The sequence below is a fragment of the Megalops cyprinoides genome, chromosome 4, assembly GCF_013368585.1.
Source record: "Megalops cyprinoides isolate fMegCyp1 chromosome 4, fMegCyp1.pri, whole genome shotgun sequence".
NCBI lineage: Eukaryota > Metazoa > Chordata > Actinopteri > Elopiformes > Megalopidae > Megalops > Megalops cyprinoides.
The window spans coordinates 39,673,190-39,817,368 of NC_050586.1; the positions used below are offsets into that span (position 1 = coordinate 39,673,190).

Consider the following 144,179-nt stretch of genomic DNA (forward strand, 5'->3'; position numbering starts at 1 on the left):
CTGGGGGTAAAAATATCTTCCCTAATTTGTCTCTTAAAACTGCAACCTGATACTGAATCAGATATTAAATATGTCATGTTAGAGACAGTGAATGAGTATATCCTTTTTTTTTCAAAACTGTTTTGTCTTTTATGGTTATGACATTCAGGATTTACTGAAACCTTACCACTCATGGAGGAAACATAAGATATGTCCAACAGTGTGTCTACTACCTTGATTGTTCCATAAACATGTTTGCATTTCCATGTAAAAAGTGCAGAGCTAAAAGAACCTAGCTGCATGTTGAACACAACTGGACTTTTTAAACCTATAATTCCTTGCAAGCTTAAAAGCACAAAAGGAAATATCACCCAGTTGCTTGCTTTTTTTTTCAACAGCATGGACTTCGGATCAATTTTGACAGTGTCTCTGGTAAGTGTATATGTGGAGCTCAGAATCACTCCCGCACCATGGTCAAGTACCTTATAGTGGGCACACAAATAATGTATGTTTCTCTGTTCTGGTTACTTGTGTTTTTCCATGAATATTAATGCATTTATACACTGCATTTGTACACAGAAAGGTTGACACTAAATCCACATGTAATTCTTCAAAGGTGAGCACATCAAGTTTGTTCTGGGAGGTTGCAGTAATGTGGTTGTTATAAAATGTTCATAGAATGTACAGTCTACTCCATCAACTTTGAGCTTCTCTGAAAGCCATTAAAGCTACAAAATGAATGGAGTTTGTCCTCGTGATATTCATCACATTATACCTGGATATGAATACAGTGATAACATGGTATAAAATTTAGCAACGAGCCATTATCTGATACTCCTTAAGACCCTTTTCTGTGATTTCTGTGCAATTTTACAGGTTTTGCCAAATTAATGTAGATATGATAAAAAACAGATGGCCACATCAGAGAAGCTCCCTCTTCTTCACAGGCAATTTTCTAGATATGTTATAGCGGTCTGCATGCCCTTTCAGTGCCCCACATGGTGATGACGTCAGAGGCTTTTCCAGGGATTAAGGAGGAATTGCTCACTCTTAGTGGAAAGCTCTGAGAAACCACCATCTTAGTTGTTACAAAAACAAGCAGTCAATATAAACATGTGTGCTGATCTAAAACACCCATTTACAGTACTCATGCACGTAAAATGATGGGAATAATAATAACAAAATGTGACTGTGTCACCTATTAAATAGGACCAAAATATTTTGTATTGCACCTTTTACAGTTTAATCTTTAGAAAAGAAACTCCTACATTTATGAACTGCATACCATCTCAATTTTTTAACCATTTCTAGAGATCTGAATTCAAGTGTACAATCCTTTGATTTCTAAGTAGGTTTTCACTCTTCACACTTCCTTTCCAGACAAATGTATTGTCAAGTTTCAAGTCTACTGACATCCAATAAAAATGATGTACATTTTATAAGTACTGCCATTGTCTCGTTATTACTCAAAGCTGTCCATTAATCAGTTATGGGCACCACTTTGCAAATGTCCCAATGACATTAGAAATTATGACCACAACTCTTTGTTGCCACCATATGGCCTTGTACATGACCTGAATATGTGAAGACAGTTAACGGGGGTATGGAGATATTAAGTATATAAAATGTGTCTTTTTGGAGGCAATGTTCATTTTATGGCCTAATTTGCTACGGTCCTTAATATGCACTAGAAACAAGTGACAATTATATTGCCCTTTTCTAATGGTGTAAAAATGACAATAATATTTGTGTCATAATATAGTTTCAGTAGTGCAGTTCCATATTGTTCTCATCCTGAAGATGCTCATGTGGCTGTCAACCCGGAGGAAAAGGAAGGTGGACACGTCACGCCCACGGCCTGTAACACGGAAGAGGAGAGTAGAGGAAGGAGGCTCCACGTCATTGAGGTGCATTTATGCGAAGGGGCAATGAACGTGCGTTACACGTTCTAAAACACTGCCATTTCTTGTAGCTAGCTATGTACAAAAGAACGCATCATGAATTACATTCCATTTAGTCTTTACAATTGGGATTATCGGCACATTTGAAACGACTCTCGCAGCAGCACCCAGGATAATTTTTTTTTGGAATCCCGCTGAAGGTAATGCTGCTGCATTTTATTAGCTGGCTAGTTAGCCATCCGCTACCCTTAGCTAGTCTTGACACCGGATAGACTCATTCGCTCGCAGGTAGCAAGCAGCTCCTGTTCTGACAGCCGTAGCCCTAACGTATCCTGCTAACCGGCTAGCTTGCTAATTAGACAGCAGTATGACAACATACTGAATAGTGTGGGTGAACGTTATTGTCATTGCAATATTCATTTTGTTGGTTTTCACACTGAGCAGGTTTTTACAAATAACGCCGACCAGCTAGCTATCCATCTTGAGAATTCCTGTTCCAGTATGTTGGAGTTGCCTTTGCTATCTGCTAGCCCGTCAGCTAGCCTGTTATTATCTGATCCTCGCCATAATTAACGCATATTTAACACACACGCGATCGGCCGTTAGCTGGGTTCACTTAGAACCTGTCTTGCTTCTATGCGTGGTTGATTCAGAATAAATATTTGAACCTCAACCTGCTGTTATCAATTGGGAATGCGGAACAGCGAGTGTTGGTCGGACACGCGATATCACGGTACCGCCTCTGACAGCCAGCTACGGTTCCACTTAACAATGGTAGACTTGTCACCTGTCCTCATGTTTGCTACCTGCTTCCATTATTATAACCTAGAACAGTCGATAGGATACACAGCCGCTGCACAATGCAGGTTGTGTCAATAGCTATATTTGTTTTATATAGCTTGTCTAGTCATAGCTAATCTTTAAGGGTACAGTATTTTCCTAAAAGGAAGTGTTACGTTAAATATTTTGTCATTCTTGCCTCAGCCATTGAGGTTTTGTTCAATTGCCTTTATCCCTGTTGTGCTTTGCGGTGCGCTCTTGACAAGTCTTGTTTCAGGTAGTGGGAATGCTGCGTTGCAGCATGCAGATTTACATTCATTTGAACTATATCTGTAAAACTACTTGTTTGTAGTTTAACGCATACTATAGCACCTCACAGAGTAAACTAAGTTTGAGAATCAGTGATCGCAGTGAATAGACAGATACATCGTCTGTGCAATACGGGTGTGTTTTCCACAATAGAAAAAAAAAATTCCACAGAAATTTCCTAACCAAAGTACAATTGTTGCGAAGGTGTGTCTGTAATTAGTTTGTCATGAGAAATCAACCGTCAGAAAACACCCTGATCTACACGCCCTACTCAGGCTGTCTGTCCACATAAAAGAAGAGTCTTTTTTTTAACTCGTAGTAGAGATGTTTCACATAATCTTCTGCAAGCAGGCGGATAATGACTTCTCTTACTTCAATATATCTGACCCAGGTTTGTGCACTGAACAAAATCAATGCACGGTGCAGATGAAAAGTGCACATTGACTCAGTTTCATCCCGGCAGCAGCAAGACGACATCGCATCAAGTAGCATACTGACAATGCCAAAACTGTCCTGTAACCCTGCGACCTGGGGGCGGCAAAGCGGCCCTGTGTGTTTCCCTTCAGATTCGTAACTTGTCTTTGAATGGCGGGGAGAAAACTGATTAGCACACTTTAAGTTGTTTTCAGTTGTTGGAGCTTGCATATTTGGACTATGGTATTGAAATAGTTATGGTGTCATGCTTTGCTATGCAAATCTGGATAAAATCAAAGTATAAATCTGCCTTCTGCCTTTCTGAGTTATTTGCATACACATGTGTAAAAGAGCTGTATCATTTGTATTGTTCTGTAAGATCCTGGCTTGTTTTAATGTGCAATGGATAATCAAGTTCTTGTGACAAGATTGCTAGGTCTGAATTAATTTAGATAAACATAGAGATCACTGAAATCCATGGTTACGCCAGTTTATATGCAGCAGCACAAAGAATATTCAGCACATGCCTTTTCTCTCTTTAGCTGTATTCACCGTTAAATTAGAAATGCCAGACGACTGAAAACACTTCTATTTCAAGCATCTAACACAAGCTTGACTGTCACACCAAGGTGGAAGGGGCTCCAAAGTGAAAATGATAGGTCTAATTATCATCATTCCATGGGAGATGTAGCCCACAGGCACCACGATAATGAAGGCGAGCCGAATCACAGTTCTGACTGAAAGGTGAAAACATTCTCACGTTTAATTCATTCAAAAAAAATGTGAAATGTCAAAATTAGGCAATTAACCAGCCATTTTTTTTAATCAAATGTGTGATCTTCGCTCAATGTGAGTTTTGGCAGTATGTTACATAGCAGCCGTGAGGCTGTGAGTTATAGCCTCTGTTCATTTGGTCAGAGAAACTTGCTTAAGACGAGGCTCAGTGCTGACTTCTTACCACTGTGTTAAAGTTGGTATGCATGTGAAAATGTGGAGGAACAGCAGGATAGTCCTCAAGTCTTCAGGTGCTGTGAGTTGGTAGGGCATCTTTTCCAGATACTCATGTCCAAAATGACAATACTGTCTATTTCAAAAAAGAACTAGGGCTGAAACTGCACATATTTTATCATTTAGGGTGGCTCAGTGCTGGCGATGTTCACCTTAAACTCAGTTCAGTAGGTTTGCATTTTCAAAGCATATGTTTAAAGGTTTGCTCACCACCGGACATTATACAATTTACGGTGTCTGTGTGACATATGTTATGGTCACATGTGGTGTAAGCCCACTAAAGAAAATGGAATCTGCTTAAAAAATGTTCTTCAATCATTTTAATGCATTTTCTATTCCATTATGAAGTTGAAAAAAGTCACCAGAATCTAAAAACATGACCAATACAAGCAGCTTGTCCTTAATGATATTAATTTCTCAGCTGGCTCATGTATCCAGGTTGGCTTAAATGTGTACACTTTTACACTTTGTCCACAATGTGATCCAGTTATGAAGCTGCGTTTTTTTACAGGAGCAATTGAGATAATGTACTGTCCCTTGTTCAAGGGTATGTCAGTAATGGCTCACCTGATAAATACCTGGGCTTCTGTCAGAGTCTGCTAATCTAACCACTGAAATGGAAACAATGCAGCAAATAAAAAAGAATATCAATTTCAGAGGTTGTTAAATTGTATTGCACCACTTGAATCTTGCAATGTAAATAATGGTATCAGTATGAGAATGTGTTGAAATGCATTTGTGGAGAAGCTGGTCAGAACATCTTGCAAAAAGAATCAGTAGGAATAAAACTTACAAAAAACAATGAATTATTTAAAAAAATTACAAACAGAAGGAACCTGCCTTCCTTGCTCTGCAGCCACACACCTGTATTTAATAGTCCTTAATTGGCAGGTGATGCTAATTAACCAGTGGCTGGATTACACAGACACAGACAGTTACAAATTGAAGTAACTTTGAAACAGTTAACTGGTTCGATGTATTTGATGTGAAATGAGCTCAGTTATTGCCAAGGTTGAACAATGAAAGACAAGATCCTTCCTTAATTGGTTTTGGGGAACAGGTGAAGGTTCTCCTTCACAGCATTATATTTTGCTGTATTTTTGGCATAAAGGACATTATATTGTGTTCACTGAAATATCAACTAACAAATAAAAGTAACAAGGACATGGACAGAATAATATACATAATAGTTCAATGCAAGCCAGTTTCAAGAATGAACAACTTTGTTGTAACTGTGTTGCATTTGTGAAGAAATATGTTGATGGGCTCAATACACTAGACTTGCTGCAGATAGTTACAATGTAGCCAAATTCAGCAGGGCTATTTTGGCAGGAATCACCAGACAACCCATGGCTGAATTTAGATTCCCCTACTTTTATATTGATGTGTTTGTGGTCTGTACATGTCATTTTGGTTATTGTGGGAAATACCTAAGCTCCATCATGCATATTTTCTGACCCAGCGTACAGAGGTCAGGAGGTAGCCTGGGTTTCATATTTCAGACTGATTTTTTAAAATCCAGAAGTTATACTTAGAGAGTCTGAAGCCATAAGAGAACTTTGAAGAGAGAGAAACATCGACCGTCTGTGGAGTTGGTGCAAAATAAGTAGAAATTTCTTCTGGACAGACACTTTTTATTTTGAGATGATAGATCTGATAGATCTTTTTCATTTTTTTCTATAACGTTGCATTCATTGTTTCTTCTGAAATACTAATGGCCAAGGAGCAGTGCTGTTGTAATTGCCCTTTTAAAGGCAACTGCAACTGAACATTAAATATTTGAAATCCTCTATGTATAGATAATACTGTATGTATAAGATTTACTGCTAATATCGATCATTTAAAACAGGACAATTTGCAGGACAGGACAACTTTGATGGTTGATTCCTCTGTTGGAAGATAGGAAAACAGCCTGGACCTAGATGAAAGCTTGAGAAGCAGATTGTAAGTGCTGTGGGCGCATTTTACATAGTTGAGTGGATATACAGATTCTACTTTCTAATCCGAAACACTAGAAAGAGATTCAGGTGTTTGTTTTCCCTAATGTTTATATCCTGTTCACAGCACTTTGGTCTGGTCATAAAAATCGGTCACCTATCGTATGTACTTCTGTAAGTGTCCTTTACTTCTGGTTGCTCATAAAATTCTTCACTGGAGGAACACTTAGTAAGCCGGTTGAGGTAGAGTACGCCTGAAATGACCCCTGTTCAAATGTGGTGAATCCTCTTTTGGCAGACAAGATCTTGGAAAGAAACAGAAAAGGTCAGAATGCCTTATCTGAAAAAAACATCAATCGTGTTAAAGCGTCTGTTTTCTTGTGGTTACACCACTTTCAAAAGGACTTTGGTAGAGTCACGAGAATTGGTCATCAATGGCTTGCACATCATTTTAGATACTTATTTAGTGATCCTACTGAAAGGAATCATCCGAAATGTGTGAAGGTCATCCGTAACTTTCTCAAACCCTTTGGGATGAAAACTTGAACTGTGTGTTGGCTAAGCTTTGCTAAGCTTCAGAGAATATTTTTTATTGGGTACCAAGGGCTGTTTTCTCAGTAATGTTCTGTAGTTCAACTGGCAGCTGTCATAAGGGCTTACCCAGTCCCTATCATCAGGAGCTTTAACATTCTTTTTTATAGTTCTATAAAATATAACAGGTTGTATTTTTAAGCTAATGAGTGTCTGAGCCTCTGGGACAGTATTTAATTTGACCTAACAAACAGGTGTTAAATAGGCGATCCTTACAAGGGTACTTGATAAGTGCTTGTTATGTTCAGTCAGACACTTTCCCTGGATCTTGTTTTCAGAGAACCACCCAAAGCTCCTTGTGTGCTGTTTGCAAAGCTACTAACAACTGCTGCAAAGCATTAATGTGTGTGTGTGTGTGTGTGTGTGTGTGTGTGTGTGTGTGTGTGTGTGTGTGTGCGCGCGTGTGAGCATTCTTTTGGTCTGCCGGACTCTGAAGTCACTCTTGTCGTTGTCGTTGCAGTCCTGCTGCACCCTGATGCTCTGATGGGCGAATCGGGACATCGACGCTCCACCCTCGTCTCCAGGCTGCCCATATTCCGACGGAGCGCCAGCAAGAGGCAGGACTCGCTCCCGTCCTCGCCGTCATCCGGCGGCGTCGCCAATGGCGTCCACACCTCGTCCCCGTCCAGCACCAACTCCAGCTCCAGCAGCACGGGCAAGAGGCGGAGCCTGTTCCGCACGCCCTCCATCAGCTTCCACAGCAAGAGGAGCAGCGAGCCGCGCATCGACTCCGCCCAGCTAACACGGGACAATGGCGGCCAGCCGCCTGAGGGCGCCTTCCAGAGGGCCGACGACAGCGGCCGCTCCAAGATGCGCCACTCCTTCGGCTTCGGGGTGCACAGGCACAAGAAGATCACCCGCTCGCAGACGGAGGACTTCGAGAAGGCCTCCTCCAACCGCGGCCTCTTCATCAACTGCATCAGCTCGGCCGCCAACGAGGGCGACGACTCGGGCTTCCTGGACGACTACAGCAGCAGGCGGTCCTCCAAGGCCAAAAAGCAGCTCCTGCCCAAGTCCTTCTCGTCCCACCACAGGCTGTCCAAGCCGCCGGGCCTGGTGCCGGACCAGGGAGGGGCCCGCGACGTGAGCGGCGAGCCCCCGAAAACGGGCACCCCGGGCTCCTGCCCCGGGGAGCTCGGCGAGAGCTCGCTGCAGTCGCCCATGCTGTCCGAGGACCGCACCACCGCCGTTACCCCGTCCGAGTTCATCCCTGTCACGGAGGACTCGGTCTCGGAGGCCGACGCGCTCCCCGCCCTCAGCCCCGCTGCCCCGTCCGAGGACTTCGCCGGCCACGCAGACCCCGCCTCCGGGGAGCTCCTTGAGCCGGCACCTCCCGCCGCAGAGACGTTCCCCTCAGGTGACGCCGGCGAAGCGGACGCCCCATCCAGCACCGCCTGTGCTGAGCCAGCCCCTCCTCCCAAAGAGGGGGACCCGGAACCCGCCCACGCCGAGAGGGCCGGGGAGAACAGGCAGGCCCCTGAGCCCGGCGAACGGGACGAGAGGCCCGCCGAACCAACGGAGAGGAGGCAGAAGAACACAGTCCTCATCCAGGAGCCGGGGAAGGGAACGGGTGCTGTCAAACCCGAGGCCAGGCCTTCCCACCTGAGAAAGCCTCACACAGGTAATGCCCCATCCAGCTGCCATCTCACCCCGCAAAGCTTCCACTCTGCTTATAATGCAAAATCCTCAAATCCTCAAGACTCCAGCGAGATTAACCTGCAGCGGGCCTTAGAATGATGTTGCCGTATGGATTTGCTTCTCTGAATACCAAAGGCACATCACAATAAATAGAAACTAATTGTGAGTCAAAAGAGGAAGTTTTAAAAGAAACTACAAACAAATAAATGAAAGAACAAAGGACGCCCTGCAGAGATGAGGATTAGGGGATGTTTGTCTTTCATGGAAGCATGCTGAGAGCATAATTCCCAAGCAGGACAAGTCCCTAAGATTATACTCTCCTAGTAATAGCCTTTATTCATATGACAACCCAAGGGTATCAGTCTAGAGGCAGGCCTAACAAGGGAATACAGTGACAGGCGTATTGTGCTTGAGTACTGTTTGCACAAAAAAACAATATGTAGGTGCTCTGGGTATATTGTACAGGCAAATAAGTGGAGGCCTAGGCTGCCCAAAATTGCCAGTATTTCATCCCGAGTTAAAGAGAGCTACCTTATAAGACAGGGTCCAATTAGTATGAGTCCCCAGCTGCAACAATTTCTTGCAACACCGTGCACTGATAACACGGTGCCCTGTGCAGTGTGCAGAATAAATCTACAAACACACAGAAGGATACACTGTAAATAGAATATACTGCGGTGTGTTTTGAAAGCGTAGCATTTCAAATTGCATTAACCTGATAACCGTGATGGAAGTGTTCAGCATATTTGATAGGCTATTGCTGATATTTGTTTGGAAGTGGGTGGGGGGGGGGGTAAGTCTGGGTAACACATGCTAGGAATTTATAATGGTGTTTGTTAGCTCTCCCTCGACCTGGTGCTCGTAGCCAAGAAAGGAACTTGAGATTATTATGTTATTGAGAGTATTATCCCAGAGCTGAATGTGTTGTTTTTGAGATGAATGTCTGCAGCCTAGATGTGTTGTTTGTGTTGTGTTTGCGCTGTGGTGTGAGTGTGTGTTTGCGTGCCTGTGTGTGACGGTTGTGTCCCTGTGTCTGCCCCCCCCTCCAGTGTCCATGTGCAGCAGTGCCAGCCCGTACCACGAGGTGATGCGGATGGAGCGGCGGCTGCGCTCGGCGTCAGAGGGAGCCGGGGGCCCGCGGTTGCACCTCAACCTGAAGGAGCCGCACAGCGCCGAGGGCCAGGCACTGCTCCGGCAGAGGGCCAGCTCGTCCTCGTCCAAGCTGGGCAGCCTGGTAGGTCCCGGCAACATGGCGGCGCGCGGCGGGCTCGCTGACTCACGAAATCGCTTAGCCCACAATAATAACGCAGGCCACGTCGCGTATTAAGCCCTCGCACGGGGATAGAACCACAGCGCCAAATTAATCAGACTAATCCCTTCCCCGGCGCTGCAGCAGGCCGGGGGAAATAACACCTTCGCGGTCATACGCTCTGGCCGCTCTGCGGGTTCACGCGGGGTTTTCCAGTTCAGCGTTACGCGGGTCCGCTTTTTCGCTTCCCCCTCCCGGCGTCTTTCAGGCACTGAGGGCCCTGTTGTTCTGCACCAGATTCACGTTTCAGGTCTTACAGCTCCAGCTACTTTACAATTGAACTCGTAAGCTAGGAGGGCATGCATGATTCATACAGAGGGGCGCACATAAAAGGTCCGTGGGACGTGCCAGGGACAGATGCGGGGCTGCTGTAACGGCCCCCTCAGTTCTCTCACAGCTGTTCGAAGCGGAGCTCCACTGCGTCCTGTGCTGTTGCCAGGCTCCAGGGCCATTCCAGTTTAAAGAACTTCAAAGTCCCCTCAGAACCTCAGACGCACCGCAGTGATCAGCAGATTGGGGGGTGGAGGGGGGGGGGGGGGGGGGGCGTTTCTGTCACCCATGAGGCGCTTGCACCAAAAGAAAAGCCTTGGCTGTTTTAGATCCTCAGTGCATTTGTAAAGCTGTTGTTTGTCTTGTAGTTTGTGAATGGGACCAGGGTGTTCCGGAGTGGCATTGGGTAATTGCGGTCAGAGTCCTGAGCCCCGAAAGTTTATAAATGCATTGTGAGAACACCTAATCTACCCTGCAGTTTGGCCGTGGTGCAGAAGTGAGGAAGTTCGTCTCTGCAGTCTTGGATAGACTAAACCCATCCGATAATTAAAATGGTGAGCAACAAAGTCTGGTAGGACATGACTTGGCATAGTTCCTGGAGCTACTTTTGTGGATGTTTTTTTGGCATCAGTGGACCTTTTCTGCATTTACATCAGTATAAAATGATCCAAAGATTTCTCACCTCATGACCCCAATCTATTCTTTTGGCTCTCAGCTCAGAATGGGAAGGTGAGTGAGTTGCATGAGGTCCCTCATAGTCTGTCACATATACACATAACTTGTCTCTCTGGCAGGAAGATTGGCACCAAGTTGGAAGTAAATCAAAGGATAAGGACCCCTAGCAGTGCTGTGTAAAAAAAAGATGGGAACAGTAAGCCAAGGACAGGAGCTAGGGGCAGAGAGGAGGTATATTTGTGAACTAATATCCAGCATACTATATAACCCTTGCAGATGCAGCAAAGAGTTAAACATTTTGTCATCCTAAACAGCTTAGCTTTAATCAGACATGAAGGTAATTATGTAATAAGATAAATATTATGTGTTGCCACCAGCTCCCAATTTGCACATTGAGTCACTCAGTAGAACTTGGGAGTACTTTAAGCATGCTAAATATTTACAAGTTTAAATTACATTTTCTAGGCTAACGTGTCGAAATGAGCAATTATCCAGAATACACCATTACGGTGTGTACCAGTGTGCATACAGCCTTCGTAAGGCCAGCTGCTCACGTTTGAAATCCTGTGGCAAACCGTAAGTATTACCATTGCAGTCTCGACAAAAAACATAACAGAAAACAGTGCTTGCATATCAACATTGATTTGGAGGGATGGAAATATGAACAAGACCAGACAAATAGGCCACAAGGTAATGCAGTGAGAAATTAGATTTACAGAGTTCTCCAACACTCTGATTAGGGGCAGATGGCAGCAATTAGGTCTGAATGTGCAGAGTGTATTACATCATCCAAATATTGTGCGTTATGTTGGCTTAGAGCAGACAGCATTTACAGATACAATACCAGATATTTTGCATAGCCAGACCCAAATTTGTGCAATAAATTAGATGTTAGGGGAAAAGACTGATTGAATGATTGTCTCGCTGGTGGCATGCAAATATGGAGAGCTGGAACAGCGAAATGAATGAACAGCGGCTGATTGAGGCAAATCCAGTCCTGGCCTCTCATGCTGTTTTCCGGAATACAGTCTTCTAAAACTTTAATGTCCCCCCCGGTGCATCCAACCCGTTGATTGAGGTGTGGGGGGCTATCAGGGAGCAGGACTCTTACAAATGAGACCAGCCAGGACCTGGACCTTGCTGTTGGGGGCACTCTCTGGTCAGGGAGTGTTTCTGGGTTAATTCTGAGTGCCTGCCCCTCTGATTCCTTCATTAATCAAAGAGGTGGGAGAATCAGCATTCTGAGTTTCTGCAGAGCTGACTGTTGGTTGTGTATCAGTGGCTGAAGGCCCTATGAAGAGAGTGATTGGTGGAATCCATGTCACAGTGACGGGATGGGTAGGTGGGGGCGGGCCAGTGCTGGAATGTGCGGCCTGTAATCTGGCAGCTGTGATGCAGAGGGGACGCCCCACCTGTGGTCACAGCTGCCGGGTTAGCGGCTGGGTCCATGCGGCACTGTCCGCGTGTCTCACAATTCACAGGGCGGTTGAGAGCGTCGGTGTTTTTCGAGTTGAAAAACAGCCTAGATGGACTGTATTGTAAACATGTCATTCCTCAGTGCAGCCCATCAGTTCTTCCTCAGGATTTTCATTTAGCATAATGTCAAAATTCCATTAGACTCTGAATCTTAATAGGCTTAGCACATCTAAATGTGTTCCTTTCTTGTCACCACAACTTGTCAATTAGTTAAAAAGCCATTTGGAACATCATTTGTGGTTTTGTGAGAATTGTTAGAACAGCCATTAATTTGGCTGTAGATGTCATTCTGTGCTTTGAGTTTTATCAGAGAGGGAGCTGCCCTCCCTCCTTCCCTCTCTCTAAGGGCCACACAAAGAGGAGAATGACAGGGAGGGATGGAGTTATCTCAACTCTACATCTCTTCAAAGACTCTAAAACTCCCTGGGTTTCTTAAGTAGACTCCATTTACAGATAGACCGGAATGATGTTGTCAAAACTGCCAGCTACTCTCATAGGCTTGCTTAATCAAAATATATTTTTTCATGCCAGACTTCCCTGAAAATGGCATAATACACACTGTACAAGTTCCCATTAATTGCTTTATTAACAAGTGTTCCCCGCTTATCTGTCTTATTTATGTTACTTGTTCAGCTTCATTTTTGAATTTTTTGTATGTCTTGAAAGTGGTAAATGGTCTTAAGCGGTATGTGGAAATGCAGGAAATTGTGATTGTCCTGGTAGACTCAGATAGAATTATGTGTCATGCAAGTTCACTGTTGTAAACCGGTCTCCTTCGCATGGGAATTGGAGTGCCATCGTCTGTGAAAGCATAATGGACTAGACAGCTGGGAGTTTCAGGTAGTGTTTGACAATTTTAATTTAATTGCACTTTTGAATGAAGAAAAAGGCAGAGCACTTTCCCTGCCTTTGCTAGATGCAGAGGAAGGTGTAATTTCCTTATTTCCCTTGAGAACAGTGATCTCGGCGTCAAGGTCCTGAGGCCGAGATCAAGAACAAGAAGTCAAAAGAATCCCACAAGAGGGGCTGGGGGGGCTTTGACTCAAAATACAGCCTGTACCCTGCCTGTGGCATTCAGAGCATCCAAAACCAGCAAGTACACTGGTGCCAATGATGGCACGGAGGGCAAACCTGAGGGTGGCAGAAACCTTGCTGCTGTCATCACAGCACATCTCAAAGGGCTCTGGGGCCCTTCAGCCAAAGGAGGAGAGGGCTCGTCCAGCAGTAGACACTTCCGCAACTCGGCCAATGGAGAAAGGAACCGTGCCCGGAAGAGCCAGAGGCAGGAGCTAATCTCATCTAATCCCATGACACATACCGTCTCCTGACTCTGCAGGAGCGCTCTTCAATCGCCATACTTTCCTATCAGTGCCCGGAGCACGGCGCCCCGATAAACGTATCTGTCAGATGGAACATGTGGGCTTCTTTGGCTGTAGGCACTGTCTCATAATGCCGACATGAACCCCCCCCAGGGGAGGCTGAGTGTCAGGGGTCCATGGACACGTTGACTGATCGGGGCTGTCACACGTGCGAGAGAGCGCGTCTGGATGTGTGTAGGAACCTGTCAGCATGTCCCCACATCGTAGGACATGGCGGTTGAGTGCTGTGCGGCGAGGGAAACCCCACAGGGTCTGATGTATAGACTGCGACCGCAGCTGCAGATTGTTACTGTTGGAATCATAGGATGCCCTGCTCTCTGGTGCATTTCCTTTTTAGCCCTTCATGCCAAAGGTTGTTTGGGAGCAGTGTCTGGACTTGTGCCATGACTTTGTCTGAGGGTGACCCGTTGTCCTTCCTGACATGCTCCCTTTTCATAAGGGACATTATTCGACTAGTTTTGTTTATTCATTAGTTTTTTTTATTGCTAACACATGAGCGCTAGCTGCACATGGAGTCACAGTAGTGTTAAGAGAACAGGCATCTCCATGTTATGGGGCCCAAAAGGGGGGGCGTAATTACCACGGCCAACGTTCAACCTCCTATCTAAAGGGGCTACTGTTGGTTTAACATACCAGTGTATGTGTTTACATTTACATTTACATTTACATTTATTCATGTAGCAGACGCTTTTATCCAAAGCGACTTACATAGGTTACAGTTCTTTCCAATGTTATCCATTTATACAGCTGGATACTCCTTGTTAGCAGCACATTGTGACCAATGTTAGCTTTTCCATTTGCTAATTAAGCAATAAAGCATGAATAGATGTGCTTCTTACTGAAAAACTGCACACCTAGGGATGCAATAAGACATGGTGTCTCTAAAGTGAGTTAATGTCTTTTTGAGAATCAAGTACATTAAATACAGCGTAAAAAGTGTACCTCTAACAACAGCTGTTACTGTTGCTAGAATGCGATTGCTATGTTTGAATATTTGATAATTTGTTCATTGAAATACTTGATATTATGAAACTGGTGCCATAAATATTCTTGTGAAGAATTTGTCTTGTTCTGTGTGGGTTATACTATAGCAATTCATGATTAGCGATTTTTGATTGCTGTCCATAGACAACAAATCTGAGAAGAGAGATTTCTCAACCTTAAATACCAACATATTGCAAGAATGGTAATATTGGTAAGATAAGACACCCTGATTGGTACATTCAGTGAAGTCTATCTAGCTAATATGCGGGGCAAAATAAGCCACGTAGACCAGCACTGGTAGAGGTGACCCGCTGTGTAGCCAGCCAGGTCACAGAAAGTGGAGGTCTGTTCAGAATCCCTCGGGGGAATCAGTAATCCACACACCTGTAGCTGACTGGCATTTGCTTCAGAGCCCATCAGTGCGGATGAGCGCGCTCTGCACTGCCTTTGAGAGTGGCAGTTTATGACGGCTCAGGTGGAGTGACAGGTGACTGGGATCGATGTGAAGTGGAGCTGAGCTGAAAGGGTTGTAATCAGGCGAAAGTAAGGAAAAGCCTTGGTCACCCCTCGAAGCTGGCCTGCTTGCTGTACCCATAGGGGAAGGGCCGTGGCGGCAGCAGTGGGGCCGGTGGAACGTGCTACCTTCACGGGTCCCCTGGTGGGAGATCGGCGGCCGCATCTGTGACCGAGCTCAGAATGACACACTAGAGGAAGTAATCAGGCTACAGGCCTCCTGGAGAGATTTTGTTTCGGAAGACTGTAATATAACAGTGTGATCAAGATGTCCTGTTGCGCCGTGGAGTATGGTGGCTTTGCCTCCGTCTCAGCTCAGAATTATTGCGTTGCACATGATGTGAGTCAGCTGCTAATCGAAAGCAGACTCTGCCTCCCGCAGGACTCCATCCCTATTATAGCAAGATTGAGGAATGACAATTATCTCAGAAATATGATATGACATTTGACCTGTCAAAGAGAGAATGCTTGAGGGGGATATTCTTCTTTTTTTATCTTATGGGAGAAAGCTTACTGTGTAGGTGTATTGAGATAGACCTTAGTCTTAGCTGACTAGCTACATATTTATGGGTGAGCTCTGTGATGATCCATGTCAGAAAGACTGTCTGATAGTACAGTGTTGGTCAAATTGATTCACTGGTGTTGTTTGATATTTTAATCTTTGTTCCAAAGCAAACACACACGGTGGTTACAATATTGTGTTCCTCCTGTCTGCCTATGTGTCTAACTGTGAATGTGTGTCAGTCTGACTTTGTGAATACATTTTCTGAGGGAAAAGAAGTTTTTCTGTGTCCCGGTGAAGATCTTTAAGAATAAGAAAGTCACCTTAAACCTACAACGCAAACTAGCTTCCTGAGTAACAAGGACACGTTTTTTGAACGGTAGTATCATATTCAGAAAATGGGTTGGTCCTCTGCCTCAAGCATTTGGACCTATTTTTCCAGCCTAATTCCAGGATCATGTTGCAGTCAGATATTTTATACATACCTGGCATTGGCAGAGTCTAAGTAGACAATGCTACTAATTAACATGTCAAATTGAAAATAATAATAAAAGGGCAAAGGGAGAGGCACTATTTGACCTATGAAACAGGCACTGTCTCTCTTACATAGATTAAGAGAATTGAGTTGGACATTAATGGTTGATCTAAGTGTTATAAAGTTTTGACAACAGTAAGCCTTTGTGTGAGTCACAGGGCTGGATATGGATAGACAGGTTGGATTGGTGTACATGTAAAGACTTAAAGCTGAAGCTACATGAAGCAATTATATGTGCAGATGTCATAAAAAGGCACCACCTGCTATTGCAGCAGAACCTTTCTTATTAACAATGATACGTGGAGGAACTCGAGACAATTAAAGGAACATTCCGGATTCGTCAAATCAAACGCGTCAGCCCTGTCATTACAACTGCATATGCAGACAGTATGGGTACAGATTTGTGACATCACGATCTTGTGCTCTGCTGAGTGGATGTTAAAATGTAGTTGAATGGCAATGTGAACTATAGGGAAACAAAAAGTTTTTTTTTTTTATTAACCATACCTGCTTAGAGAGCTGCTTGTATCTCAAACCTGTATAGGTTTGTCATGAGCCTTATGGACATCATATTGGACACAAACATTGTACAGTCCATGTGCAGAACACTAAGCACTAAGCAGTCTTCTTAAATTTCTTCAGCTTATTCTGTTGCACATGCCATGGTTTCACTTAAATGTAATGTGGTCTACTGGGTACAAGTTACACATGAGTGTTATGTTGTAGTAGGTGTTCCTGCAAAACACAAAGCAAACCGTTTTTGTTGACAGGCATGAAATTAAGAAACGAAAAACCAGTTTTTCAGCACACAGGTTCCCTCATCTCGGTGTCACTCTTGTGGACGTGCGTGATCTTATGCTGCTTTAGAGGATAATTGATAGAAAACATGTGAAATCATAGTCAGTTATGTAAATCCATGTTTAATTTATGTATGCATGCATAATCTACACATATTGCCTAAATGAGTCATAAATCCAATTTATATGATGTTTAAATAGCATAAGAGCAAGCCAATTGTATAACTAATGGTGATGCGTCTGATTAGGCTAATGGTTTCTTGACTTTTTATGGGAAAGTGCTAAGTAGAGAAGAGAAATCACATCTTTCACACAGTAGTTATCCAGTAAATATGAGTTAAGATCATAGACAAGATGCTTCCACATTTGTTCACGGTAATCAGTGCAACATGCAGTTAATTAAACCATATTTAGCCCAGGTACAGTGTTTTTGAACACATACATACATGTACATGTACATGTGTAGGCCAGAGGTTTGGTCTTTTCAAATATGCAATACAGACTTTGAAAAGATTTCCAGTTCTAGACATAAAATTTTTGTGGAGGAACCAGAGACTTAACTATTGAGTTAGTGGGCTTTTTGACTGATAGCTGGGCCTCATGCCAGGCCAGTTCAACTAGCGAAATCTCTTTTCCAGTGCTAACCTGTGCTGAAGTGTAATGCTCTGCGATACTCAAATAGATTTAGATAACAAAAAATGTGATTCAAATGACAGACATTTTGAAACGGGGAAACTCAAAACAGTGTAATTTGGATGTCACAGTCCCCTCTCTGGAGAGGAGTCCAGGTAATTGTAGGACAACAGCGTAACCACATTTACCACCCGTTTTATTATGAGCTATAAAGTGTAAAAAAACAGAACATTTCTTAGGCTGAATGTGATTGTCTGATCAAAAATCATCCTGAAAATACTGCAGAATGGGACGTTGCCAGGAGATGTAACATAACCAGCAACTTAAATCCCCAAAGTGCACAGTGCACCTGTGGGTTAGCACCTGAATTTTAATCACAGCATTACATGGTGATACAACCAAGTGAGTAACTGTTTCAACATTAGATGGTACAAAGGGTGCAGAATTTACTGTATTTCCCTGAATATCAGGCTTTTCAAAGGAGATATTTTTTTTTATTCTAAACTGTGCTTTATTAAACAGAAAAATGATAATAATGCAACTTCAGGAATAAATAATAATTCCTATAAGTAGGGTTGACATGCAGTATGCTATAGTACTTGTTTACTTGTTCTGAAAATACAAAAATTGAATTTTGCTTATCAGTCATCAGTAAGTGCTGTGACATTTGTCAAAACGTCTTGCATGTTGTGCCTCACATTATTCTGTGACATTGTTATTTTAGCTGCGCGATGGTTGTTTGATGCCTCTGTTCCAGCTACTTCAGAGAGCTCCTATTGCCTCCAGTCGTCAGCATGCACAGCAAGGTTGCTGAATCCAGAGAGAGACGGCAGCACTCATTCTGAGGACTGCGTGAAGCTTAGGTTGCTGCAGAGTTCTTTATGAAGCCACAAAAGAATTTCAAATTGACTATTTGACTATTTTATTGCTTTGGAAAAAAAAAAAAGCTGCTCTTCTCTGTGGATTTGTACTTTGCGAAAGGTGAAGAACAACAAATGCGTGATAGAGATGCAGTTAAATTATGCTTAATTGGCACCGTAAGACCTTCTCAATCCCTTTGGATACCTGCCCAGCTTTTGATCCACTCCTTGTGATATGGGCACTGCAGATGGGCCTTTTCCTTTTTCCTGCTGCTATGCTAAGCTACACATCACATCTGCTCGCACTATCCACTGGTGTCACTGTAGCCCTTGGAGCGACCTTTCCCCATTTAGAAGTCAGCAGTTTTGATTTGTCTGGGAATATAGGGCCAACTGCATTTTTAAAAATTCATATTTTGGAGGGTAAAACCCGGCCTAATATTCAGGCCAATGTAAAGTTTAACTTGCATCACATCAGGAGGCTGCAAGGCATTGTGGACCTAAAATTGACAATCCTCATGCATGCTGCGAATATGAATTACGTTTCCCAGTATGACGACTGCAGTTGTGATAAGTGAAGTTAAGATGGTGCTTGCATGCAGGTGGTATTCGGAATCGGTTTCCTGTTCTGTCTTCCAAACCGTTCACGCATTAGTTTGGCCAGGAGGAGGCAATGTTTATACACAAATACCAGGAGAGGAAAAAAAGAACGTAGGTCTTCACCGGAATGGAGGCTGTCGTACTTACGCTAGACAAAGAGGCAGACATTTGCTTCTTTAGCCTTTCAGGCAGGTTATTGCTTTGGGGATAATCAGTTGCTTTTACATTACAGTTCTGCATTCTTTAGCAAAGAGTCAGTTGGGAAAATCGGCTGTTTTTGCATCACAGCTTTGCCTTTTTAAGTGAAGACTCTGTTGGGGAAAATAGTTTCTTTTTGATTTCACTCTTTTTCTTACGCAAATATGAGTTGGGGGGGAAGGGTTGTTTTTGCATTAGTGTTCTGTGTTCTAAGGTCGTGTTGGTTCACTGAAAAATGTGTTTTTCTTTTTTTAAAATCCTGTTCATTTTCTTCTCTCATTCTTGCCCTCCCTTTGTGGTCAGGGACATGGATCACTAGTTTCATCAGCTGTTTCTTTCCATTCACAGATTGTTGCCTTCAGCTTGCTAGACAACAGATGCCAGACTGTACTTCTTTGAAGTATTTGTAAACATGTACTTTCTTACCATCCTCTCTTTGCATATCCATACTTAAGGAGTGTTTGACCTCTTGCTCCTGTTTTTCCTCTATATTTCTGCCATTTTCAGCTCCTTACGAAGTAACAGACGCTGACAGAACTGCGGACTTCACATTGTTCTTAAAGTGGGAGCTTCATGAGTACTTTGTAATGCATGTGTTGGTATATGAAATTCAGCGCATATCAGTGAGAATCAGCCCGATTGTTCATGTTGTGGTGCCACTGGGAAGTGGCCTTATGCTCCATCCCGGTGCACTGTGGAGGGTCTGTGCCTCACCTCTTTCCATAGCTAGTGTGTACATTCTGAATCACTCTCCAGCCTGTGCTCGCTTCAGTTCACCCTCTGTGATTTGGCCCCATTTTATTATCTTAAGTGTAATAACCACACAAGCCCCATACCATTTCTGTTTGGGAGGAGGCATCACCCACTTCAACTCGTGCTTCTTATTAACGAAAACGCTGTGAAACGGGGCTTGGTTTTAGTGAAGGCGGATGTGATTGTTTTTTTTTTGCACCCCTGTTCTGAGAGCTGTTTATAATCTGTTGCTTGCCAGTTATTGCAGACAGAAATATGGTGCCAAATGTGGCTCGCTGCTGTTTGAACCATGTTGTCCCCATGGTCATTAAACTGCAGTGGCTGTCAGCACCACCAGCACGTCAGCGGGGGGGTGGGACGATGAATGGACTGTGACCTGTGATTATTTCCACGTTCTGAGGAATTACAAAAAGTAAAAATATCTTTATTACTGGCTTGCTCCTGCATATTCATTTCCTGTATATCAGAAGCGTATATCAGAAGTATATCAGAAATTTTTTTGTGTAGTTCAAAGATGGAAAGAAATAAATTGTGAATTAGCCGCATGCCATTTCGCCTCACTCAGGTGTGCGGCATTTCCTCATGAGGAAAACGCTGGAAGAATTTGCCGTTCTCGTGCGTGACTTTGCCTCGAACGCTGTTATTTAGAATGCGCGGATCCATGAATATTGATAATTTGCTCTGGCATCACCTCTTCATGCTTCCTGTATGTAGAACAGGGATGCAAAGAGCCTGGTGATAACTTGCACACACGCTTAAGCACAGTGTAGCACTGGGTGTTTTCTCTTTAAAACAGCCTGCGTAAATTGCTTTCTTATTGATTGTATTCTACATAAATACCATTAGATGGCAGCAGATCACTTCAGGTGAGCAGAGGCTCAAAAACCCAAATTTGCTAAATGGAGGTGCAGATTACAGTCAGCGTCTTTTCATCCTCTGGGAATGGGTTCCTTCCACACTCAAGGCCACCACCATATTTATGCTGTGAGTGAGCGCTAGCCGATACTGGCTTCTGTATTCCAAGCTGAAGCCTGTTGCCATTGTCCTGCGGTTTGTCAATGCCACAGATTCACCTTTGAGACAATAAAGTATTCAAGTATTATGTGTCTTCCTTTCAGCTGTATCCTGTTGTATTAGATTATGTATGCTTGTGTGTGTGTGTGTGTGTGTGTGTGTGTACATGTGAGTCATGTAAAATTATGTTCTGTTATGTATTCCATACATAAAAATCTGTATTTCATTTTATTTTAGTGCAAGAAACAAATGAGTTTAAACATAAAATCTCTGCTTTAGATTTCACAGTGGAAAATTTAACACAAAGGTGAAAAATGTTTGCCATAGTACTGTCCTAAACACTGCCCTTTCACTTATAAGCCATGATAGCTCTGATGAGCAATGTGCAGTCCTGTGTCCATTGACTTCCAGGGTGTGTAGGGTTAACACAGTGTTTCATCTTGTGTCTCATGTCCACAGGATGTCCTGAACAATCTGGGCTCCTCAGAACTCGATGAAGATGACCTGATGTTGGACATGGACCTCTCTGACGACCAGCGGCAGCGTCACGGTAACGCCCCCGCTCTGTCTAAAGCGCAGAACAAGCACAACGTTCAGCCGGTGTCTGTGGATAGCATGATAGCTACTCTAACCAGATGACACAGAAGGCTATATGGGGTTTTCATTGGGATTGTGTGTAATTCGCTCTCCAAGAAGCAAGGACAAGTTTTATCTCATGGTTGTTAATGGTCCCGCTCTCCAACTGACATCCTCAGTCTGTCCGGGGCCCGGGGCTGTTTGATATAATATCTGAGGACATTAACAAAGGTCAGCATGAAATATCTGTTAGGTATTATCTGAGGACACTGACAAAGAAGACTCTGACTGTAGAATGAGTGCGGGGCGCTCAGATGTATAGGGGATTGCATTTCATCTTCATACTTTATTCAGGGTCCTAGTTCAGATCAAGTCATCCAGATAATTACTGCCTCACTAACAACAATAGGAAAGAATGTTTTTTTTTTTTGCGTAATGGTGCCTATGTTTCAATGGTTTTGACAGCTTGCGTTCTCAGTAATGGGTAAAGATGAAAAGCCCGCAGTCGTTTTAAGCATTAGGCTTTAGTTTGTTATTTCGCTTGTGGTTTCTGCTAATAGGAGAGCTGTCAATGTTATGGTGACTCCTGGTCAATATGTTCCAAACTGTCCGCAATTGTTGACATGTCTTTAGACAGAAACCAGAGCTGAAAGTGTTGGCATTCTGCTAAATAGCTCCATGCTGTTCTCATTTTGACGTCTTAATCACGATAAAATTCATCAACATGCTTGCATTGGAATAATGACATTATAATTAAAACAATTAAAGCATGTAGTCATTTTAAATAAATATACCCTACATTGTGCTTAGAAAGTCTGAGAGTTTGAAAGCCCTGGCATCCTTTTTCACCAGTTGCTGTGAGCCTGCATAAATCCTTATAAAACCCGTTGTGAGTCTTCGTGTATAACAACCATGCATTACAAGGTGTACAGCGTCTTAGAGCACCTGCCGAATTACCTCACAACTTCATTTCCGAAAAATATCCGCTTATTTTTCTGTGGCGATTCATCGAAATGCCCAGAATTACATATGTATGCGCACGGTTGCATAAGCATCAAGGACGAACCCTCATTATCACAAAGCCAGCGCTAATGCCATCATTAATGCGTGCAAATACGATTTTGCATACTTAGACATTTTATGGCGCGTCTTCGTTTTTTTTCTGTAGTCTTAAAGACCGCACAGACGTTTCGTAGCTGAGCCCTGGGAAGTCAAGACGTTTCCGCTACAGGGAAGGGACGCGGTAAACAACAACAACAAAAAAAAAATGGCAGCAGTTTGACCTGAACACGGCGGTAGCGGACGGCCGCGGAGGACTCCTCATACTCAATCATGCGTGGAAGCGCTCTGCTTTGACTACTTCCAACGGACAGCCGGGGTTCAATTTTCAAGCGCTTATTGACTTTTCCGGGGGCCTGCGTAATGAATTTCAAGTCCCGAATGCATGTATATGTTATGTATGTAAATGTACCCTTTAATTAGAATTGATGACAAGAACTGCTTTTTGAGTGCTGAGTCATCTGTCAGTCCAATTAAAAATGATTGTTATTCTTTTTGCTGAGGGCTGTGTAAGCCGTCCGCTTGTTCTGACTTGTGCCTTGAGTTCCCAGGTAGCTTCATGCGAGCGGGACTCTAAATTCTAGCCCACGGATTCACTCGTTGAATATTCAGTTTGTGTTTACACTCAGACCACCTGCAGTCATAAGTGTGGCGAGATGTTTATTTCCTTGTTATGTGCATACCTCATTCCTGTTTTAAAGCTAGGCCAGCACTTCCAGTTTAGTTTCCTCTTCCTTTTTTGAGAGCTATACATTGAAAGTATAGCTGGGCTGCTACCTAGCAACACTTTTTAAAAACTTTTAACATCTGGAAAAGTGTTGAATGGGCTCATTGTCCCTTTCAAACACAGACGCAGTCATTAGCTAGCCAGCTAATGTTGCTCGATGTATTAGCGATGGAATTCATTCTCGTTCGGCTTTACAGTGGTGTTTTTGCTGCCTCTCATTTAGCCGTTGCACTTAAACTAGCTGGCCGTATTGAAGCAGGAAAACTTTCCGTCAACAGGTACTCACGAGAACAAAACAACCGCCCCATTTTAAACCATTAGGTATAGTCCATTAGCTCTGGGCTAAAAACCTGCTCTGAAAATGTGTTCTGCGGTGCGCAATAACCCACGCAAATCTGTTCAGAAATGCAATATGTCGAACAGAAAAGCGCTTCAGTCAGTGCATGATGTACAGCAACCTGCCGACGCTGTTCCTGCGGCGATTTATCCACAAGGCATGGGGGTATCTGCACTTGGCCATGTGGGGTCGCTCTGATGATTGCGTGAAGCTCAGCGCGCATGAATGGCTGAAGGTTTTTTCTGGGTGTCACCTGCAGGGTACCCACCCCATCCAAACAGGTGCATCCATATACTTTTTTCAGGTTTAACGCAAATCCTTTCATTCGATTTCAAAGCTTTTCATGTTTTTTTTTTTTTTTTGCTTCGCTCATGCTTAGCTCCATATGTGGGACAGCATGGCCCAGTTTGCCGTTTCTGAGTTGGCATATCTGCTGCTTCCACTCCCTCCCCGTGTGACCGTAAGCGTGACGGACAGGCCGGATAAACCGGCAGATCGTGATCGGCGGGTGCGGCGCTCACCCGCGGGGATGACATCACACGATGCCACGTGAAAAGAACATCCCAGCTGCGCTATTCGCATTGTTGGGTGAACGGAGGGCAACGGCGAAGCAGCAAATTCAGGTCATTCCAAAACAATAATAAATCCACGCGTACATATCTCCATCATATACATTTCAAAGCTGGCTGGGTCGTTTCAAAACCCCCGTTGTCTCTGTGGCCTTTTGCCACTGGCACGCAACGTCTTTTATTAAGGACAAGAAATTCTCTGACCTCATTCCTACCAGTAGAGCCTCTAAAACTAAAATGAGTGCAACCTTTTGCCTCTTCTTTATGTATGAAACTAATGTAAGTTTAATGCTTATGTAAAGTTGATGCTTATGCATAAACTGTGCATTCCTCTGTGTGTGTGTCACTTAATGTTGCCCGCAGCTCTGTATCCGCAGAGGAAATTCCTTAAACCGCGAATACGGCTCTTTCCTGCTCTGGGACTGAATAGGACAAAATGCGTGTAACTACAGCTCACTTATTATCCAATTTCATGAATTAAAATGAGGTGAGACGTTCCTCCCTGTTCGTTCTGATAGTCGTCTGCGAAACGGGCGCTGCAAATCCAGCTGGGAGGGTGAGCCCCCCCCCCCCCCCCCCCCCCTTTGCCGTCTTTGTGTCTGTAAATGAACCGCATTCATTCCTGAGGAGGCCGAGGGTGTTCAGACGAATTATGTAAAGAGATGGCACCGTTTGCCTTCCCCCCACAACCGATCGTGGCACAAGTGGCACCCAGGGCCATTTTTATTTGAATTGACAAATTGTCACAGTTAAAGCGAGACCAAATGAGGTTAGGGCCCCCTGTAGAAGAACTCATTTCCGGACCCAGACAACGGGGTGGTCCTCTGTCCCTTGCAGGTGTGGTCTGCTTCAACACTTTCATGAGTGCTTACATAAGCAGCGTGATCCTGAATCGCTGCCTTCGGGAAGGCGGACACTTTAAGCTGTGCGTTTTTATTATAATTGCTCGCATATTTAACTCTGACGCCAGCGTTGCGCTGTGTTGTTTTGGTTGTGCTGTTGTGATTCTGAAAAGATGGGAAGTGATGTTTTTTGAGCGAACTGGGTCTTCGGGGGAATGGTTTTTGCTAACTGCTGTACTGTCCTCATTTTAGTGTCCCGGGAGGACTCCAGTCAGTCCTTAGCCTCCTGTCTGGCCCTCCTAAACTCTCCCATGGAACCCTCTTCGGACAAGATCCTGGGCAAAGAGGCCCGAGGATTGGAGTCCTCCAACAGGTATGTGCTATCCCAGAATCCAGCTTTGAGTTTGAGTTGCAGTCTCTACATTATGGTCACTACTGGCACTGTGTATTGATAGAAGCATGGCAGTGCCACCAAAGTAGGTTTATTTAGAGGCTATAAGTTACTTTTACTATGGAACAATAGTTCAGCAATAGTAATGATCTGTTTTACATGAGTGGAACAAAATGGTTATAACTATTATTAGTAAACAATGAGAATGACTTGCAACAGGAGGACATATGATGTTATCCACTTCAGTCTGCACTTTCATGTTAAAGCACATGTACGTAGGTGAATATGATATGAACTACAGTACATACAGAAATTATGATACATTATGCAGTTTACTTTCCTTCTGAAAAAGATGGTTACTAAAAGCTGCATGGTGGTTTGATCCCAGCCAGACCTAGCTTGCTTAGTAAAGCAGTGGATTCTGAATGACTCAATTAGTGAGTCCTCCATGTGCAACATGGTACTTATGCACAGCTCTTAAGTAAGCCACTTTCAGAAACTCTTTTCCTCTCTGAGAAACCACAGTGTGCTACTAGATATGTTAGCTGCATTTAGTACAGTAATGTGACGCACTGGAGAAGATCATCGTTGTTATCTTTTGTGTCAGTTGTTATACTTGCGTTATTTAGCATCTTTTGTTTAACCAGGAAGCAGTCTCATTGAGATTTAGGATCGCTTCGCTAAGAGAGTCTTGGCTAGAGAGTTATAGCAAAACCGTGATTAATTCCAGCTGTATTTGTTTTCAACCCATTTTTTTGTACAAATTCATTTGCGTTGAAGTTACACATGGTGGAGATAAATTGCAGCTTGTTTCTTCCAAAGTTTAACTTCGGTGATCTATTTTGGGCTTTGCTGTTCATTTAAGAGCACAGCCAGCTGGCTAAAATATGGCCGAAATAAATGTCACATCCCTATGCAGTGGGCCAAGACATGACATCCAGCAAGGTAGCTTGATGGCTAGCCATTAATAACGCTACATTATTACAAAGAGGGGATTAAGAATGATTTAAAGAACCTAAAGAACAATTCTTTTTTGTATTAGACATTCATGAATCTGTTTTGAGGAGGTTGGATATTTTGACGTTTATATGTTAGATTAGATTTTTGTTTCTTAAATGTTTCTCTATTTAAGGTAAGTTTCAGTGCAAAGAGAAAGGATAAATTTCACACACTGGTATAATTAATGGAGGATGGTAGTGGGATACACGTTTATTTATTTAAAAAAGCATACAAATTTACTTCCTCTAATAAAATTGTAATAATGCTTTGTAAATAAATATTTTTTTATGTTCAGCTGCATGAAAAGCAACATCAAAGTAAGATTTCTCAAGGTTCCAAATTTGCAGTTCCCAGAGAAGCTGCTGGTAAATAGAATGAACTATAAAAGGTCATAATTCTTAACTAAGGAATAGAACATGGGCATCACCACACATCAGCATCAAAACAATTTTACTGCTCTATCAGCTCTCAAAAGTGCAAAGTATTTATCAGATAAATTGTGTGTCGACGTGGAGGCCATGAATCACCATGTTGGAGGGGGGGGAGGCGAAAAGTCATTTTTATCCGAGGAATTTCTCTCTCTGGCTACAAGTTTATTTACAGTTTGTATCACTGATTTATTTTTGGGACACATTTTTAGGTGCAGCCGCGACCGTTTTTCTGAATCCTAATTTTATGTCTCTCATTTCAGGATCCAGGCAATAAGTGTTTACTCATAAAAAAAGAAAAAGAAAAATACATGTTAAAGTTTGCTAACCTAGAATTCAGGCTCTGAATTATTGGTTTGGATTTTCTGCGTTGAGCTTGCAGTGGTGGGGGTGGAAGGCGTATGCCGTGTGTGTGATGAGCTTTCTCTGAAAAGAAGCTTCTTTTCCTTCTGCATGCTCTGTTCATTTTTTACTCTTGTGTGTGGGGACAGTGCGGCCCGGTGATTGACAAGGATTTATTCATCTTTATTACTGTTCCAGCTAATGTCCTTTAGGTGGCCATAATTCATTTTGCAGTGCGTAATTATTTAGGAGTTTGCATTTTTCGGAAAATGGAAAGCATTACAAAAAACTGGTGGCTTTGAGCACAAGTAATAATTTTCTGTATATAAGTTGTAAAATAATGAAACCCATAAAGAATGAGGTAATTGGGTTTTTCAGAATTGTGAAGTTTATCATGTTTAAAGCTTCCGGAGTGGAGAGGAGGGGAGGAAAAAAAACAGGAGAAAGGAAATAAACAACGATATTAAGCTTTTTTTGTAGAAAAGGATCTTGTCTGTCCTCAGAATGGCTGTGCTGGTGGGCCCCCCTGCTTGCTTGTCTGGTGATGCAGTGTGTGCACATAACCAGACCAGAGGACACAGGATATCGGCTCTAACCCACAGCCCCCGACCAAGTGTGAAGATTTATTATCCTCCAAAAAGAAATCTGGCCTGTTTATGCTGAAAATTCATCATCTGGTGAGGAGGCTGTCCTCGGCGGCTCCTGTCGGCTAATTCTTTGGGATCAGAGCCACTGGCAGGCACACAGTGCAGTGGAGACAGCTCTCAGACAGCAGGGGACACAGTGGCAACCTTCTTACCGTGGGGACACAGAGACACTGTCGCTGACAATGGGGAGACATGAACTGTCTCTAATCACACGGAGGCATAGACAGTCCTCTGAGCGTAGGCCGACCGAAGCAGTTTTCTGAACGTGGGGAGACGGACATGAGAGACAGATTGACGATTGCTCCCGATTGGCCGTGTGGACAATGGGGCCGTATGGAGCAATGAAGCAATGAAAACAGGTCTTTATGACAGATCATGTGTCATCAGTCATGTGGTAGACTATTCCATCCGCTGTCTCCTTAGAAACGGGCAGATTCTCAGCCTCTCTCTGGAGCCGCAGATCTCTCCGGCCCTACATCATGTGAAAACCATAAATAAGAAAGGATAAAATTGTGCTCCGCACGCTTTCTCTGACAGTTTCCCATTATGAACTGTAAGTAACGGTGGTCAATTACCGAAATCCATAATTGATCATTTGTTACTACCATTGAGATGTATTTTATGTGTTCTAGATGAGGCCTGGTAAACGATCAATCCGTTCCCTCGGCTCAGCATTGAATTTTCTGACTTGTTAAAAGAGCTCGCCTGTATTTCATTGACTACACTGTAGGCCTAATTGGCGAACGGAGACGCTAACGCTGTCGTCCGATTGTACAGTAGCAATATAAGGCTGTTCCCGCTGTCCATGTTCGAGTGTACCTGGAACACACTGGGGCTCGTTCCGGCATTGTCAGAGGACAGCTGTCCCTCACTCTGACCCCACGCGCTGGCTGTTAATTAGGACTGTCAGCTTTGGTTCATTTCAGTCAGTCCATTTGTTTATCTGAGCCCTGCAGAGCTGATTCGTAAATTCGTTCATCCGGCTTCTTTAATGTCTTCTGATTTCTTCCAGTGCTGCCTTCCCAACTCAATGGCTCATTTAGCAAGACAGATCAGGTGGTATTAAAAAGACCACGTGAAGCAAATGACTGTAAAGTGAAGAATGCCGATTTCTAACCAACTCGTCAAAAATGGTGTGATGCTTAAGAACATGTCAATCAGCATTACCCAGCAAGTTGACAGTTGACACTAGGCAGTCAAGTAATTGCTGACGAGATACAGTTCCAACAAACAGCTAATTAGCTCATATTTAGTGTATGATCACAATACTTTCCTAAGTGATTCTAGTGATTATTGTAGCATAGCATTTGGAGTTAATATTATTCTGTGTCTCACTGTACAATTAAATGGGCATTTCGAAACACTACAACTAAACCTTTGAATATAAACAAAAGTCTGTTTTTGCTCACTCATCGCACCATGGGTTGAACATTACACAACGACTACATTTGCAAATCAGAAAATAGTGGGAGGTACTTTTTTCAGGAAAGATTGATTGCTCTTTTGCCACCACAGGGATTCACTTGGAGGGCTGTACGCATGGCCAGTTTCCTTTGAATTCACACCGCAAGTGAAGGGAAGTGATCTTGAAAGGTAAACAGAGAGAGCAGTAGTGGAGGCCATGCTACGTAGATCACAGTATAACAAAGGCCCACATCCTGTCACCCTGTGAGACTCAGTGGTACTGAGATTAAATATGTCACGCCGCTTGTCTTTATTTGATCCGAAGATTGCAATCAATCTGGTAAATGTGTGTTTGTGGGTCACAGGGTAGGTGAGCCTGGAGAGCAGATTCTTACAGCACCGGGAGCCAAGGCACACACAGCTCAGCAAAATAATTTGTTCAAACAGAACAATTCATTAACGAATGGAGCAGCTATACTGGTAATACAGCGTGGCGGAGCAGTGCTGGAGAATTTCACATTCGCTGGCATACTGCTTGAAGTGGCATGTGTTGAAGCTACGCTGAAAACTAAGGAAAAATGGCAGCTGAAGGATATGAGATGCAACCGCTCCACTGGATAATTTTGCATACGCTTCTGATGGGCGCCTTCTCTTCATTACTGCTGCCAAACCCAAAATGCTGTGAATGCTAGTCAACTTGGCAGCAATGTATTTGCTCATAATTCACATTTGAGTGAAGTTTTAGTGTAGGTTGACAGAGAAACAAGTTTATTTAAAATGTGTTTAAATCAGCTCTTTTGAAGAAGTCGGGGGCTTGACATTGGACATTTGGCTGGATCAGTGCTTGAATGAATGATGTTTACATGACTGTGTTAAAGTGCTGCTCATCATTAGACTACGCTGTGTCTATTGTTTGCTCACTTACTAAAATTTGCAGCCCCAGCCAGAGAATACCCTGAATAGCTGCTAAAGTCAGTAACTCTACATATGCCAGTGCAGCTCGTGGAGCATCGTTCATCATGGTGTGGCTTGGGAGTAATAAAAACGGCTGCCTAGTTTATTTATGGGAGGCACGTGTGTATAAAAGCATCCCCATTATTCCTCCCGCAGCATCACAATGAATACGTTTACTTACTGCTCGGCTTGCTTTGGCTGTTTCATATCGGAAAATGGTCCTGCACAGGCTGCTTCCAGTTTGGGATGAGGTAATGTAGACATGACTGAAGGCCTAGTCACAAAGAGGTGTAGTTAAATCCAGGCTAGTGTAGACACAACCCAAGGAAATGAATCTTTGGCTGGCTAGGAGAAAGGATCCCGGTCTGCACATATACAGTACAGCCTTCATCAGTCCAGGTTGATTCGTTTCCTGTAGTGGCTAGGTGATTTTCCACATTTCCACCAAAATTGAATATTATCATTAAAACTAAAAAAACCACCTTTGAGCAGTATCAACAAAGCTCTAGCAGCAAGAAATCACAGTAACGGTATTGGTGAGATGTGATCAGTCTGTTCTTGGTATCCTTATGGAACACCTCGCAGTTACAAATGGTAAGATATCAGTTATTCACTTAATTTGTTTTTGAGAGGGGAAAAAAAACACAGAAAGACCTTAAAAATGGCAAGGGTGAATGTTGTGAATATCCCCTCAGCCTCCTAATGGCAAACTAAGATACATTTTAGAAGCAAATCAGCTTTATCTGTTGTGGTAGATAACAGACTTGAGCTGAGAGAGGACGCCTAGATGCAAACAGTTGCATATTACTGTAAAATATTTTATCAGTGTACTGCTGCTGCACAGGAAAGCAGGCCCTATGCACCTTTGAGTTTCCTTGCATGTGTCAAGAGTGAAGTAGATGTTGAAGTACAGTGTTGACAGCATCCAGCAGAGCGGGAACTTGCAAAAAAAAAGGACAAGAGAGAAGAAAATGGGCTCCAAATGTCTATGGCAGCATAGCTACAGGATGTGTAAAATGCACTCACTGTGAGGAGGAGGGTTGTTTAACCACAGGCTAGGCTAAAGAGATTGGTTTTTAATCTGGAGGTAAATACAATATTGTGAGCCTCTGATATCCAAACATGATGAGGCAGTTCTTTCCATAAATTTGGACCCGGTAGCAAAATGCTCTGTCGCCTATTTTAGCTTTTGAAATTTTGTGGACAGGCAGGAAGCCAAGTGCCTGAGATTGTAATGGTCTAGCAGGATTATATTGGGATAATTAGTTTACTCAGGTATGACAGTGCTTGCCCAGTCAGTGCTTTGTAGGTAAGGAGCTGCTTGGTATTTAATGGGAAGCCATTGGAAAGAGACAAGGATAGGTGGCATGCAGTTGCATTTTTTTTTGTTGTCTTAAAGCACTTGCAGAAGCAAGGACTAATTGGACTGGACTAATTAATATGGACAGAAAAATAAGGCGTCATAATAGTCCAGGCATGAGGAGACAAATGTTAGAAGCATGTTAGTTTTGCAGTGTTTTGAAGATAAGAAAGGCTATTTTGGTTACATTTTTTCATGAAATTACAGAGAGAGATCAGGGTTATATAACGGACCAATTTGCTTGTGATGTAAAAGGAAAGCTAGCCAAATATGAGTATTTGTAGCATCCCTTATCAAGGGTCTATGCACCAAACCATGGTTTCTGTCTTATTAGAGTTCAATAACAGCACTTTTGTTGTCATCCAGTGTTCTTGTGTCATTAAAGCATGCTGTCGGTTTCTTCACTTGAAACTGAAACAGCGTTCCTGAAAAATCTCACTAAGGAGGAACATGCAGAGGAAAAAACAGAGACCCACGAAGAAATGTGGGGCTACATAATGTATTTCACTGTAGCAAGTTCAGAGGAAGCATCTTTGATCTCCACTAACTGATATTTGTCTAATAGGGATAATCAGAACCACAGCGGTCGATTGCCTGCTAAACCATTAAGACTTGTTCGATTTGGAATAATTTGGTGATCAAAGCCGTCAGATGTATCTCTCGTGTCTAAAAGGATAAAGTACAGAAACATGGTCTTGGTCAGATGACACAATATATTGTTTACAGCTTTAACAAGAGCAGTGCCTGGTCTATAACCTGAGTGAAAGCCTGATTAGAAGTTTTCACATGAATTACAATTAGTAATTGCTATGCCTTTTCTCTAGGGTGTTTGCAAGAAAGGAAATACCAGAAATGTGCTTGTCGTATTTAGTCTCTGGGGGCTATATCACAGAATCACCCTGTAAAAATTCTGTCCTATTTCTATAGATAGAACAAAGTTGACCAGTTGGAATCAGCTGATATCGCATACATTTTACTGAAAAGTAGTGTGTCTTTCACATCCGAAATGATCATTCCAACTTTTATGATTCAGTGTAAAGTATCCATCTAAAGGTAAACAGTGGTGGCAATACCTTTGTGAAAGCTTTAGCTGTATCTTGAAACAGGGATTTAATGAGGCAATGTACAGATCCAATGAGTTGTAACATTTTCTTTTACATTTACAGATTTGCTCCAAACAATTAAACCATTCTTGATTAGAATGACACGGAGATCAAACAAATGTCATTTCTAGTGACAGAAAGAAAGGCAGATGTAGTGGCAATCTGTGTCATTTTTTCTTCATTTTCTCCCTAATTTGGAATGGCCAATTCCCCGAAATCTGGAATGTCCAATTTGTCATCATAGATGTTCGGTCCCGTTGCACAACCTCCACTGTCAATCCGGGAGAGCATGGACAAGCACGTGCCCTCCTCCGAGACACGTAATGTCAGCCGCTGCTTCTTTTCGCACTGCGGTCCACAAGCTAAGCTAGCACAGAGATGAGTCAGAGGAAGAGGAAGGAGGCTTTGGCACGTGGACCACAGGCGCCCGATTGGCCAGCAGGGGTCACTGATGCTAATGGGACCGTACCCACCCCTATCCCCAGTGGAACGAAACCAATGTGTTCCATCTGTGAGCTCCTGGTCACTGTCGGTTAGTGACATGGTCGGATTCGAACCGGGGCTGATGAGCGCTTTTACTGACTGAGCCACTTGGGAGCCCTAAGTTGTGTCATTTCTAAGTTAGCTAAGTAGCTAATCAGTGCTCAGCATTCATACATTAACGGGGGTTTTCAGGAGCCACTTGTAAAACCCTCAGAAAAAATATATCACAGTATAGTAATATCTGTAATTGATCTAATTATGTGATAAAAAATACAGATTTTTGCATGAAAAAGCCACCATTCTGTTGATGTTCATGTCATCTTTCTAGTCTATAATTTGGTGGTCAGATCTTCTGGATCAGCAAATGCTATTTAGCTATGATTCTAGTTTTATTTTTGGACAGTTTTAATGATTTTAAAAAGACAAACATTTTTTGGCTTACATAAGATAGTTAGCTAATGTGACAGTAGCCAATTAATGTTACAGTACCATGAAAAACACTATGTTCATCCTTTATAGGGAACAGTAGCTAGACAGTCTGAATCATTTTACATTTACATTTTACATTTATTCATTTGGCAGACTTACAAAGCGACTTACATAGGTTACAGTTCTTTACAATGTTATCCATTTATACAGCTGGATATTTACTGAGGCAACTGTGGGTTAAGTACCTTGCCCAAGGGTACAGCAGCAGTGTCCCAGCGGGGATTGAACCAGCAACCTTTCGGTTACGAGTCCTGATCCTTAACTACCATGCTACACTGCTGCCCATCATGTCAGATTCTTATTAATCTGGTGTTGGTGACAGTTCCATTGGTGTGTTGTAGTAGCCAACTAGTTAGCAAGCAACATATATTTCTTCCATGTATTTATCAGAGACACTGAACAGAACCCTTCCCTAACACAATATTTTTTTAGTTCCTGCATTGAAAATCAATAATTAATTCCAATCTCTTCTCAGATCTGAAGCTTGGTGCTTTTTCCCTTAGTCATCTCTGTTTACATTTGCTACCTAGCCAAGGGTGGCTCGCTAATGTAATAGCCTCACACACTGGCCAATGTTGCCTTGTGCTAAATATGTTCATTTACAGATAGCTCTAGACTTGGCTGATAAGCAGCACATTGATTCGAGACTAAATATGATTTCCTAAGTTAAGTAAAGATATGATGGTTGGGGTGGGACTTTTTTCTGGTATTGTGGGTGGACATATGACCTCCAGTGCTGGTATCCTGGGGGAATTGAGATAGGGATTTCTTTTTTTAATACAGTCCCTGACTGAACTTTGCAAACATAACAGGCACAAAAATATCGATCTGAAAAGTAATTTATGCATATGTTGATGTGCATTGTTTTCATGAAATAAGTTGGATCATGGTATTTCATATATTTTATCAATATACAATGCATTATATGTATTAGAAAAGCTCTATGGAGAAATTTACTACATGGTGATCATGCATCACATGACTCATTTTTATCCACATTTAACTGACAGTCATTGTGCTACTGTGTCGTCTGTAGTTTAATATTGTGTATTTTTTAGGTGAGCTCATGTGACATGATCTGAGAATAGACCCTAAGCAACCAGAACATTTAAAGTCATCGGAGATAAAGCCTCTTGTTTTTCGTTTAAACTGAAAGCCAGTTTTAATGGTCTAATACATTTTGGCAAATATTTCAAGTCGCAAGCATCCTTCTAAGCATTATTACAGTATGTGACCACTCTTGCTTGCAGCTTTTAACCTTAATCAATATTTTGGAGATATAAGCCTGTTCTCAAGAATAATTTTCCATTTTTATGCAGATGATCCCTGATTTAAGTGGTAAGTATTTGGCAGTCTATTGAAGCCGACATGATTTCCTGAAACTGGAATTAATATTTGAAGTTTGTAAGTGAACTAAGGTTGAATGAAGTTGATTCTGAGGCTGACTAATAGGAATGTGTCGGAATTAGCCTTTTCAAGAGGGGCCATTTTGAAATAAAATAACTAAGAAAAAAGTTCCAATTTCTTTTAGCCTGTTCCTGTAGTCTCATGCAGTGCAGCGTCAATATGTTCCTTAAAAAGATATCTCAGCCAGGTCTCTTAGCTCCTTGCTTTTGTTGTGAAAGATTACAGCATGTCTGTCTGTGTGTCTGTTAACTGTCCTTAAATGCAGGGATGAGAAAAATTCCAAAAACATTCTCTTGTTATGGGTTATGTGCAAATCATTACTAAATAAGTCATAGCTGCTGGAAAGAAGCCTATGATGGCTTACACTGGAGCAGTTAAATAACCCTCTTTTTCTGCAGCAGATTCCTCTGTCTCTTGTTTTTGTACTGCTCTCTCAAATGTCAACGAAGGTCTCATTCTCATTCTATGACTTGTCAGTCAGTTGTCATTCAATCAGGCAGCCATGCAGAAGGTGAGAATCCAAGCTTTATGGTGATATTATAATGTAAGAACAGGTTGAAAGCTATCAAATAGAGCTGCTAGAGCTTATAGGGGCCAAGCAATACACCAGACTTGACCAGGTGAATGAGATATGAGAGAATGTTGAATGAGATTTACTTTGCATATTGCAAACCAACACTGAAAATTGATTGTCTTAAGACAGGCATATTGTTTGACCTAAAATTCTTCTCCACAGCTCTGATAGTATGAATAAAATACGTATTGTCATCCAAATATTTTGTGATTCAGCCCATGAATTGAAACATTTCAAAATTCGAAAATCCAATATGGGTGAAGTTATGTATTGTCACAGAAGTCTTTGTAAGAAGATATATAAGTGCACCGAGATTCATGACTGCTATGAACACCATGCTTGTTAGCGGAAGTTAAAAATATAATTTTTGGTCTGTTATCACACCGAAGTCTGGCTGGCTGGCTGCCTGGTGATGGCACCAAACCTGTGTGCCGATTTTATATAAAAGCAAGCCCATGTGACGCGTACGAACTGGCCAAAAGTGCAAAGACAGAAAAAAGCATTCCCCCAGGGGGTGACCGCCAACCAGAATGATTGGCACGACAACATCAGGAGGAACTCGTAGGCTCTTGAGGAGCTGCTAGAGGGTGCTCTCAAGTGATGTGATGAGGGTACCCTGGCTGATATATCCCACCAAACCCTGGCAGAACAGATCCAGTCGAATTCCTCCTCAGTCAAATCCCAGTCATGGTCAGCGAATGACTGAGTCCAGGCCTAAACTCGAGAGTTTTGGGCACAGCCTCCAATCGGAACGAACACCATAATTGACTGAGCCACTCGGGTGCCTGCAGATTGGAAATTCTGAGGTACAAATTATGTTCTTATCAGTAGGCTTTATTACTGCAGTGGCTGTTATTGCTCACTCTTGTTATTCATATTAGATTTCCAGAAAGAGAAAAGGTTTGGGTTCAGGTCAAGAGTTCAGGCTCCTTTTATCATTTAGTTCTGCTGTAAATGTCATAATTTAAATATAATATGCTTCTCGGTTGATACTATAAAGGAACATAGAGTGGTTTAAACCAGGAAGGAGCCAAGGCTCATAATCAACCAAACATGCTTTGAAAATATTAAATACAGTAGATTGGGAGACATAATAATACATTGTTTCGTTCCATTGCATAGTGAAGATTGGAAGGTACCATCGCAGTGTGAATGTATCAACATGACTTTCTTGTGCATTTTGAGATTCTGCATCAGGCAGAACCTTCAAGTGATGGGCTTAATTAACAGAGTCCTTAGTGTTGAGTGAGAAACACTTCATGAAAGATGTTTATCAAGCCATGTTGCCAGTGAATATCAGTGATGGAAATCGCAGATAGGAAGTAATGAATTCTGTCTTTTATTCCAACAATAATTAGGCATAATCCCACACTGGGCACAGGATCCACTAGTATCTATATGCACACTTCATTAATCATCCTCGACATCTGAAACATCTATGTGGTGTGGGTATTTTATGTACCTTGTGCAGGTTATTATCTCAGAAAGAGGTCTGAGGATTTTGCAGTTGGATTTGGATCATAAAAGAAAAAGGCAGTGCCATGTCTTCAAAGCTATATATCATGATGCGATGTGAGTGGAATACAAGTATTTGACATTTTGTTCCTAATTATTATACCCATTATGAGCTGATTATGATGTACAAGGGAATGCTCTAATCTTTGTAGTATTCAGGAGAGTCTCAGCCCGCTGTATGATAAAGCCCGCGCTGTGCTGAAGACTTAATGAAGCTCAGGTCACAGAAGAATCTGTCTTTATGATGAAGTCTCCCTGTTTAAAATGCTCCTCATTAGATTCTGAAGTTGATAGGCTCTAACAGAGAGAGAAAGAGGAACACGTTGGCTTAATTGAATTAATGAAATAAATAAGGAGTGGAGCGTAAGCGGGAGGGGGCTTTATTTTGTGTTTGCTTGTTGTCATTGAAATGGAGATTATCTCACTGTTGCTATCCCTGGGTGGTGCGTTGGTGCCTACCAAAACAAATGCTCACTGCTTAGCTGACAAAAGGTGTGTCTCCATGCAGCTTGGCAGTACTGCGCAAAGGTGACACCTGGGAGACGCTGCGTGTGTCTCAGTCTGGAGCTCCAGATTGGACAGATTCATGTCAGTCTGCGTCAAAGGAACCTTTCAGTGTTTCACCTGACTCCTGTGCTAGTGACACCACTGCGCGCCAGTGACAGTGACATCCCTCCTGTGTTTTCAGGGAGGCCCCCCTGAGGGAGCCGCGGCCCACCTCCCTGCTGCCGGCGGACTGGTGCCTCCCGCGGGACGAGGAGCTGGTGGGGCTGGAGGCCCTGCCCTTCAGGCTGATGCTGCAGGACTGCACGGCGGTGAAGACCCTGCTGCTCCGCCTGCGGAGGACGCTGCAGGAGGTACGGCCGCCTACCGCGGGGGGCTCCTGAGCGCGCCACCGCCCTGCCGTCCCCAGCATGAGGTGGGGCGTCAGAGCTGCGCTGACCGTCGCTGATGGAGGCGCGTCAGTCACCTGCTGCGGTCACAGAGCAAGGACGTTTCCGTCGCTCGGGGCTGCTCCGCAGACAGAACGGAGCGGGCTGGTGGGGTGGGGGAGGGGGCGAAATCAAAAGGGTTGAGGCGTGAGATGCTTAAGTCGTTTTGCTCATTTTATGTGCTTACTTCATTGTTCATACATTTTATGGGCACCGCAGATCCGTGGTCTCTGTCTGAGCCTTGAATTATTCACGAAAAGCTATAGAAAGTTTTTTGCAGTGCAGTGAGCAGTTAAATATGTTCACTGTTCACTTGAGGATTTGGGCCACGGCATCTGGATTCCAGGCAGCGAAATGGAATTAAAAGGGTACACGGCTGTCGGTTCTTTTGAAGAAGAATCCATAGCTTTTCAAGTGAAAAGATAATGGTCGTGCAGCTTCTCAAGTGGCAAGGAAAACAAAATGAAATTACGTTGGGATTATAATAAATATAATCAGCTACTTGTGTAATGGCTTATTAAATGATAATTCAAATGCCTATTTGCGCCCACCAGGGTTGTTTGTGTTGTGCGTGTGTCTAATTTTCAATTTCCAAATCCGTTATAAAATGGCCATTACAAGTCCAGAACATTTCTTGCGTAACTACACCAGTCCATTATGCAGAAAATGTAGCTGTGGCTTCAAAGTGTAGCAGGCAGCCCTTCCGTAACGGTGTTGAGGCTGGAGATAGAAGCTAATGCAAAAAGGCTCCAGCGTGGTAAGTATTTGCAGAAGCCCTAGTTAGTCTTATTTAGCACTAGTTGTCATGGCACCAGGTGATGGAGGGGCACCTATTCGGACGTGGCTCGCTTCAGTCCGTTCGCACTGCTGTTCCCGTGACTTTCAAACGAACTCTTGTGCTTTTGTTTAAGTCGCTCTGGATAAGAGCTTCTGCTAAGTGACGAAATGTATTGTAATGCAGTGCAATGCAACGGATGTGAGAGACTTCACTCTGCTTCCTTATTTGCAAGGCCACTATTTCCTGTTCCCGTGCGTTCACAGAGGGCAGACGGGGATGTGAGTGCGTGTATCTGCGTTTGCGCGCGCGTATGTGTGTGCGCGCGTGTGTGTGTGTGCATATGTGTGTGTGTGTGTGTGTGAAACCAGCTTTGCTACAGCCTTCCTTGTTATTTTTCATGTCCGTTGTTAGAGCCAGCTCCTGGAGGTTGAGCCCTTGTTTCTCTGAAGCGCTCTGTTTTTGCACATGGGCGCAGTATTTCCAGGGAGGGCATGCTCTTCGGAGTGGCTCGTCCGTTGGCAAGGCCTGCTCCCTGCAGCTCCTTCCTACCTGTACAGCACCCGAGCGCTGAGAGCCTGATCCCGCTGCCGGTTTCACACTGACAAAACCTCTGCAGGCTCAAGGCAACATCCCTCTCAGAGTTGCAGCTGTGCTTAGATCTCTGCAGTTAGCGCATCTTTTTCCATACCTGTTACGCAATCCCCTGAAACTCATTCAAAATGCTCGGGCATTTTCACACTGTTCTCCCTCTCTCTCTCAGCCTTCATTTCTTCTCTGTCAAGCTTGCAAACTGTCAATCATCATGCCCTAGGTGCTCCACGCATGCCAACACCCACTGTCTTTGTTGGCTAAGTGCCAATATCACCTCTCTCTCTCTGTCGGCTTAAAAGTGACCCAAAGCTTTATATGTTGTCTTCGTAATTCTTCTTAGTGTGTCACAGTTTAAAGCAGTGCCAGGTGTCATTGCTACCTCAAAACAATCTCGAAAATGTAATGGAATCATTATATTCAAGGCACAAAATATGTAAACGTGTAGTATATGCATTTGCGTAACAGAGTTGTGTATTGCATTAATTATACAGTATAATTTGATGTATAAATAGTACCTTTAGTCCCTGTAGAACTTCAAGGCAATTTACAAGCAGCAGTCAAAAGCCAGGCCAGAAGGGTGGGTCTTGAGCCAGGATTTAAAACTGCCTACAGTCTGAATCTCTGATTGATCTTGGCACACACTGCTACAAGAACAAAGTGTGGTGACTGAAAGTCAAGGGCCCACGGCCTTGCCATCGACAGAACCAACGAGTTTTGGGGATGGCTAACAGGCTATCATGTCCACTTCCAGCTTATGTAAGACTCTGTTGGCTGAAAAATGCCGCGTTGCCTCAGTGGCACTCGGCTTTTGTAGTCATATCAGGGCTGCGTCATTTCTTCACTTGTTCACTGGAGTTTAGTTTTAATATTGACAGTACATTTAATCCCAGCCACTATTTCCAAATGTTTGCACTAAAACTAAGTTCCCCGAACACTGCTTTAAATTAGTCCCAGAACAGCTCTCTAATCCATGCAGTAAAGTCACAGCACTGGGTCTGCAGGGTAGTTTTGTCTTACAAATCCTGCCTCATATGGAGAGAAAGGGCTGACTAATGACCTTAACGACACTAAAGTCAGAAACAATTTGCAGTGCCACTAGATACAGTCTCTATAAAGCAGAAAATAGTGGAGTTATTAAATGCCTTCTCTGAAATGGCGAGCCACAGCTGCTGTTAACAATTTATGTCCATTTATATGTGTGAGCTGTATGGATCGCATCATTAATAGCGATATATTTTCTTACATAGTGGATGTCTTATCAAGAAAAATAACTGGTTAATTTTAATTACGTCAGAAGAAAAGCTGGCAAACGGTATGATTTTGAACAGATCTCCTGCCCTCATGAATATTAAGCTATGTAAGTTTTTTTTTCCCCCATAAAACCAAATCTGAAATCCAGAGAAATTGAGGGGTCATGTCTTTAGCTATAATTAAATTAGACGTTGCCTGCAGTTTCTTCAGCCACCCTCTCGAGCATACCTGGAAACTGCAAGCACTGGATTGGACACCGCCATATTAAAACAAGTTAAAGTGATCTTACAGAAGCAGGGGAGGTGCAGCCCAGCCAGTATTCTCAGTACCAGTGTGCTTTCTTAGGTTCCAGTGCTCACAAGCACATCTACCCTCCCTTTGATGCGCATATAAATCACATCAGCAGAGTTATAAACTCTCTGCAGCCCAGCTTTCCCGTCCCGCTCATGCTAGGCCTGGCTTTGCTTCGGAGCCCGGTGTTAAACAAGGCGAAATTTAAGTCGATGAAATGTATTGGTCGAAATTAAGCACATTTTTCTCCCCAAAGGCCTTGTCACAAAGAGCTCAATGCGAAAAGTGCATTAGGAATGAATAAATAGGCAACCGGATTAATCGACCAATGGTAAATGTTCAGATGAAACAATAACGAATGCAAAAACGAGAAATTACACGTTTTACAATGCTAAATAGCCGTACCCTGACATGCAGTGATCCGGTATTGGGACATCACATTTTCCTGCAAATTTGCTTGAATCATAAAATGTGTACTTGAAGCCTGCACGGTAAATGTTCAGCTGCCGATGGATGAAAACCTGCATGAGTTATAACCGGTATGAGTCACTGCGCATCAGTTAAATGGCGTTTAGCAAAGTGCTGCAGACGGAAAACGGTGTTTGATTTTGTTTTCAAAACGCCTTTCATGCACAGTGCTAAGGATATCCCCACTGAGCAAGCCAGAGGTGGCACGCAGGCGCTCATTATTAGCGACGCGAGCGTTAGCCACACAGCGGATATATTTGGAGAGTGCAGACAAATGAACTTTAATTGGATGTAAATATAGCTTCTATCCATTCACGGATGACGTGGAAGCAGCACACCTGTATGGCTGAGATTGCTGTGCACCGGAGCGGAGGGAGCTAAGGGGAGTTTGAATGCACGTCAAGGTTACAGCACCGCTGATGGAGTTTAAATGCAGATCAAAGGGAGCAACAGTGTCACACGAGCCTCGCGCCACTTTGATGCCGCTAACCGCTAAGGGGCAGAAGGTGCGCGAGTCGCGCACCTCAGAGTTCTCATTCAGCCGCGCGGCGCGGCGCCCGTCGCCCTCCTTCCCTTTGTCCCCGGCCTTGTGATTCGGCTGTTAACAATGAGCCCGGACAGCGCTGCAGCGTTCTCTTCTGAACTCCGCGCTTTCTCAAGAGCGCGAGACACCGGGAGACCTCTCCCAAATCAAACCCTAAATAACAATTAGAGGCCACCGGAGAAGGTCTGCGGAAGAGCACACAACAGAAGAACATGAATATTAAAGAGGAGATGGTTTGCCCTCTTAGCTGACTCCACATTCTCATTAACTTGCAAATTCGCCGTCTTCCATCACTGTATGAAAGCCACTCACTAACAAGAATTAGAATGACTTGTTCATTTACTTTGCATTTTATTTGCTTGACCCCCTGATCCTCGGCTCCGACTTACACTTCTCTCTCTTCCGTTTAGTATTTCATGCTCCAGTCTTCAGGATAAAACCGAGTTATTAAATTCCGTACACTCGGTCTAATTTAGAATACAAAAAAAAAAGGAAGAATATTGCCAACCAAAATGACTTTGTGTGTCCCCTGAGGCTTCAAATGCCTTTGAATGACAAGCCGCGGATTGTAAATACCTTGCAACATTTGAAGCAATTCATTGGCTCGGTTTCCTTATGAATATAGAAAAAAAAAAAAGCATTCTGGAGGACTGAAAGCCTTGTGTGGGAGATGAGTTTTCTACCACCCACCCCCCATAGAGTGTCTCATCTTCTTGTTCTGCTCATGATTTTAATGAAAACCATTAGCTGATGGGAAAAGACATTTCTGGTGGGGAGTTTAGGACCAATGTGACCATTCGTGCAACAAATGCAGGTAGCCACAGCTGACCCATTTGAGAGACTCTCAGGCGTTGCACTGTGTCTATAATGGAGAGAATAAACACCTGAACATGGCCCTGGAGGAAGTCTTATGCACAAACATGCATATTCAGAGCCTGTTATGGGCTGAACGGTAAGCTACCTAAACATACAAAAAAAAAGGTTTCACAAATTCATGGCCAGAATTAATTTCACTGAAGATAAAAAGCAGGTGGCTTAAAGCTTAAGGCAAGGGGTCTAAAGAGAAGATAACAAAACTGCTTTGTGGTGTGGAAGGAATTGACCCCTGAGGTAGCCATTGCAGATGGAACATTATACATGCTACCAGAATTAAATTATTTATCTTCAGCACAACTCCACGCTGTAGCGGGTTATTTTGCCCTGTTGTTCCCCTGTTCAAAAGCTGCAACAGCTGCAGCTGTGTCTTTCATTTCTCTCCCAATTTGTTTCCAGTCATGTCTGAATGCTGAAATTAATTTTGACAGCCTTGGCAAATGCATACATATCTGGACCTTATGTGGGATGCACTCATGCACTCATCTAACAGTCTAAGACTCACACTGAATTTGAGGACAGAATACACATTCTGTAATGCATGGGAGCGCTAATGATCTTAATTAATGTCGAAATGCAAACACGTAATAAATGGTATTATTTAAAACCCAAGTACAAGCCAATGTACGTCTTTTTTTCCTGCACAGCTTTGCGGGGACAGAACGTTTTTTTTTTTTTTTATCTGTACTGTCTGACTTTGCTGTCAAGAGTTAGACTTTCTCTGTGACCCGGAGCGCAAGGACACTTGGCTGTCTGAAGGGGATTTGCCTGTGGGACCAGAGCAGGCTCGGGCGCATCTCCTCCGACCCCCCTGAGAGCGTTTGGTTTGAGCTGAAACGGATTGCCACGTTTCAGGCTAGATTGCGATATTAGAGGGTAGATTATGATATTAGGGGTTTGATGGTTTGCGTGTTCAGAAAGTCCATTAACCACGTTTCGTCCTTTTCCCCCCAGAGCACCGATACGAGCCCTGCCAGCAGCCTCCACTCTTTACCCATCAGCCCCTGCAGCGACAAGTCTCTTCCCTTTAAGGTAACCATGGTCTTTAATTAAATTCAGAAAAAAAAGATTGGCACATTTTTAAAAAATGATTTAACTGGGGGTTGTCTAATGTTTTTGTCTTGATAAACACTTCTTTGCCCTTCAGCTATGGTGAGATGTGTTCGATCAGCTCAATCTGTCTTTTCTGTTGGTTGTGACAGGTTTCCCAGGAGGCCTTTGCAGGAACATATTTTGGTTTACCATGCAGTTGAACATTTCCAATCAGCTGCTAATGCAGGTGCATCAATTAATTTTTAAACGCTCACATAAACAGTCCTCTTTTTTTTGCGTGTCCTTCCCTATAGCCACAACGGTGCAGAAACGTGACAAAATTGACAAGGTTTTTTTAATGGGGGTGCCTGCATGCTTCTCACTCACACCAGTAACCTTTTATCATGCTGAGCTTATCTTATCTCATTACGAGTATTAAATCCCTGGGAGATATCTGCAGATGCCAGGAGATGGTTTTAAAAAAAAAAAAAAAAAAAAGAAAAGAAACGTTTTTCTAAAGGGGTTTCTGTGCGAAGGGTATGACAGATTTCTGCTGTGGGTAGTTTTTTTTTTTTTTTCCTACACGGAGCTGAACGCGAGCTCGAAAATGGCACGCAGCACACTGGAAATGAGGTCTGCGCCTGTCCTCCTTACTGACCTACATGAGCGCAACAGAAGTAGCGGCGAACATGTGATGTTCCACCCCGCCGCTACCCTTGCATGGAGAGGAGCTGAGAATAGGACCTCATGCATCTGACATTGTGTCGGATGACAGGTTGGGGGGAGGTGGAGGGGGGGGGGGGGGGTTGGGTGTTGGGACTCGGCCTGCCGCTCCAGAAAATCAGTTTTAAAAATAATCCAGAACCCACCTGAGAGGAAACCGTGTCACTTCTTGTCCTACTTTGAGTGAAAAACTTCCTTTGGCGAACATTTGTTATCCCTGCCTTTTATAATTAGCGCCTGTGGAGAGAGCCTCGCCCGCCGCGCTGTGCCGCGCTATGCCCAGGATGCAGCCGGGGAGCGGGGAGCTGCCGGCCCTCGCCGCTCCTCAGGAAGAGCCGATCGGAGAGGAGCACTGGGCTCCTTCACCCCGCCGCTCCCCTCAGCCTCCTCTCCCCCGCTCTCCTATTTATAACGTCTCCTCAAACAGGTGCTTTTTAGGCCAGCGGTACCAGGAGCTGACACCATCAAAAAAATCCCCCAAAAAAAAAAAGAAAAAAAGAAATTATCAATGCTATTTGTTGGCCAATGGCAGCTCTTGCTCTGCACCTCCCGGGGGAGTGTGTCCTTCGAGTGCCCCCCCCGTGTCTTGGGTGTGTCCACGTGAGGCGTGGCCTCATCCTAATCGCTGACTTCGCCTCCTGTTGCTGCCTGGCCCCCTCCCCGCAGTCCCCCGGCGCTGAACCAGTTAAGCTGTAACTCGACACTCATCCAAAGAACCGCGTTTAAGAGGCACTTAGTCATATGCAGCTAAGAAATCCCCTGTCTCTCTCGCCGGTTTTCTTTAACAAAAAAGAAATCTGTAGGATGCCGAGTGTGTGCCATAACAAGTACACGCAAAGGAGCATAAATAGATAACCGCCGCAAAGCCTGAAGGTACCGAATGTAAAACTGCTGATATGTATAGGTTGAGTCATTAGCTCCCACGGACAGGCTTGTCGCCGACTACCCAAATCTGCATCGAATGAGATCACCCGAAATCCGGTTATATTGCAGGTCTGTTTGCACAGGATACAAAATACAGTTAAAGTACAGTTATTTTAATTATGGATCCCGGACTGTTTTAAAGGTGTGGGCACAGTCCTAACTATATCTCAGTGTTTCAGCATGATCTTTAAGTTGCTTCATTAAGCTATAATAATGCACTGCATTATTATAGCATAAAATATTTGCGTAAGAGTACACCCCATTTCTGGAAAAAAAAAAACAAAAAATGGAATAATCATTTAATAATCGTTTAATAATAATCACTGTGAAAGAAAACAGTCAGTCTAAGCAGGCACTTGAAAACAACAGTGAACGTTTTGCCTTAAGAAGTTGTTGAGGGAGCACTGTGCCCCTCAAGAGAAAAAATACTCTCTGAGAGAGCAGCGCTGGAAGTAAAATAACTCTTTTTTAAAAGATTTACACAGGACAAATAGTTCTCAGCACAGGGCACGAGCCGTGGTGTTCTTCAAGGTTGTTGACTTGCAGTGTTCTGTCCTGTCCAAATTCGAAAACACTTCTCAAAACGCGCACGCCCTGCCTCTTCAGCGTCTGACATCTGGAGGAAAATCTGCTGCTATTTGAACTGCTCTTTATTTTTGTGGGCTCTTTGAGCTTTGCTAAAATGACGCATTTTTCTTTTTGCACATTATTTGGAAAGTAATAGATAGTATGGGTTATCATGGCCTTATATTCGCTGTGCAGAGAGTCAGTGACCTGTTGAGAGGTGATGTGACATCACGCACTAGGCTATGTGTCACTTTGTGAAGATGGGCCTTTTCTCCCAGGTCTGTTTCCCTGATGATGTGTCTGGATTTGTGGGCTTTTTTTTTTTTTTCGCTGTAGTATATCGCTAGACCCATGTCCAACCTTCCTGCTTTGTTTTGGTGAGGGGCAGGCCAGACGAACCGTCCAGGTGGAGCTCGGTGGTTTTCTTTGAGGGTGCTGTTCATTGTTTATTGTTCATTGTGTGTGCTGAGTGATGTGTAGTCACTGTGTGGCACGTGACCGTGGCTGGCCCAGTGTTTGCTTGTGTGGTCTTTAATAGCCCGGCAGTGGTGTGCTGGAGATAAACCGCCTTTTAGTGTGCATCCATAATTACCTCAGTATTCCCTTTTGGCATGGATTTTAAACATGTTACATTTTCCTGTGCATTCTATGGCCTTTTTAGGAAATGACCTTTTGATAAGACGAACGTGAGCTTTAATATAGAAACCGGGATATTGAATACTGACAAACAGACACGGTTGGTGGCCGCTAAACAGGAGATTATTGGTAGTTATTTGCCAGTATCACTTCAATTATGCAAAGCCCAGGGCACCACAGAGCAACAAGCTGTGAGATTTGCAGCGTTTTAATGGAGAGGTATCAAAAGAGGAACACAAGGTCAGCAAACCGCTGGCACAGGGGATTTGGTGTTGTGTGACAAAGCCCCTCTTAACAGAGCCTCTGTTGCCAGAGATTCTTATGTAATGTCAACAACGAAAAACAATGGCAAAAAAACGAGAGGGGAGGCTAATCCTATCCATGTTTGGGACATCAGGCTCAAAGTGCTGCCCCTTTCCCGTCTGTATCACCGTTTATCTGTCCGGTCTCTCTGGCCATTCACCCGCCCCTCTGAGTATCTCTTTCTGGCCCCCCCCCCCCCCCGGTGTTTTGGCCCATCCACGGTTGTCCAAAATTGCACGTGTGTCAGAACCCCGAGGGGTTCTGACACACGTGGGGCGAACGTGGTGCCGAGAGGAGCCCGATCGGTTCCCCTCGGCCGCGCCTCTGCCCCCACCCCCCCCCCCCCCCCCCCCCCCCCCGCGCGGGCAGCCTCAGCGCTTCCCCTCCTTAAAGCCGCAGTGGCACCAATCCACCCGCAGGTCCTCTAATGGGTGCTGACAAGACAAGGTCACCTGGAAGCGTGGCGTGCGCTGGCTCGGCGGCCCGTTGCGGCGCTGGGGAGGGGAGTGCGGCATCCCAGCGCCCTGCCTCCCGCCGTAGCCGTGGGAACCGCAACGGTCCGTGCACTGAAACAGGCGGCGCCTCCCCTGCCGCTTCCTGCCTTTTTGGATGTTTGTCAGCCCTGAGAAATTAACCTTTATATCTGTGTGCTTCGTACATGAAACTAAAAACTTGACCTGAGTCCATTGTCCGCTACCCGCTGAATATTTTTGTGTGTATTAACTGAAATATTTATTTCAAGCCGCAGTTATATGCATATTAAAGGGTGAATTAAGTGGTGAGGTGTGCTGCTGATATTGTATTCAGGGAGCAGCCCTTGCCATTCAGGCTTGCTCTGAGCTCTCTTAACTGTTTGGCATTTGATGTTTTCTTTCTCCTGGGCAGGATCCTGTGAGAGATGAGAGCCAGTCCCTCCTACTGCAGCTAAAGGACAAGGACGAGCTGATCCTGAGACTGCAGAGTGAGCTGGTGAGCGGGGCTTCTGCATTCATACGTGAGGGAGCGGACTGCACCCAGACCTGTGCCGGAGAGGGCCGCGCGTGCGGCGTGCCCTCGTCTGTGAGGGACTAGGGCGGGGGGGGGAGGGGGTGGACATCTGCGCCAAAAATTAGAGCGCCCTCACGCCTGCCTCGGACGTTGTGTTTTGGAGTTCAGGAGATTCCTACTTTAGCTGTAATGGCATTTGGGGAAGGACTCGGCCCCGTTGCTAAGACAGTAGTGCTTTCTCTGAGGGGGGACCTGCTGAATACGCTCATGAGCCGTCTTCATTACCGACGGGAGCGGAGAAAAGGTGTGTCTGACAGTACATGTCGACCTACAGTGGCCTAACAGAGTTAAACAGACAGTCAGAAGGCAGGAAGGTGAGAGGGTTACATAGTGAGTGGTGACAGAAACGCTGGAGATGGAAGGTACGGAGGCCAGCGGCAGACATGGGAGGATGAGGAAACGGAGGATGGTGAGTGAGACACAGTGAGAAGACCGGGAGCAGCAAGAGGGTAGAGGCCGTGCAGGTCAGCTTGGACCTGAACAAAACCGATCGGCAGCACCCCGAATGGCAATGTCCTTTGGATCCTTTCCGTGAGAACACAGACATGATTTGCTGTCTCACAGGGATCATTTAGGTTGCTCTGATTGGTTGTATCTGTTGCATTCCCAGCAAGAGTTGCTGGCAGCAGTTTCCACAGAAAACTGCCGGCGTATCGTGGCTTCACGTGACAGGTGTCCTTGCTGGTGACTTGAGGGGAGGTGAAAGATGATAACAGCAGAGGGCGCCAAAGAGACCTGAAAAATAAGGACTGGTTGAGGAAAAGAGCTCGTCGTGGAAGATGCAAATCTTGCTTTATCCCAGCCCTTTTTATATTTTCATTTTGTTTTTGTTGCGTCAATTTAATGACTTTCTTTCAAGCTTAACAATGAAAATGTGCACTCTGCAGTCCTTGTTAATAAAGATTAAAGAGAGAGAGATGAAGGTAGACTAACGGAGTGAAAAGCATTATGCGGAATGCTTATTTGCATGGGCTTGGATCCGATCTGAAGCGGCGGCGAAATGAATGAGATGTTTAAATTGCATGAAATGGGGATGGTTCTGAACACAAAAGCAAAACAGATATCACATTTTGATTTTAGATTACATTTTCAGCAGAATTAGCGCGATCTCCTCATTGAGCTCTGTGACTGTGATGTAGACGGGGCTGTGGAGCTTTTGTGTTGATAGAGATATGTCTCTCTGCGCTGCTAGTAGGGGAGTGAATTTCTAGGAGTGGTTTTGTTAGGCTATACAATGTGTTGATTGTGTGGTAATGGAGCTCTATTTATTCTTGTAGCAGAGATATGGAGCTCTGTGAAGGTAACAGTGACTGTGTGTGTACAGCTGTGTGCTGGTAAGACATACAGATCTGTATATATCAGTAATAGACGTATGAAGCAGCATGCTGGCGGATGTAAAAGGTGCCCTTCCCAGCAGCTATGGGTTACAGGGATGGTACCAGCTGTAAACACACACAAATGATTCAACTTGTCAACTGTGTACTTTCAAATATTGCTCAGAGATGCTGAGAGGTAAACATTGCCACACTTTTGCTGAGAATACAAAATAGGCAGTTTCAAAGCGCGGGCTCGGCCGCACGGCGTTCTGAATTCAACTTGCCGGCCTCCCCGAGCACGTTCCCGTGCTAAGAGAGACCTCAGCCGAAGGCTGGGGGACGTCAGAAGGCCCCACCGATCTGGAATCTGGCCCCGGTGATTAAATTTACCTCAGGAAAATCACGAGACACGACGCCGTGCCGACTCCCGCCTCGGCAGAACCTGTCTAATGCAGGACATATGCCTTTGATTGGGCCGGATTGACGTCCTAATTGACGGAATTAAAAGGAAGAGAACGTATGGAAAGAAAGCCAGTCGTCGGGGAGCAGTCGGCTGCCAAGGCAAGCTGAAGTGCTTTGGAAGCGTGGGTGATTTCATAGCCAAAACGGCATTCCAGGATGTGGGCTTTATTTTTATTTATTTATTTATTTTTTTTTTTTGGAAATGACAGATCTGCCACTGTTAACTGGCAGCAAAGCTGACCTGTTTGTGCTTTTCTTTTTATTACTGCAAGCGTATTTCTTTCCATAAGAGGATGAGTCAGGTGGTGCCATGACCGTGCTGGGTAGCCCCGTTCCAGTGCGACAAATGCTGTTTTTGTTTTGTTTTCTTTTCTTTTTTGTTTTGTCTCTGTGTGATATGCGTGGGGTTTGGGTCATGGAGAACGGTCGCCTGACTCTGGTGTGTTCTGTGCGCGCAGGACAAAGCCCGTTCAGCCCAGAAGCACCCCTGCCAAAAAGCCGACAGGTCTACGCAGACGGACCTCGCCGCACCAGAGGTGAGTCCTGGCCGAATCCCACCACAAAAGATAGCGAAAAGATTCAATTTGTTCTCCGTTACCTTACACAAGACTGAAGTACACTTGTGTTTTCCTGGAGCCATCGAGAATGCATGCATTCTGTTTCTTGTGCCTTGTTATTTAAGGCTGGACTGTGTGTACACTCAGTGAGGCCGTGCATTTAGCAACTCAGAGTGAATGACATCTAAGTCTGTACCTTGGAGCAGCCAGTGTTTCGTCATATGTTTAAAAACTACATATTTGAAATCCACAGTCATTGAGATAAACCACTTTGCTTGCACTTTGCTAGTAGACACACTGATGGGGCAGCTTGCATCAGAACAATTTGTCTGAAATTTCCTCTTTCACAAATAATGGAGAAACACATAATAATCCCCATTGACCTTTACTTTGTACAAACACAGATGCTTGTATGCTGTACATGCTTGTACGTACAACGAAAGAACATTGTATACACATAAACGTAGCTATGTTAGGAATGAAACCATTCATCAGTTCAGCGAGAGTGGGTTATGTCCTGAAATTTGGTTACTTGGTGGTTGTTGCTTACTTTTTTATGGATCCTTTTTCATAAAGCAACAAGTTCCAAGACCTGTGTGCAGTGCAGTTTTGAAAATTGCAGCAAATGTTTCAAAGCAACAAGTTATATGCTGGATACAGAGAAATGTGTGTATACATCCGCATTTTATTTTCAAGGCTTTTCCTCCCCACAAAAAGACACTTTTACAAAATAACATCAAGAAGCATTTACTTTTAAGCTACTGTTGTTAGATTTTGAAAGACAGGTGAATAATTCATCTGCTTGATTTAATTTGACGATTCCAGAAGAAGCCTGTTATTCGCCTGTGGAAACAAAATATGTGTAAGCCTGTGCTAGTTTATGAGTTATAAGGCTGACAAAAAAACCTCCAGTGCAGTCTAAATAAAACTTCAGCTATTGAAATCCAAGGTTTATTTCCATATAGATTTGAGTTGGCTTATATTGATATTTATGGAGATTCAACCAATTACGCAGGGTGTGTTCTTCAGTCTAACGTACATTTATTTTCTCTTCTGTCTAGTTTTTTTTTTTTTTTTGCGGTGCAAGTTTTATTATCATGATTGCCTTAAACTTCAGAATCTGGGCCTTCATGTCAATGGCACCTTTGTGAAGTTTGCTGTTGAGAAATTTCAGTAGACTCTGTGTTCAAATTGTCAGGTAAACATTACCCAATTCCTGCATGCTTATGGTCGACTCGGACGTTCAGCAATAATTGAACATCCTTTTTTTCTAAATCAGCTCCTAAACAGCGTAATGCATTATAACAACCGCTGCTTAAGGGAAAACCCACCTAAAGTCTGATATTTGATATTTAAAAATCTGATCAAGCTGACAGTAACTGTATTGAGGACAGCAAAATTTCAGTGCGCTCAGCTATTTTCCTTCTCATGCTTCCTATTTGTTAACAGGAAATGGACGACAACTCATTGTAATCGATGAGTATTATGCACCTAGTCGCATCGCAATGGGATTAGACTGAGCATGTGGCTTTGTACCAAAAAATTGAGAAATAATAAATTACTGAGGAAATTAAAGGGCTTGTCTTACCTCCAATGAATACCAGTCCAGCAAAATGCAAAGTAAATGCTTTAACTACAGTACCTGCGAGATGTTATGCTGATTATGTCTCACGCTTAAGGAAAAAGGAAGCTGGTGAAACAATGCAGTAAATAGCATTATACATAAGAATGCCCTGGGTCGATAAACCAGGTCACTAGATAGCTTACAACAAGCGTAAAAACTGGAGTGCATTCATAATTGGCAGGAAACATACAGACATGCTCAAGCATGAGGTTCTGCAAATAAGCCCATACAAAATCTTACTGTTAATGTTAATACATTGGTGTCTGTGATTGTTTTAATATTGTACCATTCTGGAACAAAAAATAGTGTATTGGTTTTTGCTTGGCTTGTCCAGCTAGCTATTACTCAGTTTACAGAGTGAATAATTTCACAGAACTATCTCAGTCCCTATCAGCAAACAATCAACGTTATTTCTGTAAAATTTAGAAGTAGAATAATACGTAAGTTCTTGGGAGTACAGCAATATAATGCAATATCTATCTATCTGTCTAAATCTATCTATCGATCTATCTGTCTGTTTACGCAAACTTCTCTCCTGTTTCATTAATATGAATGAAAGCAAGAGAGAAATGCAGTAGATGAGTGTATGGATGGATGTTTTTTGTTACTGATTTGGGGAAGCAGCCAGGAGAGGCTCACATTTATTTTTTTGACACGGTGTGCTTACAGCTAAAGAAAGGAAAATGCTCTGAGGAGCGTGTTCATCATCATCATTCACACGGCATCAGGCGGGAATGGGTTTTATTAGGCATTCCTATAATGACGCAAAGAATATGCTCTTTTTTTCCCCCTTACTTTAATGTCTTCACACGCAGTTATAACTAATGGGCTGCTGTAATGTAAATTCAAATGGCTTCTTCTTAATTGCTTCTCTATCCATCCTGCAGCTAGTGCAACACAAATGTGTCCACACCCCCTCAGACTAGAAGCTGAAAGTCTTTGCTGATTGGAATACTGAAAACCGCAGAGGATTCTTCTGAAATGGTTGCGTCCTTCTGAAACTTCTGCCTTGCGTCAGAGTTGGCTTCACTCTCCTTTGCTGGAAAAGTGCCGTTCGTGTCACAGTAGCGTTTAACACGAACGTGATTTTCCTTGCCTTTGCGGTTTTTAGTAGCACCCTATGCAGAAAGGTTGCTCCATGTGGTGGTGTGCGGGACTGTGCATTGTGGGGCACAACTGTAGACGCATTGCGCTCTTTCTGACAGCCGCCGTGTGCAACTGCAGGCAAAGCGCGTAGTTTTATAGGTTATAGCGCACACAGACGCAGCCCACTTATATAGGTTACTGCATTGAGGACATGCAGATCCTGAAAGTGTGCCTGCAATTGGGTCAGCTATTTCTAAGGCTCATGCGACTTGAGGAGGTTCGGCCCTGTTTTCTGGAGCACCCTGCCTCCCTCCAGCTGAGCTAATTAGCTTTAGGGGGGAAGAGACAGCCGGAGCCCGGTGTCCCCTCCGCCGAGCCCCGCGGCACCCCCGGGGACCGGCCCCGGCCCCCGCCACACAGGTGCGGGTCGCTCGGTGGCGGGAGCCCATCCCTGCGCTCCCGCATGGGAACCTGGCGCTCTGGATCAAAGACTTCTGAAAGTCTCGGGGAGTAAGTTGAGACCTGCCGCCGTGCAGGAAGTGGTGAGCTCCGGGCCGGGGGGCGGAGCCTCGCAAGGAGGTGGGCGGAGCAGGAGAACGGGCACACGTGAAAGGGCCCCTCTTCGCCTCGTCCTCGGTGGCCATCGTCATGAGTTCCCGCAGAACGAGGAAGGGCGCGGCGGTCAAGGGGCGGGGCCTCCTCTAATCGGCCAATCGGGAAGAGAGGGGGCTGACGGTGCCGTGCGCTGGTTCGCTGGCGCCCCAGATTTCATTTTCTGACGCTTGTTACGAAAAAGAAAATATGTCGTTCCCCTGCTCTCAACGCTCCCGTCATTAACGCAAATTAAATTTCGAAGAGAAATTCTCCACTGGGATCGCAGGCGAAACGGGGGAAGGATTTTCCACAATGACCTTGACCTTGGTGCGTCCCTCTTCTCCTGTGTGTTGAAAGAGCATCAAAAGAGAGGCGTTCGCTTTTTTTCCCCCCGCCGTATATATTAATGGAGAAGACGGGGCTTTTTATGGAGAAATCCTTTTAGAGATTGTACAATGATAAAATGCAGTTATCTGTTAGCAGAAACAAAGTACTGCTGGCAATCAGAGACATTATATGCACAGCCCATTCTCTCCAGTCTGTTGGTGGTCACTTTTGTTCTTGCTTAAAGGGATTAAGAGAACCGGTAAAAGCCAGACTTGTAAATTTCTAGTCTGCCTGCGAGCAGTCGCAGACAGTCATTTAAATGGAGAAAACACTTAGTAGATCATTTGCTCAGCACTCCCTCTCTCTGGCTAAAATGTGAAGTTATACGCTTTATTTTTTTTTTTTTCCTTTTTTTGTAGAGAATCCCTCTCAGACATAAATCACTGTTAGCGAAATGACAGCTGTTATTAAAGGAGGCTGCATGAATATTTAGTGGAATTGGATGGAAACCTCGCAGCGACAGGCGTTTATTCGCGGTATCTGAGGCGACGGGGACCCGGGCTGGAGCGCGGTCCTGGCAGAGGCACCGGCGGTCCGCTCGGGCACCTGTGGAAGGGCTGGCGCCAGGCGCACGCCGCCCCCCCTCCCTCCCCTCCCTTGCTGCGCCCCTCCCACAGCACCGCAGGGGCACGCGCTTCCAAACACATTTCATCACCGCCTGTCCAGCAGAGCTCCCCGAAGTTACCCCTCTCCTCTCAGTCATTCTCAGCGCCGAGGCAGGGCTTCCTCGAACAGCACAAGGGCAATGGCTCTTCAAGGGAGTGATCAATGGAGATTTGACTTAGATCCAGGTCCTCCGAACTGCGATCGGGTCTTCTCTAATCGATGCGCCGCTGATGGCCCCACATGCTCTGACACGACCCGTTGGCTCCTCTGCAACTTTCTAGGAAAGTCTGCGCAGGTGCTGTTGACATTATGGGGTCGAACATGAGATTCATCCTCTCCTCTCCCAAAAACGTAGCCCAGAAACCACAAGCCACTGCCACTTCCTCAGTGACTGTTTTCTTAGAATGCAATCCACAGCATTCTCAATGAATTGGGATGTTTTTATTTCTTATTACTTTTTTCATTTTACAGTATGGATTTATTTGTCAGATTATGCCCTTATGCTCAATACTTCAATTTAGAACTGACAAATGAAGAGTGCTCAGCTACAACCTACAATGTGCAAATTTAATTTAACAATAACCGGTATATTTCACACCTGTTTAGTACTTAAGATTAGGTATTAAAGCCAAACAGTTAATATGGTATGACCTTGATATACATCGCACGTAGGAACTGAACTGAAACCAAATAGGATAACTCTTCATAATCAACATATTGTTAAATACTGGCACATTGACAAAAGTGAACAATTTATTGGTCCTGTGTCTGTGTATAGGGAATGATGCTTGGTGATTCAATGGTTGTACATCCTGAGGAAGCATATACAGGAGAGTAGGTGGAAGCCTTGGCTGGAGGTATGTTCTAGAACACTCATCAGCTGGAAGAACAATTTAAATGGCATTTATATAACCCAAACCTTGGAAACACCTAACAGAACCTGTTAAAATATCCATAACACAATTTTAACGGTCTACAATATGGCCACAATGGAGATGAGTGGCCCTCACTTCACAATTCAGCATCACTGACGCTCACATTTTTTTAAAGCATAATAAACCGAACTCTCTGATTTCAAATGAACATTCCATTACATTAGCGCATCGGATATTGTAAATAGCAAATTTAATAACGCACCAATTTCATTACGGCCGCCTTCCGCAAAGCCACCACCATGCTGTGCGGACGGGGTGCCAAAAAGTCCGCTCCCCGCTTCAGCCCCCCGACGGATCGGCGTAAACCAATCGGCGGCCGGTTTATAGGAACGTTTCTAATTAAGTGATGCGGTCTCAGAGCCCCAGTCCAATTGAAGCGTATCAGGACAGATCCAAGTCTGGGGAGCGCGGGCGCGGTTTTGAAGAGGTTAGTCATCGGAGGGCACAGGAGTCGGTGAGCGACCGCCCAGCTCCGACAGCGGCGGGCGGCAATGGTGGAGGGCCATCGACGGGGACGAGCAGGTCCCCGAGGGGAGGGACGGGCAGACGGGAGGAAGGCGGAGGGCTCGTGGTGGCGTGGAGTGCGATGCGGGCTCACGTTTCCGCGGCAGCACAGGGCGGCTGGGAACGCAGTATGGCAGGATTAGACTTTACAGGCGCTGCCATGACAAAAATCTAGGAGAGGGGAGGAGGGAGCGGTAGGAGCTGTTGGGGAGGACAACAGCAGGGGGAAGAGAGAGCGAGGCCTCATTAACCCCGTGATGGGTGGAATGACCACACACTGTCAGTCACTCTCACAGCAAGTTCACCGGCAATTGATTCTCAAGGTTTTCCCTTTTTTTTTCCAGGAAATTCAGCTGGAAATGAACTAATTTGCAAATTCAGACTCGCTTTTCGCCTGCGGAGGAAGTTCTTAGAATGTACAGGTGTGGTGGAGAATAGGGGCTGTACCTCTTCCTCTTGCTGAATGTCGTGCGGTGCATTTGCCAATTAGCTTTGCTGTAGAAATGGAAATGTAACTGTTGCGAAAGGAGAAAAAAAATCAGGGAGCCGGGTACTGGGCGGAGGGGTCAGTAGCCTTAACGAAGAAGCCGTCCTGGTGGGACCTTCTAATAAGAGACCACCAGTGCGTTGACCTGCAGCTGGAACATATGGGCAGTGATCCGTGGAGAGATTCCTTTGATATTGGATGATATGGGCCTGGCCTCAGCTCGAGTAATGATACATCGAATGTGTGCTAGGGGCTTTCTTGTGAGTCATGCAAGAAAATCTGTGCGAGTCACATGAGCGCCAGTCACCCTCAAGTCCCACTAACGCTCCATTTTTGACATGCACACGGAAAAGAAACTCAATTCCTCGCAGCGTGGCGTCTTCACGCCCCCCGATGGTCCGCAGCCCCGAGGTCCGCGGCAGCGGCGACCGTGCGGCGTTCCCCGCGGCGCTCCCCGCGGTGCTCTCGCAGATCGACCAGCTGCTCGCGGTCCTGTCCCCAGCGCTCCCCTCTGTGCCGCACGGATCGCGCGTCAACCGCATGTCGACCGCACGTCGGCGGCACATCGACTGCACGTCGACCGCAGCCCCCGGACGGGGCCTTCGCGTCCTCTCCGGCCTGCGCAGGGGACGGGGCCGAGAGCGCAAACCGCTGTCTCGCTCCGCCGTGTGTCCCAAAGTGCCCGAGCTCACGTGTGCCGCCCCGCGCACCCTACACGCATGCCCCTTTCAGGACACGCGATTTACTGGCCTGAATTCACTCCGCCGGGTCACCTACAGCCGTTTAGTCAAGGTGAGATATTTCTGGACTGGGACGGCTGCGTATCGACTTCAGCGGATATCCACCTGTGCATGTGCTGGCAGGGCTTTTAAACATTCCCAAGCTGTGCTAGTTTTAGCTCTTCTTTATTATGCCTATATATTTATATATAAGACATACATATGTTCAGTTGGTGTGGCACAGATTATTACAGATACCGAGTATTTCCGTATATATGAATAAAACTAGCCTACCTTGTTAAAGATATAAGATATATTTTCTCACTGTTGACACAGTTAGAGGGGAGGTTGACATGACGGAATCAGCACTGATCTTGGTAGTCCAGCCAGTGAAGCCAAGGATGCTTAAAACACTGTATGAAGAGCCGTGGGTGCTTCGTGAGGAAGCGGTGCTCCTCACTCATTGTGCTGCTGCTGCAGCAATGATAGGCATTGTTTTGAACAAACACAGCAATGTGTTGTTGTTCATTTCATAATTGTTTTCCATGTGGCGTTATCTCAGATGACCAATCACCTCTGAAATCCACACACATGCAGTAGTGTGATTTAATGTTTCTAGATAATGAGTTGTTCTCTCGGCGCATTACCCTCTCCACCTGCTTGAGACCAGACATGGCCTGGGGTGATGGCAACATCAGTGACAATGTCCTTTAGCGCCACATTTTAATGACATGCAGATCAGGAACTGGGAATGCTGCAAATGCCGGAGTGACCCGAAAACCGTCCAGCGTACATGTTTGTGCGTGTTTATGCGTTGCTGAGCAACAGTGTGATATTTTTGTGTCCGTTGAGTTTGGCACCGTGGTAAACTTTCCTGGTGGTTGTGTATACCCCTATGCTGTATGTTTTTCCACAGAGTTAATAAGGGTGTGCAGAGTGCTCTGTTTCGCTGTTTTTGCTCTGTGTGCTTTTGTTTGGCTTTGTCTGTGCACGTCCCCTTTCAGGCTGTTTCTTTCCCCCCTCCTCTTGTCCCATGTGACTCCATATCCCTTTACAAATACTCTAGCCCCGCTGACAGCCATCCCACACCCAAGCTTGCGCTGACAATCCGTTATAGCTGCTCCCCAGGGAAGCGCCGTTGGGCCGTCAGGATTCCTTTACCACCGGCGTCTCATCCCCGTCCAAATCGCCCCGATCCGCGCTCATCCCACTCGAATGCGAGCCGCCTCCACCACCGCCGCGGTCTCCTCGGGCCTCCTTGGAGCCGTGCTCCTCTGCGTCCTCAAACACCCCCCCCCCATCCCCCCCCGCCCGCATTCACCCCTTCACACTGTCCATCTGTGACTCCGCAGCCGGCCCATTTTAATGACCGTCAAGGTGAATTCGCGTCCACAGCACAGCTCTTCGGAGCGCCTCTTTATGTGAAGTCACGGGACAGGGGGGGGGGGGTGGGGGGGGCTGACGTGACGGGTCACCGCGTGTGATGCAATGCCAGCTGTCTGGGGCTCAGCACCCGCTCAGCTTCAAGTGTCCTCCATCTCTCTGAATCCGCAGGCTGGCGCTGGGGGGGGGAGGGGGCGTTATTGGGGCAGTGAACAGGGAATAGCACTTTTATTGTGGTTTCACTAGGACCATCAAGTTTTACAAGCTGAGCCGTCTCACCATCTGCCTCCTCAAACAGCGGAGGAGGCGCTTATTTGCAGAAGGCTCCGTTTCAGAAGAGTCCCAGGCCCAGACCGAGGGCTCCAGCCGACGGCGGAAGCCGGTAAACCATCCCGCTAGAATTTATAGCTCTCGCCAAATAGTAGGTTAAGGACTCGCTGTGTTTTCGGGGAGCCCACACCTAAGAAATGCTGAGATGGTTTTGATAGACTGGAGTCCGGCCGTGGGGGGGTTTTCCAGACTGCAGGCGAGGAGAGGGAGGAGGCGGACAGATCAGGATTCATGAGCAGCCTGAGGCCTCCCCGTATTTCTGCCTTGGATTGTTGGGCAATCCATGGCAAACTAAGCTTCAGCATTCACCAGACATACCTCTTTGTTCTATCCAATGTATGAGCCAACTGGTGCGTGAGACCCTATACAGCACAATATAAGAATGATAAAACAGGTCCAATCTTGTGAAGGTGCACAATTTGTTTTTAAAGAAGGTACCTTATACCAAAGACCACACACAATGTTATATTCCGATGGGGTAATAAAGGTCTCTCCTTGTCAAAGTATTTATATTTTCTTAGCACTTATTCAGGGCTAAATACAGAGTGTACATTTTAAATGGGCTTTTGTGGTGTTTTTTTCCCATGGTTTGCCCTGTTGACCCCCCTCCGCTCCTTTCCCCGTCTGTGGCGTCTTGAGTGTGACTAACAAAGCTCCAAAGACCTGTGTTCTGTTTCCAGGGCTCTGCTAAAGGGAGCGACCCTGTGCCGTCACGCAGACAGCTATGTGAGTTCTGACCTCCGGTTCTGTGTTCGTGCTCCACGTCTCCTGCCTGTAGTGACGCATGGCATGCCGGCCCCCCGGTGTCTCTCGCCGAGGGCAGTATACCGTACATGTCCCACCCAAAGCCCCCTCCCCCCCCCCCCGTATGACCCCCGCCTCCGGACACTACAAATCCCTCACCCCTCTGACATCAGACCCAGGCTTGCCGCCATTTGGTCCCCGTCGAAGTTGTGTTTTTTGCTGCAGGCTGTCTGCCTCACAGACCCCACCCCTAACCCCCTCAAATCCCCGGTCCTGGACCAGAGGGGAACCCACAGAATGAACCACCCCCCCCCTCAAACCCCCTCAAACCCCCCCCCGGCCCTGTCCACCACTTTTACCAGCACAACTGTCAGTCAGCGCACCTGTCTGCGGGGCCGCACCTGTGGGGACGCTGTCTCCTGTGTGAGCGTGTCCCTGCTCCTTCCTGTGTTCGCCTGCCTGCTGCCTTCTTGTCGCACCGCCCGATTAGCGGGGCTTAACAGGGCCCAGAGTCTGGAGCGTCGTCCCAGCTGGCATTAAGGAAAAGCAACAAACAAGACGTGCTCCTCTTACCCGATATTAATAGCCCTAATAATGGTTTTGAAAACCCAAACAAATTGCTGGTTTGAGCCAGAAGTGTGACACAGGGAGAAGATGGGGAGGGCGTGTGTGTGGGTGGATGGCTGTTACGTGTGTGAGTGTGTGTGTGTGTGTGTGTGTGTGTGTTTGTGTGTGAGGGTAGTGAACCGTAATCCACATAGACAGTACAGAGAGCGTGCTGCCCCCCTCAGTCTGCCCAGAGGGCGACTGGATTCGGAAGATGAAAGCTCATGTTTACTCAGGTGGAGGAGCTTGCTGCAGGGAGGCAGAGGAGTTCGCGGCTTTGATCCTCTTTTGTCTGCCTCACCAGATGTATGCGGCTCTTCCTGCTTCAAACATGGAGCTAAGTGCAGGGAAGGAGTCTCACTCCCTGTCGCTCTGCATGTGTGCGTGGAGCACCAGTGTGAATTAACACGGCGAGGCATGTCGTGACATGAAATTAATATTTGATCAAAGCATTTTCCATCCGCAGGCATTTGTTTTACCTTGGAATACATGTGTGTTCTTACGTGACCCCGTTGTGTTGTTTGAGATTGCTGACAGCTGTTTCACGGCTGTCTCCCTGCGTTCTCTTGAAGTGTGAGGGTGTAGAGCGATCTATGAGTTAAGCGTTACCTAATAGATACTGGCGAATGGCAAAAACCAAGAATTTCACTGTAAATAAAGCCCCTGTGCTCTCGAAACACAGCTGTGAAATCGTTTTACCACATACAGTCGAGACTGTCAGCATGACTTCAGTCAGTCAAGCAGTGTACCTAAGTGTACATTTCCATTGCAGTGTCACAGGCTGTACTGTCTTTAGTGCCATTTTACAGGTGGCAGTCTTTTAAACTATTTCAAGAAAACAAGTAGGGTTGGAGTTTTAATGTATAAAATCAAACCCACCGCTTCAAACACTCAGGTGATGTGGCAGTAGGGCACCATACGAATTGTCTGTGTTGAGAAGTCCCCTAAGGGCGATGAGTGTGAGTGTGAGTGTGAGTGTGAGTGTGAGTGTGTGTGTGTGTGTGTGTGTGTGTGTGTGTGTGTGTGTGTGTGTGTGTGTGTGTGTGTACGCGCACGCGTGCGTGAACTGTGCTGCTCTGCCCGTAATTAAGAGCCGCTCTGTGCCGCAATGTACAGAATTAGATTTAGATAAGTGAGCTGGACCACCGCCAGGCAGGAGTCAGGCAATCTGAACGACTCTCATGTTCCCCATTCAAACTAATGAGATATTATCCCTCAGGAAGACGAGGAGGTGCCTGGTGCCTCAGCTGGTTGCCACTTCCCATTGCGTGCACACCCCCCCACCCCCCGCGGTCTCGCGTGTCCTGCGGACGCAGCACACACGCGCTGTCCAGACAGGACGAGAATCCAGGCACAGGCCTGTAGCACAACAAAAGCCAGCAACGGGGAAAAAAGACTCGAATGCAGAGAGAGTTGTGTTGTGGGTTTCATGCGATGGTTAGAGAGAGTTGTTTGGGTTTCATAAAGCGGTTGGAGATTAGAAAATTACAAATACAAAATTAGAAAATATGCTTTAGCTCCTCTTCCTTCAGTGTTCAACTGAAAAAGGCGGTTGCAGCGGAAGAGTCTGAGTGGTTCACCTGGAGGGACTAGAGTTCGTGGACTAAGACGGAATTTAGCGATGGAGGGGACGTGTAGCCTCTCCGACAGATTAATTCATGCCTCATTTTTGTTTTCCTCTCCAGGAATTGATTTTCTCCAATTGTCTCAGCTTTGGAGAAAAAATAGACAATCTGTCAAGACAGAAAATGGCTGGTTTGGTGATAATGCTGAGGCCATTAACCTTAAACATGTTTCATTTCGCCTGAATAATCAAAACATCAGTCATAGACTTAAAAAAAAGAATATTTTTATGTCTCTGCAACCCTAGTCCTTAATTTTGCTTTGTTGACTCAATATGTGCATAGACAACCCTTAGCAAATGTGAATCGACATAAATGGAATCTTATTTTTCATAGACGTAATGTAACGTGTTGAAATTTTAGGTTGGCTTGGCATTTTGGGAGGGGGGCAGGTTGTTTGCTTGTTTTTTGTTTTACTCAAGCCTAGAAAAATGTGGCTTCAAATAAATAATTCATGTGGTATTAACACGGCAAAAGTAAGGTTTTAAGTATGGTATGTATATTTGTAAATATACTCACCCATGAAGAGCATAAATATTCAGCATTGTGACAGCCCATGTGATGGTTGTGAAATGACAGGACAAGGAGATCAGCAAGACGCAAATCTGGGTCTTCAGACAGGTGTTTATTTTGCTACAGGGCAATCAAGACATTCAAGGGATAAAATGAATAAATCTTCTTAAGCTGCCATTCACAAGTTAACTGAATGAAAACAACAAAACTAAAATACAACAAACTCAAACAAAGACCTCCAATGGGAGAAGAAGTTGTCTTTTAGGACTATATTTTTACTTTTGCCGAAGTACTTTGCTCTTTTTTCTGACTCTCTAGTCTCTCTGTCTCTCATTGTAAATACGGGTTGTGATTCGTAAAGCAACTGATGCCGTTATTTTTGTGGATCTCGGAAAACGGAGGAGGCAGACGCCTACATCCCTGTCCGCTCGCGAATTCCACCAGGCCCTGGCAGCCGCAACCTCGCCGGACTTCGCCCGTGATAAGTTTGTCAAGGTGGCGGGGACCGCGGCGAGGAGGTGACAGACGGCCGCGGTCCCCGGCGGGGGTGGCCGGCCGGGGCTTGCCCGGCAGGTGGCGGCGGCCGTCAGCAGAAGGCGAGCGCGGGGGCCCGGCGGTCCGGCCCGCCCGCGGGCGCCGGGGACCGAACCCCCGCGCGGACGCCTCGCCGGGGACAGATGGCCAGAGACGCGGGAGAGCCGCTGCGCGATGAAGAAGTCAGGAATGAAATAAATAAACGAGTAAACGGTGACACGCGGTGGCCCAGATACAAGCATGGCGCAGGCGCTGCGGAGCCAGGTTACATTCTCCCTGAGAATGCAGCCGTTTGTGTCCGCTCCTTTCGGGAAAGGTGAATGTGTCTGCGCTCCCTGTTGACGGGCTCGGTCTTGATTTGCAATTGTGCCTCCCACAATGAGCCGCTGTATACACACCCTGCATCACAAATTCCGCGCCGCATCTGGGGCAGTGCTCCTGCTGGATTACAATGATCTCAACTGTTACACAAAGCCAAACCCTGGGAAGGTGCTTGCTTTGGATACAGAAATCATTTAACAATTAGCTTCGTAGGGCCCATTTAATTGATGGAGTCTTGCGTTTATAACAAAATGCATTCTCTGCATATTATTTTCAAATATGCTTTCCAGAAAATTTGAAATGAAAAGCAAGCTTCAATCAGATATTTACATTCACTTATGATTAGACTGGAAATGAGTGATATTTTAAATTATACACCCACTGAGCTCTTTCGAAGTGCATTCTTATGAAGTTATTTTTGTGTCTTTTTAATGTAAGCATAAAAGACAGTTTTGAGAGAGTTTGTCTTTTTTGCATCTCAAAAAGTTTTGATTGCGGGTCAAAAAGTTTTGCGAATCAAGACGTTTTGCTTGTAAGTTGAACTGGACGTAATGGGCGGGATCTACGCTGATGGATGAGAGAAGAGTTTCTATTGGTGGGTTTGACTTGGATCGACAGCATGGCTACACCCAGAGATATAGAAACGTAGATACCTCATTGGCCGCTGCTGTATGTCTCCGCTGTGCGTCTTTGTGGTCGCCATATTGGAGCGGTCAAGATCTGCTAGTAAACAAATACAATGTGTATTGAGAGATGCAGACATCTCTACAAAATCGACTGTAACTCGCTTAATTCTGAACCTATTTTCATGAAATTTGGTTTGTTATAAACGTGAGGAATTGAATGATACTGATTACTTATTGGAATTAAATTCAGTTACTGGAGGCGGACCTAATCAGCCAAAACGTTAACTTTCTGAATAGCCACAACTTCCTCTGGGACATGCAGGCTCCGATCTATGAATAGGCAACATCAAGTGTAAATTATTTAGAATATCAGCTTTTGTGAGTTCCTCCAAAATGTAGATTTCTATATGTAACGGGTGGGATCTTGCATAGTGTTCAATTAGATGTTACATGAGTCGGCGAGCGAGCGAGTTTCGAACTGTGGTTCTCACTGCTTGCTGCCAACCCCAGCTAACTAAATTTTGTAACTACCCGAGGACGAGGTCAACCGATAGTGACAGTATGAACTGTCGTGTACAAAGCTGACTACCTGGCTTAAAATACGCCAGCTACAAAGTCAACAATATTATTAACATTTTATTAAATGTGCACAAGCATGAAATATGAAGACAAACAGACTTCGGTTTCTTTTATTACAACAGACGTCCAGTAACCTTTGAACGTTATCCAAGTGCTAACGCATACAGCTTCAATACTTTTGCAGCTAGCCAGAACGCCTCTTAGCTAGTTAGCTAGCTATCTGCAAAAAGCATTAAAAGTATTGAAGTGTTGAAGTAAAAGTATTGAAGCTGTATGCGTTAGCACTTGGATAAAGTTCATCATAGCCTACATTCCTGTATTCATAGCCTACATTCCTGTATAGTATGTGTTGAGTTGAGTCGGTATCTTAAAGTAGAGCTTTGTGAACATATGGAAGAGGTAACCCTGGTCATGACTAGGCCTACCTTCACAGCATAGCCAGACTGCAGCAGGCACACTTGGTCTGCGTTGCGTAAGCTCTGATTCTTGGCCAGGGAGCAGGGCCATAACTCCTTCTGACCAGCTCTCAGCAATTTGTGATATCAATGCAAATGTAACTGACTTGAGAGGAAGGTTAATGAAATCACCATCCCAGGGTTTGAAAGGAGGGGAGATATAATTTATAGCTTTTTCTCACCCCCTCAGCCTTTTATTTAAGGTTAGAATAAAATGTCGGTTTAAGGAGTTGACTCTGTTTAATATCTCACCCTTGGAACTTGACCTAGCATTGCCACTCTTATTCCTTTGCTCACAATGTGTGACTCTCTCATCCAGAGAATGTCCTCCCTCTCTTTCCCTTTGATGCCCTTCTCCTCTTGGACTCTTTTATTTTCCCTCTCCTCTCTCCTTCCTGTCTCCAACCAGCCTTAATGACTCACTCCCTCTCTTAGCTCCTGTGTCTCGAAATCTTCCCCCTCATCTCTAGCATCCTTTGCTATGGTATGCTCCCCCCTCCCCTGCTGTCTGTGTCTGTCTCTCCTCTTTGCCTCCTTCTGTCCCATGACCGTCTCCTCTCTGATCTCCCTGCAATGGTCTCCTATTTTCTGACTCCATCCACCCCAGCTCTCTCCTGTCTGACCCCTTTCTCTTTTCTCCTATTTCCTGACCCCGCCTCCTCCCTAATTCCCTGACTTAGTCCTCCAACTCTCTGACTCCCTCCACCCTGACTCAGTCTGCCTTTTACGCCTTCGCTCTCCTCTGGTTGCCTCTCTGACTCCTCTCTTCCCCCTGGCTCCTCTCTAACTTCGCCCCCACCCTACCCCCCTGTCTCCCTCCTCTCTCACTCCTTCCCTCTTCTGTTCCCTCACTGATGCCTCCCTGCACCCTAGCTCCCTCCGTCCCTGACTCCGCCCCCCACCCCACCCCCTGACTCCCTCCTGTCTAACTGCCTCCCTCTTCTCCCCTTCCCTTCCTCACCCCCTCCCCCTCTCTCCGGTTCCTAGCGTACTGCTTCTCATCCCTGTGCAGCACCTGCACTCTGCCTGCAGCGGTGCTGCCTTGGCTCGTGTTTGATTTCTTGGACGTAGGCTGTCTGTATCATGTTCTAATTTGCCATTCCGTGTAACCGACATAGCTCTAACCCCATGAGTAGAATTCATGTAATCTACTTGATCAGATTAAATAGCCTAACGCGGGAGAAGCTTTCAGGGCGTGAAGTATGCTCACCGATACCAGGGCAAAACAAGCACAGATAAAATGCGCTTTTATCATTTTCGTCCGTTTTTCACTTTTTTTTTTTTGCCCAGTGTTTTTGTAGCATGGCTGTTGTCCGTTCACAAATCTTTCTTTAAGTGATACAAATTCCTCAGCACTCTGCCTGTTTGTAATTCAGATGTTAACAGGGATTATCCCGAGAAACGCATTCTATAATGCCGAATATCTTCATTCCGACCGAGAGATTTCTTTTTCACCAGCATCTGTCTGTACACATGCAGGGCTTGAGGTCTTGCACCCTGTTTATAAGGACACATATACACACACACACACACACGCAGACGCAGACACACACACGCTGAGTGTGTAGGACTATGCAGCATGCTTGATGAAACAGGGAACGTCATTGTATTTTGATTTCATCCATTGTGCTTGCCTCCATCATGTCCATTTCATCTGTCCGTGTTGTTGTGTTTTCTCCTCTGTCTCCTCCCCTCCTCGGCGCAGTAACCAGCAGCATCATGTGACGGGGCACCATGCAGGTAGGGGCATTTCCCAGCGGGATGCAGGCTTGAGTGTCGCTCTGTAGTTGCAGTGGGCTTCGTAGGCTATCTCAAAAAGGGCCAATCAGAGGGTGTGCGGGGGGTGGGGGGGTTGGGGGGGGTGGTGGAAGGGGCTCTCTGAATCATCTCCAAATCAACTTGTGCCTTATGATTCACTCTGCGCAATTCTGAGGTGACTGATTGCCTTGATTCTTTCTCTCAGCGTGGCGCGTGCACTGCTGTGGCGATTTGGCAGACACCTTTATCCCGAGTGACTCGCGGAGCCTTTGTCCGAACTCCCACAGAGCGCATTGAAAAAGACCGAATCTGATTCACGTACATATACAAATTCATACAAATTTCCCAAGCACACGTGTGGCAAATCGCATGGTGATCTGCAGAGACTAATGACGAATCCCTGCCCGACGTGCTCGAAATGCGACAGCGCAGACCCCGAGCCGATTGCCGATCAGTTCGCCGAAACGCGGCGATCGGAACGGGCGTCAGGATGGAGCTGAAACGGGCAGAATGGCACAGCGCCAGGGCTCGGAGCGGCGGTGAGCAGCGGGGTTGATTGTTCGAGCGTTGGGCATCATGCTTCTGCAGATGTCAAGTCAGTGCCAGGTTAATCTGGGAGATCTTTGAGTGTCATGTCCGTGGCTGCTATCAGGCTGCGTACGCCTGTGGTGTCCCTCATCCGGCGCTTTAGATGATGTAGTCTCTCTCGACGATCAAACAGGTGTACAGCGAGGGTACAGATTGGACCTTTGCTCACTCTGGTGTAGGGACAGGTAGTGTCACTCTCCATGGTCAGTATAGCGTATGTTTGCGGGCATCCTGTCTCCTTGTGCTCAGTCAAGTATGGATGTTAGGGAGGTGGCTCCACGCGCTGTATGGTGAAGGAATTTAGGAAGTGTGTTGCTCTGTGGTCAGCCTGATGTGGGAATATAGCTGGTGCATCTCATTGTGGTGAAGGAGTTTGTGCCTCCGCTTGGTGTGGTGTAGATACGTTGGTAGTAAATATGCTCAGTGTTGACCAGTGTACTACCAGCGAAATATGTAGGTAGTATTTGTGTTTAGTGGGGTGTAGACATATAGCTAGTGTGTGTCAGTGTTCAGTTTTTGTGTGTGTAGGCAGGGTGTGTCTCTCTGCTTGTATCATAGATATGTAGCTGGTACGTTTGCTCAGTGGGTTATAGATATATGACTAGTGTGTCTCTCTGTGTTCAGTGTGATGTCGTAAGTAGTGGGTTTCCTCTGTGGTCGGTGTATTGTCAGCAGTTTCATTTCAGTACATTGAGCGTGGTTCAGGTTACTTTTTTTTTTCGCTCAGTGGTGCAATAAGGGCTTCTCCCCTCACTCTTCATTACCAGCCGACCCAGAGTCATTAATGAAGTGACATCTGTTTCATTAATTCTGAAGAAGGCCCCAGAGTCCGGGACACAGGCACTCCTTCGCGAAAGGTTGCCAAGGATCACCTTCTATTGATCCGCGTCGGGCTCCCCTCCGCGCGTGTCCGCAGGAGCGAGGACCACACAGCCGGCCCGGCAAAGCTTACCGCCGCTGCACGGCACGTCCCTTCTGATCTTCTGCAGCAGAGCACTGCAGGCTAAATTTAATGGAATTTCATTGATCACAAGGGAGACCATGTTTTTTCTTTTTCTTCTTTTTTTTTTTCCTGTAGCATAATGTGTGCTCTGTGTGTGTGTGTGTGTGTCTGTGTGTGTGTGTGCTGTGTGTATGTGTGTGTGTCTGTGAAGATGCGATTTGTGTGTGTGCATCTGTGTGCGGATGCGCTGTGTGTGTGACGATGCGCTGTGTGTGTGAGGATGCGCTGTGTGTGTGAGGTTGCACTGTGTGTGAGCGTGGGTTGCGTGTGTCTGTGTGTGTGTGTGTGTCTGTGAGTGAGTGAGTGAATGCATGCTCTGTGTATGTGTGTGTCTGTCTGTGTGAATGTGTGTGTGTGTCTGTGTCTGTGTGTGAGATTGCACTGTGTGTGTGAGTGAGCATGGATTGTGTGTGTGTTTGTGTGTGTGTGTGTATGTGTGTGAGTGAGTGGTGTGTGTAAGAGAGTGAGTGTGTGCTGTGTGTGTGAGTGAGCATGGGTTGTATGTGTGTGTGTGTCAGTGAGTGTGCGCTGTGTGTGTGTAGCGGATGGGTGGGGGTGGAGTGACAGAGATTGATCTATCACAGTACATTGAAAGTTGTGGAGAATATTGCATGTAGATTTCACCCCAAAGAAATCAAAGGCTGCATAATTGCCTGACTCTTGTTCTAGGTGCAATGAGTCACTCATTAATAAAGCCATTGGAAATGTGACAGTGAGAGGGCAGGAATGTCAATGTGTCATGACAAGATAGAGTGGTGTGGCAAAGCTTTTGTTCCGACGGACACCTTTTTATGTCTCACAGCCAAGATCAAAAGGTTAGGCCACCTGCACAATCAAAGCTTGCTGTTCACGTGATTTCACAGGGGAACATGTTAAATGGGAGGTAAATTTAGATATTAAAAATGTAAGTATCATCATAATATTCTCATAAAGTTGATAATATGTAATATATTTAAAGCATAGGTCATATGAGTCTATAGATTGTTTCGCCATGAGTTTTTAAGGAATCTTGAACAGTAACGGGCCGTTTCACGTCCACTAACCCGTTTTTAAAATGAAATCGGATGTCTGTCACCACTCTGCAGTTGAGTTTTATGTAAGAAGTCGTAAGTTCTCTCAGATGCAGCAACGCCTTGTCTTTTTAAATGGTAAATGCAGCCGCTGCCATTTTTATCCCATTTTTCTATCAAACCAGGCTATCATCGTGGTCACCTACGTTAGCCTGGAGTGCTAGTGAACTCCTCACACTCCCGCATGCACGCAAAGCACACCAGCACCTCTGCTGTGTCCAAAAAGTTGGAGAACGGTTTAAATGCCGTGGCAATTAATCTTGATTCTTTTTTTTCCAAGTCATGCATAATTCCCTTATCTCATTAAGGAGTGGATTCACGAAGGGGTGATGCATTTAGCGAAGGATAAATGAGCTGGAGTTTGATAAGAGCTGGCACCGAACGTGAAGGAACCGCACTCTCAGAAACACAAAAAGCATGTTTTGATGTGCATTGTGGCCATTTTATGTGAGTGCGGCTCTTGTTTCCAGCTCCTGCTCATAGCACCATTGTAGCATGTTCACTATTCAGTAAAAATATGTCACCCTTCGGGAATGTGCCTTTTGCTGTCAACTTTATCTTAAGGTTGAAAAGCAGGTACTCTGTTTGCCATTGTAAAATGATGCACTTTTATGATTAAAAAATGCCTCCAAAAATTACCCTGGGTCCTGTAAACTGATAGAGTAATTAATCACTCTGCTGGTTGGTGGGCTGTATAAGCACATACACTGAAGGTTACCCCAGCCATGCCAGTTCTTTTAGCTGCTATTGCCAGTGATGCATCAGGAACATACCTTTTTAATGTACTGTTCTGGGACTCTCAGTAATGTGGTTAAAATGGGTCCTGTAAGCTTAGTTTCTCTAGTGTTCACAGATGTACCATTGGCACGTACACTCAAGCCAGTTTATCAGTAGTAGGAGTATATGAACAGAAATATTTGATTTTATGTGACATTGATGCGTTTTTATTAAAAGTAATGGTTTGTGTATATGCACACACACAGTTTATGCTTAGCATATATGCACACACATATGAAGGAATCTATTGAGGAATAAATGTTTTCTTTATTCATGGTATGTGTGAGCAGAAATTTTAATTTTATGGAATGCTGGTTTTACTCCTTAGACTAGAAATGCCAAGCTTATCAATAAACAGCATTCACTTAAAACGACAATTATACTGCTGCTTTGAAAGATATATGGTTGCTTGTGTTTGACTTTTTCCTCAATGTGTATAATACCCTAGTGCCATCTACAAAAAAGAAATACTGCTAATGAACAAAAGTTGTTATCACTTCCTTCTTAAATTTCCAATTAAAATGAAAGCTTTATGGTTGTTTATAAAGACATTTTCTGTCTGTGTTGACATTTTTGGCTCAGTACTTTGTGAAATAAAAATATCACATGAAAAGGTGCCTCCTACAAAAGACAATTGTTGTTGTTATTAGTTAATTATGTTCTGGAAAAAAATGCTGAAGTGTTAGATCTTTGGTGTTTTTATTTAACTCTTGCGTGCCGCTCTTGCCTTTGAGTATTACTTGAACCACTTTTCCACCATAATCGATTTGTCATGATCAATCTTGCTGATGGTACATTTTAAATGCCACCATTCAATACCATGCTGTGTGATCTACCAGATAGTTGTTGAGTGAATCACATGCATATAAAAATGATTGTGACAAAAGGTCATTTTTAAGGACATAATATACTCTTGATGCATGTTGACTGCAAGTAAATGCATGCCCGTCAGTATACAGTATTCATTTATATCAGGGCTCATGTTTCTATAATAGCCCTGTTACCATCATGTACAGTTTCCCTGGACTTGCAGCGCAGTGTCCCGTGCCCCAACTTACAGTACTAAACACATTTACAATGTCACTTCAGTGGTTAGCTTAGCATGCGTCTTTGTACTCTTACTGGAATTATAAGTAGCCTTCCTGGTGTTCGTCTGTCTTTTATTTACTCAGTGTCACCCTGGGTACATAAAGGATAGTGTTAATGGAAGTACTCAAACTGGCAGACTCAGGATCAGTATCTGGGCCTGCAATAGCTTAGCAGAGGAGGTGTTGTCTCTAAGTGGCCGAGAGCTGTATTTTTATATATACGTGTTCAATTGTTTTTGGTCTTTTACTGTAGATTGTGCTAGGGCTCACAGCAGGCGATAAGGCACACCATCAAAGCGTTAACACGGCATTTGCCGGCATTACAAGCTCTTGTTTTTGCAGATCGTTAACTTTCACTTTGCCCTGCAGTCAAAACACAGCCCACCCCCAGCATAGCATCGGATGCTCTGGTATTGTTTCAAGAGGGGTCTTTTCTTGTAGCAAGATTGAAACTTCGTAAGTGACAGACACAGTGATGTATTATTTAGCAACCTGCAGGGCAAAGCCTATAACGTGAGGTGTTCATTCAAGCCTGTTTGAAGCCATTCATCTCAGCAAAGCGCGTGAAGTATGCCTTTCTCTGTTGTAAAAACATTGGGCGTTTTATCTCGGTTCCAGTGCATGAAGGGCGGAAAAGAATGTCTCTGTGTTAATTATTCAGGAGGGAACTGCACATGTAATTAATTTGATGGGGGGAGGGGGGGTGCGCTTCGTTCAGAATGCCACAGTCCAAATACTGTGAGATAGGCGGGAGGAGTTGAGCCTTTCGGGCATATGCACAAAACCGTCGTATCGAGCCGCCAAAGTCGTTATTTTCTGCCACTTTAAAAATCAGTGGTGCATAAAATGAATTCCCGGTGTTACCGGGAACAGTAGGAAGAGAACCGTTGCGAAAACAACAAAAAAAAAAGATCTCGGTGATATTGAGTATGCAAATGACAAAGTTGACTATAAATGACATAAAGCGAGGAAAAAAAATGCAGTTTACTGGAGTTATCATTGATGTGCCGTGGCGGCAACACAAATCATACATATAGGTGCAGTAGTAGTAACACAAATCATACATGGAACTACAGTTCCAGTAATGCCCCGTACGGAAATACAACATATTGTTCAAGAACAAATTTATTAAAGAATATATTAATGCAAAGCAGAACCATATTGCAATATGCCAAATCAGCAGTAACTTACATATTTTCAATATATTGATTGAGCTAAAACATACCTTCTCTAAAGTATATTCTGATTTTTTTGTATGGGTCAGTTCATACATAGGCATGCCATATAATATATTTTTATTCACTCTTAGCCTGCCCGAGACTGGGAATGACAAGGGGCTACATTTTAGTGGCAATACCATGACAGTGTCCTTTCATGCATCATTTTAATGACATGCAAGTCAGGAAAGGGGCATTACCGTCTTTGACAACAAATGTCAAAACAGCTCGGGGGGGGGGGACCTCCCAGCATGCATTTTTATGTAGCTCTGAACAAGGGTATCTACCTGTTGGGTGGAGTGTCAGGTTAAATTTTGACGGATATACCCCTTCGGGTGGAGACTCTGGGCATTGCCCTTCTCTGGCCTGGTGGGGTCTTTAGCTCTGACAGAGTTTAGCTGGAGAGCAGAGGAGGCACATAAACGCAGCAGGGCCCTGTGTTAAGTGAATCAACGAATGAATAACGATTTCATAAAAGGGGGCATCTCCAAGTGCTCGTGTTTCATTCCCTTTTGAGTGTAATTCTGGGGTGACTAATTTACCATTTGTGAAGAAATTTGCTAATTAAATGTTAAGTTGGAAGACAATGTGGAAGTGTTTGGAATGACATTAAGGGTATTTAAAGATAATTCTGCCTTGAGTTCAATCCTCTGAGACACAGAACACTATTATATGTAATAGCATTAATGGCATTATGTTTCTTCCTATTAAAGAGCACCAACTAATTACTTAACATTAATCATTTAGCAGGGAGTAAGACAGAACCTTAATTGTCATTGATTGGAGTTTGTTTTGTTTCGTAGAGCCCGATTTATTCCAATAAACCAATGACACTATTCATAAACACAAATAATGTTCATTAACAAATTCAGAATACTTACTTTACATTAAGTTGAGTAGGAAGTGGAAGTTGGGCAGAGATCCTGGGTAATAAATGAGCTGCTTCAAGTGGTGAATTAACTGAAATAACTCAGTTTAATCTTAATAATGCTACTCTTAATAAGTGTTGGTGTAAGAATACAAATTCATATTTCCTTTAGTACGTGCTGTTAGCTGGAAATCAGTTTCATTTTTTTTGATAGTGCTCAAATGGATGGCAGTGCATGTAGGGAAATATTTTATTTAAAAGAAAAAACAGTCATGTCGTATTCATAATACTACAAATCATTTTGCTCTTGTCTGAACTTTCGTTGCAGTGTATTAACCTGTTTTGAACTGTCTCACTGTCTTGAAACTGAGATAAAAAAAAACATTCATTGATTCAGAACATGAATTAAGCTTCCTCTCTCAAGGCTTGGTTGTATACTAAGTTACCAGAGTTATAAATATTACACTATTGGTTCTTAAAGGATATTCTTGGAGGAGGATTTCAGGCTTTTTAGATAACCAGGAAGTCATCGTGAAATTACTGGGTGCAGTTATGACTCTTAGCTGGTTGTCAGGGAGATGGGATTGACGGTTAACTAAGTCCAGCTAGGAGGCTCGGATCACGGGGCCTAGATTTAAAGTTGGGGATCTCCGTTGAAGATTTTCTGGCGTGTGTTCAAGATGTTCTTTGAGACATTTTCTGTTGTTGTTTTTCTCCCCTCCTCTTACTGGGAGTAACAGCCAGTTCTTGGAACACAGCTCTCAAAGAAATGAGCTCCCTGAGTGTTTTTCCTGTGGGACCTCCGCAGCTACTCAAATGTTGTTGTATTGTTTTTGTAATTTCCTCATTGTAAGGGTATTTTGAAACAAGGTTTATATCCTTGCAGAACAAGGGCTATCTGAGCGTGATGTGTGGTTCTCACACAGAACAGCTCTGAGACCCCGGTCCAGTTTATTCAGGCTTGGGTCAGGGAGAAGCCATTTGCTTCATCAGGGTCAGCTGAGACCAGAGCAGTGATGCCTATTGCTGCAAGTGAATACAGGTTCCAGAAATGCACCTCAGGTACTGACATGTACCTCACCAGTCTGGCCTTTTCCCACGATCCTGTGCCATTGTTAACTGCCAGTGGGAAACAGCCTCAACGAAGGCCTCCGCTCTGGTCTTGTGTAATTACTGGTTCTCAGTTTTAAAGGGAAAATAAAATTATGCACTGTCGTGGGCACACAAGAACAGGAGCCGCATAAAACGGGAGAGCGAAAAGCTAAAGGAATGAGCTTTAGGCTTTCTTACATTAATTGCCATGTGTGATCATAATTACATTGGAGGATGACATGGCCCCTTAATTAGTCAGTGTGACACAGGAAATTTGTCTTTTTTCATCTCTGAAATGTTATGTATTTTTTAATATTGAGGACAAATTTAGAAGTCGTAGCTGGGTCGAGTTCATTAAGCCCTACTATTCCCATTTATTTGATCTCAAAGCACTGACGTTTTAGTCGAATTAACCCTATGCACGTTGCCCTATTTGTGGATGTTTTGGCCTCCCCTCAGTTGTAGGCAGATTTCTCAGGATGTAAAACGGCTGTCTATACTTGCCATATATCATTTTGTTCAGAACTAATTTGTCTAATGGAAAATGCCACCAGGAGCCCTGAACATGACATAAGGAATTTGATATGTCCTTTTATACAAGCTAAACTATTTGTTGCTTGTTTAAAAAATTTTTGCTTGAATGCCCCTCTGAAAGCAAATGTGCCATCTTTGGTATCGCTGCAGAGACTCATGGTATAGACTTTGTCAGTGGGACATTTCATTGCACATTGAATGTGGATGAGTATCAGCTGAAAAAGTATGAAGGTTAGGTGAAAATATGTCCAAAATATGACCAAAAATAAAATTATTGTCTTATGTGTTTTAACACACTGAAAGCAAAAAAATAACTGTTTACATGTATACTAAAATAAAAATAAATACTAAAAAATAAATGCATCACTGTAGACTGCTGTAGATTACTATAGATCGCAACAATAAATAACTTTTCACTTAATTAGTGATATCAACTATATACAACTGATTGCAGTTGAACAGAGGTAATAATAAATCAGCTCATATTTCAGTTATATTACAGAAAGAAAAACCAACAGTAATCATAAAATTTGGTCTTCTAATCTTTGTGGTCAGCTGACAATGCATGGCAGCTGTCAATAAGCAGAGATTGCATCTTTGTGGTATACAGTATTGATGAATGAGATATTAAACAGAGATGAATTGGGGTTCTTTCTGAAGTAAATGAGATGCAAGAATATAGGCTTTGTGCTGCTTTGGCAAAGCCCATTTGCGTCTGCCACACTGAAAGCGACTAGCACTCTGTACATGGCAAAATTAATGTGAAGTTTGTACATGGAAAAATGACCGAGGTATTCAGTGGAGAATGAGGTAACTTCATTTGGCAGCAATTTGTGGCTTTGGGGTTGTAAGGGTTAAAGGCAAGGCCAGGCCCGCAAGGTATCCTGCAGTTTGCTGGGGACGAGACCCTGAGTCTAGCCGAAGTGTAAATCTGGGGTCTGGAAATTTGGAGAGGACAGTGTTTTTTAAATAGCCCCTCCCCCTGGAGACAGCGCAGACTAAATCACGAGAATGTCTCCGTTCTAGGTGAGAGGGGTGAAGAAAGAGATACTATGAACAGTATTGCAGATCTGACAAGCTTTTTCAAGTTTATTTGTAGCCAGGTATTCTTCAACAGTGCGTATAGTGCTTGCTTACGTGTGCACTCACCTGTGCTTGCTAGAGCGTTCTCCCCCTGGCTCAGAGCATACACCTTTAGCAGGCAGGTATTTTTGGAAAGCGGAGCCTGTCTGCTTCCGCACCCTCGGGAAGGGGGGGGGGGGGGGGGGGGGGGGCTGGCCATGACAGCTCCATCTAGCGTCTTGCTGCATTTCTATAACTCTGCCCCAGATCTGTAGCCGCGTCGAGGATGTAGTGATGAACACAAGCTGTTAAATAAACGACCGCTCTGGACACCTGCGTCCATATGGGCTCCATTACAGGCCCTGGGCCATCTGCTGCCTGCGCGCCTTGGCCGGGGCTGACGCTGCCGCCTTCCAGCCTGCCCAATGCCCTGGGTAGCCCTGTCCGGCCAGCCCTGCCAGGTGGACCCGCCCCGGAGGGGGTCGTTCAGCGCGTTACACCCCCGTGCGAACGAACAACGTTAAAACGTGTGCTGGCTTTTTGGTGAAGCAGCATCACCCCCCCCCCCTCCCCCGTAATCCGGGAAGTGTGAGTAAGGTGCACGGCGGAGATAGGCGGCCGCGGGGACAGGAACGCGTGACCTTCAGGGCAGCTGCTCCTCCGGGCATCCCGCTCTGCTACGCCGGAATTCCCAGATTCCCCTCAGCCACGGGGGGGGCCGTGCCTTTCCTCAAAGTCACCACCCCTTCGGTCCTGCCCTCGTAGCCTTTTACCATGGCGTTACGCTGTCGCTGTCGGCCCACCGTCGCTTTAAGGGGCTCATCTTTATCTGTACCTGCAAAGACATCCAAAATGGATGCGGCCCTTCATGAGAGCAGTCGGGTGTGAAGTGCTACTCCCACATCTGCGCGGTTACGCAGTAAGTGCCTCGAGTGGGAAGGGCGGCGCGTGGCTGAGAAATAGGAAGCAGTGATTTTCAATTAGATGGAGTCTTGTGTTGACTTAAAAAAAAAAAAAAATAAACTGTCTGGCATTGAGAGTGAGGGAAAGCGAGGCTTCATAAATCTCAGTGGTGCTGTCAATCACCCACTTGTATGAAACGAAAAATGTGCTCTCTATAAAAAGAAAAAACAAAAAAAACACACCATTTGAGGCAAGTCAGTGAGTCACAGATAGCATATACTAGCTCCACCCATTTTGGGGCTTGTGAAGCCTCACTCTCCCATCTCTACCTCTCCTCAACAACAATGGTCCCCCCTCTGGCTGGCCATAAGGCTTCACAGAAGTACCTCCCACTGCTTTTCTCTGAGGCTGCCCCTGATACCTCATGAAAGCAACTTATACAACCAGGCAGACAACTCTTTTAATGGATTACCCATATTTAATTATTTCACTCGTTGATTTTTATTTATTACTTTGTGATAAATTGATTGGTTTAATTGTTTCTGATTGGTTGATGGTTTAATGTTAAGCTTTGTTAAGAGTCAACATCTGCAGCGTGATTGTCTTTCAGTATTGCCTGACAGTTGCGCTACAGTACATTTTTAATCAGCGTAATTCTATAAGAGCATTTTGAAAAGGATTGAGTATTGAGACGAATTCCCACTGATTGCTTTTTGTGTTAAAATCTGAAGAGGAATCAGTGAAGAAATTAAAGCCATATAATGGTTTTTTCACAAAAAGACTGCTTCAGTCATTTATTAAATCATGAAGGAAATGAAAATGGCAATGGGCTAGCACAGCACAGAAAATATATATAAGGAAAAAAGTTTATATACATGTCTTATAATGAAAAGTTACGGACTAAATTCTGAAGACGAAAGCTTTGTCGAGAATCTTAATTGAAAACTAGAGCAATATCCATATCCTTTAAAAACATGATGTTGAGAATTGTGCTTGTTAGAAAGGAATAGATTTAGAAATTAATTAACTGTCAGCCATTCTCTATAAGCCATAATATTCATTCTGTGGAGGACAAGACCCTCACCAGAGAGTCTTCGATGCAGAAGTGTGGAGGAATGGGGAAGCTTTGCGACAGAATTATAGCTCTCTTGAAGCAAAGTCTTGGGGTTTAGTGTGGCCTACAGTTCAGGCCAGGGTGTCTGGAAGTCAGTTACCCAGATTCGGAGGTACTGAGAGCCAAATTAATGCAAAATGTTTGATGAAACAGTGGGGAAAGAACCTTAATACTTGCTGAGATTCATTTCTCTGAATTTCAAACTGCAAAGCGAATTGCACGTATTTTAGGTGGAAACATAGCAGATTTAAAAATGTAATTGTAGACCTATATAAACTAATTTAGTTTAGCAGTAATTGTATTTGGCATGCAGTCAAACCAAAGAAGCTTTGTTGGTAATTGCAACAAGCCCTATGTGGGCAAGTGGACGTGGCTGTGACATCACCTGTTGTAAATAATAAACCTAGATATGTTAAACATGAATAACACCCTGGCTAATGCTACTGGTTACATATATGTCTACCTTGTACATATATTTTATGTGCTGTCACTGCTTCAAATGCGTTCACTGAGACCATGATACTTGGTTAGCCACATATGCTGTGTAGGTATTCCATGGTAAAGGACTTGATAGTTATCGTCTAACCTTGATAGCTGATGCCCATAATTTGACCCAACTGCTGCATATGGTTTGGTAGTCATATGTGTAGTTATGTTAATAGGTAGCTATTGTAATATAATAACTTAGTAAACATGTGACTGCCAGAGCTCAGCCGTTAGAGCTCAGCAGGAATGAAGCAGCTGTTTGTCCATAAGTGGGCCATGGGATATTTCACTACAATCAGGTCACGGCGCAGAAGTTTTGGGAACTTCCAAAAATGATCCTCTCTGTGAGAGGGTGAAAATGCGTAGCTTCTCTAGCCTGGTTTTTAGATCAGGCTCTTGGTCTTCGCTGTTCTTCCGGTCGCCCTCGGCGATGTTATTATTTTATTTAGCCGTTTGTCTCAAGCTGAAATTTTCGTGGGCTATAAAAGGTTGGCTGTGAGGCCGTGAGTCTCGGGCCGATCTGAACAGAACTGTATCTCTCTCAGTAACAATCTGTGTGTGGAGTCTGTCAAAGAAATCCACCCCAACCTGCCCTCCCGCCCACCCCCCCCCCCCCCCCCCCCCAACCCCTGCCTGTCACGGGTCTGGCCCGCAGACATGGGCGTAGACGCGCCTGACAGTAATACGAACGGTGACAGATCGGCAATTAGAAGAGGCGGCTACAGTGACAACTTTACAAGCAGGTCGAAGCGTAATTAGGGGAGAGGGCCGATATTTACTGTACCCCTGCACCTTGAAAGATACTGTACATGATAAATCTTGAAGACTCCCCTGGGTAGCAGGCGTACACGTTGGGGTCGGGGTTGCAGTTACGATGACGGTTTCGGTTTCTCGAAGGGTACCGCTGGATTTAGCTGCTGACGCGAGAAGCCGTTTTATAATTAGTCGCCGGGCCGTTCAGCCTGGATCATGATCCATTTTGCGCTGTATATATAGCGTCTTGACAAGCGCTGGCCCGCCGGTAGGAGTGTGTCGAGCCTGGCTGCCTGGTGCAGCGGTGAGGGGCATCCATCACCTCTCCTCTCTGAGCAGAGTGGGCCGGCCCTGGGGCCCCGCTCCGCCCGGCGCCGGACAGATTCAGGCCACCATAGGTTCATTAGTCAAAGGAAAGTAGGACAGGTGCTATGTGAGGACTTAAGCTCCACCCCCCCCACCCACCCAATTTCCCTTTCAGTGTTTGCAGAGCGTAGTACACCCCACTCCGTACCCCCCCCCACCGCAGCTTCAGTGCCAGTAACACACGTGCGGCGTATCAAATGAAGCCGAGTCTGAAAGGCACGGTATTCTCCAGCCCTCATGAGCTCCCCCCCGTCTGTGCTTGGCTTGAATGGGAACCCGGGTCTCGGAACTGCTGTATCTGGCAAGTCTGCCTTATCGACGCTGCAGTGCATTTGGGGGGGGGGGGGGGGGGGGGTGAGAGCGAGCTACCGACTTAGATCTCACACAGTTTACTGTGACATTAACAGAAAAAGAAAACATGAATATTAATGAGCGATTCTTTTGGAGTCTGCACATTTCGAATGGCCTCGAGGCACACAGCAAGAATATTTTGCAGACAAATATGAAAAATGAATATGCGGCGCTAACATAAAAATCTTCTGAGCATAAATTGTCTGCATACTCCATGTTGTGGTCTGAATGAGTCCACCCACGCAGTCACAGATCATTTCTGCGGAAAGTAAACTGTTTGTTGTATGGGCACATGGGCATTTCAGAAACGCATTTTCAAATGCTTCTTGCTGGACTCCTGTCTGTTTTGAGAACTGCCCTTTAAAAAATGATGAACTCCAGAAAAGAACTGGTTTGAATCATGGTAAGTATATCACCCCTTAAAACATAATTTGTTTTGGCTGATTCAGTGTGAATCCTTTTCGTCATTTAGTGTTTTCCCAGATAGGCCTGAGCGTAAAAGGGAGAGACCTGCCATTTCCCACTGTGGAAGAGATGCTCGAGCCACCGGTTATTCATAATGATGGACAAATAAAACGCAGCCCCATTCACCCTCACGCTTCACTGCCTCCCTGTCATTTGCATAATTTGAGCCAACTTGCCGTGTTCATTAAAATGGCACGGAGGAGATACCAATCAGCTGCCCCCTTGTCACATGGATATGAATTCCGAACAAGCCCTCGTTACTTTTTTTTTTTTTTTTTTTTAGGAAAATGTCATAACACTCCATAATTCAAACGCTGTTTGCTTTTAAAATTTGGTTCTGACCTTTGCGTGGAACATGCCAGCTTTCCAGTAATATACGAGAGGTTCACGTTAGCGGTCTAATTTCTCATGGAATGCCAGAGGATTGAGCGTTCAAAATAATCCCGTCAAGCGCCGGGGAAGTGCTGGTTTCACAGTAAATGATGGAGCCGAGTCCTAAATCGAGCCTCCTATCGGCAGACCCAAAATACCAGCTGCGATCATTAATAATTCCGTCTTTGTCGCAAACAGCCTAGTTTAAACGTTTAAATGCCGGAGCCCCGCTGACTCTGTGGAACGACTCGGTGCTCGGCAGCTGAGAGGTGTTTGTGTGCAGCGGGTCCACTGGCGCCGGCATCCGAGGCTTTCCTTCATTTCCATTATTATTAGAGGTGTTTGTTACCTTCTGCGGCGCTGTCACGTTACTAAAAATAAGAGCGTCCTCAGAGAGAGGCAGCGGGACGTGGCAGGCAGCAATCAGGGCCACTTGCTCGGCATCGGGCGGAGAAAGAGGGGATGTGACAGGAGAGTCAGAGGGGGCAGAGGCGCCCCCCCCCCCCCCCCCCCCCCCCCCCCCCCCCCCTCTCTGAGGCGGGCCATACCCAGAGCCCTGCCCCAGGCTCCGGTAATGAGCGGAGGCTCTGATTTCCCCCCTCACAGAGTCAGCAGGGAGTGACACGAGACGGGCAGGGGGCGGCGTTGACCGTCACGCCCCTGAGGTGAAAGTGACATGAGACGGCCGCTCGCAGGGGTGGCCCGGGTGGCCCGGGCCTCCCTGGGGGGCTGCTCGCGCGAGTGACATGTGACAGCTCAACTCTGATGCCCATGAAGGACGCAGTGCTCTCCTTTTCTCTCTCGCTCTCTCTGTCACACACACACACACACACACACTCAAACACTCTCAACTGCTCTTCCTCCTCTCTCCTCTCTCCTGCCCTCTCTACAAACCTGCAAGATGAAATTTTCTCTGAAGTTACAGATGTCTGCATGCTTTAAATTGGGCGTCGGGCTCAAATCTCAGAGAGGCTTCGCAGAGTACTTCTGGTGCACAAAACCATATATATTCCTCACAGCTATAACTTCTGTTAGATTACAGTATTGATCTGTTCTTGTGCTCATTTTCACTTAAAACGGGTGATAATATCTACTTGTTATATCTTTTTACTCCTGTCACCACTAATAATATTAATAATATGATAATTATAAGAACTGTAATTATAATAAAATGTACTGATTTTCACAGCAAGGGATAGAACTGAGTATGTTTAGATTTTTGATTCTAGATTGTGCCAACGTAGGAAAATAGGACATACAGAGAAAGCTTGTGGGAGATGAATATTTGAGTGAAAAAATGTAGGCTACTTTTAATGAAATGAAGACTGCAATCTTATTTCATACATAGTTTTTTTTTTCTGAGCAGGATTGATTTAATAATTTAGAATGAAAATGCTTCATTAAAAAATAATTAGAGAAATAAGTTATTAACTTCTGCAAACTCATCTCTCACAAACCTAATTTAGAATTCTGCAGTTTCAGAGCTCGTATGTGGAACAGCTAGACTATCGTACTCTCGTATCTATAGTGGTGTCCGTCTACTCGTGTATGGCTTGAGATTTCCCCATAACGTGGGTGACTGTCAAGAGGTATGGTGTGATTTAGGGTACTGGTCTGTGTCAACAAAAAGTTACAGTTCAAGTCTCAGGTGAACCATTGTTGTAATTCCCAAGAGAAACACATCCATAGAAATGGCATTTGTGTGCATACTTATGCGTGCGTCCTTAATTGTAAGGCATTGTGAAGCAGATGGATTTAATTGGCTTCATTCCTGACGTGGGAAAGCTGGACGAGACAAATCCTTTAAATCAGTGGTATTTGACAACATAAGCATGAGTATCACTTCGCTCTGGCACCTTGTGATGCACTGTTACGCCAAGAATGCTGCTTTCACCCTGATTTCTTTTACCGAGCAGTCAGAGTTTGCTACAGCACTTGGTGACATTTGGCACATTTTGGGTTAACGCCCTGAACCGTGTAGCGTGTCAGTTTCGTGTGAATTCCAATAACCACGAGTGGCGTGTGGCTTTGTAGCAGGTTTGAAATTTTCACCGGGTCCTGTTTGGTATTGGATTTAACGAGTCATGTGGGACAGCGAGCAGGCGCTGAAAAATAAGCCTTCGAACGTGCACTGTGCCAACAGGAAGCGGCTGTTTTCGGAAAGCTGTTTCCTGTGGAAACGCGGCAAGAAGCAGCCGGAGAGCTTCGAGGTAGTAAAGATGCAGCGCAATAGACACAATAATAGAGACTGGGCAGCGTGAGACAAGGAATTCGTTTAGCTGTGGCAAGAGCAGGAGGACTTGTTTAATCCATCCACAGACACCTACGCTGACAAATAACGCAGGGACAGTGAGCGGAGGGAAACAGCTGGGCTATTGTACCGTTTTAGTTTAGTGATTTTGTGTACTCCGGTGCTACTTTGAGTCGTTTTTAACCTTATAGGGCAGCAGTGGGTGGTGCCTTGGGGCTCAGAAGTCATTGCAGAGGCCTGAGATGCTGAAGAGTCTAGTACTTCAGAAACTTCAGCTCAGAGTCCACCAAATCTGCTATTGCCCAGCCGTACAGACTGACAGGTTCACTCTTGGTATACTTTGCGATTTCCCGAACTTGTAACGCATGTACTCAGCATTAGGTGTAATGATCAGCCTACTACATTAGGGAATGATGTAGTCACATGTTGTGTGAGTCCCATACGTTGACACATCGCAGAGTGTAGTTGCAGCCGTTGTGCTCATCTATTTCAAAGTCCCCGCTAATGGTACAGTACAATGTCAGCGTGGTTACAGTCGGTCCCCGTTTGACACACTTGAGTGTGTAGCCGCAGCCCCCGTCTGGCATACCGCAGAGCGTAGTTAAACAGCCTTCGGCTTCCGCGGGATGACACACTGGCAGCTGCTACATTATTATCAGCCTCTGAAGACAACTTTGATACTATCTGATGAAAACTCGATTTATGAGCGCTCTCTCACACTCTCGGCTTTTTTTTCTTCCTCCCTTTCCCTTTTGCCTCTTGATATATATTTTCCTTATTGTTTATCCAGGTCCTGAGCTGTCAGAGCGAATCCGACGGGCCCAGTAAAGACTCTTATCTCCCCCGAGAACTGACAGTAGCGCGGGGGGGTGCAGCAGGAGCCGGGTGCTTTGATGTGCCGGGATCTTTCCCACTCATCAAACCCGGGCTTCATCAGCCGGTGTCATCGCGCGGCGGGCCTCTCTTCCCGCCAACGGGACTTAAAACAGATTCTCCTTCCGCGCCGTCTCTCCCCTCTCACTCTCCGTCTCTCTCTCTCTCTCTCTGTCTCTCACACTCTCTCTCGCTCTCTCGCTGCCTTCCACCCCCGTCCTTCACCCTAAGTGACGTGCGCTCAGCATGCAGGTGGAAGGATTCCGAGGCGGATGGGGGTAGGCCGTTTGCTGGGCTGAAGGGCGCTTGCCCTGACGTAGTCCATTAGGAGCACGGGAGGGGGGCAGTCCAAGCTTTCGGCTGCCCGGGTGCAGGAGGGTGGCGTGGAGTGGAGGTGGAGGAGAGTCCTTTGACACCCTGTCAAGCCTCCTCTGCACTCTCAGCTTGTGCTGTCTCACGCCCGCGATTGGCTAGTGGTACATGATTGGAGGGCAAGCTAAACAATATTCCACAGATCAGAACCAGACCAAGCATGGCTGTGTGGCATGGTGGTCAGACCTGTAACCTGCTATCCTAGGAAGGCCTGGCCTTTGTTGTATTCTAAATATCAAGTGTGTAAATCACCTTACATGATGGTAAGGTTTACAGACACAGATTTCCATGGAGGCGGTTCGAGTTTAATGTTTTAAATTGAACATTGCAAGGAAACATTTGAGTTCAGCTCAACTTCTGCAAATTGTATGATTTATTTTGCTTTCCGTAGAGCATTGTGACTTGACAAGTTTTCATTTGTTTGTGTGGAGGGGGAACACTTAAGCATCCATTCATTTTGCATGATTATGAACAAGCATACTCAAAACAGACTGAACAGTTTATCAAGAATAAGTTGTGTCTGTCATCCCTGGAAAACACAGACACACCAGCTCATTCTTGATGAGCTGTTTAGCTGGAGTGAAACAAAAAAGACTCCTGTCCATTTCATCCTAAATTCCTGCCCTAGAGTGCCATGAATTGAGTGATGTGTTCAGCACAGAGCTAAATATTCTCAGCACAGAGAATCTGTGTTCAGCTTAGAGCGACTCTGCTCAGTTCTGAGCGTGTCCGGTAGATAATTGTATAGGCTGTATAACAATTTGGTTGTGGGTGTGCTTGAGTGTGCTTGGTTCAAAAAGCCTGAGCTTCGCTGGCGGCTTCAAAGCCGTTGCATATAAATAGCTTGAGGGCTTTTAACAAAAGCGCCATTAGCACAACAGCATGTTCTTCACAGGCCAATAAAGAGCAAAACACAGAGTGGGAACATTAAATCACTTTGATTTACACCACCTTAATCCATTTTACAGCAAGAGACTCTGCAGGTGTGGCGTATGAGCATCTGGCCTCTCTCCAGTGCACAACTGATATTGCTCTTGCCACCGGCCATACGTTTCTGTTTCTAACTGGGCTGGGGGACTGCAGTTTGCACTTTAGAGCGCTCCAGGGCAGCATCCCAAGCTCTCCTGCTAATCGCTGATCCGAGATCAGTAGGGACCGTGGGAGCGGTTTGGGATGCTGCCAGCATCGTAAAAAAACAGCCGCCCCTGTCTGCACACCTAGCTCTGTCGAATGTACTCACATACACAAGGTGACCCTTCCGTTCCGCTCTCTGGCTTCGTTTTGTTCCTTTGCTCTCAAAAGCCTGCCTCCAGCCAGAAGGCCCCACCCATTCCCCACCTTTTGGCTCCTCCCATTAAAAGCAGGTTACAGAGTGAAGGAAGCCACAGAATTGATGCTCATTCTGCCACATTAAACTTGCTCCTGAGTCACAGGGGCTCCTCAGTGCCTCAGCCAGCGAGGTGCTTATCTTGAGGAGAGGCTGAACCATACTGCCCGGCCTCATTATCTGCCAACAAAGACCAGGAACCCACAGTGGCAGACTAAATGGGTTACATTCCATTAGGGATAAGGGTGGGTAGCTTAGCCAGGGCTTCCTTGCTTCACCACTCTCACCTTGTGGTGAGTCAGACGGTATTACTCAGATGACAGCGCTGAAGTAGCATCTATTCTCCAGCCAGTGTCCGCTTCACTGTGGTGTGTTGGAGGCCTGTCTCACTTCAATGTTCCTGTGAGAGTGCAGAGTCTGATGTACAGTTCACCATCCCGGACTGGCTTGCATAAAAGGGAAAAGCATAAAGCAAAAAGCAAATAAAAAACTCTGCGTCATAGGGCTTTGTTCTACTGTTTCTTAGTGTCAGCTGATGACACATCCATTTTGTTCCACTGTGAAATTCTTGACACACCTCTTTCACATTGCAAGCAATTGCGTTCATTTATTCAGTGACAGATTTAAAAATGTATATCAAATCATCTGTAAATTGTCAAGTATTGTTTTCATCCCACTTCGGGGTCTGTTTAACCAGTTTGTGCTATTAATTTGTTAAATTTCCCCTTATTAACCTCTAAATTCATGTCCTCTAGCGTTTTTTTCCAAAATGTCTTGAGTGCTTTGACTTTGGGGAGTTGGAGCGTGTGATGGAAGAGAGGAGAGGTCTGTTCAGCTGGCCCCTTTCACTAACAGGCAGAGAGTCCTGTTCCTCAGGCTGGGGTGCTCACACTCAACAGCAGCACCCACGGCAGTCCTGATTGGTCAGGAAATGATGAATGAGGTTCAGGAGGTTCAAGGGCATTTTCTAAATGGTGGAGTCAGGTGAGACTCAATTCTCCCGCTACCCCTCACCTCACCTAACCTCCCTGTCTCTCTTCCTCCCCAGGCCTCTCACCCAAGCCGAGCCACAAGCCAAAACACCAGCACAAGGGACCGAAGGTCGGCGCGGTCCCTCGCGGACCAGCACAGCCGCCTCCCCGCGGACCGTCCGGCCGCCAGCGAGGACCGGAGCTGTCCCGCCCTGGCCCCGCACCCGGCGGGAGGGAGGGACCCCGCGGGGGCGCCGAGGAGGGCGGAGGCATCGGCGGCGGCGCCCCCGTGGGAGCCCGGGGCCCCCCGAAAGCCGGACGGGCCGGCCAGCCAGATCCCTCGCGCCGTGGCCGGCAGCAGCTCCAGCCTGCCGGCGTGGGGCAGCCCGTCGCGCAGCCTGTCCTCGGACAGCGAGCGAGGCCCCCGCAGTGAGAGGGGGCCCCTGCCCCGCCCCGCCTCCTCCTTCACCGGCCGTCTGGGCCAGCCCCCGCGCGGGCCCCTCTCCCTGCACATGTACAGCCGCAAGAACGTCTTCCTGCAGCACTCGCTCCACACTGCCGAACTGCAGGCCCTTGCTCAGCAGGACGGCTGAGGCGCCCTATGCGCCCCGGCACCCCTGGAGAAAGGACCCCTGAGATCCTTGGACGACACCAAGACCCACCCCTCCCCCCGGAACGTCCCGGGGGCTCCTGAGGCCCCTGGAGCCTTCTGATGTCCACGGGGCATCCTTTCACACCCTTGAAGCACCTGAGCCTAGAGACCACCATGACCTCAACAGCACCCATTCACTCTCGGATCCCCCACGTCCCACCTCATTGTCTTGGTTTCCCAGAAGGGTCGGAGATGAGGCTGCCACATGAATTGTAAAAAAAAAAAGAGCAATGATGCTTCCTTAAGACACAGTTAGTTTGAAATTTCAATGTAACAGTGTTGAACACGCAATCTGTGTCACACTGCGTAGGCACTAAGTATGAGATATTCGAAAAAGAAAACTCTATACTATATAGTATATAGCTCTATAAGTGGTCCTGTGCAATTTGATTTTGAAAGAATCAGCTGACGGACATTGCAGTAAGAAGACTAGAGACTTGTTCAGACGTACACGCAGCCACCTGTTGCCACGGGCGACCGAGTGTCACACAGACCTCAGCATTAGAGCCAGAACACCAACGCGGAGCTGCTGAACCCCAACACCAGCCACCAGCTGAAACGCATGCGTCTCTCATTACATTCCTTCAAGGCAGCGCAGCGGAATGCGGCGCGTTACGTTTTCCCTGAAAAGACCGCTGGACTGAAAAGGGAAACGCTGTCGGTGTGTTTAAACTGTTCCTTGATCATGTCACAGCTGAGCACTACCAACCTCTTGTAGCTTGTTGCACCAACAGCGATGCCGCTGGCTCTTTCGGCGTGCCAGGCGTCGCCACCATGCAGAATTTGCCAAATGAGTTCGAGAAAAGGACAGGTGCACTTGAGCACAGCTTAATGACAGTTCAAACTGATTCACTGTCACAACATGCAAAATCCCTTTTAGGAGATGCGACATCTGCCATGGATCTTTATTAATTGCATGCTATTTTTAAAGGAGGTGTAAGGAGGGGCCATTTTTTATACTCTGAAGGTAGGCTGAATTCAGATTTTACATTGTATTCATATAGGAACTGCCGTGAATAAGTGAAAAGTGGCTTCTGATTTCCCTCACCTTTTTATAAACGGATGTAAGAGTTACTGTCGATGCATCAGCCCTCAGATGCAGTGTTGTTTATAAGAATACAGACCTATTCTTGTACTCTTGCAATATTAATGCAATATTAAGATCATTAGGTGTAACTTGTGAGAATATTTAATATACTGACATTTGGCATTAGTATAAGCCTACTTGTAAAAGCACACCTGGGCAAACAGTTTCATTGCGAACATGAAAGTGAGTGCGAGATGAACGCTCTCCGCAGGATTCATGAGAAAAAGCCGCAAAGGTTAATACGATTAATAGTAACGATGACGATAGATAAGGCTTGCGAAACTGCCACAGCTTTTCTCGCATTTCAGTCATGACCCTCCCGCACACCGAGGCTGGCAGCTGCGAGGACGTCGTCCCTGTTTCCTCTCGCGAGGAGCAGGAGGAGGGAGGGGGGGGGGGGGAGGAGTGACACGGAGGAATGGAGTGAAGGACATTTGGAGGTGAAGGAAGCCCTGAAGAAACGCTCCCCCAGGTCTGCTGCTCTACTTTCCCGATCTGCAGGGAGCTCCCGCTTTCTCACAGCCCTACTTACTGAGCCCGGGCGTTGTGGGGCCCGCGGAGAGGGGGGGTCGGCGAGTCGTCAGGACAAAGATTCCGCTCTGTTGTTAAGGCGCCGCTAACTGATTCGACGCTGCGAAGCTTACCGTTGTGGGAGGCTCGTGATGAGTTCAAGGAAGGAGCTCGTTTGAAGCGGCATGAGCCGCACTTGTGTTTCCTCCAGCCGCCTCCAGCGCACCAGCCTGGGTCTTTGACCTTTAGCGGTTTGCATGCGTACTCCTTATCGAACGAATCACTTAGTATCGGAAGCAGGAGGGACTCGTCAGGCTGCTTCTGTTTTAAGTTTCCATTTCTTTGTATGGCTGTCGTTGAAATGGCTGTGCGTGCGCACAGCCAAAAGACTCTCTGGTATTTCGCCGCTCGCTTAACTTGTAGGGACCCACGTTCGGTCGCCTTTGGACTCACAGGCCCGGAGAAGGACGCGTCCATTCCTCTGACAGTCCTTGAAGACTTGAATGAATGAATACAACCCCCCCCCCCCCCCCTTACCGCTCGCACCCCTCTCTTTACCCCTCCCACACCTTTGACCTCCCGCCTCACTGCTGCTTCGCTCAAACAGGCTGTCCAATGAGACGACGAGTCACGCCGAGGGCTTTAGCTTGTGGACCGCTGACCGCCCCCCCCCCCCCCCCCCCCCCCCCATGGTGGCCCAGCCAGGATTCCCTCCACCCCTCCTCTCCACTTGTCCGTCTCTCATCGCTGTTCAAGAACTCTGACATTCCCTGACGCATACTGAGAAATCTTCTCCAGAGCTTAATTCACTTAACTAAATTATAGTTATTTATTATTTGCCTTATTTATAATGTGATGTTATACATTGGTCGTGTATGATCACTTAATGTTCTTATTTTGTTTTGCTATTGTTTGGCAAATTGTGTTAAGAATTACTGTAATGGATAATGTTAAGATCAGAACTTGTGTTATAATGGTATGGACCCTGTTAATAACCCCATTGCAGACAATATGGGGTATATTACTCTTTTGATATTAACAGGGTTTGTATATTTTGGAAACTCTGTGGTTTCCGGAACAACTAATTTAAGGCTGAAATGAGCACCACGCACAGGGATGTTCACAGGATTCATCTGTGTGTTAATGATAAGATGATTTTAAACGGTTGTATTATTTCCTGCTAATAAAGAGTTGCAAATGCAATCCTCCATGCTTCCTCTCTTTATGTCCCCCTGCACAAAATTAGATGGAGCCTCCGGTTCATCTCTACAGTTTGAATGATCGATTCAGGCCCTGTTTCCGTGTCCTGGGGAGATGGCGTCCCGCTCCTTTTTTTCCATTAAAGAGTCCGGCGACGTCAGACAACAGCGCGGTCCCCCTCGGCCCTGCCACTGTGCGTCCATGCTGATATCAAACGCGGGCATAATCACAGCCAGAGAATGCACCTATATATAATCTCCTTTTAGTTAGTGTCTGTTGCTTTGTTAGCTTCTGCCTACACGTGATTTAACACTGAAGTGATTATCCCTCAAAAGCAGTGGAAGGCTTGCTTTGGTCTGTGCACCCACATCCATTAGCTACTTGTGGTAAATTGGAGGCAATATCTCAGTATCTTTCCCACAGGCATTTTACCTTGAGCCTTTTTTGGCAGCAGGAGCAAGCGTAGGCCTTCGCGGCCGAACGATGGCCCCGGTCTGGCGCGTCGCTGTGGCGAACGGCGAGCCAAAACGCCCTCTGCGATTCGGCGGCTTATTGCATCACCTGCGGTTTATTCCGTGAGACTCTGAAGCTCAGAGGCTGGAGTGACTACTGTGACATTCCTGCTAAGAAGTGCCCCCCCCCCCTACCCCCCCCCCCCCCCCCCCCCCCGCTGTGTGTCCTCGCATTTTTTGGGGCATTACCGCTGGCCTGATTTCACACTGCGGATCTCTCTGCCATTTTCAGTCTTCGCTTTTCCTGCCTGAACCTGTGGGGCTGTGTCGAAAACTGAGCGCGCTCTGTGGCCACGGCGGGCCGCAGATAAGGGCCGGGTAAGGGGGGGGTTGGGGGGGGCAAGACAAAAATCCGCTCTCCCTCTGTGAAGGGAAGGCGTTCTGATTGGGAGGCTTTTCATCGACAGCCATTACCGCCATTTTGTGAAATTGTCTTTGTCGGGGTGTGACGCATCGGAGCCTCCTCAGAGGGCGTCCGGTGGCGTCTGTGCCTTGTCCTGCCTCTCACCCTTTCCGTCACCACCGCACAAACCGCTCTTCGCGCGTCCTCTGTCTCCCTGTCGTCTGACCGATCATCTTATCTCGGCCTTTTGTTGCGACGGGAGCAGGGCCAGGATAACGTTATCGATACAGCCGGCAGAATCCGGCAGAGCTGTGATGCATTGACTCCCTCTGAAAGGGAGAACGATGATGCGGAGTGGCTTTTTCCAGTGTCGTGGAAAAGCATTGTCATTTCAGTGCTGTGGTCAGTCAGGCCGCGCGCTCCTGCTCAAGAGGGCAGTCCTCTCAGTGCTGTTGCCAGTGAGACGGTGAAGTCGGTGAGATGCGTCGGTCGTATGTGTTGTTTTCTGTTGCGCGCTTTTGTCAGATGCTGTTACCATTCAGATGCCTCAGTCAGTGGGGTGTTGTGGTCGGTGACAGCCTGTGCGAGATGCTGAAGTTAGTGGGCTGTGTGGAGAAGCTGGCCAACAATTCTCACAAAAAAAAAAACAATCAGAAGGTGCAAAACTTAAAAAAGCAGTGATTTATATTTTAAAAAACACAGAAACCAGCCTGAGTACACAGCCACAGCAGAAACCAACTCGAAATGTGACTCCTGCTATTTAAAGAGCCACTGATTGCAGCAGGTGTGTCTCGTTAGACAATGCTGCCTCTGAAACAAAACAGCGACAATTACAGTGAGGCTATTAACAATTAAACAATTAACCTGTTCAGATGCATTTGATTGAAGTAGATTGGCTGTTGGTAGATTTGATGTAGATTAAAGGCAAAGAGGTCCCCCCCTCACACATTCAACATTTTAATAATCAACACGCTGAAAATAAACCAGGTTTCAGGGGGCAGGTAACGATCTCATTCACAGGCTGTAACAGATGCTGTGGTCATTGAAGACAGCTCATTGAGAGGCTGTAGTCTGTGAGATGTTGTGATCAGTGATTGTCTGTAGGCATTAAAATGCTGTTGATCAGCATTTGATAGCGGACTGCAAGATGCTTTGATCAGTGTTAGACTGTAGCAGTGAGATGCTTTGACCAGTGTTAGGCTGCAGTTAGAATCTTTCATCAGTGACAGGTTGTATTCTGTGAGATGCTTTGATCAGTGATAGACTGTAGTCAGTCAGATGTTGTAATCAACAAGATGCTGTGACCAGTGTTAGGTTGTATTTACTGAGATGTTGTGATCAATGTTAGGCTGTATTCATTGAGATGTTGTGATCAGTGTTAGGCTGTATTCACTGATATGCTGTGATCAGTGTTAGGTTGTATTTACTGAGATACCGTGATCAATGTTAGGCTGTATTCATTCAGATGTTGTGATCAGTGTTAGGCTGTATTCATTCAGACGTTGTGATCAGTGTTAGGCTGTATTCACTGATATGCTGTGGTTGGTGATAGACAGTGATCAGCAGTGAGCCGTGGTCAGTAAGATGCTGATGTCAGGGAGAAGCTCCTTGGACGCGTGCACACGTCCTGCTTGGGGTAACCTGAGGCTGCAGGGCGCAGGCGGGCAGCCGCAGAAATGGGGAACAAGTGCCGCTAGTGACAAAACCGCCCAGGAGCCCTGTTTATTGGCAAAATAATGAGCTTGAGGGCAGAGCGCCGGGCCGCCCGTGGGGGCCCCCTAACGCGGAGAGCGCGGCGGCGCGCCCGGTAATGATGGCCCGCGCCCGCTGCACCCTGAACGCTCAACCGCCACGCTCCGAGGGGCCGCGCGGTGCACAGCGACACCAGGGAGCCCAGCCAACGCTCGCTCTCCCGGGGAAGGAGCTGTCGCTCCATCTGACAGAAGACAGAGAGGCACGGCGGGTGGGGGGAGGACAGACTGGTCCACTGACTGCTGCTATGCTCCCCACATACTTACTGTGAAGCACAGTTGCTCCCAGCAACACCGCTCAACACAGGACCCAATACAATCCACACTGTGGCTGGTTCTAACAGTAAATAATTATCACAGCTAATATCGTTGAATTTTTTTATATTGATGATGATGATCATGATAATGATAACAGTCAGTAGTAGCATAAGTAGAGGTAGTAGTTTGTCGTCCCCTTGGGGACAATAAAGATTTACTATGACTATTGTTAATAATAGCTGTCCCCTGTGTTGCAAGGTTATTTGACTCTGCCACGCTTGCACACCACACTAGACTACAAATTCTGACAATAAATAATTGTAATAGCTATTATTGTTGAGCTTATTACATTGATGAGGATGATTATTAATTGTAGTGGGAGAAATAGCATTAGCATTAGTAGCTGTGCTGTTACTGAGTTGTGTCTCATATCGCGAGGGTATTTTTCCTGTGCTAAGACTCACACCGCTTTTGCATGGAGGGATAAAGGAGCTGGCTGATCAGACAGCATCAGGAGGGTGTATCTTCTCGACTCCAAGGTAATTTGCCAGAGAGATGAAACACGGGCCCTCCCTAAGGCTCTAATATCCTTATCTCCTAGATCCTCCCCCCCCCCCCCCCCCCCCTCCCCCCCCAGGCTTCCCGCAACTGCAAAACAAAGGATGCTGCCTGCACTGGCGTGTGGATCCCGCTATTATTCCTCATGTTAAAGAGCGCGGGACCTCTCTGTCACCGGCGGACCCCCGCTCCTGCCATCCCCCCCCCCCACCCCCCGCCGTCCCTGAGAAACAATTACGCTTACGAGCGCCGTGCATGATGCGAGGGTATCTCGCGCCCAATCTGGTGGAGTGGAAATTAAATCCGCCGATGCGCAGGCTTAATCCGGACGCCGGTGGCGCGCCGGGGCGCCGTTTTGTCACGCCGGCGGACCGCGTGGCACGAGCTCGTACGCTCCTGCGATTATCGGCGGGATCTTTTTTTTTTTTTACTCAGAGAGGGCAGCGGAGGAAATGCCCTCCTCGCACCAGGCTCCTTTTGTTCCAATTATGTAATCCTGGAGCGCGCCATCTGGTAGCTGTTATTTCCGGACTGCTGTGCTCTGATATTGCCAGCGCCGGGCCTCACCGCGCCTTTTATGTCGAGGTGTATGTGCGTACACGCGGCCACGCCTTGATGCATCGATATTTCACCCCCCCCACCTCCAATCCTGCCAGACAGATGCCCTTTATATGTTCTATCAGACTGGGGGAGAAAAATGTCCCCTGTGCTGTAAATCTATCTGGCTGTGTTGGTTCCTCTCACATCAAGGACTCATAAAGAAGAAAGCCTGGGGCTACCGTGGGACAATGAGGTATAAAAATTCTCAACACCTGCACAACTTTATTAGACTGTGCACAAACTCTGGAGGCTGCGGGCGGTTTTATCTCTGAGACGGGCGCTGGTTGATCCAGATCCTCTCCCCCCCTCCCCGCCTAGCTCAGTTTTGCGTGTCCCGCGGCTTTTTCGCGCAGGCCTTCTACACCCCCGCCTGTAGTGGATGTGGGTCAGCTTCTTTTCTCGCTCTGAATTTCAAGGTCTTCTGAACTTTGCCTGACTACCGGCGCCGCTCCCTCTCCCTGTCAGAAGTGGGAAAGGGGCGCGGGTGAACCCTCCCCCTCCCGCGCCCGTCCTGCCTCGGCCGGGGAGCAGAGCATTCTCTGTCTGAGTGCGGGCCCCGGCTTGGTTACGGCGTATTTATTTCGGAGAGCTTAGGGCCCCCGCGTCCTCTTGCAGCGGATGGCGGTCATGCGTCGCGGCGATAATGATGACCCGCGGACATGGTGATTGCGTTAAAGCTGCGCTGCTTAGCCGTCACCTGCCGGCTCCCGCTCGCTCCCTTACCTGCCTCAATTAAGTCCCCGCTGCTTCTCATTTGGTCCCCGCGCCTCCCTGAGCCCTCCTCGCAAACTTTCTCCCTGTCAGTGTTCTGGTACGGCGTCTCGAACTCTTCACTGGAGAACAGCCCGGAGGCGGGCCCACTGGTGGCCCCGTCGTTCGCCCAATCACATGCCTCCCTCTGCCTTTCGCTGGCGCTGTGTTCATGGGAATGTGGCTCATCGTCATTGCCAGATTTTGTGCCCGAGTCATCGTTACACCCCCCCCACCCCCCTCCCCACCCCCATGCGGTTGTGTTTGTGCTCTTGTCATTTGAATTCAGGTTCCTGGGCTTTTGGGGTCAGCTGGCTGGAACAGCAATTAGCCGGTCCCTGTCTGTCACTCAAACTAAGGTCTCGGCACGGTCTCTCGCTTGTTTTTCGGATTCCCCAGACGCTCGGCTCCATTGTGCCGGGCGCCGTGCACATTTCTGTGCACGTTTCTTCCACGTCCATGTTTCTGTGAAGCGGGAACGAGCGGAACAAGCAATATCACATTAGCAGAGCAAAGCTGAGCTTAACGAGCAGCCGTCTTCCAACCTTGACACGCCGCAGTCCGAGTCAACCGCGTTATTCGCCGGCCGGCCTGACTCGGCTCCGAGCTGCGGGTGCCCGCGGCCGGAAGGCGCGAAGCTAGATGGAGGTGCTCGGCGGGGGATTTGGGAAATGGCTTAGATCCCCCCCTGGAGCTGGAGCGGAATTTATCCGGGATTGAATTGAATTCTCAGTTATTCAGGAAATGGAACCGGGGCTGCAGTGCGTGTGACTCATTGGAGTCGGCCGCCTGACAAAACAGGGGTGAGCTGCCGATTTCACGCCCGCGCTGCCCGTAGATGGAGCCGCGCGCGGAGATGTGGGGAGAGGGCCTGACACCGGTGGAGCACTGGGTCCGTCACCTCCTACTGTGGCGTGGAGATGCTCCGTCGTCGCCCCCCCCCCCCCCCCCCGGGCGACGAGAGAGAGCGAGACGGAGTCACCCGCACGCAAGGTGATCCATAAATCATGCAGCAGGAAGTGAAGGGCGCGGGTGAGAGGAAGGAGCCCCCCCCGCACCCGGTGGTCTCTTGGGCCCGGTCCCATCGTAAAGGGGGGGGGGGGGGGGGAGGGAGGTCGGCACTGCATCAGCACTTACGAGCGTCCCTGCCCTTGAACATATCAACAAGCGATATTACGGGGAGAGAGCTAAGAGGCGGATGAGTAATGGCACTGTGATTCATCCCGATTTCTGTGCTTTATGTTGATAAAGTTGGTCACAATAAAAAGCGTCCGCTACATTTCTAGCACTGTGGAGGAGCAAAAATGCACACCCACGCACATTTCCCCGCTCCCCCCAGCTCTGCTCACTTAAGTGTTAACTTACACACATCTGCACACCTTTACCAGCATCCGCCTATACACACACACTCACACAGACGCATAGACACACACACACACATGTGCACACACTGGTATACCTGAGTTCTCTTTCTCCATTATCACAACATAACAGCGTAACATCCACACATCTCTACCTACGCACACACACTCAAAAACACACATACAGCATATGCGTGCTGAAAACTTCCATTCCTCCTGTCAACTTACACATTGACCTGAATTCTCTCCTTAAACGCACACACACACCTGAATTCTCTTTCTTCATTATCACAAACTCGCACATATATCTGAAATCTCTAACTACATGCACGCACTCAAAAACACACATGCATACATGCTCAAAATTTCTGTTCCTCTGTTCTTGAACACATGCACGTTGACCTGAATGCTTTCCTTGAGTACACACACACACACACACACACACACACACACTCACCTGAATTCTTTTCCTCCATTTTTATACACACCTCCCCCACACACACGCATACAAACACCTGAATTCTCCCCCTCTGTTCTTACACACATGCACGGCTGAATTGTCTTCCTCCAGGCTCACACAGGTACACAGATGCACAAGGAGGCTGCGTTTGATGGGAGCGCTCTGTATCCCCGGGCCCTCAGAGCCGCCGTGTCACCCTTCCCTGATCAATGTGGTGGCGCGAGAGCTGCTGTGTCATCGCACTGTGATCGGCTCCGCGTCCAAGAGTCACCGCAGAACAACAGGGGGGCCTGGGGGTGGAGGATGAGGGGGGGGGCTGATTGATTAAAGCGCAGCCCCAGTCACTGGCGGAGGTACATAACCTCAGGCTCATCCTCATTCAGCCTGCCCCCCCCTCTTCCCCCCCCCACCTCGCCTGTGCCTTGGGGCATCCAGCCAACGCTCGCCTCCCAGGGGCTCGGCCCCCTTCCCTGCCCGCAGCACAGTCGTCGTTCTCCAGGCCCCACGCTCGTCCGCGGGAGCATAAGCAACCCGTATCATCTTCGATGACTGAGAGGCGTGCCAAAAAACGGTGGCGTGCGTGAGATTAATTGCGTGGCGAGAGCCAGCTGTGCCTGCCGGGTGGGGGGGTTGGGGGGAGCGCAAGAAGTTTGCACGCCTCAGCCAACCTACATAATGTGGCCACGCCGGTGATGATCGTGGCTGAGCGATCTGCACGCGTATCCAAGGAAATTATGTGTGTTTAAGCCTCCTCGCAATGCTTTGTTTATACTTCCAGCTCGAAAAACTAGGGGGAACAACAAAGTCAGTTCTCCGCAGACCTAAGATATGTGAATCACAACCTCGTTAAAAATTGCAGCTTGTCAGTTTAGACACTCAATTAACATAGCTTACAGTATGGCTGCGCTGAGCCAAGTGTGTCAGGCAGTGGGAATAGAAGGGAGACCTCTGCTGTTTTTGGACGGTAATACATCATTACAGTTTAAATTTAGATCGGTAGTGCTGGGACGCGCTCCAACTTGATTGTCACAACAAATAAATGAAACATAGATTGGATTGGACCGGAAGTGTTTAGTGTGCTGTGTGGTGGTCAGCTCCTGGTTTCAGCACCAACAGTGTATGGACAGCTCCCTATTTCAGCACCAGTTGTGTAGTGGACAGCTCCTTGTTTCAGCAACAGTAGTGTAGTGGACAGCTCCCTATTTCAGCACCAGTAGTGTAGTGGACAGCTCCCTGGTCAGCACCAGGTGTAGTGGAAAGGTCTTTATTGCACATAATAGACTTTCCTATGTCTGTTTTTACCCTCATCAGAAAAATAAAACTGGCTGTTCACATTTGATTGAGATGTGGGTTGAATCGTCACTCAGGGGCAGCTCGGGGTGGTTCCCACAGGTAGCATGGTGGGCTTTCGCTGTGTGTGGCAGGCACACGTTTTGCATTGGTGGAAGGTGAAAGCCCAGAGCATCAGGTTGCGCAATACATTTTCACCAGCTCTGGATGTGGCCTCCCATCAACGCCTCTGTGGAATACCGTGCAACATATCGCCTGCTCCCCGAAGAGCGGAGGCCGGACTCACGGCTGCTCGGTAATGCATACCAAGTCCCTCCAAGCGCAGAGTCCTGAGACCAAATCAAGTGTAGATTTCTGAAGGCGCGCCGTACGGCTTTACATCCCTGTGATAATCCGTGACTCCATTTCACTTCTGCAGAATTATTCCTTTCACAATGTGGGAAGCAATTTTAATACGGCGGACCGCACAGCTGTGAGCAGGTCTCCTCTAACTTCGGTAGGATTCATTCTATCTCTTCCCTCCGTGTCTGCCCGTTTGAGTGACTGCTATTCCTTTTGGTGTTTAGCGGCTAAATCAGTGCCGGCATTAGAACAGGGACATGCTGTTCTGGCCTATCTCTGCATGATCCTGCATGCCTCTGAGTGTGTGTGTGTGTGCGTGTGTGCGTGTGTGCGCGTAGGACAAGATGTCTCTCTCAGCCCAAATCCCATAGTGATCTGTCTGTGCCCGCTCTTTGTCGCTCATTTTCATTTGAAAATAAGCATCCAGAGGACTTTCTGCGTGCGGCAGCGGATGCTGGGCTGAATGCAAAAAGAATTTTGTTTGCAGCGCGCCGCCTCGGCCCTTTAAGTGCGTTGGAATAGTTAGCGCTACCGCGTCGCAGCGAGCGTCTGACCCGCTCCGTTTTGGAGAGCCATGGAAGGCCTGCGTGCGCGTAACCCGCCCCGGAGCGGAACCTCGAGCGCTCGCTAAGACCGGTCCAGAGACAGAAGGGCGGCGTCAGGCGGCGAATCCGCGGTGCCAGGGAGAGATGGCAGGTGGGCTGCTTGCATAACGGCCCCCAGCCTTGTGGGAACGACACGCCTTCCCACCCCCCCAGCGCAGATCCTGGATCGTATCGCGATTGCCAAAGTCTACCTCTCTTGTGCTCACCCCCCCCCCCCTTCCCTCTCACTCATTCTCTCAAACACACGTTCAGCATTAATTCACATTCACTAGGAGTCTTGACAGGCAGTGTGATCTCCGGTCCCTGGTGTAAAATTTAGAAACAAAACTCCAGCCTTTGCTCCCATTCAAGCTCTGAAGTGGCAGATGAGTCCCCTACCCCCTCCTCAGCCAGGTTTCTATAAGGACAGATGAGCATGTCGTATGTTTAATTCAACATACCCTACACAGTATTCACGTTTAGCTTTTAGAAATCAGCTTGATGCATTAAATAACCTGACGACTGAGCTTCTCAGAAGGTTTAGAAGGGAAAACATGTCAGCTATCGGGGCCAACCACAGATGTTGACTCATGACTGCATGCCTCTTAGCCGGAGTTTGGTGGGAGGGTAAAAGGAAAAAGATTTAACGCTTCGGGTGAGATGGTGACAGGTGAGCAGATGAAGATGCCTTGCCTTGTATGCCTTGGAGAACACATACAGAGCTCAACTTAATGGCACTTTCTCATATGTTTATGGACTTCGTTTTAGAGTACCATCCCAGACATGCTTCAAAATTCGTAAGAGCTTAATGGTACGTTTTCAAAAGCAAAGCAAAGCAAGCTAATTATTAATGGTGGGAACTTAGTTTTCCTCCTTTTATTGGGGATCTGAAAACGATGCCTTGGATGTAACTAGAGTCCTGTAAATGCGTCCGCAGCTATCTGGGCAGCTCCTGTGCCGCCTTCATGCTGAACGAGTCAAACCTCTTTAGCGCGCCTGTGTTGACAGAGGTTTAAAAACTTGAGAAACTGTCAGATTTATTCATGTGTGAGTTTTAAGAGCCCGTGCGTTTCTCACGTAGCGAGAAAACCGCTCTTGAATTATGCGCGTTTGATTTTGTTCATTATTTATGGTCCACAAATGGTACTGCAAGTCCCACTGAGTTGACGGACCGATTCCCGTGACCTCTCGGGAAGGGTCAATGCGAAAAATCACCTCGGGTGTTCATGGTGACGGATCATGTTTTTGAGTATGTTAAGAAAAAACCCTGCCAGCTCTTTGCGGAAAGCAGCAGTATGTTCTTATCCCCGTCCATCTTGCAGGCAGACGCCTGAACACACGTCATACTTTGATATCAGTTTTAACCTAAGAATGGTGTACCCTCCTTCTGTCTTGTCTTAAATCCACTCTAACGCTGGAGCGTACTTTCTGCCTCAGGGGATTCCGCTCGATTCAACTGGGAACCGAGGCGTGAACCCCGGGAAGAAGAAGACTCAACCGGCCTGCGAAAGGCGAAGGCAGCCAACGCTCCACACGTGTCGATCCAGGATCGATCGCTCCGCCCAGCCAGGTGGGCCGCTGAAGCGTCAAAGCCCAGCGGAGAAGTTAATTGGCCGTAATCTCAGAGGAAGCCAGACGTCCTAATTTCCCTGCACAGGGATCTGCAGACAGCAGCGCTGGACTCCGAGCGTTGTGTACATTTTATGGGTGTCCCTTGGTTCAGAGGATTTGGCGGGATGGATTTCAGACACGGAACGTGAAAGCCATTCTAAAAGGATGGAACACCGTATAGAGCCCTGATGGGGGCGGCCCATGCAGTTAGACTTCAATTTATTTGAGCAAAAATAAACTTTATTGTCCGCTCGCCCCAAGGCAGACAGACAGGATTAATCTCAAAAGGCAGTACTGCGCGCGCTCAAGCAGCCATGTTCCAAAATAGTGCCGTGTGTCCTGAAGACTGAGTTCTTGGATTGTGCTGGGCCCGGGTGCCTGAGCTGTCAAACAGCAGCGGGCGCAGGAGTCTGTGTTTGCAGTTTCCAGCGGCGGCATGTCCTTGAGATGTGACAGCGTGCATACTAACTCACTCTTTACACACCTGATTCGCCTGGCCCCTCTGCTGCCAGCCTTTTTTTGGAGCCGTCTGCAAGCACGTAATGGACTTTTCCGCTCCGCTCCTGACCTGAGCTGAACCTGCCCAGCTGCCCCCTTTCACCTGACACCCGGCGTGATGCGGGCACACGTGTGTTCTGCGACGGAATCGATTTGGCAAACGGCACGTGAAGACGAGGAGGCACGATGCGGATCGAATGGGGGGTGGGGGGAGGGGCTGGGGGGGAGATGTGATCGGCGAGCTGGAGCAGCCTGTCCCCCTGTCCCCCGCCGCCGCCGGACGGAGGGGACGCCGACCACTGCATTAATGACCTCCGCATTGCTCGCCCAGGTCTGCATTAACATGCTGCACCTCCCTTTCTTTATTACGCCCCTGATCCAATCACTGCAGTTAATGGGGCATCACTGGCTTACCAAGCGCGCTCACAAGATAGTGTGACAGAAGCCACTGTATTCTCTCCTCCCAGCAGCCCCTGGGTACCTCTACATCATCCTGCGAAGAGACCAGCTTATCTATAACTAACAAGACACTGCCTCTAAATCACATTCCAAATCACACTGGAAGTAATGCTCTGGCCTTTTAACATTTCGTGCAATATGCAACAACATTCGTAATTTAATATGCGTGCAATTTGTTGAAGGTAGCCACATATAAATTATATTCTGTTTTAGACCAGGGTTCTACAGGAAATAATTCTTGGCTTCTTGATTTTTTTTCTCCCGCTGCTTGTGTGGACAGCTTTATTGGATAATGAATGTTAATGGCACTGTCTGTCGATTCATAGATTGGCCTGCAGTGTTTTTTAAAAGACAGAACACATGGGAACCGTTTCGATCTATCTGTTGTACAGCACATTATTTTTCTTCGCATGGCTTTCTGCTGCCTTCATACATTTTTTGTACATGCACACAAAAAACATTGCTTGAAGGACTTGGGGTGGGGGGGAAAAAATGTAGCATTGACGCCAACCTCCCGAGAGAGGATTTGATATGTTGTCAGTGCCGGCGGTATGAACGTACAAATGACATTTTCAGGAAGCTTGCTGTGAAATGTTCTGTGTGCATTTTGAATGGTATTTTACTCAGGTGCAACATGATACCTTAGTCTTTGCCTGTTTGTGTGATACGGGGGTAAAGTGTCTCTGGTTTCTGGGATCGGTGATATGAAGTCTGGTAGTTGCTTCCTGTGTTGTGGGGATGCATTGCTCTGAAGCCCCTAAATAATCCCCCCCATGTGTTTACTTCCACAATCCTGCCAACACTGCAGCAAACCTCATACCTCTACCCTGGAAAATCCGTAAGACTGCCACGCTCCTCAATCACGGACGATACAACTGGGTGCAAGAGGCTCTCCTGCAGCTTCCACTCAAAACCTCAGAGGCTCCCTCAGAGCTCAATATCAGCATTTAGTCTCCGTTTCCTCCAGTTGATCTTGTTGTGAAATCCTAAAGATCTCACCTGCTTTGTTGCCGTAATGGAATTCGGCTGGACTTCAGCGGCAATAAAGAATTCATCAGAGCAGGTGAACTTTTTTCAATCTCTGCTGTCAAGAACCTCTCTTGCGGTCAACACTTCCACCTCCTAGAGCAGTTAGCTGAGATTTCTTGTGAAGGAAACTATAAGTGAACGCCATTACATCGCAACAACGTGTCAGAAGCCACCGTGAATTAGAATATTGTCAAATGGGTTTGTGAATATCAGCATTAATTCCTTCGATGAATTTTTTAATTTGCACAGCGTTTAGCCGTAGCCACTACAGAAACTACAAAGCAAATTTTGATAAGAATCTTGACTCTTTCCTTAAGATTTTATTTTAATGTATTACTTGGAGGACAGCTTCTCATTCTATTGATCTGCGACCTACATGGTTATACCAAACTGTTTTTAAACACCCTGATTAGCTTGTAGAAAGCTGGAGATAATAACCACATGGTAACTAACTATGTAGAATGAGACCACTTTATATAGATATACAGATATACCTTGTCCCAAATTAAAGTTTCGGACAGGCTATGGGCTGCTGAATGGCCTGGCTGACAAAGGTATTCACTCTGATTGCAGACTGGGCCCAAACATCCCTAGACTGGAGGCCCACAGCAGTGAGACATAGTCTGGTTCATCCTGTTGTCATAAATTGATCTTATGTCAGCCAGTGTTCATCAGGTCACTACCCTATCAGCGCCTCCCAGCACTCACAAGACATCTACAGGTTACGGGTTACTATAGACAGATGGGAGATGCACCAGTCCTCCAATCATTGCTGTTTAACCAGCAGTGAACTTAGTGACTCATGTGAAAACTAGCCATTGGCCACATGAGTGAATATATGTGAGAAATGGACAGATGAGTGTGTGTGTGTGTGTGTGTGTGTGTGTGTGTGTGTTGGGGGGGGGGGGGGGGGGGGGGCAGTAGTTACTTAACTGTGGTTAATTTGTGATTACATTCTGTAGGTGAACATGGGGGGATGAAATGCTATGACTAGTTACAGTATAAAATATCGTCAAATATTCCTGGATAAAACCATGCTCAGAAAGAGTATTATTGGTATCATTATTGTAATTGTATTTCCAGAACACAAGGGAACCTAAAATAAATCATTCTTGGGTTTCACAATGAAATATAATCTCTGAGGTAGGTAACAGCAGTTCAGAAATTTTTTTTTGTAGTAAAAGTCATATAAATATGGTGTATTACTTCATCAAATACTGACAGTGTTCAGAAAGTCCATCTTATTTCTTTTTTCCTTTTTCTGTATTTCAGAAAGTAGCTGTTCATAAAAAAGTTTACTTCTGTGTGCACACTTAAGCATTTACATATTTTTATATATAATTTACATTAAGATTTTTTTTACACAAATTGAGTAAAATCTGCATTGTATGACCATTTTGACAATGGTTTGAAGACTCATCAGGTCACAAAACATCCACAATTGCCATGTAGTAATATAACATAATGGTACATTACGGTAAAATCTTGTATGGAAAAAATAATGAAACCTCCACAAATGTCAGCCCTCCCAAAATCAGGGTATAACATAACCAAAACTTGCCATGAACATAAGGTTATTTTGTAGTGAAAAACGTTTCTCTTGCAACAATGCAAAACATCCATAAACCAGTGTTGTTGCAACACCTCCATGCAGGGGCCACAAGCTGTCAATGGCATAAAATGGGTGGCATGACCAAACCACAACCACCCTGTCTCATTTTGATCTGCTGCGGTTATGAACTTCGCTTTGATAACCTTCCCCCTAAACACTTTTTCCATTCAAATATACATTTAATTCAGAAAATCAATTAATGGGACTGCTATGACAAATTACTCTCCTCCTAACATGAGTAATGGACAGGACGGGGTGATTGCATCATTGACCAGCATGACCTGATTATGGCTGAGTACCTTTGATGGAAAATCATAATTAATCCTGTCAAGTGTTTCTTAGCAACATCTTACCTCCAGATGCTTTGCCCCCTCTCCAAAGAAGCCACCTACAGCATTGTACTCTGTTTCGCTTGGTTCAGATAAGCCCACATCTAAACCTCAGGAAGCACCATGATGAATTGATTCTCATGCATTTTATGACAGTAACACCACGCTGACGCTGGCCTATAACTAAAAAATCTACTGTAATGTAGCATACAGGGTTACAGTCAAACCACATCAGTGAGGTGAACTCTCCCAATGAGAATGGACCACAAGTGCAGAGATGTGTCAGCAGTGTGGCGTACTGTTTAGGGAGCAGTGCTTGTTACCCAAAGGCTGCTGGTTCAATTTCCTGGTGGGTCGCTGCTGCTGCGCCTTTAGGCAAAGTACATAACCTGAAATGCCTCAGTAAATATCCAGCTGTGTGAACAGGGAACATGCAAAAACTTGACGCCGTGTGAGTCCCTCCAGACAGGAGCATCTGATAAACAACTGTAATCTAATGTGGCACTGCTGTAAACCTACAGTCAAAGACAGGAACGGGTTATGCAGGTCTGACCCGTGTTATTGTACTGTAGTTAAAGGCTTTCTCTGTAACCGCAGTACAGTCTCTCATTACAAATTACACTGTTACACTAATGTAATTAACCAAAATTAGTGTAATTATGTAAGTATTTCAAGATTTTTCAGCTGCTAAACTTTGGGATTGAGGTGAGGGTTATTACAAGAAATTAACCGTATGGTTAAGCATACAGTTAAGATCCATTCGTTTAAAGAATAATTAGGCTAAAATAAGTTATTTTTTAAACATGGCACAAACTGGAGAATCACTTACATGGTACCTCTGTATGCTTTCAGTGTAATTGTACTTGCACAGCACGCAGCCCATCCCTTTGTAACACTTACAGTAGAAGAACTGGAGTGAAAATAAGAACAATTTCAATCTCATGTCTGTTCACATTTCATCAGAGACAGAATGTAGTCCTTTTCCCAGCAGTTACTATATACTTGTCTTGATTGTCACAGTGTCAAGGGGAATCAAGGTCACACTATAATCAAGAATAAATCAAAGTGTAAGTGTGTTATTTTAGGCATAATTTAACCGGTGCGATTCAAAATCTATGCCTATTCATACCATCGGCAAGGTCCCGAAAACATCTAATTTCAATGTTGAGGTAAATATGCTGTCTGTTTTACTTTAAAATGAACAATGGTTAATAGCCAAAGCGTTGCCCCCTGCCACCCTCGGAATGGGATGTATCCAGATCTGTAAAATTTCCACTGTATTGCGTTTTTGATTCTGGAATGCTTAAGAATCCCGTCTTTGATTAGCGCAAGAGCCCGTCAGCCACGGGAAGAGTGCACTGCGGAAGAGAAAAGTAGCAGTAGCCGGACTGGGAGGAGCTAGAGGCTCACAGATTGTTGTGTTGCTACCCCCTCCTTTTTCTGTGAACCTCTCTCTCTCTCCCTCCCTCTCTCTCTCTCTCTCTCTCTCTCTCTCTCTCCCTCCTGTCTCCCTCTCAGGTAATTCACTTCCAGACAGCGCGCGGCAGGCTGCTGATGCTGCTCGAGTAGTTGCTTCTCTCTTCTGGTCGCCTCCCCTACAGCATACCTCACCCAGCAAGCGCCCGGCGAGCATCCGCATGCGGAGCCGTCATCGCGCTCTCTGTGGAGAATAAGCCCTGGATCTCTTTCTCCGAAAAGGCGAGGGACGTCAGTGCTCGGCTGCTTAACGGAATATGGAAAAGCCTTTAAAAATCAAGAATTTGATGACATATTTTTGTTTTTAATGTCTTATACGTAGACATTATTGTTGCGGATATTTAACTTCCTTGCATTTAGTTGCATGTGCATAAAATATGGAAGTTCACTTCTTATATTTCGTTCACGATTCCAGCTGAGCAAAATGCAACGTCTTTGAGGCACAAATCTCGGTCCTTTCTCAGTCAGACCGGGACCTGCGTGTCAGAAACGCAAAGGGAGGGGGGGACCCTGTTAACAGTCGAAATTTGATTTGATTTTGCTCCTGGTTCGGATTGGATCGGATTAGTTTCCGCTGGATGCTGGTGAGGAGAAGCCGTGTGAATTCAGGATGATTTGACGTACATAGGGATTTTCAGCAGGGCTCCTGGAGATAATTTCTCTTCCAACTGAAAGCAGCTACAATTAGGTAAAAAAGGGACCAAAGCGAGGCGGCAGCAAAGAAGACTGAACGCCCCTTCTTGGAGCGTTTCCCTCCACTGCCAAGTGTTCACAGCCGCTCGGGATTTAAAACTATCACCTCGCACGCATCTTGGCTTCGGCACTTCCGAGGGGAAAACAGCCTTAAACTGCGGGAGAGATGAAAGTTATTCCGGTAGTGTTGTGTCTGGCCATATCCTGGAGTCTGAGGTGGAATCCTGTGCTATCCGATTCCATCATACACATCGGTAAGTTGTACGTTTTCTTCGCAGAAACGTCAATAGTGGAGTTTCCATGGGACGCTTTTGGCTTGAGCTAAAGCCCACGCGCGTTCACGGTTTTGGAAAAATGTATTGCATTTATATATTTGTTTTGCACACAAAGGGCTCCATGAAACGATTTTCTTTTACACCACTTCATCGTATGCAGTATTCCGGTGGGCTTCGACATATTTGCGTTTATTCCCGTTTCACACATATTCACGTTCAATGCGAAAATCAGTCTGTCTATTTGCATATGAAATTGGGTGTAAGGAAATTCTGCTCGAGTGGATTGTGGTGTATTGGAACACCGCAAGGACGAGCTATTTTTTTTTCGGCCCCACATATATAGCACATACAGCCTGATCAAAATGTCTCCTGGAAACCCCGATAATAAACGATTCAAATGAGGAGAACTTTGTACGGTATGTCAGAGGCATAGCATTACTTTATGTATTAATGTGTTATATTTGCTTTTTTTGGGCCTACCCATTTCTATTTCCAAAATGCACAACGTTTTTCCTGACTTTTTGGAATACTTATGATTAGCGGGATTGCGGTGTCCAATATGTTTGGACAGGTTTGCATCTTCTGTATAAAATGCTCCTACGTGGTGCGCGTGCCGGTTGAAAACAGGTGGTTTGAGTATTACGTGAGATCTGTGGATGGAGTGGGAGCGTTGCGGGTTTGGAAATGCACCCAACAAGATATATCAATGGATTTGCTGTGATACTCCCCCCCCCCCCCCCCCCCGGCTTCCATTAGATAAAAACGCTACACTGTGGTACTGGATTAAGAACACTTTGCGGTTTCATCCGAGACCTTCATTTCGGAAGAAGGCTTCTTGTGGTCTTAAAATTCAGCTCGCAGTCGCAAGCCACAAGTAGAGCGCGATGCCAGTGTCGCACTCCCCCCCTCTCTCTCTCTTTCTCTCGCTCTCTCTTGTCATTTCTGACACCGTGTGTCTGCTGTGCCCGGGCAGCTGCCTGGCGGGATGGACGCGGAGCGGCCGCGAAGCAGCGGCGCGGCTAAAGAGAGGAGACTTCCAAATGGGTCAGCGCCCACGACTCAATTCCCTCAGATCCGAGAGAGGGGAGAGGGATGAAGCATACCAGGCAGTTTTCCGAGCTTCATATTAAACGTTCGTATTTATTTATTTTTTTTTTTTTTGGAAAGTCTTGCTCTTAATTAACATATCTTGGGCCTAATTTAACGGATACATACGTTATCAGCGTCCGTCTCAGGACACGGAAAAACCAAATTTGCAATGCGTGCGGAGCTGTTGAATGCATTTTTGTGTTAGCTTGTTTTCCTCTTCTTTAATTTGTTGCATCTAATTGGCGGTAGCGACTGACATTCCACGTAGAGCGCTACAGAAAAGCGCTTATGCGTGGCAGAAGATGAGGCAGTATACTTGTTGCAAATGATTAAAAAAAAAACTTAATGTGTTGTTTGCTTTTTGTACGATTTGAAACACCACCATCAACTACACCAAGTGAAAGTGATTCTATGCAAACTGCGACATGATTTAGTGTTTGGAACGACCAGTCTCTCCATAGGTTAGCAAGTCTGAAACATATTTTGAGGAAAATAGCTTTTGAAACGGCTACACTTCAATATATTCTGTAATACAGGCGGCAGATCTCTAAGACGCTCTCGGAGGGTGGACAAGGAGCTCCACAGGCGCGTCCCCAAGAAGCACGACTCCATGCGTGGGAAGGATACCATAAAAAACTCAAACCTGTCTGTTTTGTGGGGGATGTGTATTTCTGAATATCATTAAGAAGGTAAACGAAGTATATCTCCTAGATCGGGCGCGCAATCTAGATTTGGAAGAAGATATATGTTCTCCCCCTAGGGAAACAGAATACGTCATTCGTTACATTTAAAATATAAATGAAATTACCAGTATGTCTTACAAACAGTAAAAATAGCAGGCTAATAATAGCACCATCAACAACAACAATAGTAATAACAATAAGGACAGATGTCATCACTGAAGTAATCGCCATCACTACATCAAAAATTCCCTTTATCTTTTAATGTTAATTTAAGACATGCCTAATTAATCTAGGGATTGGCAAAACACTATGCATTAAACAGATTTTGTTTTCAAGATGAAAAAACTCTTTACTTTTACACGATTACTTTTACACAATTTCCTGTTTTCTCAGTAGCCTTTTTAAATCGATACCTCATTTCCCCCGCCAGTCGCTTTCATTGCTGGAACAGAGAGATCACTTACATAAGCGGTTGCATTTGCAAGGTTTTTATACGCCCAGGAAAATACTTTGTACTCATCTGTATTCATATTTGTATCCACTGCTGCTAGCCAAGCGCGAAAACACAGTAACAAACGACCATGTTGGTTTTTGTGCAATGTTGTGATCAAACTGTCAAGACAATTCATACAGTTCAATTAGAATCGTGTTCCCCCCCAAGTACGTGAGCATGGCACTATTGTTCCAAAAATAAACGCTATTTTTAGGGAAAGATAAACTATTTTAAGCAACATTTTTGGCCACGTTAGAAGTAATCCATTTCTAATCTCTGTGTAGCTGTAAAAGAGAGAAAAAAAAAAAAATCGGTGACATCAACCCAAATGCGATGCTTCATCCTTTGCTGCGCGTTCGGTGACTGGTGGAAGCATTTCATCACGCGCATTACTTGATTGCTGAGGAGCCTCCTAATGATCTGCATGCTGAAGAAAGAGCCCGCGCGGCGTGCGCTGAATTGCAATGGCATGGCGCTTTATGAGGCTATTCAAAAAGTCACTGTGATTTATGTCGCTGGAAAGCCCCAAAGTCCCTGGTATTATCCGAGCTGCCTGGCCCATTCCTCATACAGCACATCCACCCGTTAGCGGCGTACCTCTTAGCACTAACGCGAGGGGGAATAATGAGAGCCAAAAATACCTATCTACCCGTCCTACTTAAATCCCGCGATTCTTCTCCTGAACGCAGTCGCACTGCCCTCATTCAGGTGGACCTTTTACGTTTTTTAAGGGGTTTTCACAGAAAAAAATACAGACGTTGTGAGTGAACAGGATTTGATTAACTGCCTGCTGTTTCCAGCTGCATTTTTTGTTGGGTCAGGTAGTTTCTTCCCTTGTTTTTGTCTTCATATCAACTTGTAATAAACTACCAACATCTTCAACACCTCTGATCTTTTGTCATGCTTTTTTTCTTGCCTAGTTGGACCAGATCGGAGTCTCCGTTCCTGGAAGACGATGTATACCAAGCTTGACTTAAGAATAGATCTCAGGGGTATAGTCCTGGGGAGAAGTTTCTGAAGGCACCATTTACCATTTGTCTTGTGCCATTTTACGCTGAAATGCTGACCGTCTGGTTGAATTCGGAATCTCAGCCGTGCTTAAAGTGGTTTTTGTCTGTGGTGGTTCGTTACCCTGTTTCTCGCTCGTCAGGATTACTTCCTGGCAGTGATGCATCGCCAGGGGTTACTGTAAAACGCACTTTACTTGCTTGTGGACTCGTCTATGAGCTGTGACAGATACGTTGGTCTGCGCTTTGTTGGAGGAGATTTAACAGCCCAGCTGTCCGTTGTTCGCCAAGGCGCTTGTGCTAAAAGTGACAAGGCATCACATGTGTGGCGGAACGACGAGGCTTGCATTCAGACAGCTCTGCAGCGCTCGGGCACACTGGGGACTTAAGACTGTCCCAGGTCGCTGGTGTGAGACCTGATGATGATGCGATGCAGTTATAGGGAGGAATGGCGTGAGTACACGCGAGCCGGCCTGAGTGACGGGTGTGTGTGCTTGTTTACACCTGTGCATATCCTCGCGTATGGGCGTGTCTGCGTACTCGACACATGTGTGCGTGATCGTATGGGTGCCTGGGTCTGTGTGTTTGTGTGAGACGTGTGTGTGCACATGTATCCTATAGTGTGTGTGTGTACATGATTCTCTGTGTCTGTATACATGTGTCTGTGCATGCACGTGTTTGTGTTTATGTATGCCTGCGTGTTTGTAAGACAGAGACAGATAGTGTGTGAGAGAGAGAGTGCATTTTTGGGATGCATTTGTGTGTATCAGAGACAGATAGAGATAGGTTTCAGTGTGTGAGAGTGTTTAAATATCAAGGGCGTAGGTTTGGTCTCAACATTGGTAGGGACACAACAACCAAGGGTACATTGGAATTATCTAATATGACTTCACTCCAAAGATAATGCGAACAGGTTCACTCAAATATTGGTAGGGACAATTCTGTCCTCCCAAAATATTGGTAGGGACATGTCCCTACCGTCCATATGCAGACCTACGCCCTTGTTAAATATGCGTGTGTTAGTGAATTTGAGTGCACAAGTGTAAGTGTAAGAGCATTAGTTTGTGTGTGTGTGTGTGTGTGTGTGTGAGAGAGAGAGAGAGACACAGACAGACAGGTGTATATGTATGTCTGGGTGTGTGTGAGTTCATATGTTTGTGTGTTTGGGCGCATGAATGCGCATATGTATGTGTAAGCATGAGTGCATTTTTTAGTATTTGTATATGTGGATGCACATGTTTAGGCGTTTTGTGTGAGTACATTTGTACATCTTTAATGGTATGTGTGTGTGTATGTGTGTGTTTGTAAGGGTGTGCACTAATGTGTGCGTGTGAGTGCATTTGTTTCAGTTCAGTGCACATGTGTCTATGCATATTTGTGTGTGTGCTTGCTTGTGTATGTGTATGCAAGTGCATTTTTTCTGTGTGTGTGTGCGTAAGTGCATTTCTTTCTGTGTGTGTGTGTTTGTGTGTGTGGTGAGTGAGCAAGTGCATTTGTTTCTCTGTGTGTGTATGTGTGTGTGTGTGTGTGTGTGAATGAGAGTCTGCGTGTGTGTGTGCATGTGCGTTTGTGTGTGTGTGCATGCAGGGGCCAGCGCAGGTTTGGTGGCCTCTCTGATTCCTGTGTGTCTGTACGCTGCTGTGTGGACCCACGCTGAGTGAAGAAGGCTGCAGTCACAGGCGCTGAGCTGCATACCAATAGAGCCTGCTCCTGTTGGATATTTGTGGCTCGGAAAAAAAAAACAATAAAAGTTTTCATTGACCCTGAGAGAGTGATGTGAGTGCTGTGTGGAGACTATAAACAGCACACAATGTAGTGGCGATCAGTGGGGACGGACAGAATACATTAAGTTCACTGCAGAGGATTAAGCATTAGTATATTCCGCCGAATACAAAAGTGCAAAGGGTGCATATTGGAGTAATCCCCGCCCCCATTTCCTTCTCGCCACAATGACAGGTGTGATAGCGATCAAATACACAAGAAAATGATAATGTCTTACTTCCTGCAAATGCTATGCTGGTGGACCAGATGGGTAGTGGTTTTTGGCAGGGCCCAGCTTGGAAAACAGTAAAGGCCATATGGTCCTTGCTGCCTTCACCTCAAGAACATAGTGGCGACAGCGGCGAGCTGAAGCCATCGTAGTATCCAAAGGCGTCCACGGCACTCAGCACCCCCCCGGGCATGATGCGCTTTATTGGTCTGCAGGATGTGACCAGATGTGCAGGTTCAAATTTTCCTGTGCAAGTGTCTGTGTGTGCAGGCAATGCCTGGCGCGAGGACCAGATTTTATGGGTTCGCTGAACGATAACAGCGTGGAGCAGTGGTCATGGAACGGGGCTTCTAAGCAGAGGCTTACAGGGCTGTAATCCCCACTGGTAGGAAAGGTACCCAAACCTGAGCTCCTTAAGATATTCACCTGCGCATGCAGCGTTCACATGATGTCAGCTCCACTTTCCCCCGAAACGTTGCGTTTATTTGCATCATCGTTAATTGCTCCCACAGTTTTCTAGAAATCCCGATTTGTTTGATCTTGACATTTTTATTTTTAGAATTCTCTAGAAAGCCAGGCTAAGATCTGTCTGCTGTTCAAGGTTTTAAAGCATTAGAGAAGTATTGACTTCCTTAAAGGGATGAATTTCATGTGTAGGTTTGATGCTGTGCTGTATATCCAGAGAGCCAAATAGCTGCGGGAGCCATGTGTCTGAAAGATCAAAGCCAGTGATATCTTTATTTGAGATTAGTGTGGGCTAATGATACCAATGTTTTTTTTTTCTACTGTAGTGTTTAGTGCAAATAAAAGCACTGAAAGTAGTGCTAGGTTTTGACATGTTATTTCACATCTCAAAAATACCTAGCTAGGTTTTCACCTGACTTGTGTTTTCTTTGTGACTTTTCTAAGCCCTAGTTTACATTGGTTTGTGTTATTTTAAACTCCTTCCATTTTCAGGTGATCATAAAAACTGTGATTCATACCTTCCATTAATATTGAGCTATAGCAATCAACAAGGGTGTTTTGTAAAATGAAAATGAACATATTCTGCTGTGTTTCCACATAGACAAAAAGAACATAAAATTAAACCAGATAAAAACTCTTGGTGTCCATATGTTGTCATTTGATGTTGACATCATATGAGTATGAGTATCATATGAGAGTTCATAGCCCTCAAACATAAACAAAGTGATCTTGCTTGCTTTTTTTTCCTCCTCTGAGACAAGATTGTATTTCACAATTGATAGCTCCTGACTTGATTATGCAGGACTGAAATGGAATATGTCATGTTAATATGCTGCTTCTCCACATTCATTTTAGTTATGGTATGTGGTAATGGTGTCTCAGATGGCAGAGATACTGGTGGACAAAATGAATTATGTACAGGAAAAAATGTATTTAGGTTAAGTATTTTGCTTATAGTCTCGCATGATCAACAACTGTGACTCGTGTGGAATTCAAAATGGCAACTTCCTGGTCTTACATCCACTTCCTTATCCATTACATTATAAGATTGTAAGAACAGGGAAAGACTATATTGAATTAAAGCATGAGATGAATCACTATGTCAGTAAAGATGAACCTGGTTAATATCACTTTGGTTAACATCACATAATATATCACTGCATTAGAGAATGTACTTTTTCTCAAAACACTTGCCACTCATTATTCGTTTCAATGGACTCTTTTAGTATCACTAGGAAAACCTCTTTATTGTCACCTTCAAAGTAACCAATTGCAGCTATTTTGAGCTTTATGTGCATAGTTGTAAAATAATTGAATTGAGCCAATACTACCATACTTATGAAAGCATATCTTTGGCTGAATTAACACTTGTTAGTAAACTTGTCATAGCTACAAAGGTAACCCCCACACATTTTTCAACTGAAAGCACCAATACACATCTTTTTAGAAAAACACCAATCTTTTGTGACTGTTCATTTTTTATTTTGGGGCTTTTCAAGACATCACAGGTAGAATGGGCTGTACAAACTACTACCAATGCTGACAATATCAATGACTGTCTTTCATTGGTCTGTGAGATGAGTCTCGAGAGCCGCTGTGTTAAAACAGTCCAACAGGCTCAATAGAAAGGGTGTAATTAACATTTAATTCCCACAGTTTCAGCATTCTCGTGTCTACACTGAGAAAGAAGAGCGCTGAATGAGCATTAGCTTGCCTCATTGTTTGTTTCAGTCTTACTTAAAAATTTTAAATGTATTAATTTGCCTTTTTAGCCTGTCCTCCGCCTTTTTTGTTACAAACAGCATAGACAAAATAATACCCCTACTGTTTTCAAGGGCAGTGGTTTGTTCATTATTAACTTACTATGCTTTCACTGACTACAGTAGTTGTGTTTACCGTATAGCAGTTGACAAGTGCTTAAATTGCTGTAGCATAGCTTTGTTAATCATCAATGATGACATTGTGGTCAAGCACAATGATTATTAAAAAGATTTTAAGTAATAAGAAGAAATAAGAAACATTTTAAGTAATAAATTACTATGTAACACTGTCACATGTAGTATGGCAGTAAAATATGCAAAATGCAGTTTAATTAGTTTTCTTTATTTAAGTGTAAAACATGAATCAAACATGTGGGCCGTGAGGGCCTCCTTGGATAATTCTGAAACCCCATTAAAATCACAACTCCCTTTATTTTTTTCTGCTCGACAGAGGATATTAAGTGGGTTGTAGTGCATTGAGACATATTTTGCATGTTATTATCAAAGTATTAGTTTTGATGGACCATGAATTGATGGATTTTCTTTGGATGGCTAAGCGAAGGGTGAAATAGACATTCTGAGAAAGACACATCGTCTGATTGCACTTTCATATCCTAACACAGTGCACTGTTATTCTTCCCTGATCCAGGCCAATGAACATGTTGAAATTGTTCCTTTCAGAGAGCTTCCATTTGACAGATGGCTTTTAGGAGACCATGCTACGTGATATATGACATCCCCACATGTGTCAGATTCAAATTCACTTTTGAGAACTATTCGTAGAGATTGTTTTCTCATGAGGGGAATATCCCGTCCGTGAATGACTTCACAGTGGATGGATTTTGTTGTGACATTGTTGATCAGGTGATATGTGTAATTCCTTCCCTCGGTCCACAGCCGAAAACCCCTAAAATATTTTATTAAGGCTTTTTAAATTGTGTTTTAGGAGTCCAGCAGAACTCTCCAGCTGCTCCTTATTGAATTTTTTGTCCAGAAATGGGTGTTTTCAGAGCCGAGCAGTGCTCAAATGCAACTCTGATTCATAGAAATAGGAGACACATTCCTACTGAAGTGTGTGTTACACTGATACAGCACACCACTGACCCTCTCATTGTCATTGCTGCTCTGCTATGCGTGGCAGTAAACGTGCAGATAAAGCCTATTGTCACTGAAGAGGGATGAGCCGCTACGATGGCTATGTATTAAAGAAATGGAGAGAAGGGAGAAGAGATGTAGCTTATTGATATAGCCTAGCCTGTGCTTTCCAAGTTCTGTGAATGACTGAGCAGGGTCGAACACAGGGGCAAAGGTAAAACAAGTCCAATTTTCGGCATTGTCTTCTTGAATTGCTGATGTTGGGAACTTGAGCAATTTCCTGTGTGTTTAGTAAACAAGATCCCAGATGACTGCAGTACAGCAGTACAGTGAAAACATCAATCAGGATTCGCCACAGGCAGAATTTACTGTATTACTTTGTTTTAATTATACTTGTAGCTCTTGAAAAAAGAATTCTTAGCACCAGTTATTGTCAGATTTTGTTGTGTAACTGTGGCATCTCAGCAGGTCGCAGAGTAAATGGGAAAAAATAAAAATGGACAGCTGGACTTTCATCTTGTACACACACAAATGCATACTGGTGTTTATATTTTACTTTTGTTTATAATGCTCCACAGTCTGATAAGGGAAATTAATGCCACTAATATTCATATATTTATAGATTTATTTGAGAGGTTTGGACAGGCGTGGCAGAATGCTTTTTCATGGTGTGGTAGAGTGAGTGTGTGTATGATTGCTTGGACTGGGGCTTAAAGTTCTGTATCAATTCACAAAATAATAAACAGAAAAAGTTACAATGAACTAAATTTGAGTATAGATTTCTTTAAACTGACCCAGTCATGCTTATCTAGACTGCAGCCCCCATTTATTAAGAATGCAACATGGTCTTACCTTTTTTCTGCAGTGTCCTATAGCACCTTTTGGAAAACTTGAATAATGACAGGTGGAAATAAACCTTTGTAGGTAAATTATAACTACCAGCTAAATGTTTTAAAATGTTTACCTTTGTTGCAGTTCAACCAATTCAAGTAATTGAACCAAACACCTCATTTGAAAAAGTGGATTTGTACCATCCCTCACAGAAATGGCCTGGCCACACTTAGGACAATAGCTAACATATGCTGTTCCTATTTTCAGTCACACCAGTAAATGTTTTATTGCTAACCACACTTAATTAACTCAATTAACTCCTCTTGTGCGTTCTCTGGCTCAGCCCGCAGCCTTTTAATAGCTTCCTAGCTACCAGTGCTGAATCTTAAAGTAGTCATACAACTGGCTGTCATCCACTATATTTAATTGAGAATGGGTCATTAGCCCAATAGATCATTGATCTTATGGGTCATTAGTTCTGTTTTTGGTTAAGATGGTTCAGTGGCTCTACTGCCCCGTAGGACAGATGATCACTAGGATCAATAACCCATTTTATTAAGCTGTTCTTAATAGAAAATAAGCATAACACATGTACTTGCAGAAGATGGTGTCAACATTGATAGAAGTTTGTTTTTTGTCAACCCACAAAAATAGGGAATTTAATTTAGACATTGCTAACCGAAGGAAATTGAATAAATACTTAAACAAAGACAGATTGAAATACTAGTATTATGGCTGGGTATTGGCATAGATGCTCCGGTTCGATGGGAATGAGATATGAAATATTTTGTGGCAACTTTACATATTTGGAGAGATGTTTAAAAAGCTCTAAAGGGAACACAAATTTACAAATGCAGTCTCACTGGAAACAAATTGTGAAAACCACTAAAGAAAAGGCCAAAGGCTTGTATACCAAAATCTTTTTATTTGAGTTACACATGGCTATAGTTCCTTAAAAACAAAACCAAGGTATCATTGCCTACGTGTTAATGACACGAAGCAGCGATGTGTTTGCTCAGGGAAAGCTGGTTTGTAAGGTAGCTACAACGACTGACAAAACGTAGCTGACTACCAGTTGCAACTTTGCAATTGTGAACGTTTTCTTGCTAACCTAATATGAACAACTAGCTAGCTAGCTACCTAGCAGACGAACATGAACAATTACGTTTCTCTTGAATTGCGCTAAATTACATTGCATTTGTGAGCAAGTGTTGCTGTTCAGTTTAGCTAGCTAGCTAGTTAGGTAGCTAGGTAGTGGTTGGGCACTGTATTAAAGTTAAAGCTAAAAAGCCGTGACTGCAGTGCACATACATATATATATATATATATATATATATATATATATATATATATATGTATATATATATTTACGACAGTTATGCCAGAGCCCGTCTATTTAATTCTCTGGCTATGTTTAACCATTGCGGAAATGAACCTAGAAACCCAGAAAAATGCATATTAGCCTAAAAGATTGATATTGAATCGGACGAATAAAAAAAAAAAGATTAATCTAAAAAAAAAAAATTACAATTACAGCCCCAAGATGACAGGCAAGGTAACTGACTACTTAATTTTTTTTTGTTTAGCTTGTCTAATGTCATTTTTTGTTAGTGAGCTTTTTTTGTTAGGCCTACTAGCCATTATTGTTAGCTATATAACTGCACAACATATTTTTCCCATTACAGTAAGTCCATAAAGTTGTTTAAAAATGTCTCACTGATTGGTCATTGTGCACAAGAATTCCATCAGTCGTTCAATAATTGATAAGCCCACGTGAGACAGGCCAGTGTTATTATTATACATTATACATCATGCAGGCTACACAACACTCTTTAGAGAGAGAGAAGAGTGTGTCAAATGCTCAAATGTGTCAAATCAAGTCAAATGCTAACAGCCTCATTTTTTTGCTATGTACACTGTAGTTTATTTTGCTGTCTTTGACCCACATTGACCTACACAGTAATGCAATTCAGTAACACAGACAGAAGGTATGCAAGAGCCGAGTAGACAGTTAACCCAGCATATTGGAGGTTTCTTTGTCTAAAACTCAGTTTAAATGACAACAAAGAAAGCAGCACCAACCAAGGTGATTTTAGTTGAAACTATTATCAGATCTATCTTGGTGAAGCAGTTAATTTTTCTCAGACCTCAGAGGGTGACGTTTGGCTGAAAAATGCAATAAAGCCTCAAATAGAAGGCCTTTCATAGATAGCGTCTTGCCACTCTTAACCTTAACCTGGGCCTCAGCTGTCCTTAGTTTTGAAGTTATAACACTGTGACATGCAGAAGATAATAATTTATATAATTTAAAAATAATTTAAGATCTAGGTGATCTGTACTTGGAAATTGCATACTAAAACGTGCGACACAGAGTAGTTAAAATGAATGACTCCCCAAATCTTCATCTATTCTCCTGTTCCCCAATGATGGAATGGAACGCATTGGAGCTGCTCAGTCTCTTATCTTTAGTCATATTAGGACAAACCTCTTCAATACAATAAGTCTGCATTTCCTCAACTGTGTAATTTTTGTACTATTCATGCTTCATTTAGCTTTTTCAATTTACTTGTCACTTGTTTCTGTTTAATAACCCCCTAAATTTTCTCTCATAACCAATGATTTCCCACCTTGAGTTATTGCTCCTCAACTTTCAACCTTCTCGATTGGAACTGTTTTAAATTGCGTACATATTATGGCTGTCTATTTTAGTATATTCTTGAAATGTCAGTTGGCATTTTTATTTTTTATTTATTTGTGCTTTTGAAGTCCTGTGCTACCTGTCATTGTGCCGCCTTATGTATTGTATGTAACCTCATGATAAAGGTATTTAATAACAATAACACCACCAACATCAACACCAACACCAACAACAGCAATAATAATGCAGCTTGGTACAATGTGTCGGACTGACAGAATGCTCACCCCTCTATTATCTGTTGCAGAGGCGTTGGGATTTAGGGAACATTCCGCAAGCATTTCCTATGGACCCTTTTTACATTTTTTGAAGGGATATAAATATAAATTTACAAACACTACCAGAAAAAGCACCCGCATGCCTCTGTCTGTGGGCTAGCAGGCAAAGTGGGAGGCAGAAAAAGAAATAAACAAGATTGTGCAATGTAATTACATTTCCAACATGCAAGTTTATGTCAGTTTTCTTTAGATGTGATGAGAATACTGTATTTTCTTTCCGGAAATGTGAGTATTTCCTCCATATCTTCACTTTTTTGCATTTCAGTCCGGGTAATGCTCATACCTTTGGCTGAATACAAATGTGAAATATGTTTTCTTTGCCTTCATATTCCATGTGCTTGCCTCAGCCATTAGAGCATGTAAATACAGGTTGTATATTTGTACTTTATGAGATAGAAATATCATTCTGATGTATTAAATAAAATGAATTATAACTCACGCCGTAATCCTTATGCAAATGCCTTATTCAATTACTGTCTGTCCTCAACATAAGTCTTGTAAATCTTAAAAAGTTAAGCTTTAAATCCTCTTTTGAAGAAGCCTACTCTAATCGCGTGGATATTGTTGTTTTTGCCCCACTAATTCCTTTGATTTCCTCTGACCCTGAAACGGGACATTGTGCTGTGTTCTCAGGAAAGGTCAAAGACTGATTTGTGTGGCTGCTCGCCTTCATCGTCATCATTATTCAGCCTCCCAACACCATGCAGTACCAGCAAAGAAGCACTCTAAGGAGTTAGGAGAGGGAGCGAGCATCAGGGAGAATAGCATGTGGACATCATAATTAATGTGAAAGAAACTCAGCCTGATGTGTTAAATGGATACTCTGTACTGTCACAGTGTAGGAAAGGGAAGGACAGTGGGGTGCAGCGGTGGCGGAGAGAGCACACTGAACATTTTTGTTGGGAATAGGGGTGCAGTATGTAGGAGAGCACAGTAGGGTTTGGTGTGGGGTGCTGGTCAGGGAAGAATAAGTGCATGTGTGTAGTGTATTCCAGTATAACAATGAGTTGCAATGAGATTATGTGTTTGCGAGGTGGCAGTATTCACTCTCTTGATATCAGTTTAAGGTCAGAGGAAGCAGACCCCGGGGGATGGTGGGTGATATGGCTGTGTTCCCTGGGAGCTGGACTGGCTCCTGCACTCCACTGTTCCTGGGCATGGGCTGGGTGCCAGACCAGGCCATCACCGGGTTACAGCACAGGTTTCTGCTGAGATGACTGGATGCTGCACCGTGGGATCCTAAACAGCTTCAGGGTGGAAATATGAGGAATTTTCATGTGTTACGATGGATTTGGACAAACAGAAAAAAAAACTAACTGATAGAACAGCAGCGCTTGTTTGTTGAGTCCCTTTGAGTCTCTTTTGTGTCATCTCACCAACACTAATTAAGATGCACTTATTGGAGCACTTATTGAAGAGAACAAATTCGGTTCAAGGGTTATTAACTCAACAGCTGATAATTCAGAAGTATGTTTAATTGGGGAGAAAGATATTATCAACAGAATGTGGAGTTTCTTACCAATTTTCATGATGATCTTGTGTCATTTAGAATGGGGACGATGATGGTCACCTTTCCTAAATTAAACCAAAACTGAGGAAGATAGATGGATGCAATCACCTTGATGACACAGTGGATGGCAGAGTATCCCCAGCAGCCTGTATCTGAGGATTATATTCCATCAAATAATTAGAAAAGAACAGTGTTGCATGTTGGGTGCCATAGAGCTCAATCTTTTGCTTATTTGTTCTTTATTAGCTTCATGTCCCAGAGTGTGAGGTCATTTGCAAACATGCCATGTATGTTACAGCAGCAGATGATATACAGCTTACTTCAGAAGATTTCAGAGATAACAGCACCATTAAGCTTTTAATTGAATGCCTTCTCTATATTAAAAAAACTAAACAGATAAGAGATATGTGATACAAATTGATCCCTGGTACCAGAGAGAATTTTTTTCTAGGCTTTGGTAGGTTTCAGACTTGAAACCTGTTACACAGGGCAGCAGTGTAGCATAATGGCACGGTGCAGGAGTTGTAACTGAAAGGTTGCTGGTTTGATTCCCTGCTGGGGCACTGTTGTTGTACCATTGGGCAAAGTACTTATCCCACAACTGCCTCAGTAAATACCCAGCTGTATAAATGGATAATGTGTAAAAACTAACCTACGTAAATCACTCTGGATAAGAGAATCCGCTAAATGACAGTAATGTAAGATATTTGAGGTATTTGACATATTAAAATTAACGTTGCATGTTAAAAATTGTAGTAAAGAGTCTCTTTTCCCCCATTCAGGACATACAGCAAAAAGTAGACCACTCCTATGTCTCCTAAGTGCTAAATGCCCAGGAAATGGCACATACCTTCATTTTGTCTTGATCAGGCTACTGCAGTGCCCTTTATTCTGGTGTTTCATGTCAAATTGTTAGGGTGTCTGCTATTTGTGTAGACAGCAGCAGCCAGAGGGAAATGAGAGAGGGAGCCCATTCCCCCATAGCTAGCATATCTGCTCTGGGTTCCTGTACATTTATTTAAAATTCCATTTTTCATAGCACTGAAAGGATTGGCAGCATATAACTTCCTTGACACACTAAGTGCTTACAAACCAGAGGAAACTGCAGTCCATTAATGCTGGCTTGCTGCATATTACAAGGGTAAAAGTTTTTTGCTTTTTGCTTTCATACACATTCTCTTTGCTCAATAAATATTAGACTAACGTACCCTCAGTAACAAATGTTAAATCATTTTGGACATGAAAAAAGTGAAAGGTCACATTTTAGTCTTCCTCTGGGTTTGTGTTCTTCTAATGCTGTTATATTCTTGTTTTTTAAATTCCAAATTTACACTTTGCTGCCCTGATTCACCTGGTTTTGCAGGTGCATACTTTTGACATGTTGCATTCAGTCCTGTTTTGAGAAACATCTTTAATTTCTCTAACTTTTTTATCTAGGGTTTGTCAACCCCACACCCCAGAACTCATGTGCACACACACCACCCTATTTTGATAAATCTGATTCTCTAGAGAAATGGTCAGAAGTTTACTTTGTAAATGCAATTTAACCTGTATAGCTGTATGGAACTTGAAATTGATTTCAAACTTTCTGAAACAAGGTAATACTGTACTGTCCAAAATGTAAGACGGTTCTGGTTGTAAGGTGGCCCCGCTTTAAAGAGTGATTTGAAGAAAAAAGTACGGAAAATACGACGAAAAAAAATACACAGCTTCAGCAATCAGTGGAGAACACAATGTTTCTTTACTCACCACAGAAGGTTTGAGCAATCTGGTAGAGCTCATGTAACAAAGTTTGAAACCAAAAATGTAGTCAAAACTACACTGCAAAAAAAAAACAGAAAAACGTTTCTTCTTTATCAATTTTCTCATCATTTTTTTTTTCTCAAAGCTGCAATATTTGTGATGGTGCTGCAGTGTTTGTTAAAACAATCATGTCTCTGTCAGGCCTCTGTGAGTTGCCAAGTTGTTCTCAGTGAGAGATGCAGCAAATCCTCCAATATCCTTCAACATCGGCACTGGCTCTCCTGTAGTGCACTGTGGGACTTGTAGGGTGTAAAATAACCATTAGCTGCAGGTGAGTGTACTGGAGGATTGCACTCGCCTCACTTCCTGTGGAGAAAAGAACAGTCATGCCTGCTACATGCGCACTCAATTAACTGCTGTTGTTTCGACCAAAGGTACCATCTTTTGCCACTTAGTGGCAGTAGCTTTGACTCTGTGTATAAATAGGATAGGTTCCACTTCTGATATATATTTTGTTAGAAAAATATATCATGCCTTTCATTTGTTCCAATATGGATATGTTTAAAACTAAACTCTGGTGAAAGTATTTAGTTGGATATACCAAGCAGACACTTACTTAATGGCCCTCTCAAAGCTTATTTTCAAAGTCTTTGTAAATCCAATATGTGGATTCACATCTTTCCTGAGCTTTTTTCCTCATAAAACTACTTACATGAATGGCTCTCTCTACCTCCTGTAATTATACACTCAGCTGCAACACATTCAGAATAAGGCTATGTCATAAATTATAATTACATCTTATCTTTTGGGTAGACAGTCAGCTTTGCACTTTGCTTTATATTTCAAGATTTTAAACATATCTTTAAGCGCCGCAGCTGACAAGTATCACGTAGCTAATCCACTTTTTCATACATGACTTTGTTGATCTTATGCTCACACATTCGCACTGTTGATAAAAACAGTACAAAGACAGTGCCTCAGATGAAAATGGAGAGTGCATCTCTCCAGAGATGGCATGCAGTGTTCAGTCAGTACTAAACGCATCACTGAATCCTTTGGTCTGAAAATTGTCACTGTATTAGATCCTTTCATGAGTTTTGTAAGTGAAAGATTACTTTTGTTAGTTCTCTCATGTTGATTCTGTAGGAGCAGGGGAGCCACATTGTTATCCACCATCACCCATCCAACACACAAAAATATTAGATTTTGACTCAAGCACATCGCATAGAGATTCTAGGTCAATGCATTGAGCGCTGTTGAATGTAATGTTTTCCCACCAACTCCGCCTGATGAATCACTGAGAGCAAGACAGATTTGTGACAGATGCAGATACCCTTTCTTGCAAATAAATATTTTCAGAATGTGGTTGGTAATTTTCAATCAGAACAGAATGGCTCTTTTAGATAATGCCACCGGGCCCTCGTCAGCGCCCCTGAATGGCATCTAGATGTTAGGAAGTGGTACTCGCTGTGAGAATCGCAGCGCTGTATAAAAATGATGATTGCTCTTCTTTCCCTTTCTTGTGACTCTCACAGACAGGTTGCAAAGCTTTTTGTGAAGCTGTCTGGGAAGTGTGTTTCTCAGCTTTCTCTCATGTGCATTTAATAATTCAGACAGAGCCTGCAGAAATGGTAAGAAGAACAGAAAAATGTCAAGCGCTGCGACACTGCCAAGCAGCATTTTTTTTGGGAGGTCAGGAGGGCTGAAGTGGGAAGTCTGGTATGAGATTCAATTGGATTTTGATCAATAAATGCGAAAACCCCTTGTACACTCTGTCTTCAAGAGGCCAAACGGGACAGTGGAGCCAGTCAGAAAGGAAGAAGGGCAGACAAGCAGGGCAGTGCCCATCCACAGAGGGGGCGGGGCTGGTGCCAGGGGAATGGGCCTTTTACACACTTGCAATAGCAGGGCTCACGACGCGAGCAGCGCTGGTTCGGTTGACTGTCTGACAAATGAATTGATAGAATTCTTAATGTATGAATTCTCTTGTTCTGAAACAAAAGCTACAGGAATCCAATAGAAATTATCATTAATCTCTCCAGTAGCAGTTAAACGGCAAAAGCTATATTCACATAAACTTTATTTTAGACACTCTGTGAAATTTTATTGCCAGATTAGAATGACTGTTAATCATCTCCAGATCAAACAAAAATGCATTATTAGAATCAGTCTTCACAATTTGTGCAGTCACTGTATGGTGAATGAAAATGGTTTACTGGTAAGTCACAGATAAGACAAAGCATATCAGACTAACATTTGAGGTATGTTATTAATGCAATAACTAATGAATTCATAATGATATTATATCTCAGGAATAGTCTGAGGTAGCTCAGCGAAAAAATGTAAAGCGCTTTGGCAGAGCTTTAAGGACTGCAAAATGAACATGTTTTACTGAGCAGTTCATTGGCTAAAATCCTTAATTAGATATCCTTCAAACAAACACATTCCCCGTAATGACTTATGCTCTTAAATTTCTCCTTTAAGTGCAATGGTTTAATTGTTAATATGCATTGTAGCAAGCAGCTGAATGGCCTAAGAATTATAGCTGCAGTACAGCACAACTTGGGAGGAGATACATTCTGCAGTATAACCAGCAACAACGGTACGACATTTTTTACAGTGGGTAAAACAAGTAGAAATATATACTGTAGTGATACAGCATGTTGTGCCGTATTTTGGCATTACAATTCTAATGCAATTTCAAATGATCGCCTCAAAGAATGTAGCTGCATTTTTATGAGGGCAAAAAAAAGCCCTCTTCGCAGTTACCTTCCTAATGAAATGTGTCACAGGCAGCAGGGCTGTCGTTGAAGAGAGAGGCAAGCGGGAGGTGTGGAGAGGAAGAGTAGGAAGGAGCCTGAGTCACAGAGGGAGAAACCGAAAAAAGCAGCACGGAGGTGGAAGCAGTGAGAAGAGAGTGTGAAGGGGGGCTGCAGGGATGAGTTGGAGGGGGGGGGGGGGGGGTTGGGGTGGGGGCGTGGCAGGAAGAAGGCACATGAATGGGGCATGGGGAGGGAGGGGAGAGCAGGGAAATGAACCGAGATTGAGACCAAGTCCATCTCATTCAGGGAGCGAACGCGTATGGAACTGGGGGAGGAGGCTTGCGCTTGGAACAGGATGGGGATGTGGCACTGTAAAGGGGTGTGAATGGGGAGAAGAGGGATATGGGAGGGGTGTAAGGATGAGTTGTGGTGGGGGAAAAAGGGGTGCGAATTGGCAGTGGTGAGGGTGAGATGCAGGGAGGGTGCAGAGGGGAAGGGTTTGTATCAACAGCATTAGCTGTGTTTTGTCATTTGTTTGATATGTCAGCGCTGGCCTGTCAGGCTGTCACACAGTCAATACACTGTGGAATTGAGAGTGCTGTCGTGCAGTAGTCTAGCCGCACAGCTCATTTAGCCCGTTTCCCCATTCTCTCTGAGCTCCATGCATTCATGTCATCTGACGGGGAAATTGCCTTTCTTGTTATCAGATATCGCTCTTCACACAAAGCCAACACGGGTGCTGCTTCCTTTTTTAAAAAAAGTCTTTCATTGCATTCCAGTGTGTTTATCATAACTGGCTATGAGATTACACAGGGTTTATTAGACCTGTTTGGTATAATTGTAATGGCCAGAAGCGAAATCACGCTTTTTGGTATCATTCTCTAAATGGCTTGGCACTGCAGAGGATGAAGAGATTGCGGTACTGCTGCATGTCTATTTGATGTGGCTGCTCTGCATCGCTGGTGTTATGAACGCTGTGTACTGATGATTATGTTTAAAGGACTTTCCGGCAGCGGATTGCAACTCCAGGCTGTCAAAGTGTATTTTATTTATTACATTTCAGCGTTCGCTCTCGGCCGAGGGAAAAAAAAAAAAAAAAAAAACGCCATGTGTGTGGAGGGAATCGGAACGCTCTACAGCCGTTCCCCCCCCATCAGTAGTTCTGTCACACAAACCCCAGGGTGACGTAGTTAGGGGTCCAGTTGTTTGTTGATTTTCCAGGCACCATCTCAGAGAAGCAGCATCTGGCCGGTCAGTGTCCCTCTTGATGAGCCATGCCATTGGTTGCCCAGGGGAGGCGTTTATTCTGGTCAGCCACGCGTCCTCTGCGTGTCCCTGTTTGTCCTGGTTTGAGACAAAGTTAAAAGAGTTAGGCCACGTTGTGCTGGAGAGAGAGGTCCTCGTACGGGATCGGCCATGATTTACGACTGCCTCACTCACTTGCAGGATAGAAAAACGGTTTAAAAATGCACACGCGTTTCCATAGAATTCCGGCGATGGTTGATTCTCTGTACCTTCCGAGATGCGCGCAGGGATCAATTCACCAGCACATTAAGCTAGTTACGGCAATTCTCTCAAGCTTGCTGTTATACCGTCAGTGATACTGTTTGTGAGGAGAGCTAAAGGTCATTGACTCTGTAGCATTCTGTGGTCGTAGCACCTCTTCACCAGGCTATCACACTGATGGACTGCTCATCTATCTTTTCTGTCATTGAGCAATCACCGTTCCTCCACAATACTGTGTCTGTAGATCACAAAGAGTGGATGCTATGGCTGTTTTATGACCTCCTAACAGCAGCACCCTGAGACTTGATGGATGAGGAGAAGATTTGCATTGCTTACATGCTTGCTGTGCTGATTGTGGGGCCAGCACTTCAGATGCACAGGTCCGTACCGAACATAATCCTCTAGGCTGAATGACAGCATGGACTGCCTTCTAGGCATGCAAAGTCCTCTTTCTCAGTCTGACACTTCGTTTTCCTCAACCAGATTACCATCCCTTCTCTCTGTCTCCCTCTCTCCTCCTTATCCTGCAAGATCCAGAGCCTGGAAGGATTCCAAATTCAGAGTTATTGTGTGCCATTGATGAAAGGACTTCAGTGTTCATGTAATATCTTTAATATGAGGAAGTTTATAGAAGTCCTTTAAATGAAATGGAGCCCAGAACCATGACTGGATGAACCTCTGCCATCAATGACATTTCTACATGTCCCAGATATACTACAGTATATAAACTATAAAGTTGGTACACCATCAAAGCAAATATAGTAAATAGTATATAAATATAATATAAATATTGCACATGGCTAGTAATGGAGTCACCAGTTGTATGCTAAGCTTGTTTTATCTCTGCACTCGCACAGGAGCATTGAGGTGAGATGAATGCAATCCTTCAACACATTCACACGCAGCCATTGGCTAATTTTCACACCACAAGTCACACTGCACACAACAGTGGCATAGTTGCTCACTGAAGGGTAGGCGCCACTCCACTGATGTCACCTGAGCAGCTGTCAGGAATTTATTTCAGGGTGCCTCTCAGTGGTGAGAAGACAAGGAAGCCCTGGACAACCTACTCTCCCCTATTCCCTGTGAAGTGAAGCCACTGTGTTCCACTGCTGTGAGATCATCTGCTGGCCCATTGGGACCATAAACAAAGCATAATAATAATAATAATAATAATAATAATAATAATAATAATCCATGAGTAATAATGAATAATGAATCCTAGATCTATCTGCTGCATTTAGCTCGGTCAATCACCGCATTCTCTTACCTACCTTGGCAGAGATGGGTGCTCCAATGAGATGACCTGGAGAGCCTCAGTCTCAGCATCTCACAGCCGTTGCACAGGAGTACCCCAGGGATCAGTGCTGGGTCCCCCACTGTTTTCCCTAGCACAAAATCCATTGGCTATGTCATTTTTTCCATTCTGTTTTTATCATTGCTATGCAGACTTCTCTTTCTCTCGTTTCATCCCTGTTACAAACAAATCTTGTCATGTGTTACGTGTCACAGTGAATACTCAAACGGGATGACTAATCATCAACTAAAACTTAACTTTGCCAAAACTGAGCTGCTCTACCTCACAGCCAAACCCTCGCCCACCTGCAGCATTTCGATTACTCTTGGCAATACAACAGTATCTGCATCCCAGTTTTCCAAGAACTTTGGCATGACACTGGACCCCAAGCTGTCCTTCACTGAGAATATAGCATCAGTGACTCATAGCCTTTCTCTGCAATGTCCATGAAATCTATCTGTTTCCGAGCTCCTCCTCAACCTATCTGTCTCCTCATCCAGACCCTCATTCTCTACTGCCCTGACTATTGTAACTCTTTACTTGCTGTTTTCTTTGAAGGTGCCACAAGGCCTCTGCGGCTAATCCAGAGGGCTGCGGGTGCGCTTATCTACAAACTCCCAAAGTATTCACATCTAACTGCTGCTCGTCTCACTCCAGTGGCCGGTAGCAATGGTTTGCATTAAAATCAAAGCTCTTGTGCTGGCCTACAATGCAGCAGAAGGGCTCGCTCGCAGGCTATAATCAAACCATCAGCCCTCACCAAACCCCTCTACTCTCTTAATTGCCTTCCCCTCGGGGGGCTTCACATTCCGGTCATGGCTCATCTCAGTTATTGCCCCCACGAGTGGTGGTACAAGCTACCTTTATCAGTCAGAACAGTAAAGTCACCGACTGGACTGAAACTCAGCCATCTTGATTCCCTGAACTCTCCTCTCATCCTTCAGTAACATCAGCAGTGGTGTTTACATCCATTGCCACAGGTGTTTGATTACTGGGGTGCTTTAATTGCCATTACAGCACTCCTGTGTTTGACTCATTTTTATGTTGTCCCTTCCATTATGGCACTTGCGCATAACAATGTGTTACAGTTTGTTGAAGATGGCTCTGGTACACAATGGCACTGCTTCAGCGGTGTTATGAGTGATTGTTGTACCTGTGCTGCTGTTTATCTGCCTTATTATGTGCGCTATGGAAGTCAGTCTGGATAAGAGTTTCTGTTAAATGACAAATTGTGATGTTTCCAGAAAGAGACAGTGCCTCCTTTTGTTTTGCAATGCTTTTACAAAATAACCCTCACAGAACAGTGCCGGTGGGAGAGCTGATTTTTTGCTCTCTCAAATGCCTTACATTTCATTACATTTGCTTAGCGGATGCTCTTATCTAGTCCTACTTACATAGCTTACAGGTTTTACATTTTATCCATTTAAGCAGTGGAATATTTGCTGAGGCACTTTGAGTTAAGTACTTTACCTAAGGGTACAAACAGCATTGTCCACTGGGGGAATCAAACCAACAACCGTTGGGTTATGAGCCGTGCTCCTTACCACTGTGACAAACTATTGCTGTTTCTACAACAAGCCTTCTCTATGTTTTCCACCTTTCTAAAACCGGCTTGTCTGCTAGTTAATGATTAGTAGCTAAATTCAAAATGTCGCTTTGTTTTGATTAGCACCAAGATGCCAGTCTTGGTCATCATCATGACACATCTCTGTCAAGCTAATAAATGTGATTGCGCTTGCCAGGCACAGATTACAGCAAGCATGCAGTGCAGACGCGGCCTCTCCCTGGCTTATGATGTTATGGAGCGTTAAAACTTTGTGATGCATGCACTCGGCAGCTTCTCCTCACAGCTTCCCAAAGCCCACGCACCGAGGCGTGCAGGCGAGGAAGCTAAACCGCGCGTGCCTTCCAACAGACGACGCTGGCCCTTCAAAGTGCATTTTAATTAGTGTGGCCAACTGCCCTCTCGAAGGCTCCCCGGCGTAGGCTCCGCAGGCTCTCCCTCTCCTCACCGTTCCGGAGACTGTGAGCTGCACGTGAGGAACTCTGTAAACACAGAATCTAATTAGTGAAATTATCCATGGTATGATGCGGTGTCACAGTGGTAATTACAATAGGAGACGCGCTTGCACAAAGAGTGCTATCTAAGCGGCTGCTTTCATCTCGCGCCGAGCTTAATCGGTGTCGCCACGACGCCCTCCTCTCTCGAAGCAAACACGTGAGGTCCACCACCCCCCCCCCCCCCCGACTGCTGAAAGGCTGAACCCTGGCGCTCGCCTTGGTGCCCGTGTCGCTGGGGAGTGCCCCGCCGCTGGCGTCTGGTGGAAGTCCAAGTCGCACCTCGCATCCGAGGCCTCCGAAGCGGTTTTGACAGAAGGATCCGCGGGAAGACTTCCTGTCCATCCCCTCAATTGCGCGCTGCACCCTCGGTGCTCCCTGGCATCAGCCACCTCCCTGCCTCCATTAGCTTCCGCTGTTAGGAGAAGCACACAAGCTGGCATGAGCTGCCTTATCTCTTTAACTGCTGTAGGCTACACGCATAATATTCCATAAACCCTTCAGCTTGGTCATGTGATGAGTTTCAAGACATAAGGGTTTTGTCATAGATTAGCGCATTCCAAAAATAAATATCCTCATGCTATTAACATCTTTGGCTGTGTCTGTGTTCATTTCTCCAATGCTGATCAGTGTTCCACTCTATACTTATCCCAGTTCTGCTCTGACACGTTGGACATCTGTGGATGAATATTAACGCGACAAATCCGATACACAATCCATCTCCCAAGACTCTGCCCTGCAGCTATGATTGGTTTTCTTGTTTTAAAATTACCAGACTCTTAATGATTCAGGGACTTGGTGACAATACCACTAAGACTGTTTGTATTCTTTTGTGTACTTCATGGAAAGATATCATTTATTATCAGAATATTGTTTAGATGCAATAATCCAACAGAAGGTTTATTTGCTGGCTGGGGCTATCGGTGAAGGGAAAAATGGCTCTGAAAAGTCCCTTTCCTAATTATAATTGCTGTGAACTAATGAATAATTTATGATATTTTTATAAAGCAATTATTCTGCTTTCTAATTGGGTAAGTAGCTTGAACAGTGTTGTAATGAATGTTTTCAGACAGATGTCTCAAAAACCTGGACAGGGCTGGTGTGGGAGCTGATGTGATTGGCGAGCCTAAATTTGATGGATAGGTCCTTAGAGGTGTGCTGCTATAAATGTCCAAAGGCTGCTTTAACCTGACAATTCAGCCCAGCATCACATGCCTATAAATTACTGTGAACACAGGGAAAGGTAGTACAGAGAAATGCTTGCTGCATCAGATCTGCATCTACATCAACAAGTGCAAACCAAAATGCTGACAGCGCAGGAGGAATTCAGCTGAAAGATATACATCTGGGAGAATATTTAGTCCCCACACATTGGTTTAAAATAATATGTCAATAAATGTTAAAAATGAATGTTGCTGAAAAGCTCAGAGGGGTAAACATCCGGAAGGAAGAAAGTTAATCAGAGAGGAAACGTCAGGTTTGATAAGTGGGGCGGCTGGAATGAAGGCAAGTTGGCCCGTCTGGCCCTTTTCAGAAATCAATTTTTAAAATGTCAGGAGGCCGAAATTGAAAAGCCCAGGCTTTGAAATGTGTTTCTAAGAACTGCAGTGAAATTGTTGCATCAAATGAAAAAAAAAAACCCACAGAATTAATGATAACATAGGTGTTGGGTCTTTGTGTCATAGGCTGCGGCACGCAGAGATCGTTGGATGTCTGACCTCTTGCGTGATTGGTGTCCTGAGTAGTCAGAGATTCTGATTGCGATATCATGGAGGATGTTTAGACTAGTGATTGGTTTTTTGATAGTTGATCAGTCGGGGTGGGCTGCCCAGGCAGGGGGGCAAAAAAAAGTATTTCATCAGTTTGGAAGCCGAGGGTTTTTGGGATGTAAGAGCCGTCTGATTGGTGATCAGAGAGGAAATCTTGACAGGAGTATTCCTAAATGGACAGTGAGTCAGAGAAAGCTGATGAGTGCAGCTATTGGCAATAGCCAGGTTTTAACCTTAAATGTGACGTCAGTAGGAAGAACTTCACTTCAGCACCAGAATGCACAGGCACCTAAGAAAAAGCTGCACTGTGTAAAGTTAATGTCCTTTTAAAAGTATAGCACCTTTAAGCACCTTGAAGTAGGTTTTATGCACTTCTATGAAAACAGGACTTTTTGCTTCTGCCCAGCAAAATGGATAGAAAGCAAGGAAGATTGTCTGTAATGCTTTAGCACTTTTTACCATACATGTCGTGGGGAAAATACACATATACAATGTAGATGTGATCATTTTGCCAGCAAATGGTGACACTTTGGCCGAAAGGCACCACCTGCAGTTCTCCCTCATATGTTTTACAATCAAATCGGAGTCCTTTTTTGTGGCTTACATCCCTCTCTAATAGCATCTGTTGATATATGAAAATGATTTCTGCTGTTTTACTTTTAAGCTTTATTTCAGAAAGTTATGTCAACCATTGTAAAAAATTAAGACATTTAGAAGGCTAAAGTTATTTTTCTGAATCACACAAAATCACAGGACAAGTCCTTACTGAATTTTCTTTGTTTTGTATCAGGCTTGAAATCCTTTTTTTATTCTGACATGTAGAGTATCAATGGCTTACATTAAAATGCGGCCTCCAAGTGACTGATAATGATGGATTAATCTATAACCACTGGATCACAATAAGGCACCGAGATGATGGTAGCCCTTTCTCCAGCCGTAAGCCTTTATGCAAGGACTGATTTTCCTCTGCATAACACCTAACCCGAGACGTACATGAGAGCACACCTGTGTCTCCTCGCGGCATTCAAATTCTGGCCCAGAGAAAATGAAACAGACAGGAGCAAAGGAGAGGCGAGCAGTAGATGAGTCAGGGGGGAGATTGTGGATGAGCCTCACAATGAGACAGTAAATCTGTGTGTTCCCTGGAGCAGACAATTCACAGCGACCTATAAGACCAAACCCGGGCGATTATCTCACAGCTGTCGCCCCAGCAAGCTCACCTCATCTCCTTTTTCTATATCGCAGAAAGTCACAACGTACAGGGCTTTGCATATCGGCCGAGCTTCAGCTTCCTCGGCTCAGGAGAAGGCTAATGTCTTATCCTCTGAACCCCAGTTCTCGGGACTGGGTGGAAACCCCATGCTCAATGTAAGCCATTGTAATGTTAAATAATCCATTTCTTCACCGATTGATTTATAAGAGAAATCAAAACAATACCAAATACAGATTTTATTTAGTTTATCTTGTTGTAAGCTTAATTTTGACACTACCACTTTGATATTCAGTGTGCAAATATGCAGTGGAACTGTTTACTAACAAAATGTTAGCCAGCAATATTACATTACCAATCTAGGCATTTGCTTTCTATATGTGAGACATCAATTCAGTGATAGAGACATTGGTAAGTTAACTGTCTAATTTGCTAACTGAATCAAAATGCATTAAGACAAATATCTATCTGGCCAGCTAAATATGGTAGATTAACCCTTTCTAACCAAAACTTTCATGTATTTATTGGAACCAATCTGGGTGCATTTTCCTGCTGCCATGATCCTATGAACTCTTTAATGGTAGGTAGCAACTGACTCAAAATAATTTTTGTCTCTTTTCCATCTTGATCATTTTGTCCAATGCTAAGGAAGACCAACACATTTCAGTTTGACAGAAGATATATCACTGGGACTTGTTCCTAACCAGAATTTCACAAAATCTATGATAAAGTGATATGAGAAAATATACAAAATGTATGAAATATATGAAAACTGCAGGTGAAATTGAAAGTGAATCGTTACAATAAATTTTGCCATTTCAAAGATACAGATTCATTCTTGACAGTTTGCCATCTGACTTGGTACAAACTTTCAGCTCGGTACAAAGTTTATGTTCATATTTCACTCCTTCAGTATTTACTTTTTGATGTGATGATGGATTGATGCATTTGTTATAGCCTTACAAGCTAATAAACAAAAATTGGTTTATGCACAGTCAAGGTATTTGCAATAAAACAATTTCATCCCCCATGAACAGATAAAATTACACAAGCTAGGTGTGCACCATGTGGAAAAATGCATTCAAGGCCGCTTGACACATTAGTGTCACTATGTTGAACCCGGAAGTGGTTCAGTCTCCATTCTCTTCTGTGCATGAAATTGGAGAGTATCAATCTCACTGTAACATAGTAACGGTGTGTACCTGTAGAATCAGGTGTGGCCCAGTCAACCTTGTCTGTAACGTTTTTGAGAGCTCTTACCAAAAAGGCAGTTCAACCAACCCGATTTGAAGGATGGTCTGGAGTACCCGGGCGTGGCAAACGGAAGCATGTTACGTTGGCAAATGGCAGTTGTTGACATCTGACATCTGTGTTGAGACAGTTGAGACAGAAACAGTGAGAGCTGTGTGCTGAGCATTGGTGCTGGTGGTGCTGCACTGTAAGAGCAGCGTGTCGAGTGTTCACGTAGGTGGTGTTGAACAGGCTGAGCACTGAACACAGTCTCCCGCTGGGGATGTGAGAGTGTTTTTTTTTTTTCTTTTCTTTTTTTTTCAGAGAGGACAATGCTCAGTATTCCTCTTTTGTTATGCTAATTCCTGCAAGAACGTGGGATGTTTTGTTTGATCTGAGCGCCATGCCATAATGCTCGTCACTGTGTTTTCCACGGTCTCAGGAATCTATTGTCGGGTGATTGTCATCTGTCAACCTCCACGGGTTGATTTTAATATCAATAAATTTGCACGGTGGCTGAATCCATTTCCCCCCACGATCCAGCTGGAAAGGCAAAAAAGCACTGCCACCCATGCACGCATTCAGTACGGCCAGTGTCATTATGAAATATTCCTTTTCAAAAGCTACAAGACATTTTCCTCAACTGCTAGTTGATGTCTGTCTATCTTGGGCTCAGAAAAGCATTATGAAATGATTAACATGGTTGGTCACAAGCTTTATTGTAGGTAATGCCTTTCATGGCCGCAAATTTCCATATGTAGTTTCTCATTTACACCCCAGCTGTAAAACGGCAATCATTTCCCCTATGCTGTAAATCTAATAGCGTAAAAGGCTGACTTTACGACAGTGTGGCCCTCGCTGGTTTGTCAGTGTGGCATTTTAATCGGCAAGGCGTAGCCCCCTAATCGCCCTCCAACACTTCAGTGTAATTGTTTTACATGCACATGGAAGGGATGGATATTTAGCACTTTCAGTGGTGTTACATTTGTTGAGGGTATTGGCTTAACATGACAGCTCAGCAAAGGCCCCCTGACCACAATTCATTTGAATATGTATTTGAACATGTTAGCTGGCTCTCACTGTAATGGATATTTAAACAGGACACCTAGTTCTTATTCTTCAGAATTTAAATTAACCAAGTTAGTCAGCTGTTATTCTGCACATTAAAATGGAAACAGGAATGAACAGGAATTCATCACTATTATAGCTGACAGTCAATGGTTGCTGAATATTATGGACCTGAGACCTAGCTAGATGAAAATGAGGATGTCTAGTTAGATAGCTATTGTATAACATTAATAATTGGTCAAACAGGTCTGCAAAAATACTAGGCAGACTAGCATTCGAGCTATTAAATACATAATACAATGACAATAACACCAGGTAGCTAGCCAATAGCTTGCTAAGGTAAGAAAATAAAAACAGTGCAAGTGTCATTCATTTCTGCTTTGAAATAAATGTTTGAAATAGATTTGAAATAAATGTTTACAAAAATATATGTTTTCTCGATTGAACCAGTGTTAATTATGCCAACATTTTGAACACAAAACAGCCTGTACTATTAAAGCAATATTTACTCTTTCTGGTACAATTATATGAGATCAACACAAAATTCTGATTCTGTAAAATGCACATTTCTCTGGATTCTACACTCTAACAGAGGTTGGAACAATTCACTGCTTTTTTATGGACTAGAACATTTTTAAAGATGATGATCAATGAACCTGCACCCCTCATTCTGTGGACAAGTAGTTAGGGTAAACAGTTTAAGTGCCTTTAGTCCCCCATTCACAAGGAATTAAAGGCAGTAAGACCCAATTAATAATAGTAATGGGACTTGATGGAGCGGGGCAGGGGGCTCGGAATGTGGGAAATGTCTTTCATGATTGCAGAGCATTTTATTAAACACTGTATGACTGTATACTGATGTCACTTACGCCTCTTTGCTTGTGCCTGTACGTGATTGAGGAAATGGCAACGGCAGCAGTTACGGTTAGTCATCTCCTTTTGATTAGGGCATTGACATTACTCGTCTAATTCAAGGTGCACTAAATGTTCAGGTTTCATCTGAAACATGGTGTATAAAAATAACACAGCTCCCGGGCATAAAATCTGCCTCGTTCTTCACCGTCTGAAACAATAATCTGCGAACATGACTCAAGCTGAAGTTGATCTGTTGGGGCTGTGTGTCGCCACTCGCGGCTTGTCTGAGCCACGCAGCACATTGCTCAAGGCCAAGCCTCACATTCATATGTTCATATTCATAAATCCATAATCATTCACCATAACATGTCTTTTCACAGTAATGCAATTTCCCCTGTATTATTCGTCCTGAATGACCTCCTATTCGGGATACAGGATGACCTGTTTGGGGATCCCATTTATTCATTTTGTAATAGGAAAATGCGCCTTGACAGACATGGCTTTAAACTAAAAAAAAACTGTGCTTGTCATCTTCTTCCTGCGATATAAAATCCTGAGGGAGTCATTTATTAGTGGAGTTGCAAATGACTGTGCATTGTGCCTGAGATCGCATGTGCTAATTTCACGTTTCTCAGGTATTTACTAAGAGCAATCATTTCATTTCCACTAGGCATAAACAATGCTCTTGAAAGCAGCCCAGTTTGACACTCTCCATGATTAATTGAAGCCTGCATCTTTTTAACTCGCAACACATGTGGCCCCTGAACAAGCGAGCCACATGACAGAGGCATGATAAATTTCAATCCGCAGAATTGGAAATTGCACAGTATTAGTAGAGGAAACAAGTTAATCCAGCGCAGCACGTGTGAATCTCCTGCTAGCGTAGCTGTAGCTGGAAACATGAAGAGAGAGGAGAGGAGGCTTTTGAACTATTTTAATTTTTTGTGTTGTCGGTGACTCCCTGCACGGGAGAAATGTGTAAGCTTTCAGGCTAATGAAGTAGACATGAAATTCAGCATGAATGTTTTTGAGTCTTCGGACAACATCCGCACTGAGCAAACTGTAGTAAATATAGTAATGTGAAACCAAAGAATGTGGACATGTTTCTGTTACTGGACAGAGGTAGGGCTGCTATTTACAGACATTAAAACACATACCATTGGAATTATCTGACAATTTGGAAAAAAAAGTTTGTTGCTCAGAATGTTAATTGGACACTGTAGTATGCTGCGCTCATGAAATCAGTCCAGAGCTGAATGTCAGTAGCCCATATAAGGGTAATGATGAATAAATGTAAATGTTAATGTTATAAAATATTTATTCTTATACATTTTATACATATAACTAACATGACATATTGATGATAGCTGTATTACTTTTTAACCCTGTGTACAGTAGACCTTTTGTGTATAAGACTGATATTTAGCCAAATCCTGAACAGGTTTTTTTTCTTGAACAGGTGTTTTTTTTATCCTGGGGTTGTCCTCTCCCTCATCTATACCTGGTTTGGGAGAAGCACAATAGCAAAATTGCATGCCAAAAATTGGCCCAGTTATGTTTTGTGACACATCATGTCCGCCCATATTTGTGACTATGCTGTATAGTTGGTTAAGCATACAGTAAAGTGAATATCCTGTGCCTGGAGATGCTTCATTGGCTTCACATGCAGTCTGCAGTGTAGCACGTTCAGAGCTGCCTTTACTCTGTGCTTAATTCATGCCCTTGGAGGAAAAACGTTCTCCATGGTGGTTTGCATTGCTGCAAAAGCTTGACGAACAGGGGCTTAAATAGCTGAAATCTGTTCCTTAAAATGGGAACAAACAAGGAAGATATGCCTGCCTCCACTCTAGAGTGAACCGGAGAGTATCTCAAATAATGAAGTTTCTCCAATACTGCGAGCGTCGCAAAATAGCGGGTGGCAGAAAAAAAAACGAAACATCAAAATAAGGAAGGAGCAAAAAATGGTTCACGAGGCACCCCAAAAAAATCAAGCTAAACAGCACACAATGACTGGCAGCCGCTCCTTCATTCAGGTGTGCACAATGCATTGCATGCGCTTTGTGCAGATTAGAAAATCAATACATGCACACATTCTTTGCAATTCAAAGGTTGCTCCTTCCCCCCGTCTCATAAAGAAGCAGGTGTAAACATTTGTCGAGAGGATTTCTTTTAATTGCTGTTTAGTTACTTCGGCGTGACCCGGTGACAGACTTTGAAGGAGATAATAAGTATAAATAGGCTTTTATAAGGTCGCATCACCTTATGTTCTGACACCATGCTATGCGTCGTGCATTGAATGATGGCAGTCAAATTAAAATCTGCAAGAAACGTGGATTGTTTCCAAGGCTGGATTTAAATCAACTTTGGCCCACACACTTAACCTAAATGACAAAGTGCTACTGCCACAATTAGGAGTGTGGCACAGGGGAGCACACTTTAGACTGAAAAATGACACTGTCAGTAGTATTGCGACCGTAAACATTGAGCAGCACAAATCTGGAAACAATTTTTTAAGTTGATCCATGTTGGCAGAAACATTGTTTTGCTAATCTTGTAATAATACTATATTACTATGTTCATAATGGTTTGTAAGCATTTGTAGATGTATTACTGCTGTCAGTAAAGGTCACGGACAATGCATCTTAAAAATGCGGCTTAGCTGGGCAGTTATGACAACTGTAATAAGTAGTTATTCTTACATTTACATACTTATATAAAGCACTGTATTAAAGTATTGTTTAAAAACCATTCTTCTGGCATTTTGAGCTGATTAATGACTAAACAAACATTTTTTTCCTGCTGAAACCTAGCCATTGCAGAGCTAGAGAACAGAAAGGTGCATGAACTTGCCGGGCTGTAGAACAATTTTGTAGCTGAAGAACAGCACAGAGGTTATTGCGGTCCTAACGACCTCACCGAACATCAGTGGCTCTGGAGAAGAGGTTGAGAGAGTGGCACTTGAAACCGAAGTGCGCTGAACTGCAGTACGCGGCATCCCGCCCTCCCTCGATTGATTTCATAAGGCATGACTCACACGCCCGCTGGGAGAGGGGCTTGTCCCGGCGCGCCACTGCATCCGGGCCTGTGGGTCCGGGAGAGGCTGGGCGTGACCCGTCCCCCCTCAACGGGTACAGCGGGTGGGGGATCATTTCCGCCCCGTGGGGGGGAGGAGAGCCGCTCTCAACTCCAGCCTCCAGCCCACACAATCAGAGCCCCTTCCCATCATTTATATACCACGGCAAAGCTTTCCCTCCTTATAGGAAACATATAAAGAAGATTCAGTGCCATGCTGTAAATCATACAAAGCAATTGCTCTGAAGCGGATGCACAGAGAGGACGGTCCTGCCAGTGTGTTACAGCACGCCCCCGTTCTTACTGGAAAAGCTGCCGGATGCCATCGCCCAACTCGTTATTTCTGCAGCCGCCACGCTCGATCTTTTAGGACCAAGTATCTAGGAATGTAAAATGTTTCCTCATTTCATTTTTTTCCGAAGATGATTTATCTTACGACAAGATTGCAGACAATTAATTCCCCAAGATTTTTTTTTTTTGTAATTCTGTCATGCACAGCACAGCAGCGATTGAATTAAGATCAAAGAAATCCCCGAAAACACGAATGATCTGAATGAAAAAAAGGACGGAAATAAACATGTCATCTTGATGCGACCGTGTTGAAAAATCTTTTCAAAACGACACTTTGATTCCGATTCACAGTGTCAGTTTTGATTCCTGTGATTTTTAATTGGGGGAAAAAATATTCTCTTTGACTCCCAGGCATGTACTCCCTTTCCAATTAACAAACTCACATCAGTGGCTTTGAGGTTGTTCCGGGTCTGCTCAGGGTTGTAAAGGGCTTGGAGGTTCTGCATAGGTGAACCACCTCCGCAATGAAATGGTTTCCCGTGTGGCTTCGGGCCGCAGGAGATGACTCTAATCTCAGCGTAATTTCCTCTCCAGATGAGTTCTATTTTTGTGCAGAATTAATTGATACGATGTTACGAATGCTTGAAATTGGAATCTAGGATGGTTATGTATAACTTTTTTCCCTAGAAGGGAGTCCTGATGCTATATATTTTCCCATCATAGGGGTTATTCGCAAGAGGCGCTGTATCCCTCACCTTCTGGTTTTGCATCGCCTGATTGTATTAGACAATACATAGGAGCAATCCGTTAATGCTGTTATCGTAACACCTTTATAGAGGGGTCAGTGAAAGGTCAAAGTCATAACCCTCTTCCCGTGTTTCTACCCATGTATTAACCTAGTCCTGTGCTGCAGCAGTGCACTTCAACCATGGTAAGAAAGGGGGGGGGAACAGAAGGGTCTGGGGGTACTCACCTTCACCCGAAATGGCTTTTCCACAAAATAGAGGCACCCTGTTTTGGACGACTGCTGGTGGCGGCTATTTTGGAGTGGCAATCGTACTGAGTCTTTCTGTCCGTGACCACAATCCTTGGGACTCTCATAAATGTGTGCAGTTAGTGTTAAATGAGGAGCAGTAAGTGCTCAGCATTATTGGCCTCTCCTTAATAGCAGCTTGCAGGAGGATTAGGGCCAGAGGGAATTCTGGGAGAATGCAGAGAGACGGGTCTGTAAGGAGACACGGACCGGCTGTCGGCTACAGCCCCTGCATGCTCTCACATGTAAATATAGAGCCATTGTGTATTAGTGCTCCGTGGCTGGAGTGTAGCTCATTTGTCTTTGCACTGCCTCTTTGAGGAGAAGCGTATTTCTGACTCTCTGTCATCACTTTCCTGTCGCCCGGGCAACACGCCACTTTCCGAAGGTACGCTCTGCCGAGGTCTTTGTGCAGTGTCTCTGCGCGGTGCTGGCAACGAGTGGGAATTCTGGTCTTTGTCTGAAAAGGACTTGAGCTGACGACAGCGGCGATAATTCAGCATTCGTTTGTGTGGAAGACAATGTTTACATTGTTCACGTCTTCTCCTCTCCCTAAGTCATTTACACAGCTTGATTTTGCTAGATCAATTGAGGCAAAATACCTTGCCCAAGGATGAAAAACAGGGTCCCACCCAGGAACTGACCCTCAGCTACACATAGCCGATGCACCCCCCACCTTTGCCCCCCCGATCTTGCAATTCTGATGAGATCACTGGGGTGAACACTTATCATTAAATGGGACCCCAGCTGTTTGCCGTGGCAGGAAGTCTCTACTGGGTATGGGGGGTGGGGGGTGGGAGGGGGGAAGGGGCTGGAGGAGGAGGGGGAGAGAGGGCCTGGGAGCGCTTCCCGTCCTACATTATGCATGATGCTCGATTTTTCGCGTAAACGGCCAGTGAATTTTTCATAAGACAAACTTGACCAAGCGCTGTCTTCTGGGAGAAACAAAGGATAGTCAAGTGGAAACCTTGGATGTCCAAATTACAGGGCAGGATGGAACTGGGAGGAGAGAAGCCCCAGCAGCGGATGCATTATTCAAGGCGTATTTGAGCCCTGGCATGTTCCTGCAAAACGGTACATGACCACACCCATGGTCCCAACCCGCTGTTCTTGCCGGCGCTGGCGCAAAATGCGCAAGTCGCCGCGCTGCAAGTCAGAGATGCGCGAGGAACAAAAAACTCATTAACAGTGAAGCCCGTGTAATATCTCAGATGTTTGTGCGGCTTTGGAGATCCACGCTCTCGTCTGCATTTCAGAGGCACCGAAACAATTCCGGCATCAGAAATTCCTTTTACCGAATCTGGTTTTTCAGAGGCCGCTTTGGTATTCAGCTGCGTTCCTTCTCTAATCATGCCGCATGTCTGCCTCCTTTCATATGAAATGTAGAAATAAATGTATTCTGCCTCTCAGATTCAGGGGCTCGATAGAGAAATGAATAAAAAAAAAAAACGAAAATGCTACCACCCACAGATCACATATGTGTTTTGCAAGGATAATAAGTTGCACACAACTTTCCTCCGGTGTCCTTGTGTACTCTGGCAGGGCTGGAATTTATGGAATGAGAGCATGTTAGGAAGGGCGGAGGGAGGGCGGCAAATAGGAGACACTGTCGCTGTGTGTGAGACCCCGTCTGGCCTCTCCTCCGCACCTCTGGCTAACAAGGTCAGTGTCGCACTCACAGCACCCATCAAAAAAGACGATGGGGATCTTTAGCGCTTCCTCCTGGTGCAGTTCTCAGCAGAAGGAGGGAGGGAGGGTGGAGGGAAGGTGAGTGTGAGGGTGAGCATTAGATTCGCTGCGGAGGGGAGGCGGTGGGGGGGGGGGGGGTGCGTACGCGCGGGTACTGCCATCATTAGTCCATCATTAGACCAGAGGCCTCCATTACACATAGCCAGCGCTCCGAAGGCTTTGATCTGTCCCTCCATCCCAGAGATGGAGCCGCTCTGACAGCCACCCGCGAAACACAGGAGTGGCACCTGAACCCTTTGAAGGGAGAGGGGAGGGGCGACGCCAGCCGGCCCACACCTCACGCATTTAGGCGGAATATCCTGAAAGTAGGGCACGCGGAGGAAGAGAAGTTCTGCGCCTGTTAAACTTGCGCGATTTTATTCCACCTCCATCCGTGGAACTTTGCTGGAAGGTATTATCTCTGTGGTGCTGTAAATTAATCTGAGATTAAACTGTGCGTGATCCCTGTAACTCCTCGTATAGTTCTGTAAGTTTGGGAAATTAAGGCCTTGTCTTCAGTTGCCACACCTGGGAAGGGCTCATCCGTCTGCCCGATCTGCTCTTATGTATGTGTTCTTGTCAGCCACTACTGAGGTTGATCGAAAACACAACGCAGTCCCTCTTCTCCCGAGTGAGGTGAGAAGCTCAAGGAGCCAGTGAAAGAGTTGTTATGCGGAGCCTTCGGCGCAAAGCGATACCGCTATTGCGAACAGGTTGTACCTGTAAAAGGGTGTTCATGCGAACAGTACAAATAATGGGACCTTGTCCAAGCTTGGATGACTCATGGGGTACAAGCTCAGAAATCCAAATTTCTGTGTTGTGAACCAGGTGCCTTGGATGGTATACCACAGCCGCATAGGGTGGTGATGTATTCCATTAACATTACGCTGAGCGATGAGCAGACTTAGGTATTTGAAACCTGAAAGGCCGTGTTGGTTGGATGGTGATGAATGGCATGTTAAGAGGCAACCTTGTAATTCAGCCTTAATCCTGCTTACTTTTTGAACACTGACACTTGCTTCTGGGCATTATCTAAAATCTTGAAGTGAAGAGAGCAGATTTGTACTGTATGCTCACAGGAAGTGTCTTAAGTGGAGTACCCATCTGTGGCAGTAATTATGCTGAGTTTTATTTAAACTAGTGTTACATCCTCCGACAAGCTTATTCCATGTGTTTCACAAACAGATGCTTTTTTAGCTTTTTCTGTTTTTTTTTTCTTTTATGCAATTTGGAATATAATTTGTATCAATTTAGGCTCACCTCTTTGCACACCCTCTGTGCTCACACAGGAGTGGTGAAATGTGGAAAATGTAATCCAATGAGACACTTTTCTCAGTCAATGGCTATTTTTTACACTACAAATCCCATAATGCACCACAGCAGTGTGAATGCCAATTGCAGAATCGATCTTCACTGGCATCATCTGAGTGACTCTAAGGCACCTGATGAAACACTGCAGGGTGCCCAAGTGGTAAAGGTGTTTGGACCCGTGCCAATGAAACCCACCCTACCCCAGCAGAAAACAGCCAATTATGTCAATCCTGGGGAA

The 144,179-nt window shown here is 44.9% G+C and overlaps 2 protein-coding genes across 3 annotated transcripts in view; both read left to right on the forward strand.

Moving 5' to 3' along the window:
• Window positions 1-1,876: 1,876 nt before the first annotated feature.
• On the forward strand, window positions 1,877-88,951 carry ccser1 (coiled-coil serine-rich protein 1). 2 transcript variants are annotated; one of them, XM_036527957.1, is made up of 11 exons: window positions 1,877-2,080; window positions 7,380-8,540; window positions 9,607-9,791; window positions 21,515-21,605; window positions 25,418-25,538; window positions 37,950-38,118; window positions 43,944-44,021; window positions 48,060-48,143; window positions 50,458-50,535; window positions 66,917-66,951; window positions 86,950-86,987. In XM_036527957.1, exons 2-10 carry the CDS (start codon window positions 7,403-7,405, stop codon window positions 66,917-66,919), a joined length of 1,947 nt encoding a protein of 648 aa, XP_036383850.1. In that variant the 5' UTR covers window positions 1,877-2,080; window positions 7,380-7,402; the 3' UTR covers window positions 66,920-66,951; window positions 86,950-86,987. The 2 variants fall into 2 exon arrangements, with proteins under 2 accessions (XP_036383850.1, XP_036383848.1); XM_036527955.1 differs by lacking the exon at window positions 66,917-66,951 and having other exon boundaries at window positions 86,950-88,951.
• Window positions 88,952-106,200: 17,249 nt separating this feature from the next.
• grid2 (glutamate receptor, ionotropic, delta 2) overlaps window positions 106,201-144,179 on the forward strand; it is a 365,965-nt gene continuing 327,986 nt past the window's right edge. The window contains exon 1 of the mRNA XM_036526665.1: window positions 106,201-107,091. Within this exon, the coding sequence (XP_036382558.1) occupies window positions 107,004-107,091 (88 nt within the window). The 5' untranslated portion in view covers window positions 106,201-107,003. The remainder of the gene's footprint in view (window positions 107,092-144,179) is intronic.

Bases quoted from the DNA above. Each gene is read 5' to 3' on its own strand.
- ccser1 (XM_036527955.1), top strand. From the start codon at position 7,403: ATGGGCGAATCGGGACATCGACGCTCCACCCTCGTCTCCAGGCTGCCC. The intron at 25,539-37,949 runs GTATGTGCTATC...CTGTGTTTTCAG, and splicing joins GGATTGGAGTCCTCCAACAG to GGAGGCCCCCCTGAGGGAGC. The intron at 48,144-50,457 runs GTGAGCGGGGCT...CTGTGCGCGCAG, and splicing joins TGAGACTGCAGAGTGAGCTG to GACAAAGCCCGTTCAGCCCA.